The 142875-nt window shown below is 45.5% G+C and overlaps 5 protein-coding genes across 10 annotated transcripts in view; all 5 read right to left on the bottom strand.

Annotated features, from left to right (window-relative positions):
• ARHGEF12 (Rho guanine nucleotide exchange factor 12) overlaps window positions 1-56619 on the bottom strand; it is a 75784-nt gene extending 19165 nt beyond the window's left edge. The window contains exons 1-22 of one of the 3 annotated variants that reach the window (XM_075442295.1): window positions 56045-56619; window positions 23188-23211; window positions 22360-22448; window positions 20683-20739; window positions 13287-13385; window positions 12775-12824; window positions 11877-11934; window positions 10964-11142; window positions 10273-10350; window positions 9638-9757; window positions 8889-9023; window positions 7225-7296; window positions 6359-6451; window positions 5638-5748; window positions 5002-5100; window positions 4373-4415; window positions 3860-3965; window positions 2888-3025; window positions 2404-2436; window positions 1519-1633; window positions 321-426; window positions 1-98 (exon numbers count right to left, since the gene is read on the bottom strand). The exon at window positions 1-98 is cut by the window's left edge and continues 115 nt beyond it. In XM_075442295.1, the coding sequence (XP_075298410.1) occupies window positions 1-98; window positions 321-426; window positions 1519-1633; window positions 2404-2436; window positions 2888-3025; window positions 3860-3965; window positions 4373-4415; window positions 5002-5100; window positions 5638-5748; window positions 6359-6451; window positions 7225-7296; window positions 8889-9023; window positions 9638-9757; window positions 10273-10350; window positions 10964-11142; window positions 11877-11934; window positions 12775-12824; window positions 13287-13385; window positions 20683-20739; window positions 22360-22448; window positions 23188-23211; window positions 56045-56076 (1935 nt within the window). In that variant the 5' untranslated portion in view covers window positions 56077-56619. Of the gene's footprint in view, window positions 99-320; window positions 427-1518; window positions 1634-2403; window positions 2437-2887; window positions 3026-3859; window positions 3966-4372; window positions 4416-5001; window positions 5101-5637; window positions 5749-6358; window positions 6452-7224; window positions 7297-8888; window positions 9024-9637; window positions 9758-10272; window positions 10351-10963; window positions 11143-11876; window positions 11935-12774; window positions 12825-13286; window positions 13386-20682; window positions 20740-22359; window positions 22449-23187; window positions 23212-26701; window positions 26762-56044 lie in introns of those variants that run through there. The other 2 variants (XM_075442297.1, XM_075442296.1) reach the window with 2 other exon arrangements.
• A 7523-nt stretch (window positions 56620-64142) lies between these two features.
• On the bottom strand, window positions 64143-75101 carry LOC104336408 (TLC domain-containing protein 5). 3 transcript variants are annotated; one of them, XM_075442453.1, is made up of 3 exons: window positions 75013-75101; window positions 68447-68646; window positions 64143-68029 (listed from the first exon to the last, which is right to left on the bottom strand). In XM_075442453.1, the coding sequence occupies exons 2-3, from the start codon at window positions 68643-68645 to the stop codon at window positions 67491-67493; spliced, it is 738 nt and encodes a 245-aa protein (XP_075298568.1). In that variant the 5' UTR covers window position 68646; window positions 75013-75101; the 3' UTR covers window positions 64143-67490. The 3 variants fall into 3 exon arrangements, with proteins under 3 accessions (XP_075298568.1, XP_075298569.1, XP_075298566.1); XM_075442454.1 differs by lacking the exon at window positions 75013-75101 and adding an exon at window positions 71277-71311; XM_075442451.1 differs by lacking the exon at window positions 75013-75101 and adding an exon at window positions 69211-69309.
• Window positions 75102-75564: 463 nt separating this feature from the next.
• Window positions 75565-77469, bottom strand: LOC104336431 (TLC domain-containing protein 5). Of its 2 annotated transcripts, none has more exons than XM_075442455.1 (3): window positions 77386-77469; window positions 76795-76994; window positions 75565-76109 (listed from the first exon to the last, which is right to left on the bottom strand). In XM_075442455.1, exons 2-3 carry the CDS (start codon window positions 76988-76990, stop codon window positions 75571-75573), a joined length of 735 nt encoding a protein of 244 aa, XP_075298570.1. In that variant the 5' UTR covers window positions 76991-76994; window positions 77386-77469; the 3' UTR covers window positions 75565-75570. The 2 variants fall into 2 exon arrangements, with proteins under 2 accessions (XP_075298570.1, XP_075298571.1); XM_075442456.1 differs by having other exon boundaries at window positions 76795-76991; window positions 77386-77459.
• Window positions 77470-84418: 6949 nt separating this feature from the next.
• On the bottom strand, window positions 84419-126199 carry POU2F3 (POU class 2 homeobox 3). The gene is made up of 14 exons (XM_075442442.1): window positions 125914-126199; window positions 121567-121620; window positions 120715-120783; window positions 109794-109828; window positions 96056-96160; window positions 94401-94503; window positions 91112-91194; window positions 90778-90960; window positions 90265-90406; window positions 89226-89362; window positions 87781-87942; window positions 86105-86171; window positions 85398-85530; window positions 84419-84458 (listed from the first exon to the last, which is right to left on the bottom strand). The coding sequence occupies exons 1-14, from the start codon at window positions 126197-126199 to the stop codon at window positions 84419-84421; spliced, it is 1599 nt and encodes a 532-aa protein (XP_075298557.1).
• Window positions 126200-130874: 4675 nt separating this feature from the next.
• On the bottom strand, window positions 130875-142482 carry OAF (out at first homolog). The gene is given in 5 exon segments (XM_075442581.1): window positions 130875-132485; window positions 132981-133161; window positions 133726-133860; window positions 142047-142329; window positions 142331-142482. Coding segments are annotated over 5 exon segments (972 nt in total). The 5' UTR covers window positions 142429-142482; the 3' UTR covers window positions 130875-132210.
• Window positions 142483-142875: the final 393 nt, after the last annotated feature.

Raw genomic sequence — 142875 nt, 5'->3', positions numbered from 1 at the left:
GCGCGTCTTGCTAGAATCTGGTGGCTCTGGGCTAACAGAAGATGCTGTAGGTAAGTGCTTTGGATGGCGGGGCTTCTGCATTTCCATGGCTCTGCCAACTAAACAAACACAGAGATATTGCTGAAAGAGCTTTTACCTGTTTTCAGTGATGAAGAGGAGAAGTATTTCAGGACAAAATTAAGTTTGTGTGTCTCCAAAAGCATGTTTTAAAAACAAAAAGTTTACTGAGCTTCTTAGCATGAATTTTTAAAAGACAACAGAGACTTTATCTGGCTTTCAGACTAACAGTTAAGGAACATGTATTTCCTTGTCTGACATACTTGCACTGCTATCATGTCGACTCGGTCTCCTTGGTGGGCCCAGAATATTAGGAAAGCCTCTTCTCTTTCCTTTTTCCTCTCCTTCTTTCTCTTTCTTGATACTTTGCTGCAGTTAATACACAACAAAGTGAAGCAAACATCACTCATTTCTTCAAATTCATTTATGTACTCAGATATTAACTAATTCTTCAAAACTGCAGGAGTTTGGTACATGAGAATTTTATTTCTAACAAGATATTGAGAGGACAACATCCTGCAGCATCAGAGGCAAAGACAGCTACGGACAGACTATGAGTGGTGTGTAACAGGATTAGCAGCAGGGAGCTACAGCATCAGAAGAGACACATATGTTATAAGCAAAAACTCGCAGTGTGTTTTCAACTTAGCATGAGCTAGAAACCACTCTCCTCCCTAGAGTAAGACACCAATTTACAGTGACCAGCACCACCTTGTTTCTCTAAGCCACATCTTGTGACTCACAACCTCCACAAACATACAGACTCTAATCTGCGAGAGAGAAATACAACTTATCTTACCACTGCAGTAAGGTTGCGAATGCTTGATCTAACCTTTCACACTGTCAGTGCGGAACTGCTCCTAATAGTCTTCACATTTCAAAGGAAGCGGGAACGCTGATGAAAATAAGTAGCTATTGTGACCAGATACACCCCCACAGTGTGGGAGATGACAGAACACACCCACAGAGATGGGAGTTTTGGTGGAAAAATTCATTATATAACTGGGAAAGTGTGGGTGGCAGGACGAGTAGCTTTGCTGCATCATGAAACATCAGTTTTTGGGCAAGTTTCTCAAGAAGAAAACTGGAGTATACAAGGCCAACAGCCTGATTAGCATTAATGAAATCCTCAAGTGTTTCAAAGTTGTATTATATGAAATATTTCTCACCCAAAGTTTTAATAAGGCTAGAACTGTGAAAAACAAGCTGTTATAATTCAGGCATACAAATGAAGGCAGAAAGAAGGCAACTCCTTTCTAATTCACTTGTCTGAAAACATCCAATTTCAACTGTTAGGTTTTCTGCGCAGCTCAGTAATCCCAGGTCCTCTCAATGCAACAATGAAGACGGCAAAATCATACCAACTTCTACTGTGTCATACAAAAGTGGATTTTTTAATTCTAATGAAGCACCCATGCTGGGCAGACTTAAACAAATGCACCCTGGCCACAACACTACTACCTTGATCTTTGGCAAGAAACCAATACGGCCACGCTTCTGTTCCAGGTTCCGAGGTTCTTTAACTTTGACTCCCAGGTGTTTCATGTAAGTAAGAATCACATACTGCATTGTGCAACTGCCAAGCATATACGAAAAAAAAAACAAAAACCAAAAAGGATAAGGAGAAATGTATTGGGGAAAATACATTTTGACAAGAAATCGAAAAAAGGTCATATGCAAAGATTCTATTGATAAATCAAGCATTTTCAGATTAAAAGAACTTGGTGTCTTTTTATTTTTTAATATGAAACAAACTATCACAGACAATGGGAAAGACTCAGCCAATATCAGAATCTGTCCTCTTATAAACAAAAGGTGGAATATATAAAAGGCATCCAGCCAAGGAAGTAAAAACAAAATTTTGAGAATTACACAGAAGGCCCTAAAGTTATATACTAAATACATACTTGAAGTCACACTTTAGTGATGAATTATGGTAAAAATAAGTAACAGTAAAAGGTATGGTTGCTGTAAAGAGTTTAGTAAAACCTATCCAGACAGCTGTATATATACAAACTGAACAAGGCAAGGCACTTACAGAAAAGAAATGTTAGACCAGACTGAAACAGCTACAAAACAAAATGAAAAGAAACGTGAACTCTCAGTGACAGTAATTTTTTCAAATCTGAAACAAAGGCAACAAACTTCAGAATAAGAAGAGGTTGAGAGCAAGAGGCTGATGGTCTGAATTCAAATAAATAATGCGAGGGGATTTTGCAAAGGCGAGTCTGTGGCTACAGCCAGCAGAGGGCTGCCCTGTGCTGCCCAGCGGAACACAGAGCCAGCAGAAGGAGCAAGGCGCCAGGGTTCGTACTGCACGGACTAAGCCCACCCAACTGCCATTACCTCTTGTCTTCTTCCAAAGGCTGAGATGTCATCCTAAGGACAAGAAAGAACTTTAAAACGAAACTCAAAAAACCAATTAACACTCAATCACGTCCACCCAGAGCATCAGCAGCTGTGTTCAAAGTGTCCTTTAAAATGCTGGACAGTCCAGGGGCCAGGTGAATAAAAATGGAGGTTCAGCTGGGATAAATGGATTCAGCTCACATTAAAAGAAAAAATGGGTTCTGAAGCTACAGGTTTCTACACCCCCAAACCACGACACTGATCTAATAATGTACAAGCTGACAATGGGAGCATTACCTCTGCTGTACCTATTAGCTTACTTTTGGCTATCATTACTCAAACATACATTGATAGCAAACAGAGAAAGCTACATAAACGTAGTGATGTCAAATTACTTCTTGTTCCTAATTACTTGCTCTGCTGTTGTCAGGTTCAGGTTAGAACCTTCTTTACCCCCACAGATGTACTAGCTGTTACTCACAAGACTTCCTCAATTTTAGCAATAATCTGTTCTGCGCATGCTCTTTCCTTCTCCACTGCATTCCGGTCACGAACTCTTTCTGCATCCAGCTTGGTTAGCTCTCCTTCTGCCAGGGTCAATCCCATACTACGTTTCTGCCTGAAAAACAGGGAGAGGAAAGCATGAGTTAAAATTGCAGACTGACCTGTAACAAGGAAAAGTAACCTCTTGACATTCAGAATGTCAAACAGGTTTCATTATTGGCTTCTGTATGAAAATGGAGAAGTCACGACATTTCTCCATAACATTTGCACTCACTGTGAGACTTAACTAAGATAGCTGTTGGAGTAATAAAGTTGTATGGTATTTATCAAGAGAGGCAGCCATTGAAATGGTTAAGAAAAAGTAGTTACTCTTTCTGCAGTATCCAGGCTGTATATTTGAAGCATATACTTGAATTGAGACATTTTTAGGTATAAAACAGTCCACTATCGAACACTTGTCTTGGTATAACATCTCATGCTGGCACAGAGCTCTTATGACTCTACATGAAAGGGCATATTAATTATCACATTCTACTATAAGTCCATGACAGCTTTCTAAAGTAGATTATTCAGTGCCCAAAGGGGAGAGGGAAGGAAAAAAGAACCAAAAAAAGAAAGATAAGCTGATTATAAACACAATTAGTAAGAAGGATTTATAGAACATCACCTAAGTAACAATATTCTCAAATTGCCTCTAGTAGCTTCAAAGAATGAAGAATCCAACCTCTAAAACTGATCTTGCAATTGATTACTTGAAGCACAGAGTCAAAAAACATGCAAGCGTTGGTCACAGGGTGACCCTGGAGGCCCTCTCCAGTGGTATCTTCCCATTCAGTCCAAGATGGAAGTACACTGTCCCTTCAGTTTGGACTTCCCCTGTATTGGACACATTGGTTGGGGGGGGGGGGGGTATAAAACAAATGAAAACTACACAGACAACAGTTGTTACCTGAAATCTTCAAGATTTCTTTGAACTTCTGGACAGACTTTATCTTGCATAGTTTGTATAAACTGGCGATGAAGCTCTTCAGGAATGAGTTCTGGCCGCCTTCTGTCTGTGAGTCAGAAGAGAGAAGTTAATAGATACTTTTGAGAACTGTCCTCTCCACCTTAGAATAAAGTCACTCACATGTATACTTTAACCCATCCAAGAGTACCCTTTTGCCTTTCACTTGCTGATAACATGGACTTCAGCACATTAAGCGTAAACAGCTTTGGTCACATCCACTATCATATTAAAAAACTTCTTTGCCATTGCGGCCAATGCTTCCCACTACTCACATATGTATCAGAGCATAGACTATGCCCTCGCCAAGAAACTTATGAAGTATTTGTTTGTCTCTCCCTGTAACACATCACCCCCTATGTTTGAAGTAACCCCAGGTGCATTTCAGAAACTTGCTTGGACTGCCTTAGACAGTAGAAATTGCAGAAACAGATACCCAAGGCAAGAGCACCCTACCTAGTTCTAAGGAGATTTCATCTGGAACTGGAACTTTTAGATTCTGCAAAAGAAAAGAAAGGCTGGGAGAACACAACAAACACCACCCTAATAAAAAACACAGTACAAAACACAAGAAAATCCTCTCAAAAGCCGAAATCATACAACCTGAACACCTGATGGTATTATGGGGGAAACTCTTATCCTGAATATGCATTATATTACGCAAGGATTATTTCATCTAAACCTGTGGTACTAGCCTCTGCTAAACTACCTGGTAGCTCATGACAGTAAAGAAGTTTCTCAGGCTTTCCAACAAACACATAAGATTTCACAATTCTTGCAATATCTACATCAATATATGCAGTTATTAACTAAAAGGCAATGTATAACAGCTAGAGCTTCTTACATACCACAAAATTGCTTCTCCTATCAGACAATGCACTCCCCATGTTTTATTGAGTTACCAGGCATCTGAGCCTATACACTATTCATTTTGCTGTATTCAATGGTAACATTTTAAACAAAAAACCTTTTTATTTTGAAGGACTTGGATAACTCCTTAGTTTTTTCTAGTTCAGGAGACGGGAGAAAGGTAAAAGTCAACTTGCTAGATATGCTTGAAAATGAGAGAAGTAACTGGAACCTACTGCAGCTCGGTCCAAGAAGAACTGGTAAAACTCAAGGAAGACACGCCGAGTCTCTTTGGAGTTGGTCTGCTTGTACAAGTCCGTGTAAAGGTAGCACAACTGTGGAAAACAGGAGCGGAAGAAATTAAGCGATACCATGAGAACTCTTCTAACACCCCTAACTCCAAGTTTTCTTTCAAATACAAATATTTCAAGAAATTCAGCACTGCTGGATTGAAACTCTTCCTAGCTACCTTTAGCCTGGTAATCAGCAAAGAAGGGAAAGGTAGAGGGATCTGGCAGGGGGCGGGGGAGGGGGAGAGAGACAGAGAGAGAGAGAGACAGAGAGAGAGAGAGAGACAGAGAGATCCATCAGACCCTTCCCCTCAGACAACTAATCCCACAACTTTAGGGTGGAAAAAAGTGCTTTCAAGAGCTTAATACTTATTTGTAAACAGCGAAATGTAAGGCAGACAGTTCTTTTCATGCTTCTCTTCATTTAAATGAAATACTCTCATGCCTGCACACGATCCACATTTCTCTCCTTGCTAATCCAGCCATGTCACTGACAATGCTCCACAAGAACACGGAGATTCCTGATACACTCTGATTAAGACTAGCAATCTGGGGCAGGGAAACAATTCCAGAACATCTTACCAATGCTGCAGGGTCAAACTGGGACACCACATGATGCAGAAGAACAGCCAGGTGAGCTGGGCGAGATTTCAGGAGCTCAATATTCTGGAAACAGCTGCATTGTCCGTTAATCTGTAGGGATACATAGAAAATATTTGAATTATCCAAGAAAGCTACTGTGAAAAAAAACAAGAAGCTTTGTTCCAACAGCTTAGCTCCTCACTTGATTAAAATAAAAACTGATCAATTCTAGAACCTTTGTAATGCCATTCTAACATCCCAGAAAGAGCTTACAAATAGGAACACTTCTTTTCAGTCCTCTCCTGAACACTGAGTACAATATAACGAAATACAATTAGGAACAAAGGACATCTAAAACAAGTCAGAATAGACATGTCAAAAGCCACGGCAGCTATACTGTTGTGACAACAATGCAGAACTTAATAGAAACTAAACAAGCAAAAGAAAATTAAACATGACAAATGAATTTCTAGAAAGCTTGAAGTTATAAGAAGAAAGAAAGAGTAAGAGAGAATGGAAGATGGCTTATTGTCATAAACTCCCCAAATGTTTTTATCTGGCAAGATCAGCCACAACAGGAGTCACATTCTCTAATTCTTAATTAACCACACAAGAACTACTCAATAAAAACACATCATGTAGCACTTGTAGCTTAGACACAGAGGAACAGAATTTTGATCGAGGGCGAAAAGGAGTGGCTGACGCTAAAAGTCATTCACACCTGCTCCTGTTCAGTGTCAAAGTCGTCATCCTCTGCTCCAATGATCTGTGGCCCCACTCGGGATAAAGGACTTCCAACACCGGACTGGGAATCCTGGGGTGAGTTGGGAGCAAGGGAAGAGAAGGTGAAGGAAGGGAAAGAAGAAGTGACCAGTGCTATCAGTCTCTTGGCACGGGAAACTTTCTTTACCAAGTTAGAGCTGTTACTATAATTTTTATTCTCCTTCTCAAGTGGAAACCCACACGTCTTTACTCAACCTTGTCCAAGTTTGCAGTTGCAAGAGCCCCTTATGACTGTTTCTCTCAAGCTGCAAGCATTCAGAAACATGGAAACAGATGATTCAAAACCAACTGCATCACCTACAGACATGAACACACTAAGCATGTGGCATGTAACAAATTCCCTCTTAGTAAAAATGGAGAGATATGACTTTGGAAAGTCAAGCAGATGAGGGGAAAAATACTGCAGAAGTCACCCTAAGGAAGATAATACGTTCAGATAGGTCTGCACTTTCTGCTATGTTTCACTTTTACCTACTCTTGAGGCCATGACTAAATATCCCATAAAGAAAAGACTGTTTCATTTACTGCTGGACTCAAGGAATAAAATATGTACAACTGTTCTATCTATTTTAGGTCCAGCCGTTTTACTGCTGAGTATGTATTTCTTGCCTCTAAATGGGCCTGCTCTTAAGCTCCATAAACATTTACTCAGCTAATTAAGTTTTCTTGCACAATTTTAATTGCATGTTATTTTCCAAAGCAAAGTTTATGCATGCTTCATCTAGAAAGCGGGGGAAAAACAGCAAGGTTTTAATGGGCCCATTACGGGAGATGCTGTTGTGACACTTAATATTTTGTACTCACAGTATCTTGAACCTCAGTTTTCTCTGGGCTCTCATCCGGATAAATCCGCTCCTTCAAGCCACTGCGAGGACTCTGGGAAAGAAGGAAGTTCAGTTCTGATGAGTACCAGCAAATCCAGGAAAATGAGAAATGCACAGTTTTTCAGCCACAACTGCCAAAACTTCTCCTTTCTCACAGAGTGAACTGTTAAACAGCTGAGGTATGAACAACCAAATTAAAGTGTTTGACCTACATGCACAGTTCCCAAAAAACCCAAAAAACAACATGCAGAAGCAGTTTCATTAATAAAGCTAGTGACATTGAATAACAGCAGAGTTGTAAAATCTGCTAGTGCACCTATCCATAGCTTTCTCTTTGCTTTCTCCACCTCTTCTGACAGTTTATGGAGTACCCATGTTGCTAGCTCTCTGACTGGTTCCTTTTCTCAACATCCCCTCTGAAAACAGGGCTCCAGCAAAGGGCTCAGTATTCCAGGTGTAGTCTTACCAGTGCTCAGCAGAAGGGGCTAGTAACTTCCCTTCATCTGCTGGCAATCCTCCTGCTCATGTAGCCTAGTAGACACTTGGCTTTATTTGCAAAGCACGTGTGCTGTCGGCTCATCTTCCGCATGTCCACAGTAAGATGAAGGTCTTTTCAGCTAGGCTACTACTCAGCCTGCTGCTTTCCAGCCTGTATTGATCCATGGAGTTATTCCATCCCAGATGTAGAACTCTGGGCTTCTTGTTGAATTTCCAGAGGTTTCTGTTGTCCCCAATCCTTAAGTTTCTCAGAGTCACTTTGGACTGAAAAGTGTGAATGTTTCGTGTGTCAATCACCTCCAGTGATCAAATACCATCCACAATACTGACAGTATTAAGTTTCTTAGGAAGACAGCTACGAATTTTGTTCCGCATTTATTATAAACATGAGTGATACCTAGCCATATTTGCCGTTGGAGAAAGAATGTTTCAAAAGAGAGTAATTTATGCTCACATTTTGAACATCTATCTGACCCACCTTCCTTTCACTTCCAACTGCTAGCACAAATTTAGCTCCCACATCCCTAAGTTAAACAACAAACTTCGGCCAAAGCCCACATACAGAGTCTCAATTCCTCTGCACTAATCAGATAGTGACTTAATTCAGGATTAGGTACTAAGGCGCTCCAACAGGGAGACCATAAGAGCACACAGACTGATAACTGATGAGTGAACAAACTAAGAGCCTTTACTGTTGGCAATAATTAAAGCTTATTTGGTAGAAGTAAGGCTCTTCCCCACTTTCATGGCAACCTGCCCACAGACCGGATCTGAGTCACAGCTACCGCAATCAGCACATTTACCATACTCTTAAAAGATGTTCTAATTGGCATCTCAGTTCTGAGAAAGATGCTGGCATCCATCTTTGTCTGCTTACACAGATTGTGCCAGGAAAATCTAATCCTGCCTAAAACCCCAAAACCCACACTATTTTTTCCCCAGTCCCTAGTGAAAGTCCAGTACAGTATGCTTCCTCAGGGAAACATTTCTGGTGTGTACTGAGCAGCCTATTCTAGTAATACATAGCATTACTGAGACAGAGTACATACGTAGGATACACAGGACAACACAAACATAAAGAATCGGCACAAGAAAACCAAATCCATGAGGTATAGAAGCAAAGCCACGGAGCTGTTCTAGACTCACATCAGCAATGTCACTGTTTGGTCGGGAGGGGCTGTCACCACTGTAATCCAGTTTGCTCACACAATCTCCACTCTCTGCCTCCACTTCACTGATCTGCAGTGATTCCATCACAGACCTGGAGGACAAGACTCCATCCTAAAAAGATAAAGTGAGTTGGCAGAAAGCACTAAGCAAGAAGAGTATTTCAAGAGACAATCTTAAACATCAGCTGTTTCAAAACCCGGTTAGTCTGTATTATTTATAAAACTTTCTTCACGTATATAGAAAAGACTGCAATGTTTCTCTAAGAGAAGAAAACAGAAAATCACACCAAGCTTTCATGACTCGTAACATAATCGGCAGAGGGAAAGAGCAAAAATAATACCATCTACATTTTTTTTCCCAAAAGCAATGCTGTTTTAAGCTTCCAGTTATTCATTCTCCACTGTAACAATGTCTTCACAGGTTTCTTTCAAGTTGTACTGAGAGACAGACTAATAAACACATAATAGTTGGCACTTACTGTTTTAAAAGCGTTTTTTCACAGGTGATTTGAAAGTCCATTGTAAAGATTACCTCATACACTCACATTGCACTGTATTGCTTGACAGCCTCTGCAGGCCTAATTGCAAGTTTCAACTCTAGAGGGTGCAATTTGCCTGTACAAGCACAGAAGAGCATGGCCAGGAACTCCTGCTTGCCCAGAACACCATCATCCCTCAAGAATTTTCACCGGGAACATACCACAGAGAAGCCTGACACATTGTTACCTGAGTACAGCCTGTGGCTTTGGACAATTGCTCTTGCAGCTGAGGAATGTGCTTCTTCGTTTCTTGTATCTCTTTGAGCAGTCGTGTGGTGGGTGATCGGCTATACTCTTCTTGCAGAGACTGAAAAGTATTTTGTGAGCTTTCACTCAGTATCTGATCAATATCAAAGCTTAGAACTACAACCTACTTTTAATCTTCATTCCATTTACACATTTCAAATAATAATCAGCACATCTGCACGCCTACCAAGTAGATGCGACAGAATGTCCAGTTTATATAGCTCTCCTCTCTCTCCTGTGCCGTATGAAAATACCCGCATTCTGGAGATTTACTGAAACCTCTTAGTGACAGTCAAAGATGCTTAATTGCCCAAGGATTAGATCATAACTGATCTGTACATTTCCACAAGCTCCCACAAATTTTTTCTTACTCTGTCAAGGATAAAAAACTCAAGTGCTGATCAGTAAGAGTGACTAGATCTCTGAATGTTAGGTTGGTATACAGAAAAGCTAAGCTGAAACACAAGCTGTGCAAGCAAATGTTGAAGACGCTACTAACTAGTGATTCAACAACCCATCTTTGTATTTGCATCATACTTTCTCCACCCCTCTCTCAAACACACGCAACTCCAGTACCTGCAGCCGCTCCTGCTCTTTCTGTAGCATCTTTCTCAGAATTTCCACCTTCTGGTTGTGGACAACGTTGTTCTCCTCCTAGAAAATACGGAGATATTAAGGGTCAGGTCTTTTGGTGGAGCTGGAAAGAAAGAAAAGGAAAATGGATACGCCCGCTTTTCATCTACTTCCTGAACATGGGCTCTGAAAAGCCCTAGAAAAAGCCATTCAAGTTACTAAATCCTACCCAATGCATTCTTTTCTACTTATGAGCATAGCTATTAACACTAAAAACTAAAAAATTTAAAATAAAATAGATCAGAAGTGTTTGCTTATTTGTTTTCCCTACTCTGCTTTGCCACATGTCTGCACACCTCATAATCCACTTTTTAATAGAAGTTACAGGATGACTGGCTTGGACCAGACAATGCACAAACTCACATCATGCAGACTGTGGTGTATCTCAAAGACAACCTGTGAATAAGCCCTCAACTGTATTTGTATTATCTCAGATGGGACTGGGTATGTTTACTTGCAAAATGATTTTCCCCAAGTGATTAAATGCCCATGGGGTGGGCAGACAAATATCCCTATTCCAATTCCAAATTGTCATTTGTGCAAGAAGCACAAAACAATTCAAGAAAAAAAAATACATGACTACATTTCTTCCACTGATACCCTGGCTCTTTGGAAAGAGAGCTTTAAATCTTACCCCCACAAGCACCGGGCTAGTAATTCTTTCTGCATTTCCTGATGTGCCAGGCGAATGGGGAGATGTCATGATGGGAGACATATGCCCAAATGCTGCCAGATCCACTTCAGAATCAGCTAATGGAATCTGGGGCGATCCCGGTGGGCGCCCCTGAACAGTGAGAGCTACATAGGAACCCGCTGCAGGGAGAATAAGAACAATTCACATTTCAGACACACTTGCAGATTTCTGTGGTTACTGTTTCTCTGTTCGCCATTTCGCTCTCAAGACAAAACTCAGACCGTCCTTCACCCATTCGTTCTTCAAACCAGATAATCTGAGAGCACTGTCAGCTCTGTTTTAGAGATCTGTTTAAATTTCAGGTAATCCACAAACTTTCATGATAATCATCCTTAATAAAAGCACACAATCCAATTTCTAGTCTATCAGGTTACATTTACCAGGTTGCATTTGCAGTACACATATGCTCATGTCACAAAATAAACTACGCTAGAGTAGAAAGAACCACTACGATCTTCTTCCTTGTACAAGAAAATCAACCAAGAATGCACTTCTTTAGAAATGCAAGTACTTTGCAAGAATCATACAGTAATCTACATTCAGAGTGCCTGAATAGCTATGGTATTTAAAGTGGAATCAAAAGACAGTAAGATTCGTAGGCAAGGTTTGATAGTAACTTCAAACATCAAGCTAAAGAGAAACTGCAGAAATATGTATCAGCTCAAGTCTGAGATGTCAAAATTACCCCAATTTCACTTCACTGTTTCAGACACACCCTTTATCTCTCAGCATGGAGCATGGTTAGACCTCGTCCTTGTCACTTCATAGCTGAATCAGTCAGTGGTCCTTTAATATTATGCCTTTCATGCTTTAAAGGAGCACAGCAAAAAAAGAGTAACCCGCCTTTACTTACACTTGATCAGCTTTACCACCTCCAAATGGTTTGAGTGTGTTACAAGAGTGCCATTCACCTGGGGGTAGGGAGGAAGAGCAAGTTAACAGCGTTTAGCTACTGATTTCCAGTAAAAGGTGCCCACACACTACATAATAAGCACGTAGAACAAGGAACAATATTCCTCCCCAACCCCCACCTCCATTACTGTTTTTCAAGACACTAACAGAAAACAATTCATCTTTCTGTCGGTTTAACTTGGTGAGCAAAGCTCTGCAAAAAGAAAACTGTACACACATACCAAAGAAAACCAAGCAACCAAGCAAAAAAATAAAAAGGCGGCAATACCCCTCTGACTGGGCAGAAAAAAAAAAAACAACAGAGTAGCTAATTTAATTAATCAATTTAAATGCCTAGCTGAAATCGCAGCTCTATCTGTGTCAGCAGCTGCTGTAGCACAACCATCATTTTGCAGCAATAGTTTAGATAGTCTTTTTAGTTACTGACTTGATTTCTTAGTTGTTTGGGACTAAAAGACAAGACTGACCTGCTGGCAGTTAGTGGAAAAACAATAATCCAAGAAGACTATCTATTTACAGGTAATTATTACTAACTCCCTGCTCCTTCTCTCCCCTGCCACTTCTGTTTTTATTGTACATGTGATACCTGAACCTTGTAGGATGCTGAACTCTCCCATGAAGTTCTGAAATGAGAGTGATCTCCACAACAAAACTAACATTCAGCAGTGGGCTTTCAAGTGGCTACTATTCTCATATCCCCCGAACATGGAAACTTACACCATTCCTCTATCCCACAGGTGAATGCAAACATCACAGCAGACATATTAATGACATTCTTTCAGGAAAAGAGCTCATTTAATACAAAGGATCCATTTCTCTGATGATTTGAATGCACTTACCTTGATAATTCTATCACCTGTTTGCACTCCGGCCCGCATGGCTGCTCCATCTAGAAAAGCAAGAAATCTTTTAGTTCCAATTTCAATAGAACCATTCAAAGCAGAAATGGTTTAACCACTTCTGTAGTTCCATGCAAAGCTACTTCCCACACTCACTCAAGCTTCCTCCGTCTCTATCAGATTAAAATCTCTGAGTATCTAGACTAAAAGTGTTCTGTTCTCACTTTGCAGTGGATACATCAAGCCTCAATCCCACCACATTTCAAGAAGCATTTACTTCCTCTCAGATGCAAGAGGTCAGTTTCTAAATACGTCACACACCGAGGAGACAACTCACTGCACCCCAACAGTGCAACACTCTTTGTCCTTGTACACCTACTCCAAAGCTACAGTCATTCCACAGGTGAGGAAGGCATTCGGAGTTTTCTCCTCCAGCTCATGCACGTTTCTTTAATTCACATGAAAACGCTCTAGGCTGCTCCCTGGTCAGCACAGTTCGCAAGTCTGCTTACCTTCTTTGACGGACTGCACAAAGACTGGATTGTCTCCGCTGACTGTCAGCCCAAATCCGTTTTCATCCCGTTGGATAACAACACACCGTTGAACGAGACCTGCATAAGAAAGGTGGAGAAAGGGCAGAAGAAAGAGGAGAGAAATACAAAGAGACACAAGCTATGCATCAGTCCAAAATCTTATCCTCCTAGGTAATCACCGAGTACTGAAAGACTCAGTGATTACCTAGGTGTAAATACAACAGAGGGAGAAATATATGAGACAGAAACAGGGCATCAGCCCAGAAAGAGATAGGAATGTCAAGACAGGTCAAGCTTATTGCTTCAGTTACACAAAACAGAGAGAGACAACAGCAGAGATGCAGATAGCTCTGGCACATCAGATGCAACTTGAGGTAAAAGCAGCTTGTAAAGAATAGCAGCTATGCACACTAACCAATGAGCACCATTTCCCTTTGTCTGTATTAATCATTCTTCAAAGTACAGCAGAGGGCTGTCATGCTGCAGTACACCATCAAAAACACCAAACAACTTTCACAAGCTACTCTAAAAGAGAAGTCGCAGCTCTCTCAGACTAACATCAGCAGGTTGGACTAAAACAGATTTATTGGTCAGGAAAGGTTCCCCCAATTGTCAGCAAAAATCTCATCTTGGGGCACCTTGTGTTCCAGATGAGAATATCGTACAGAACCAGAACAGCAGCAGTGAAGAAGTATAAGCCACACTTACTACACTGAACAAGATGTCTGAAATCAAGACCTTGCTTCCCACTGAGATAATGAAGCACTGGGCCAAAATTCCAGGATATACAAGTTTGAATCTGCTCCTCTGTGAACTTGCTGTGTGACATCAAAGGCAACTTGTTTTGTTTCCCGGTGTTAGGATTACCCAGTATGTGCGAACACAAACACTGTTGCAGAGACAAATGTGTTCAGTAGCTGCAGCATTTTGTAAAGGTGAAATGCTGTGTATGTCTATTGTTCACTTGAAAACGAATAAAGGGAAAAACAAAGCAAAACAAAGCAACAGTACTGGCATATTCATGGCAGAGCATTTTCCTAGGAGCACCTGCAAAAAGCTTACAACAATGGAGCCCTTATCTTGAAAAGGACATTAGGAACTCTGCAAAATGTTTCATCTATGTTTTTTTTATTTACACAGCAGAAACTACTAGCCACTAAACATCACCCTTATTTCTAACAGTTTGCTTTGCTTCTTCATTTCTAAAGCCACATCAGGCAAAATTCTTACGCCATCATCTTGAGAAAGAATTGGAGTTCTCCACAATCAGACAGCAAAAGGGCAACAGTTCTGTTTAGTATGGAGGCAGCAAAGGGAATTGTGAAGATGCTGTCCCAGCAAGACCATCTTTTTTGGAATCATTTTTAAGGAATGAATTGTAACAGAGTGTGGAGTCATATCCATGTCTTAAACTACTCTTGTACCCCTGCAGCTCCTTTTACTCGTCTGCAGCAACTCCTAATGGAAATGCGGAGCCTCAAGTGAAAATACTGTGCGCCCTGTCAGCCCCTTTCTCCTCAAGTGTGGCATATATGAAAATGGGTGTGGTAGTAGTGGAAAAGGTTGCATTCCAGCACTTCTGCAGCAGTCTGGTCACAGTATCATATCCCAATAACTCCTCTTCTGCCAGTAAAGTTGAAGAAAATTATGCTATACATAGCAATCTGCAGTAAGTTGATGGAATGGATGCAAGGTGAAAGCAGACAAGAGGAAAAAAACTCACCACCTTTCACACCCTGTTCATATGGTTAAGTGAAAGAACATGCCTCTCCCTTTTGTTCCTCCCATTTTTCTATATGACCAAGCTTCTTCAAGTCTCACTTCACAAGAATGATGCCCCAGGGTGGGGTGTGGGAAAGAGAACATACGCTATTTCATAAAAACAGCTCATTTTAAACCCTGCTGCCAGACGTACAGGTTTTATGAGTAAGACACTAACTAATCTTTTGACTCATAAGAACTGTTGTTGTTTAAAGGCACAGTATAGCCCTGCATACCCATTGCTCTTCCACTGAATTTCTTTCTTTTCCAAAACCAATAACCCTTGGATCTACTGATCAGGTTCGTTCAAGGAGGAAGCTTAAATCAAACCAGAGGCAATGCAGCAGGAGATGCAACATAAACTGACCTTACAGAGTAAAACTGAAGTTCCAAGAACAGTCAGATTAAACTGTTTCACACCACAAGTCTCAATTTCACCCAAGACCATCTTTTAATTTTAGACTGGGGAGGCAACTGAAATTAGGACAACTCAAACTCAGATTAGTCCATAACTGCTTTTTCCCTGTATTTGTTTCCTTCAGATAAGAAACAGCCACTTAACCCTTCTCCTAACACAATACAGAAGGCTGGAATGAGGTCTAGGTAGGCCAGTTGAGAGATACCATGCTTGACATAGATACACAGCAGTTTTACAGTGATTTTAATGAAATTATCTGAAAGCTTTCTGAAGACGACACTATTACCTGCAGAACTAGATCAGTTTTGATAGCACTCTGTCTGAACCAGGTAGACTAAAATGAGCAACTTTTAAGTGCTCTCTTTTACTCAGCTGTGAGGAAAAACTGGCAAAGAAACCCCTCAAATCTGTCATTTGCTCACTGTTGTTCTTGAAGTAAAATGCATTCAATTTGAAATCTGCTTAGTGGTGGAATTTTAAGACCAGAGCAGCAATGTTTTCATAACCCACATCTTGTACCTTGAACACTTCATTAGACACTCCGGAATGGACTGAAAGGAAAGCCACAAACCACCAAGAGCCCAGTGACTCACAAAGTAAAGTTTTCAATAGCTGTTACTGTCATGCCTAGGTATCACAGGTAAATACAGGAACTCTCACATTAAATTACTCACTAAACCAACCTCACTCATTTTAATTAAAGTCTACAAGTTTGGGGCAATGCTGAAGAGCCCATGTTAACAAGCAACAATCTGCTTTTCATTCACCTTGTTTTCATGTTCCAATTCTTAGCATTCCCTGGATGGAAATCATGAGTCATTCATTTTGAAATATCTTACCATGACACTTCACTTTTTCCAGCTCAAGCTTAGTAAAGCCAACAGAACTCATCATTGATAGTACTCAAAATCAAATCAATAATAATCTCATTCCCACATTCGCTTTCAGATAACAGTATCTTGACAGCATGAAATGAGGAGACATCACTGTAACTATGCTTTAAGTACACAAAATCAGACTACATGTTCATATCTTGAGTGGATTCATAAAATTCTGTAGAGAAAAAAAAAAAATCTTAAAAATCCTTTTTCATCCTTGTGCATACTATAATTCCCCAGACTCATTGGTATAGTCTCAATCCAAGAGTACAGTAAAGCAGCTACCCGTGTGCTGTAGTTAAAGAGATTTAAGATTAGAAATGAAAGCAGTTAGAAATCACCAGTCTCAGAAAAAAAGGAATCACAAGAAGAGCTAAGACGATCAGCTCTTCAATAGGTGGCACTATTCCCTCTGCGGCATCGTGGCTCAGCTCTCCAGCCTGTCACAAGTGTGCCTTTTGAATAACACGGAAGGGTCAAGTCCGAACTTCTCAAGGTCACTGACACTCCACGGTAGAAATGATTGTCTCAAACAGCTTTGTCAGATACGTTTCGAATGTCTACGAGCTTCTCCAGTAAAGAGATCATTTACCTTCTCCTCTACAGATCCTAAATATTGGAAGTTATCCAATAAAACAGGAAATTTCATTTCCCTAGAAGTGCACAACAAACAGAGCAGGGGTTCGCTCTGAAAACCTGACTCACTAGAGAGAGCGGAGACTTGAATTACGTCTCCCACAATACAACATAGCTTTTCCTCTCATCAAACTGTGTGGACATGGCATGGGAGGAGACTTGTGAACTATAACTTCCCTGAAGGCATGAGGCCACAAGGGGAAAACACAATTTAATATAGTGATTTAAAATGAATCATTCCACAAACAAAAACAAACTCCTTGGGGTTTTGAGAATGTCTGAAAGTTTCACTTCATTTGAGAAGCTTTATTTCTATAAAATATTTTCAGAAACCCCATTCCACAGAATAAATAAAACTATCAGTTTTCGTAAAGAAAATATCTCATAGGATGAAATTCTGAATTTCACTTTGTTCTAGTTATTTTCATGATCTTCATACCAAATGCCGTATTAGCAGCATTCTTCAGATTCCTCAATTAACCTGGTAACAGAAGTCACAAAGTCAGAGCAAAAATTATATTGTTTGAAATTAATGCAGTGTATAGTGTCTCGATAAAACTGTCAATAACAATGGCATTGAATACCATTCATAAAACAAGGCTTGGTAACCTTTCTAGAAAAAAAGAACCATGTATTTTAACCATGATAAATAGGACTATCTGCTCCCTTGGCAACGACACACTCAACCCCTGTGGTCGAGTGCCCCTTGCACTCACAGCCTCTGGCTATTATAAGCGTAGGGATGAGGGGCTCCCAAGAGTCCTTTCAAGTGTCTAGAAAAATGGTGGCCACAACATGAAGACACAAGGTTGACAAGAACTGAATAAACAAAACAGGAAGAGTAAGTCCGATTTAAAAACATCTCAACATGGGCAAAATCTGGGGTTTCAAACCAAAAAGATTTAAAAGCCTGTCCAAAAGTTGGAGAATATGTGAAGGAGTATGTATATGGTCTAGTCTAATATTTGGGCCAGAAACTGATCATTACTAAATGAAAAGGAAGATATCTTTGGAGAGCAACCAAGTCATGGGGAAAAGGGAAGAGCAACTGATATCTCACCTACCACCCTGAAAGCTAATTTCAAGTTCATTTAAGAGACAAGAAATCTACTTCGAGAAACAGGTATCAAGTATTGTGGGAGGTTATGGCACTAATTAGTAAATTACAGCACATCTGAAAGTACACTCAAACTCTCTCCTGATCATCTAAGTTTTGTTGAATACACAGATATGAGATGGTTGGATTTATGGAAGAAAACATCTCAAAGTTTCGTGTCACTATAAATCAACTTCTGTATATCAGAACAAATTCCCTACCCAACCACTCTGCCACCCCCAAGCCACTCATGTACTTCAAGAAATTCTAGTCTCTTGCTCCTTGATTAAGAATTTCAAGAGTTAGGAACAAACACACACACAAAAGCCACACCTCCTTTTCCTGTTGTCATTCAAGACTTTTCTATTATTCACTTTCCAATGGCTAGCCAAAGAAAGAGCCAGCTAACATCCAGTCATCAGTGAGAAAAATATCAGTACAGTATTTCTACTTGTAGGTTTTTAAATAGCTTGGTCCCATCCAAAGCAAACATCAGACTTCTCTACACATACCACAGAACATGGGAAAAGTAGAGGGTAGAGAAAAAAGGCAGGGCAAGGTCGAACACAGCAAAGGCCACAGGAAAGGATGAGTGGAAACTGCTCCCATACATACTGGACACGGATAGAGCATCTGCAGGAAACTTTGGGGGAAGTAAAGGCTTACGTTAGGAAGTCATGTTTCTTTCTACCGTACATGAAAAACCAGGACACTGTACAGACCGAGGGAGAAGTATAAACACAGATACATTCCATCAAGCATACCAAATGTTTCCTGTAATTAACCTACAATAGTTTGACAGCACCTCCAGTATATTATGGGTAAGCAGCATTCGGCAAAAATGAAAGCAGGTTCAAGATGTAGGGATCTAATCAACCTGACTGCACTGTCACTACCCAGCAGTTACCCGGCAAGGGGAAGAACTGGGTCAAGGCTCCAACACAAGCTCATCAGAAACATCATCCCAAGATAGATGCTTTTCAAGCAGGACATTTCCCTGTTCATTCCCTCTGAGCATGGAAGGAAGACATACAAGCTGCAGCAAGCCAGGTCTCCCTAAGACAGGTTTCCAGCACTACTGCAGCAAATCAAGGCACTCAGTTTCTGAGGAACAGTCTCGCACCCTGAGGAACATGGCTGTCACAATACTTCTCTTTCTAAAAAAGATAAGAAACAAAAAGTCTGTGATTCAAAATTCCAGGGAAAGTTAAGACATCTTGTTTTCACAGAAGGAACAGATTAGACCTCCCTAAACTGCACCAACTAAAAGGCTTTTGCTAACGTGCTTATGTTGGTTTAGCAGGAAGTCTTCAGGGTTCGTATTTTTTTTCTTCGGGGTTTTTTTTCTTTTATTTTTTAATGTTCCTTACAACCAGAGCTATGACAGCATCGTTTTGTATTACATAGGTGGTTTAAGAAGTTGGATCACAGCCACTAACACCTGGCAGTTATTCTAGTGGAATGACAGAGGTGATACTGGAAGAGTCACTGCATCTGTCTAAAAGCTGGCAGCAGGTTATGCAGCAATCAATTTTATCAACAGAGAAAAATGAGACTGTTTTAAATCTCAAGGAATAAAAACAGGAAGGGAAAAGAAAGGCAACCCATGACGGAGCTGGTCATGAACACCTAGAAACATGAAATGCAGTGGTACTGGCCAGACTCAGCCTAGGTCCAAGGGTCTTAAGAAGCTGGTAGGATCAAAAGACCACCCACAAACTTGTGAAAACTTATTGCCTTCTAGTTTCTAAGATATGAGTGAAAATCTCTCTAGAGACTGGAAATTCAACAAGTCATTAACATTTAGGTAGGATGGAGAAAATCCCGCAGCCTGAAGAGTGACATATCTGACGTAAGGTAAAGAAGGCGGATGAGCAAACAGGCTGTATTTGGTGGATGTTCTTTCCAACAGCACTCATCATGCTATTTGACAACATAATGATGTGTGGGGCTACTCCTATCCCAAACCGTTATATGCCAGTTTGTTCCTGTATACAAGCCCACAACACAGCAGCAATACACAACAACATAGGACTGCCAGGGAAGTTACTCCCTCTCCGGAACAAAGAATGGTGAAGTTCATATTCTTACATTTTTTGAAATTATTTACAGATACATTTTTCCACTTCTGTGAAATATGAAAAGGAACTGAGACAAGATCCTCTACAAATAATGCAAAAATGATGAATTGCTGGCTCATCCAGATTAAACTCCATAGTTAGAGCAAGACACAGACTTATCTGCAACCACAAAAACTCTTTTGGAGTCCAGCATGAGCTGTGTCCTCATATAATGCCAAAAATACTCAGTGGCACAAGATCTCCAAGAAAAGCAGCCCCAGCAAGTTTTCCCAACTATCAACAGGTAACAGGAGAATCCAGGTGACAGCCCGTGCTTGCCAGGTATGGGTTAGTTTCCAGCCACTACAAAAACTACAAGCTGATAGCACATTTAAACCCAGTTTCCCACTCCCTGCTGCGGAGCCAACCATGCGGATCACGTAAAGGATAAAAGCCTCAGGTGCACAGACAGAAAGCATGGAGCTGACTGCAAAGGTACAAGGCTGCAGCAGCTGCTTTAGCTTACCATACGTCTCGGATCTACTCTCCTCCGAACTAGACTTTGTCTTCTTGGAGGAGCTATCTGCATGAAAGCAGGAGAAAAGGAGAGAGAGATATAGAAAATATGGAGACTAAACATGAGAAAAAAAAACTTCATGAAAAACACAGACTGATTTAATAGGTTAAATCGTGCAAAACACAAATGAGACGTGAACAAAACACAGGTGAAACACTTGAAATAAGGGGTGAATAATACAAGCATGAAGACACAGGTAACACCACAAAGAATCTATTACAGAATCTAAGACACAGCAAAAGAAGTTCTCTGCAATGAACTACAGAAAATATTCCAGGTAAAAAACAGTCCAAGCATAAAAACTCTGGTAACGTTTATCTCCAGAGTAAGCAATCAACATATGCACAGTACTTCAGCATTCTGAATTCACCCCTTAAAAAAGAAAGGAAATTTATGAAGGCTGCAGTACAGAGTTCATCTATCAGACCCGATCACAAGCATTGTAACAGTAGTGCCAGGTAACAGCTCTCTAAATTGGAATGACTTTCATCAAATTAAGATCAGACGATTTCTGAAGTTTGCTTCTGAAGAAAACAAATTCCTTCTACAAAACAGGTTCATAGCCCGAGACCTCCCCCCAACCTACCCCAGTCTGAAATAACTTTACATTATCTATTCCCAAGGACAAAGGAAAAGAAGACAAGCTCTAATTCAGGTTTTCTCCCTTACAGGACTTTTTTATTTAACAGACATTAAAAGCTCATTGTAATTTATATTGTGCACGCTAGGAAGAAGTCATGCAGCTAGTGGCAGAAAGCACTAACGAACAGGATGATTTATAAAGAGCAGCTTCAAATGTCTTGTGCAAAAAACACATTCTACAAGTTCCACCACCTCTACATTCAACTCTCATCTCTTCCACAAGCCCCAGGGAAAAGACTGGCCTAAACAGCAGAATGCACAGACATGAAAAACGCACATCGCATGGGGCCAGAAGGCTCAGACAAGAGCCTGTCATGCATTTCATGAACATACACAGTAGTCACTGGGTTAGTGTTTCAGAGAGAGAACGAAGAATCCCTCCATGCATGCTGGTTTCCAAGACAGCACTGGACAGGCTTACCAGGTTGACCCTAATTTAACCTTTTGGAAGGTTAAAAAAAATAGGATAGCATATTCTTTAAAAACAGATGTTTATCTTAAAATATATGATTTTGGAAAGTACAAATTCACTTTACAAGTGACAGAGATGCATCAAAATCCACTAAGGCTCAAATAAAATTAAAAACCCCAAAAAGGAATACCAGCCCGAGTCAAGCCTGTAACATCTCCAATTTCATACTTCAACTAAAACAACCAAAAGAACTACTCACAACTAATCACTGTATTTGCATACTGAAATTCCAGACTGACCTTTCTGGAAGAGGAAGTAGTTATAATTATTCACTGATATCACTAATCTAGGTTTATTCTCACACAGTTAACAGAAACTTTGCAGATGAGCATGTCTAAATGCAAGCCCATATTCATTTCAGTACCCACATGCTTCAAAAAGGCTTTGCAATCGCAGAACCATGTAGCTCTGAAAACCACGTTCGTTGACACATTAAAATAATTTTTATTCCAATCCCCAGTACTTTTCAAATTGAAGTCTAGATTTTCACCTGTGAAGTTTTAGGACTTTACCTGTCGGATCAAAGTCGTGCGTACTACTGCAGCGTTCAACCTTCTGTTTCTTGTCAGCTGGAGACTCTCTGCTCAGAATGCTGCCATGTCTGTGTCAAACCAAAGCAGAGGATCCTGACTACCGTGCCACAGAAGCATTGCCTAGCTGGCGAGGCTCTTGGAAATAACTTTAGCTAGTTCTGTTTGCTAACAAGGAATTTAGATAAAAATGTATGCATTAAGTTCACTTAAAAAAATTTACTTCCAGACTGAATTCAAGTGGAAAAATCATCTCCCTCAAAATCTTTGGGAGTTTATCCAGGGTTCTAGAAGAAGTCTCATTAACCTTTCAAATTAGTAACAGCAAGTGCATTATCTTTATCATTCAACACTAGGCCATATTTTATTTCAAAAGCAAAATAAATTTAAGCTATATAAAACTGAAAAAACTTCTGAAATCTTAACTCCACCTCCTCTCCCAGCGAACCTTACAATCTTTAATTTCTGCATACAAAGATATAAGAGTACCGCCCCCCCAAAAGGAAGGATCTGCATATCATGCACCAACGCAGTGTCACTTTCTCTGACCATCTCAAATCTCATGTAAGATGACCCGACGGTGTACGTAACAGGACTGCAAAGGGTAACACTATGCCGTGCACTTTAAGTACACCATCAGCTATATCTTTGGCACCCTGTCCCGATCAGGATATTTATTTCCTCACATCTGTAATGGGTACTGCTATCTGTGTTTCTATGTATTTTTTTTTCTTTTAAAAGCATTCCTCCTTCAAAAATGCTGTACCATAATTTGCAATACAGATAAACAGACACACTTCAGTAACTCACCTTGTAGGTTTTTTGAGAGGAAACCTGAAAAGAAAGAACATAAGTTTAATGAACTTTTCTTTTTTCTCAATATTATGTTTGATATCAACACTAATGCTCAAATATAAACAGTTATTTTGCACTTCTGTAACACCGTCACAAAAGAACAAGTCTTTTTCGTTCTTCTATTTCAGCCAACTATTAGTCCATTTACAGCTGATTCAGCTAGGTAAAGAATTATTATCAATATGCTTAAGGTTTCAAACAGAACTAAGAACAGAAGCAGAACCTGTGCTCTCAAATCCAGCGTCTAGTAGGTCTGTCTTTCTTAGTACAGCAGCTCACGGATCATCTTCCTCTCATAACAACTAGTTCCATACACTAAAAATTAATGCAGCTTGATTGTTTCATCCTGCTGCTGGACTTAGTACCCGGTATCTAACGAAGGTCCACACTCTAGCTGATAAATCTTCTGTAGCTGACACATTCCAGTTATCTCCCTCCTGTGTGGGTGCTGTGGTATCTAGTAATATAGGAACTCATGCTGACACCTCCTCCTAATAAGAACTCTGTTTTTCATGAAACTGTATGAACTGGCCATCTCTGAGACAGCACAACAGAGTAAAGTTAAGTTGAAACTATATTAATTATTCCAAATATTATTACCGGGACACACAGATAACATAGGTAACACAAACCCACAGTTAAAGGAGGGAAGAAGCTTACACACATGTTTTTAAGTCCCACAACTTTTCTGTACTTATGAAACCAGGATTCTTTTCCTTGAATTACCACAGAAAAATGACAGGGCAACTTGTGTGCCATCCAGCTTAAGGCACCAACTTCTACTTTCATAAAGCAGAACCAGTTTTTCCTCAGAACTTATCGGCAGTTTAGCTCCCATCCTACTTGTTAAATGTTTTTAGATCCTGTGGCTGGAAAGCCATACAAACATTTAGAGATGTGTATGTATTTATGAGAGAAGACTAGATAACTTAAGTTACCTTCTGTTCTAAATGAACACCTACAATTATTACAGTTGATAATTTCCCCCTATATACATAATAATTATGCTTATTGCATTCAGTTTCTCCTATTTATACAGGTTTTCCAAGATGTAATGGGGTGAGGGTTAGAGGAAGGCAGGGAAGAGAATCAAGTAAAAAGAAATCTAATACCACAAAAGGTAACAGGACATTAAATGATTCAACAGACCTATCTGGTAAAGATCAGTAGTCCCATAAGTCTGCATTAGAAAAAGACACCATCAGCGCAGGATAGGCCGAAGAACAACACCTCCAAACTGAAACTCCACCAAGCTGAGCGATGGCCCTGTCCAACCAAACTGGTCCAACGCGCAGAACCAAAGCATTCTCCAAGAGCATTTCAGAGCATTACAACAAAGATTCCCTGAGCACCACCAAGAAGACTGCTCAAAATGCACACCTCATGTTTTAAGCTCCTTTCTCCAAAGCAGGGACACTTTGTCACCTATTCTCTTTTTCGTCGATAACTATACATGGATTGGCCCTGGCAGAAATAGCACAGTCTTAGAGCTACAGTAACTCCCTCCCCATTACCTGCAAAACATAACTGGATACACAACAGAAGCACTCAATTTAATCCCTCTCTTTGAATAATAGGTATTCCATTAAATGCATATACACTCAAAATGCTGGCCAGCTTACACATGCCAATCCCCTATGCAAGCACGCACTAATATGGCAACTCTGAAATGAACATCTGATGACACATTAGGCAAGTAAAATTAAAGTGTTGCCTATTACTGAAAATAATTATACACATCAAGACACTTGGCATCTTTCAGATAACAGCATCAAATTTAGTTGCAATACAACAGCTTCAAACTTAAGGGGACAGACAGAGCCTTTGATTGCATAAGCCTTAGGAACCTATGGGTTAAGCAGCACAGCAGTTAATTAACGAAGAAAGAAGGCTGCACACAGACGCCACAAGAATCAGTAGTCTCTTTCCTCCTCCCTCCAAAAATCACTATTTTCATCTCAGAAGTCTGGGAAATCCACTCTGATCCAAATCAGAAATGTGTAGCTAACCAAGCCCCTCCTCGTTCTGCTCTGCTTGCAAAGCCAGATCTCTTCAGCATTCAGTCCTCCCATTATTTCAGCCAGCAAAGACCTACTTTGTACAGGACAAGACAACCTGAATCCCCAAGTGAAGAAAACAAAAGCCATGTCAGGCCAACCTAATCCTGTCTGAACACTGTATGGTAAACAGATGCAGTAGTAATCAAGTGTTTCATTCAAAAGTAGAAAAGGAGAGAAAGGAATCCAGGGAAAGACAATCTACCATGCCTCCAAAGGCAGGATAAAATGCATAAGATGAATTATAGCACATTTTTTATCTAATGCACTTGAATTTTGAGCTGCATAAAAAGTCCTAATGCTACTAACAACTGTTTTAATGAGGTATTTAAGTGAAAACCTTTATCCCACAGTGTTTCTTATCAGGCACCCAGAACTCCAGGCTTATGCTCCTGTAGCAAAAGAAACCATTTATGAACAAAACAAAGTTAGTTCACTGTTGCGTTCTTTCAGTCAGTTCAGAGTTATTTATTTCCTGTTCAAGCATGAAGTGCAAATGCTCTATTCTAGTGGTTTAGAAAGTTGTGTAAAACCTTTCTACTTATATATAGGCCATTGACACTAATGATTTAGAATGAAAATGCTAAAGTTTTTGTATAGACGATGGCACTAACATCACCAGGATTTTATTCTGTGCTTTGACGTTAACAGTGAGCATAGAAGTCCGGCTAAGTGGAAGCCAAAATCCCACAGCTTCCTAGTCTGAGGCTGTGACTGTGCTCACAGTTGTAGGCACGGCACTTCAGTATAGTCAGGACTCGCAAGGAGCTGGCTATCTCCAAAGAATTCCCACCGCACTGATGCTGACACCCACGGGAAGAGAAGCCCAAGCCCAGGCCTGGGGTGGCACGAGCACAGCGCTCGCTCCCCTCAGGCTCTGGAGTGGGTCCCCGGGCACGCTGCCGTGGAGCACGGCTGCGGAGCACGCCGGGAGCAGCTCCCGGAAGCTCTGGAGCCCCTTGGCCGCCCGCCAGATTCCTGCGTTTCTTTCTTCTCCAAAGCAGGGAGGGAGGGAGGGACGTGGTGGCAAAGCGGGGCAGGCAGCAGGTCACCATCACAGCGATGCCTCTCGGGCACACACAACATGTTCACTAGAGGCGGTGAGGCTGAGGGAGCTCTGGGGTCTCTCCTGCACTTGCTTTACTTCAGAGGTATTCTGCAAAACCAATGGAGTAGGAAAGCGATGGGCTCTGTTCAGCAAGGCTGGAGGTGAAGCCCCCAGCCTCCCCAGAAAAACTCCCCTCCTGGACATGAAATCATTCCAGGCCACTGAGTTATGAAATCACAGAAATTAGAGATGGAGGAGTCAGCTGAGCTAAAACTACAACTGTGATTTAATGTTAACATCCTTGCTAGTCCGACCGTGGGGAGCAGCCAGTGTTGAAGTTCCTCCTCTTTTCCCAGTTTCCTACCTGAATGGTACCTGGCGCTTCTTGATTTGCTGAAGACATTCTTCAGTTCCCAAACACTGTGTCACTTCTGTACCACAGCAGAAAACAGACAGTAAGTGGACAAACACAGAAGAGCTCCCATGAGTCTAGCCAACAACTATTTGTATTTCAGTGCAACTTATCTTCACTTCGGAATAGTATTAAAGTTTGAAAGTAGTACTGAGAATCCTCTCACTGTGCATCCAGCACTATACTTAACATATAAAATGCATTTCACCTACTATTGTAAACACCATGCAAGCTGAAGGCATAGCAGGGTGCGGTTAACAGCTAGAGACTTAATTTCAAATCTAGCTGGCAAGTTTAGGCTACACGATAAAACCCTGTAGACATTTTGTCTGATAACTGATGAACATCAGCACATTTTCAAACAAGTTGTTCCACTTTCCCAAATACCAGGAACAACTGAAAGCCAAGTCACATTTTGTTTTTAAAATACTGGGTCAAATAATATAAGCAATTCAAATGCATCAAATTACCAAAAGCATGTCTTGTTAATCATGCTGCATTAGGAAAATCTATTTACCGTAAATCCAAGTGAGAAAAATACACCTACAACTCGTACCACTGTGCCTTAAAAATTACACTTCTCCAAGTTAGCTCACACACACATGCACCATTCAGTACTGGACCAGCGCCTAATAACTACCTTGAAGCCAAGTCAGAAAAAAGATAGTTTTAAGACCTAATGTGTCAAAACACACCACAGCACGGAAGGATTCCCAGCTTCCAACAGTACAAAGCATTCCATTCTAGCCCAGGAGGTTGAAAATATAGCTGACCATAAATAGCACAGCATTCAGATCACCATGTTGGGTTTTTTTTCCTCCCATACTAGAATATTACCAGCATTCAAGTATCTGCTATCTCAAAAACTGATCAAAGACAAAAATATTTAGATTCAGACAAGGGCCCCAGCCTTGGAAATGTTTATTCATGTGCCTAACTTTAGTTCCATTTACTTCAGCAGGACCACTCACATGCCTGAAATTAAGCAGTGTGTATGTTTGCACGATGCAAGTATAAATTACTACAACTTGTGCAGAGATGAGTAAGAAATATTGTGAAACCCATACAAATGAGAACAGCCAAAAACTGCTTGCTTGACAGAACTAATCTTTAATTAGGAGATGAACAGTTGCAATAGAAGCTTCTTCATTGCTTTATTAGTTTCATTTAAATAAGACATCGCTTGTTACAGACAAACCCTCTTGCAGAATTCCAAGACTGAAAGAAAAGCAGCAAAAACATGTGACCATCCCAAACCCAGGAGCGATAAGAAATATTACAGGTTCACTCATTTGTCTTTTTAACACATTTAGAAAGAGAAGAGCAAAACCAAAGGTTAACTCAAAGTCCGATCTGCTCCCCGTTAAAAACCCCAAACTATGGCTATTTAAAATGACACCATTCTACTTCAGGGGCTTTTCACCAAGTAATTAGTCAATGAGAGGCCTTTTGCCAGCACCACCTCCATAGATATTGGTGACAAAACAAGTTGTGTAACTGGCAGCTACACTTCTGGAAGGCTGAGCTGGATCGTACCCTGCTCTTGCTCATACATACCCAAACAGATCCTGTAACTGGAATAACTGAGGTCTGTTCTTCAGTGACAGTTAAAAATCACTGAACAACTTAATGACTATTTCTAGTGCATCTAGTGAGTACAACTCCTTCTGTACCTATTAAGCTTCATTTTCAACACCCTGACTGGACGTGCACTGACAATAGTCAAAAAAGTTTTCTCACTAAATCTAGTAGGCTTAAGTGCCTTGACAGTACAGTAAGTATGGATGTTTTAAATGCCATTCTGCAGATAATTCCCGGAATTTCATCTTGAAAGAGATGGGAAGAAACAAAAAAAAAGGTGTTTGTCTTTCCAGTTTGCAGATGCACAAATTCACCAGAGCAGTTTTTCGCAGGGCTTAAAAGCCCTGAGAAAGGTATCATGGGAGAGTGCTGACATGACCTGAACAAAAGCAGTACCAATGTGACCTTAATATATAGCTAAAGGCAGTCTTCCGACACAACAAAAAGGGGTTCTGTACAGGACAGTGAGTGACTAAAAGGAACTGATGAGATAGCAAATGACAGGCGGATAGAGAGAAACACAGACTGAGCAAGTGGACAACTATTAGCAACCAAGAAAAAACGCAGACAGAAGTCTGCCACTTCACTGTAATGCCCACAAACTATAGCTGAAACCACACCAGCTATTCTGTGGGCAACACTGATTCAACACAACCACTCTATTTACCTTAGCATTAACACACTTCACGAGCAGTTTTATACAGTGTCATCTTTCCCCCATATCAAAGTACATAAGCTCAGGAAACCACACAGTTTTCTTCCTCAAGAAAACCCCACTTCATACTGATGACAACAGATTGTAACGCCAGGTGTAGAGAAACAGACAGGCTGAGGAAGGGACTCAGATTCCTGGGAGCTGTCAGAGCCTCCGGACAGATCTTATGAACTTGGAGCAAGTGCACAAGGAGGCAAAACCCAGCCATGCAATAAAAGTTTCCATGTTATTTTTGTAGGAGTCCAAGGCAGCAACCACAGCTGACGCAATGACTCATGGAGGAATCGTTCGTGGCATTATTAGCTCTAGATTACTGACGGCTTTGAGAACAGGCCTAGTCACTGCCTTCTGAGAAGCGACACAGAAGTTTAGTGAAGTGACTGGAGAGCTTATACAGCCAGTATTTTCTGTGCCAACTCCACACAATTCTCTACCTTCTAAACTTTCCCAGCAACTTCAGTGTTTGATTTGCCCTAATACAGCATCAGTGAATACTTCCAACTCAGTCAATGTTATATTGTTTTTCTGCCCCATCAATGTTTCCATCCATAACTAGAATATGCAGAGTAGCCAATACAGCTAATTAACATACTTCGTGATGGATCAGTATTAGGATAAATGCAAGGGACCAGCACTACGGCTACTGGCAGTGCTGAGTTAAGCCTTAACGCAAACTAGTTTAAAATCAACTTCACAAAAATCAATTTAAAAAAAAAAAAATTTATGCCTTTTCACAAGTCTCGAAAGCTAGCAGGTTTCTGATGGTCTTTGGGAAAAGAAGGTCAGGAGTCCAAGAGGAAGGTACTTCTACAGGGAAAGAGCATTCCACTGGTGCTAGTGAGTGTAACTTTCTATCACAGGGATGTTTCCTCTTTAAGCTTTAAAAAATATATATGTATACAAATATAGCTATATCTTTCAATCTTGCAGTCAACTGGAGATTTAGTCTGGGTGAGGGTTTTGTCAAGAGGGGTGAAGAAAAGACAGCAACATGAGACATGAGCAAGAAAAGACAAAAAAAATCTGTTTAAGACAATAAAAGAAAAACAGAACATAAAGATAAGTCTTCTTCACGAAACTTATTACAAGAACATGGAGATGTTGCCTCCATACAAGGAGGTACGTGGAATTTTGTAATGATACAGGTAGTGTGTCCATCCAAATGCACATTGCTATCTCTGAGAAATACTCCTTTGCAGACAGATGTGACCAGTTCTAAATGGAGCTTGCAAGAGTGTCTGTTAAACAGACAAAATTAAAATAAATTAAAAAGAAAAAAGTCAAGCAGGGTACTTTGAATATACTATAGCCTGTGCAGTTCTTTCCTTAGCACCCTTTCACTATAAAGCTTTCAGATGGAAAGGGTTTATATTTCTCTATGAACAGTAATGTTTGGGAAGGGTAGAAGAAAAGCATCTCTGGAGAAGTTTCCTCCACAGTTCAGTCATTCAGTCCCAGCCCAAGCAAGTGCCTCAGCTATTTTCCATGACACAAGCACTTGGATTTTTCCAAGAGCTGATGTCAGGGCTTTTCATGGAGAAAGAACTGCATTTACAGGGCAGGCAAGGAAGGAGGGCTTCCCCAGCAGCTATTCTCAATGTGGCCTTTGTGCTGCTCTGCTGCTGAAGCCAGGACCCTGCAAGAACTTTTAGTCCCCGCAGAAACTCTACAAAGGGGAGGGGACAGACATTTTCAGCAGCCAGTACTGTTCTTCCACTCCTGACTGACTTCCAAGGCTCAAAAGCATCAGCCTTCCATCTACAGGACCTGAAGTTACAGCCTTTTAAGACAAGGATACCTATTGTTTAATAGCTCTACAATGGAGTAGAAGCAGATGAACTAAAACTGGGGACAGAGGCAGTGGAAGGGATCATCAATAAACCAAGTTGCTTATCTTTCCCTAACGCTGCTTTTAGATTCAGCCTAAGAGCAAGATGTGAGCAACAGGGATGCAGTTTGCCCACAGAATGTGGTCAGAGCAGAAATAAATTCTGTTCAGAAACTGATGAAGAAGTTGCCAAATCACAGGTGATTTTCTACTGGTTTCCCAATGAGACTGGTTACAAGTTACTAAATCTGTTGGTTTCCACCTCTGGGAAAGAAAAATTGACGTCTTCGCATTGGAAAAATTTAATTTCATTAAACACTGGAAATACTGAAAAAGGCCCAGTATTTTTCTAAAAATATCTTCAGAAAATGTTATCATAACAAAAATTTAAGCAAAACTCAAGTGCACTGCAGAGAACAAGTGTCCACAACTGGTTCATTTATTGCAAGCCAACAGAATTGACCCACTTAACAGAACTGACCAGGTACACAGGAAAGGTCAAGCTTTGTGATTGCAGAAGCTATGACTCCATTTTCTCACTTGTTTATTTTTAAGTAGGCTATAGACAAATATTCCCAGGCATAGAGAGCGCAAGCTTCCCTGATGCAAGTAAAAGCTGCTGAAATCTGCATGCTTTGGCCATACTAGAGGAGCTCCAAAACAGTCTTGTTCTCCACATTTTCATATCATCTTGGCAAACTGAGCTTCAGCTCTCTGGGTGGGGGGAGAAGTGCAGAACATGTGTTCCGATTCCCTTCTCCATTTCTCATTTCTGCAAATCATTTTAAACTGCCCACAGACTGCTCCTCCATGAAAGAATCAAATCAAGCAACAAGGTTTCTTGTGCAGACAGGGCGTGGCAGTCAAAATTAACCTGCCTCCCTAAACTGCAGCTAATTACGGGGAAATGAAATGTTTGCTTTGCTTGCCAATAATTGCAATACAGAACTGGCTCAATGCAAGCAGCCCTACTCCCCGCCTCCCCACCAACACTCCTCCTACACGGCGTCTGGAAAAGCTTTCTAGTTAGATGCACACAAAAATCAAAGCAAGAGACAAGAGCTCTGCGCCAGACAATTTTATTTTCCTAAACCAACCATAGAAACCTAAAGCCATCAACTGCCATGGGATTTGCTTTCACCCGATGCACGCATAAGAGCTTGGAGATCACTCGTGTTGCCCCAGCGTGTGAAGCAATTTTTGCATTTCATTAGGCACACAGCCTAGTTCCTTATTAATGCCATACGTAGCTTGTGGTTGTTATGAACCAGCAAAGAGACTAGTGGGGAAACAGTTCTCAAAAACAGCAAAAGACAGCGATTAAAAAGGGAGGAGAAAAAACACAGTGCACGTAATATAACTGGAAGTCTACCTTTCAAAATACTGTAACACTAACTCCAATTATTCAGCTTTAAGTTTTGCAAATATATGTACAAGGTTCAGAGCCACATTTGAGTGTTTGGCCCAGAGTTCACGTTCTGGTAAGTGAGTACAGTTGCCTGGCACAGGAACACCACACCTCTATAACATGTAACTAATAAATGTAGCTCAAGTGCTAGATAACAGTAAGAAAGTATCCACATTAAGACATATTTACTATTCCTCCAACATGTCTTTCAAAAGATCTTTTCAAGACCAACAAGACTAAGCTGCTGTTCTGCTCCTCAGCATTATGAACTCATGTCTGACTTAGCATCTCGCCATATATTTACCTTGATACAGACGTCACTGCAATTTGAAAACATTATCAGAAGTACATTGCTCAGCAACACCTTCACTGATGGATTTATATATTTAAAAGGTATTATCAGTTTGTCTGACCTACTGTACAACGCAAAATTTCATTTACTCTTATGATAAATAAGGTCAGCATGTCTAAAATACTGAGCTCCAAGAAAGGCACCCTGACTTCATTTAAATTCTCCTTCAATTCTCTTGTTAGCCTGTTTTAAAAGCTAATGTGTGTTTACTGGTCTAGAAATGTAATGCCAACACTTCAAACCCAAGACTTGCCTTCTCATCAGAACTAGCAATATATCAGTTCAAAGCTAAACAGACACTCAATCAAAAAGCATTTTCAGCCCTGCCTTTCCTTCTCCCACCCAGTCATGAACCTTTGGTCAAACTACACCCATTCCACATGGGATGTGCAGACAACATTCACCCTTATGACCTCTGCAAAGCTTCTAAATATTTGCCAGCTGCAATAAACTAATTTACAGCTAATATGTCTTAAACTACCTAAGGCAAAGAGCTCCCAGTGGCCTAATTTACACCAGGGAAAATCTGGATACACACACTATTCTACAAACAAAAGCTGTAGCACAGAGAGGACCAAGAAATCATTACACATTGTTGCTTAACCTGTATAGCAAATTATGATTAGCTCTTGGTCCTTCACAGTTCCAATGTAGCTAATTCTGCTAGTGAAGTTTTACTCATGCAGATGCAAACACCAAGAGCAACAGAAGTCTAAGCTATTTGAGACTAAATTAAAAATATGCAACTAATTGAACATTTCACCTTACTTGCTTCAACACCTCCCAAGAGGGTTTTCATACTAGCACTAACGCATATTTTAAAAGTATCCACAGAAAAATTCTCAACTGTACATCTCAGTTTGTCAGAACTTAAAAAAAAAGAAAATATGTGATAAAATCTGAACTATAAAGAGATTAGCAAAGTTAAAGCTATCTTAGTTATTTACATGGCCTAAGAAAAATAAAGAAACTTCTGCGAAATGTAAACCTATTACTTCTCCCCTGAAATGCAGGTCTCACATACAAAACACAAGACAAAAGACGCACATAGCATACACTGCATGAGAAGTGAAAAAAATTTACACAGGCATTCGTGCCATGCTTTGCTCCTTCGCATTTCATCTTCATTACAGGATAAATCCAGGAAGACCTACTGTAAAGGACTAGAGCAGAACACAGGATTAGGATTTCACAGCAACACCAAGCCCTGTTTCGTCCACTATAAAATGGAAGAGAAAAAAACCAGTAGTGAAGCCATGGTGCTTATAAAATGGCTCAAGATCCTGAGAACAGCATGTGAGTCAAACACATTGCTATTAATAGGCCTCCGAAGATGTTTATATTAGTTTTTTCCTCTTGGGTCTCTTAAAATAAATAAAAATATAAGAAAAAACACACGTTTACTCAGGAAACCTACCAGCTGCTAAGAGGTGATGGCAGCAAAATTCCTCAAGTCATGTGGCAGCAATATAGAGATAACCAAGCTATCAGAAATACCAATACCAGTTTTACATTGTCTCCCCACCTGCTTCACTTGCGCTAGTTCTTGGTACCTGCTCCTCATACAGGCACAACGCTGAGAACTGACAACTCTCACTGACTTTCAGGAAAGCAGAGCTTGAGCAACTTGCAGATTGTCACTCAGTATTTTAGAGCTACCTTTTCATGTCAGAGCCACCTACAGTGCTACCTTTCTGGAAAACGAGCATCTGTTCACAAAGGGAAGTAACCACTTTATAGCATATCCACTCAAAAAAAAGGCTTTTATATACATACTTTTTTTTATGTGTATGTATATACGTAAAAACCAAAGCCCCCCAGCAGTGATTAGCACCTCACAGTGCTTCTACATAAAATCCTTATACCCATACATCAACAGAAACTACTGCAAATAGAGAAGTCTCTCAGTGCTCTTGATGGCTGTCACTGTACTAGCGCTGTTTCAATTCTGCACTAACAGTACTGTCCACCTCATCATTGTGACTATCCTCTACTGATGCAATTTGCTTAATTTTTAGAACTCTTTACAATAAAATCCAAAAAAAGGAAAAGAACAGTGAAAACTATATTCAAAAAAAAAAAAACAAACCACACCCCAAACATTCAAAGATGGTTTCCTGAACACCAACAGCTAATTTAACTTCCACATGCATAAAATATCACCTTATCAAAAAAATCACATACACTTAGACTGCAAAAGCTGGTGAGAAGGTTCTTCTAACATGCTGGTATGTAACTCAGCACTGGGAAATGGAAAGAAGGTAGTGCGGCCAGCATCTGCATCTAAGGTATCTTTCCTAGCTGTCAAAACCTTTGTTCTTGAGCTGAGACATTGAGGCACAGATTTTCACACAAGCACATTTAACGCGGCATTTTCACAATGAAAATACAAATGAGTAACTAAGGTTCACACAGCAGATGGGGGGGGGGGGGGGGGGGGGGGGAGGAACACAAACACCAAAACCCTACAAGAGAAAAACCAAAACACTTCCACACCACACCCCCCTTTTTTCCAATAGGTATTAAAGGAAAAATTATTTCTCTCTCCTCTGCATTCAAGGAAGCTATTTTCTCATCTTTCAGTACATTCACATATCACAGAATAGGAACAAAGACTCTTACCTGTTTCACAAGACAGAGTCAGCTGAACAGGGAGATCCCAAAGGCCTATTTCCAGGGGGAGTACACTGAGATCAAGTCCTCTCCAAGGAGCACAAACTACCCCTCTTGGAAGCTTTCTGGGTTTTTTAAGCTTAACCGATATCCTTGAGAGGCATCTGCCTGACTGTTTCACCGACCACTTGAGGGAAGGGAAGAAACTCCACCTCTTCTCTCCCACCTCCTCCTAACCACCGTCAGCTGCAGCCCAATGCTGCTCTGCTAATGGACACAGAGAGAACAGCATCCACGTACATCCCACAGGGACTGCATGCAACAAGAAAGCAGGAGAGAGCTAGGATTTTAAAATTTAGCATTTCCAACTGCCCTGAGGGACAGAAAAATATATACCTATATACGTATTTAGGTATACACAATACATAGATATGTACATTCTGTATGTATTTGTGGTATGTACGTATGCGTGTGTGTATATATATGTGCATGTATGTTATTAAATCAGATCACTGGTCAAAGAACTGGTCAACTACCTCACATGAGGCACATGAACAAAGGCTTGGCATAGGGCAGCGAGATTTTTCCTTCAATCCACTTTCAGCCTTTTACAGGGTCACACTGTGCCACGTAATGTATTTTGAAAAAACTTGACCACCATGACACCTGAAAAGCACACAGCCTCAGCAAAACAGAGCCTCTATACTGTTTTAGAAGAGAAGAGGGCAGGAAAGAGGGCGAGAGAAAGCATGCCTCTTTCTGTCATCCAGGGAAAGAAACTGGGAGGTCAAAACAGGGGGGCAATAAGCTTACTGGCTCTTACAGCTTACATGGCTGGGCAAGCCCTGGGGAAGAAGGATTGGAGGGTGAAGGGGCTATTTTCTTTTTCTGCCCCAATAACCTAATTAAGTTTGTGAGCACTTCTAGCAGGATAGAAATTTCTTCACGCTACACTGTCTGTTTGTGTTTGATTAATGTAAATCTTCCCAGGGCTCTAACCATGCCCCAGGCAGTGTGATGCCTGGCTCTCCAGTAACAAGCATCCAAGCCGCCACATTCAGCAGGATGAGAGAGAAAGCAAGAGCTCTATTCCAGCCTTTTCCATAAAACCATCTAACTCAATCAAAATAATTTTGGTGATTTGATTTGAATTACCATTCCTAATTAAATTCCATGTCTTTCCCAAATCATGGTGCCTATTAAAAAGATGAAACTGCAGCAAACCACTTAATATATTAATAGTAGTTACTTTCTTTTGCATTCCCTCAGTTCTCATGACCAAATTTTTCAGACTATGCTCACCACAACTGCTGTGCTGCCCAGTCCAGTGCATGCTGGTACCAAATACAATCTCCAAGCCACAACTGCATCAAGGCTACAATTACAGAGCAGACAGGAAGCCAAAGAAATCAACTCCTACCCCTACATCTATCTGCTTCACGGTTCTAAGCATGCAACAACTTCCCAGCCAAAGCTTGTATTTTCCATGCTTCTATCTTTTCCAGTGGCATGCACTATCATTTTCTAAATTGTAGTAATCTGTATTTCATTGGTTCATCTTTTGAAACATTTGCCCAGCTTCTCATTTCCTAGGAATTTCGCAAATGATAAAAGAAAACGTCAGATCTCAACAAGAAAATGGTAACCAGCGGAAAGCAAAAAACCCAGTAGCACATAGCCAGCTGCTCAAATATTCACTGGCTAGCATCCCTTCTTTCCAGAGTTCTAGCATGGTTTTCTCAGCAAATATGAAATCACAAAGAGTTAAGGAAGCGAGGAAAAAGTCATTGCAAATCCCAGAGCAGAGCTTCATACCCAGTTTATTCATGCCTGAGTGAGAATCACGTGCACCAAACAGCGACTGCTAAGGCACAAAGAGAGTGTCAAAACAAAGATATTTTTAAACGTGGATTACATTTTGAAATCAAGTATTTCCTAATTCTTCCCCCAAATGCTCCTCATCATTAAGTGAAACATACATGAAACAATGTGAGCAGGCCAATATGCCTCACTTTACTAAACTACATTTTGCTTAAAACACTGTTGTTTCCCATTTCCTTCACTGCGCAGAGTACTCCTTTACCAAATGCAGCAGTCCAAACAAAGCACTCCAACATGCAGAGCCTGGAAACGATGGTCAGAATCAGATCTGTTCCCCTCCACAGAAATTCATATTCCCTAGGTACAAGCCTCAGTCTACCCTTCAATGAAACTGCGTATTACCCTACTGTAGGGAAATACGACAAATTTAAGGTTAGTTGCTTTACAATCATCTGAACAAATATGTACAACATTGTAGAGCATTACTTATTATATCCTTGCAAAACTCAAATTCGTCTGAGCAGAGTCTTTACTTTTTGAAATCACAGAATGGTAGGGGTTGGAAGGGACCTCTGTGGGTCACCCAGTCCAACCCCCTGCCACAGCAGGGTCGCCTACAGCAGGCCGCACAGGACCTTGTCCAGGCGGGTCTTGAGTATCTCCAGAGAAGGAGACTCCACCACCTCCCTGGGCAGCCTGTGTCAGGGCTCCATCACCCTCAGAGTGAAGAAGTTCTTCCTCATGTTCAGACAGAACTTCCTCTGCTTCTGTTTGTGCCCATTGCCCCTCGTCCTGTCGCTGGGCACCCCTGAAAAGAGTCTGGCCCCATCCTCCTGACACCCACCCTTCAGATATTTATAGGCGTTTATAAGGTCCCCTCTCCGCCTTCTCTTCTTAAGGAGAACAAGCCCAGCTCCCTCAGCCTTTCCTCCTAGGAGAGATGCTCCAGTCTCCTCATCATCTTCGTAGCCCTCTGCTGGACTCTCTCCAGTAGCTCCTCATCTTTCTTGAACTGGGGAGCCCAGAACTGGACAGAGTACTCCAGATGGGGCCTCACTAGGGCAGAGTAGAAGGGGAGGAGAACCTCCCTCGACCTGCTGGCCACACTCTTCTTAATGCACCCCAGGATCCCATTGCCAAACGTGCATGTAAAATATTTAATTTGAAACCATTCAGGTCAGTGAAAAAATGGAGGAATACAACAGGAACATATTTCAAGGCTGTATTATGCCTTTACCTCAGAAAGGATGTTTTCAATTCCCTTTAACATAAAAACTCTCTTACTGGCATCAACGCTTGGGAAAAGAAATGCGTTTGTACCATGAAACAATCTTAAAAGCTTCAGAAATAGATATTGCAGCTTACTCTTCATTATAAAGAAGTGAAAAAAACTTTGAAGAACCCAAATGAAATTTCAGTCTCAAGTATCAAGTAGAAAAAGGATTTAAGCATAGGGCACAACAACAGCACTTTTGGAAAACTATTATGAGAATGACCTCTTGAGCCCAACACTGAATTTGTTCATTTCTTGCTCTAAGATTTCTTTTACACTGTAAAAACAGTATTGAAGGGACTGGCATAAGCAAACAGGGCCAGTCCTGTAGAATGCTTCTTTCCTGAAACACTGAATTTCTGAAAGAACATTGCTTTCTACAGCACCAACCACCTTTTGAAGCCTATTATGTCCAGACTCAAAATATCACAAAGGTGATATACACCATGAATTGAGACAAAGTTCTCTTTCTCACTTACAATGGGGAAGGGCACATGAATGACCAATTTTTAACAGGATTATTATCCAGTATGATCACTGCAGAACTACACAGACAAGTTACATAAGACTTCACTGCCAGCTGCAGTTTTTTGCTTATGCACATAATAAAGTTACCATTTTACAGTATTAATTTTTATTTATATTTTACCTACAGCTTTTGGGAAAAAGCAACACAATGCATTCCTTTCAAGTACAAACCAATGCAGCTGCCAGGAAACAGTGTAAAAACAAGAGAGATTCAGGAATGGAAGCTAATATCTTGCTTCCTTCTCTGATCTCCCAGATTTCCTTCCCTCGGTACTCTCAGCACCACAGGACATAAGGAAAAAACAATCGGGGGCGGGGGGGGGAGGGGAGGAATCTGTGACCAAAAAAAGCAAGAAACAGTCTGGTGCAAACAAGTTTCTAGAAGAAATTAGCTATCTCTAAGATATGGCTAGGAGCGTAAATGTAGTAGCACTATTTTAAATCTACAGGGATTTCTACAGTCCTGATCAACAGCAGGAAAGGAGGATAAGGAAAGAAAACACGGAAAAGAGATGCCACTTTCCACTTAATTAAAAAGAAATCTCTCCTAAGAGCATAGGAAAGATGGTAAAAGAGTAAGTAGATAACTCCTCATTTGGACAGATATCTTTGTCCTTTTAGAAAAAGTGTAATAAAACGTAAGACAATTAAGTTAAATAAGTGCTTCTAAAATATCACACTAGAAGTTGCAAGTCTGTATATTTCAGGTTTCACTTTCCAGAATTTTCAGATCTCTTTGTTCCATCATTCTTTGTCAAGTAACCGCAATTTTGGTCACTACCGCCTCCCTCACACTCTCTGCTGATTAAGGCACGCTTTACTTCTTGCCCATACACAAACGACGTGCCCTGAAAGCAACATAAGCAAAGTTCTTCCGTGTTCAGTAACAGCATTAGCAGCTCTCAGCTGGTTAGGCCGGAATATGGTAAATATTTATGCAGAATTCACAGACCTTTACTCCAATACAGAGCCAGCCATGGGAAAAGAACAGCTTCCCAGAGCTCCATACAGCAGAAGCAAAGTGGTCCCCAAGGAACAGAGTCCCCACCCCTGCGAAAAAAATCCATGGAGCAGCAAGAAGAGCTCCACATCCGATCGCTACCACTGCTGGCTGAGTTCCTACAAAAAAACCTGTGGCCTCAACACACCAAACGCTAAGTTTGCAGCTTAGCTGAAGAGGCTGAACCTTGCTCACAAGTTTGGGGAAGTTCGAAGCAGCACGGATGAAGAAACCTATTCTTGAATAAGGATTTAGTTCAGATACTATCAGAATACAGGATAGATGGATACACACATTTTTAATCAATGAGTCCCTAACACTGTAACACTTCACATCAACACACAAAAAGCTTGCCAATGCACTTCCTTAGCCCCTGAAATCATAAATGATAAGTAGACGGATTGTCCAGTTCCCCCAGAGTATCTAAATACATTATAGAGCCATATGCTATGAGCACTGACCCTCATCCTCTCCCTTTCATGTGACGGGCTCAGGATGTTAAATTCTCCTATCTTTTATATAAAGCAACAAGATCCATCCCATGCACCCTAAATAAACAGGAACTAGCAAAGGGCTACTACGCTTTTTTTTTTTTTTTTGAGAGAGAGAGAGACAGTGTTTAAATACAAAAGTACAGACAAGAAGATATGCAGGAAATGTGGCATATTTCAGCAAGACCCTGCACGAACACAGACTCCACTAGATGACCTGCATCTTTTGGACACACCTGAGAAACATCCGGGTGTTTTCAAGTACAACAGTGGGACACTATTTAGCATGTACAGGCTTACTGAGAAGCCACAAAGATGTCAGAGGCATCGAACTTCACTTTAGTAGTGGAAAGGATGGTGAATGCCTTGGGTTTTTTTTTTAAACTACAAAAGAGGTCAGAACTCTCATACTTCATTCATACCTCATACACACAATGGCACTGCTTTTTTGTCATCAAGAGAACTACAGTGCTTTTTTTTCCCATTCCCATGCTGCCTTATTTTTAAGTTGTGTACCTTTTATTTTTGCTTTAGACGCATCGTGGTCTTTGACCTTCTGTCTTTGCAGACCTGATACTGATCCTTCAATACAGCTTCTGACAGCAGCAGCACACAAACGTTGCCCGACCTGCAGCTGCTATCTGCACACTTGTTCCATCACTTACAGACCAACCCTTTCTGCCATGTGCAGAGCCGTATGGACCGGACGCAGACAGAGAGGGGAAGTTCACCCTCTCTGCTTTCACAGCACAGAACATGTTCTTTCATAAACTTTTATTGACCTGAAATATCAACAACTACTTTGGGCATGCTTTATGGAAAACAGAAGACAACCTGATGAACAAACAAGTTACTATTTCATTTGAGCATCCAAGTCTGTTGCATTACATAATAGGCAGTGGAAGTCAAGAGACAGAGACGCTTCCTCTTAGGAACTTCTGCAAGTCAGAGTAGACAATTTCAGGAGAGCTTACGTCAGATATAGTAATAATTTTACAAAATGACTGCCTTACATACGCAAACCTTTCATTATTTCAGCTCCTTAGAAACACGCTTTAAATTACGGGAACTTAGTTTGAAAAATAGGAAACTGAGGTACAGAAACAGGAAATTATTTTGCTGTAAAAAAGTAGATCAACAATAGCTGAAGTAGAAATAGTATTCAGATTATCTGATCAGTACTCCACCACTCTATCTTAGAACAGTACCACAATTCCTTTTTTAAAAGATCAGAGAAGTCTGCGTGGCACTCTCTGAGGTAGAAAAAACAATTCACAGATACTTGGCATATACAACATAGTTGTGAAGGAAAGTTAAATTGAGTGCTAGAGTGTATATGCAAGTAAGCCAAAAGACCTGCAAGCTTTTGGGTTTCAGAGCATTTTGATACATGGAAGTTAACCAAAAGCTTGTAGTATGCCAGATACCAGATGACAACTCCCTAAGAAATGCCCCCAACTTTCTAAGTACAATAGTGGACACAGCTTCAGCAGTCACTAGGTGAAACTCCAGGGACAGCATCTGTAAAATGCCAGGCAAAATTCAAATTAGAAACTGGCATAGAAGAATCAAGAGATCAAATCAAAGGTAGAACAAGATCCAGAGAAGTACTACCCATGAAGGAAGAAGCAAGGATGATTTATTAGACATGAGAGAAACTGATAAACTAAGCAGGGAGGAAAAATAAAAAAGCAGAGGTAGAAGAAAAGAAAATACAACAGCTCTCTATTGCTTGAGATCCAACCCAATTTATTATGTACCTCACTGAATGATTCACCCGACAAATCCTCTAGCTCTGCACTGAACAAAACCCACCTTCCGGGCTCCAGCCAGCTGACTAAAAAGCACATATCAGCACAAGTTAGGATTAGACTGGCAACCTACTTTACAGAGTCAATCATTACAAGACTGAACCGCATCTGTCTGTTTTTAATGCATGGTGGCATTAACCCTAAGCAAAACGCAGTGCTTCAAAAATCATCTTCATATAAGAAAACAGTAAAGTCACTAAAACTTTAAGCACAATTGCTAACTGCAACCATTTACTAATAATTGACATTACTGAAGAATTTGCTAACCAAAGAAAAAACTACAGAACGATCCACCATTTTCTACTGTGACACACAGCACGTTACTGCATCATTTTCTATAGAGAGTAATTAAAATAAAAGAATTCTGGTACACACGTGGAAACTGACTAAAAGACAGCTGTAAAGTCTGCTAAATCTGTGACAATAAAAAAACCTCACACCTATCTGTAAAAGCAAAAAGTGAAAGATTCTTTATGAAAGAGAACCTTAATTCTTTCCGTCTGTCATTGTCTGGGCTGACTTCTGGCATAGGAAAATGGGATATACGGAGCTTCATTTAAAAGGTCATACTGTTTCCTTCCTTGATCTTTTACCCTGAACAATTTTAGAAGGCATTAAATATTTCAGAACAGCCTATCTAAACAAATTTTTGCTTATCCTGTCATTGAATTAAGTTCAACGGATTCCAGTAAGCCTGCTATGAAAAACAAAAACCAACCTCCCAAACCAGTTCAAAATATATGGTATTTATACCAGTCACTAAATTCAAACTTGAATCAATGCCAAAACAGTATATTAAACTAAAGAGAGACAAGTATTGTATAGCTGACAATTTGAAAAGAGAAAAAAAGAGAACAGGGATACTCCATTTTCTAAGACAAAATCTACTTCATTCACAACAAACTGCTGAACGTAGTTGCTACAATTGTGTCATAATTCAGAGATAAAAACACCAACAATATGGAGGGGAGCTTGACTTACTCTTTCCCAAGGATTTTGCAGGTTGTTCTCAACTCTCTGTAGACTTCATCCCACCCCAGCTTTACAGTACAACACATATAAAAAGATTAAAGGACATCAACTACATCAAAATGTTGACCCCACAAGCAAGTCAGCACTGGCTTTATCATTACTGTATTTTGCATCTGTCCCCTTACACTCCCAAATTCTAAAAGCAGAAAAAAAAGCCCCAACCAAATGCAAGGTAGCAATACCTGTATTCATAGCCCCAGACTCTGAAAATGCAGAGATCCATTTTTTTTAATGCACTAGAAGGTACTTTCATTCTCTCATCATTTACAGTTCGCAGTATTTCCAGACACTGTCCATGATCCAAATACCAGCTTGAGTTACCTCCCCTAGGATTAATTTTATTTCGGAATCTGTCCTATTGACAATTTCTCTTTTCCCCTCAAGCCAATGCATAATCAACAGTCTTTTCCAGGGCTCTCCACCTCCCCCTTCACAGCAATTATCACGCCTAAAGCACACCACCGAAGCCAGAGAAGGGGTCAGGAGATGGGCAGGGAGAAAAAAAAAGGTTTTACATCTTCTCAGAAAGCTTTACCATTGTAACAACAGTGCATCTGCCTCTTACTCTGAAATTTCAAAGCAAGAGCGTTCACATAGCCAGTTATACCAGTGTAATTATGATGGTACATTTCCTCAAAGAGGCAGGCCAGCACTTTAGTGGGGCCTGGTAGCTGATTCATCTGAATTTGTTAATATTTGCTCACGAGCTGAGCACTGCTGCAGCCTTACAATACACCTCCTGCTTTAGCCTCTGGAGGGGCAACAGTCCTAAAACCAGGCAAATTTTAACACAATAATTGCAGCTACTTTTCCGATAACATTTGATCAAATACACAAAATTAAGTATTATCATTTCCATTTAAGCAGAGCATGCATGCAGCTTACCTACAGAAACTTTAAAATACCTGTTCTTATCAGCTAGATCTGAGAGTCATCCATGCTTGCAAGAAACCACAATTCCCTCAATATTGTACCAAAGCATGCTCCGAATGCCAATATACAGACCTCCCTCTCCAATTTCCACTCTACTGTATTCACTGAACATGTTCACTACCCATCAGCAGTTGTCCACAGTCAAACATCCTTATAGCATTAAACAAAATGTTGTGTTATCACCATGACCAACAGCTGACTTTAAGTAGCTGAGATAATTCAAGTTACCACATATACAAGAAACTTGAAGACATAAAAATTTAGCACTGGTCACAAGCAAAACATCAGTACCCAGTGCACTAAATCAGTAAGGGAAATACAGTTCTCTTGAAATTTCTAAGCGACCCACAGTAAGGCACTTTCTCCTAAGGTATTTTCTGCCCGGGGTTCTGAAATGGAATATATGTAATCAGACCCGCTGCAGCATGGAAACCACCAGGATGCCAACAGAAGTGCTTTAATCTAAAGCAAACATCTCCATATGGTGGAAAACAGAGAGAAGGGGGAGAGCAGAGGTGGCTTGCAATCTTATGAGACAAAATTCATTTACTACTGGACATTTTTTCCTGTTCATTATGATGCAACTGACTTAGGCTGACTGCCATTGAGAAACAGATCCTGGGGCCACAGTGACAGCCAAAGTATTTGTCACTGACAAAGGGCTGCCCCACAGATCCGTTGCTGCTGTGCCAGATTCACGGAGCCTGACATCTATATCCAGTGCGCACACAGCTGGAGAGGTAACAAAGTGAGGATGCAGCGCTCATGGATTCTCAGAGGACACAACCACCTAACTACTAGCTTTAGCACAACTGAAAAAGTATTTCTTAAAATCCCACAGGAAACAAGCTTTCCATTTTTTGGTCTCAGATACTTGAGTAGGCTTCTCATTGCCACAGTGAATCATTTTATTTCAAATTTACTACCACAGCAAACTCATCCAAACTCCTCCAAATGCAACTTTGAGATGAAGAGATTTTACATGGGGATTTAACTAAACAAGGTCCCTGAACAGAATAGTCCTTGCATGAAGTGTCCAGGCTCCCCTTGTGCCTGTCCTCACAACCAATTACAACTTTTTTTTTTAGCAAACAAACAAACCCCACCTCATTATTTGTACGATCTTTGTTATTGGGGGGGGGGGGGGGGGGGGTGGTGGTGTGTGTGTGTAAATCCCTACATACATTCTAAATGAACACTTATTATATTTCCACTTCCCAATAAAAGCAGAGGAACCAACTTATTCTGGTGGAGTAAACTTCAGCAAGTTGCTGAAGTCATTTGCTGATCCAACTGTTGATCAAAACCCACCAATATTCCAAGGAGCACGTTTAGAGCTGAAGGAGCCATTTTCTCCATATATGAATAGTAACAGATGGATCAAGATTTTCAGCACACTCCGAGCTACTGTGATGTTCTTGTCATTGCAGTAAGCAGGCTCAGCAAAGCTGCCTCCCAGAGCCACGATAAATAAAATAGAACAAAAAGGTGGGAGAGAAGGAAAGGGGCAGGTTCTCTCCATGTGGCTGAATTCCAGCAAGAGCATTTAGATTTGCAGGCTTCCCAAAACTCAAACCTGTTGCAAGGCTATTTCCACTCCCTCTTCCACCTAAGCTTAATTATCTGCTTCTGCTTTACATGTGACCCAGGAGCTCTGCTGAGAGAAAGACCCTCCTCCACTAGGGCTGCTGCCAACTGTCAAAACAAGCCCTGATCAGCACACAGCCACTCTTCCCCTCCGCCTGGCACCCGCCAGGCAGCATTACTGCATCTCACAACTGGGCAAGCATGTTTCACACTACCCGGAAAGCAGTGTTGTTCTGGCCTAAACCAAGGACTGCACGTAGGTATTACAAAGGCCAGAGCACAGCCAGACACCCTATCTACAGAGGGGGAGTCAAAGGCATGAGTGAACAGGTGCAGACACCAAAAAACACAGTTAATGTCTCACTGATGAGTGCAAAACCTGATAATAAGTCTACTGAAAAGAAAAGGGAGAGGAGGTCAAGGTTTGCTATGCAATACATACAGCTGAAGTTGCACTGGTTAACATCCAAAGTAAACAACACCCTAGCGTTTAAAGCTATCACCAACATTCCTGCATCTTTCCATACTGGAAATACAGAAAAGTGTGCTTGTTGTCCCCCCCCAGTATTACAGGTTTTATTCTCATAACAATTTCCATAATGTGAGCAGGCTGAACATTTTTCATAACTTCACAGACCTGACATATCTGAGTGCAAAATTTGGGGCTTTCAGTATCAGTCAAAGGTCTGCAGCAATGCTTGGCAACATTCTATTTACCAATCATTGATTAAGTATCACCAAACTCCTACACCAAGGCCCTTGCCACTGAAGCAACCAACCCAGATACAGAGCAAAGTTCTTTTAGACCACGTACCCATTTACAAACTATTATACTAGGTATCTTCTTTTATTGCTGTGGGTTCTATTGCAAGCAAGCGTAGAGAACAAGTCTGCAACAAATGTATTCATTTTACCAGTGCCCTACAGACTTTGACGCATCCTTACAACAAAGAAAATCCCACAACAATTGCAAATGGCTCTCTTTGCAGTATCCCCATACCACCTTCACCAGCCAAAATGATTGCGCTTGTTGGTATGCTAAGATCAGATCTGCACCCACATGAACCACTTCCGCTACTGAAACCGCAGGGACTACGCAGAGCAAACCACAACCTATCATTTTGTGTCTCTCAACAGACAGCAAGAACAAATTGCCAACTTGAGAGCTGCAGTTCATCACTATGAGATCACTAAGCTAAGAATTTTTATCCTTGACACAGAAGTATTTCTGATAAGCCATCATTCCCCCCCCCCTTACATTTAGGGAGTTCACATCGTATAAATTCACCCCCTTCTCTCTAGTACAGTTCCCCCTGAATATTTTTGCAAAGTTGTTATGATGGTGCCTACCTAAGTCAGGTTAGATGGCTACACAGCAGTCTGCAGCAGCAGGGAAAATCACTCTCTTAAAACTAGAAACGATTCGAGAAGAACAGCTTACTTTTGGCTGAAGTCACTCCCTAATTTCGGACATCACATAATCACAATTTTTCACAAGGCGGAAAAAGCTGTCCTATCGACACAGATCAGAAAAACCACATTGTTTTCTTACTTGCAAGCACCAGCTCTGAAAGCCACTTAACAAAAGAACACAAGTTATTTTCATCATGGCTCAAATACTGTCACATGGCACTTGCTGTCAACCAGACCAAAATTTTAGAAGGTATTACAAAGCTGAAAGAGTTTTCTGGTCACAAACAGTATCCACACAGCCTCCTCAAGAAACAGAGAGGCACTCCCAGACACAAAACACACATCTTCAGTCCTCCACAAAAAATTGAGCACAGCTGTAGCCCTGGCTTGTCAGGGTTTTTTGCCTTACATCAGGTCTTAGTCCTTTATGGCTGACGTGTGCCTTCAGAATGCACTGGTAGACAGGAAACCTCTCTCCTATCTAGCAGTTGCCACCACCTCTCCCATTTCTCTCCCTCTCACTCATTTCCTATTGATTTTCTCATGTCTTACACTGCAGCTTTTTCCTATTTCCTTTTTCTCCCTGCTCATTATAGCTTCCCTCCTTCACTTCTCTTTCCCTTTTTCCAAGACTTCTCCCTGCTCATTATAGCTTCCCTCCTTCACTTCTCTTTCCCTTTTTCCAAGACTTTTCTGGTAGCTTTGATCTCTGTCCCTACTCATCAGAATATTCTTTTTGCATCTGAGCATAACAGAGGCATGCAATAGTGCCTCTGTGCCACAGGAGTACTGAGAGGAGATGCCTTGTCTGATGTGCTGCCAACAAGCTACACTAACAGCCGCTATCATAGCAGGGTAGAAATACTTTCAAACAGCCATCAGATACTTCAGGTAGGCCTGCAGGTTGAAGCTTGTATGTTTATGGGAGTGGTGGACTTAGAATCCTGTACCTGTCTCGGATCAGTCTAGTGCTTTATTACAAAGATGGGTCTTTTCCACCAGATTGAGAAATAGTTGTGCTGCTATTCACGTTTCAAGAAGGAACAGCACTTCGATAAAATAAGTATTTCCACCAATATTTCTGAAGACTTCCAATACATATTTGAAAAGCTCAGGAGCAGATGGAAACCATTTCGAATCTCACACTTGCATACACATTTCTTGTGCCGACTCAGAGCAACCATGAACTCCCATACCCTGGGATTCTCCCTTCCGTTTCTAGCATCAACACTGCAGCTTCTCTATAACCATCAAAAAAGGCCCTTTTGCTCAATTCACACAGTTCAGTCCATCTTTTACATAGCCTGTTCCCTGATCATAAAAGGTTTCGTTTTCCTGAACCCTTAAACGAACCAACACCCAAGCACCGCTCCCAGGACAGCACACAGTTAGCAAGCCAGAGTCCTGCAAGGGACGCTGCCTACCTTCGGCAGGACATTTGACAGTATCCAACTAACTAATATGACAATGATCTAGACAGATTAGGATCAAATTATTTCAAGTGCAGGAACTCACATGCTATGCCTTAAGATCTTTTCCATGTCACATATTCAGCCCCAGGAAGGACACCAGTCATTTGCTTTTCCAGTGCTAGCGTAATTTCATGAAGTACCTTACCGACTGACATCATAGATCCCAGAAGTTACAGTGTTGTCAAAACAAAGCTTAAAACAGCCACACAGATAATATTTAAGAATTTGCCAAGAAACATAAACAGCAATGTTTCTTATTTACCATCAGACTTCATAAATAGTGCAACTATGCAAGAACCGGTTCCTGCCCTTTGGTCTTATAAGTCAAACAGGCACAATACTGAAAATACTCAAAGAAAGGATGCAGAGTAATAACAAAGCATAAGTGATGTTTAGTAGACAATTTGTGAGTGTCACAGTCTGAACATTGTTTATTTTGTTTTTACTATTTATACTTATGCTTACATTTTAAACATAAGGACACTGCTTTTTCCTGTCATTTTAAATAATTTTATTTTTAAATGTTTTCTTTTAAAAGAAAAATGAGTAAACCTTGTTTCTTCCTGTCTTTTTCTAAGTGTGCTGTTCCTATTTTGTATGTATCCTGCCTTCTATTTTGTCTCTTGTACATTCTTAATCAAACACTGCAGGTTTTGCATCCCTTTTCATTTTACTAATTATTCTGCTGCTGCTTCCCCATCCTTATTTTGAGTCCTCTCTTCTGACGTTAAAACATCATCTACATCCAGGCTCCTGACCCTTAGTTTAATCAAGTTGAGACATGAACTAACACTTCTATTCTTTAAACCTAGTAATTATCCAGAACAGGGCCACGTAACAGAACACAGCATCACCTACCAGAAAGTATGCATTGAAGTCTATTTTCTCTTAGTGCTATTGACATCTCTTGCACAAGAAAGATCTAGTTATCTCAAAGTAGATAAAATACCAGGACTAGAGTGAAAGAAGGGAGAGTGCTTAGACAGAGGAATATTTGCAGAGCCTTAGGAATGCTACAAGAAGCATTTTTATTAACATCTCAGGTCACCCAGTCTAGAAACTCAAGGATAACACAAATGGGATTCATTAACAAGTCTCCTACTGCTAGCTTTCAGATGGAAGGAAGAGGCATTCAATGAGAAACCTGGAGGATAAAGCGTTGAAAGCAAGAGCCTAAGCTTATCTTTCAAGCAGCACAGCGAACGTACTTCCCCAGGGACGCAGAAGGACCACCTCGACGTTAAGTGGAGAATTCAGTCTCCAGACCAAGGCAAACACTTTGCATAATTACAAGCTATAGCACTAGGCTGGCTAGGGTGGGGGCTGACAGTTGTAACTGTAAGAGGCAAACTGTGCTACCCAGAACACCGCGGAGAAAATAGGAAAAAAACAGTTAATGTCAAAAATCCTGTTCACTGTACTCCAAAGGTTCTTGGGAAAGCAGGGAAAAAGAAGCAGGCACTGAAGCTACTCAGTGAACAGGACTCGCACAAAATTCTTCAGGCACAAATTCACTAGGAGACCCCACTTCCGGAAATAATCAAAAGATCTTGGGATAGAGTCATGAAATATGTAAAATAACTGGTACAGGTGCCTGCACCGCTTTCCCCAGGCAAATACATGAATGCTCCACACTACCTTCAGATGGACTGCCAAAAAATCTTCAGTGCCTAAATCACTACTTTTGCAATATGATACAGAGTAGTTCTGAGGGTACACAGAAGACTACTTTGATTTCCAGTAGGAAGACTGTGGTCAGTGCTGCCACCCTCAAGGGCCAAGAAACCCTTCTGCTATATGGGTCACTGCCCACCAGTACAGAAATCAGTTTTATAAAGATTGGTCTAAGAAGTAATCTCAGTCACTTCTGCTCCAAGGGTAAGATGCACATTTCTTCTCAGACGTCTCTAGACAGGACAGCAGCAGGCATTAACAAAACAGAACAGTGACCTCAAAGCACTCCAACATGCAAACAATTTTCCACAGGGAGAAAGGCGAGCAGCACAACACAGAGGACAACCCATACTTGACAGACATTAGTTGCAGCAACCCACCACCAGCACTCAAACACTACCATGGTAAGTCAGTCTAAGACTTCTCTGTAGAATAGACTGTATCAGGCTGCAAAAGTTAAAGAGGTCCCTCCATCTTGCAGCAGGGTTCATACACTTCACATTTACCTATGGATATCACTTTGACAGTGGTATCTGAAGAACTCAGATTATCACCAGGCCATTTTTCCAGACTTTTCATGCAATCCCTCATACCCTCTAGGCTTTCCATAACTAGCTCTGGTGAGTATTTTTTTGCTGCTAAACTTATCATGCCTTGATTCCTGTGGATCTGGACAAGATTTTTAAAAGTCTAAAACTGAAGTAGCCTACATATCAGTACCGCTTCTAATCTATCCATTCAAAACACTAATAAATGCCATAATAGGACTTATGTGCACAGGGAGAACTACAGAATTGGGCTAACAGATGAAATATCATTCCTGTCTCCACCCAAATAACCATGACGCCCACAGCTCTATCTAAAACGAGAAAATCAAGCTCACATCAACTTCTGGCTCCAGTAAAAACCCTAATAAACTATGTAGCATGAACTGGTAGCATTTGCTTCCTAGCCAACAGTAAACACCACAGACAGTACTCTCTTCCAACAGATTCAATAAAAGCAAAATAAAAAATGAAGCTATGCACAGACTATGTCAACTGCTAATTTGCAAACATAGTGAAGGCACAATGATGGAAGGCACAAGAAGACTTGCCTCGATGACTATTACGCTTTTTACTCCACAGAAACTCATGTTGTGCTGCAGCCCACTTCCCATAAATATTAGATCTTACAAACTCTACTAATTAAATAAATGCATGATAATAACATCTAGCTACTCAATAACACCAAGGCATGACTTTCTTTGAAGTTCTTACTCCTACCCTGCTGGGGGGGTGGGGGGGTGGGGGGGTGGAGCTTTTTTCTCACCATACAGTGAAGTCCCAGTTACTACAGGGACCTAGAAACAGCCAAAGACAGGGAAAGTGCATCTAAGCAGATAAGAAACAATTAGAGTCTATTTTAGTACCAAGACAGGAGCAAATCAGCAATTAAAACCTCTCAAGGGTAATTATGTGTAAATTCTACCTCTGCTATTTTCCAATCATAGCAACAGAAATTACAGCACTGTTATAAATAAAACTCATTTGCAAGCAATTGCATCAGAAGAGTCATCAGTTCCTCAATGAGCTACTGCGAAAGCAGCAAGAGGCTCCATTCTTCTATCGTGCTTTAATAAACAGAAAGAAATTTAAAGCAAGTTCCGTAGCCGTGCAATTGCTCAACCCTGCAGCGTGTTTGGAATGGTTACAGGAAGAAAAATACAGTTAACTATGAGAGAAAAAAAAAAAAAATTGTCACACACAAATGTTTCTTTAGTGTCATAACAGGATACAGCAGAGTCCTGATCATCCTTTAGTGGCCACCCAGAGCCTGCAAATGGCTGAATTTTGTCCTGGCCCCAATATGTCCTTGCAAAGAATAAAACCCTTATCTCGCTCAGCCATGTGTCGCCTGCCACAAACGGCAGAACAGAGCAACGCCCAAAGCCAGCCGGCCTGCCCGAGTGCGTCTGGGCCAGAGGAGCTCTGCAGCGAGCGAATGCGGGCACGCTTATACACAGTCTCACAGCAGTAACAGAAAAACACCTCCTCTAACACACCCTATCCAGACACCCCCTACGCAGAGCCAGGTCAAGGGTAGCCTTATATGGGCCCTGAAGTCCAATCTCCCCCTTCCAAAATCCTCACACTGACAGCCCAAAGCAGCATTCAGCAACAAAAATCCAACCTAGGGCTAGTACCTATGACAGGAATTTGAGGAAGAACAAAAATAGAAATTTTCAGGCTACAAGGCATGGCAAATCTCACCTAAATCCAGAGCTGGATGAAGACAAGCAGGCATTTTGTCATCCACCTGACCAATTATAGATACTTTAGGATAAGAAATGGTCCCCTAGATGTACCTATTTTCTGCCACTAACTATAAAGGCAATCTAGACCAACAGCTCAGATAAAGATGTCTACCTCAAAGACTTATTAAGCAAGATAAATGCCACCTTAGGAGGCCTCTAAAGAAATACAGCATAGTTAAGAGAGGATTAAATTAAGAGGGTGTAAATGTTTACAAACATAAAGTGGCAGAGCAACAAGGCTGAAGATGAATTGTTTGATATGGTCCACTGGGCAACAGGATTATGAAAAGAAGCAGCTGACAAAGTAAAAGAACATCCTGAAAGAAAGAGGGGGAAAGTAAATGTCACTGACTAAAGTTCTGACTCTCTCACACCATCAGAAGCAACACAGGACACCACAGCTATTCTGGACCACTTTTTGCATATGTATTTCTAAATCTCAAGATACTACATTACAAGATAATCTTTTTTCTGCCAGCACCCTTTACATGTTCCTCCAAATGCTGAGTAGCTGGCTGGGAATGGCATGGGTCAGATGTTTCTTCAGTAACTTTGCTGAACAGTCATTACATTCTCAGAAGTCTAAACATCTGTTACGCCTTTGCTTAGTACCTGGTATGCCCCCCACTCCCCCAGGCACTCACTTTCCTCCAATCTTAAGACACTGCAGGAAAAAGATGCAAGAAAATGGTGTTGCTTTGTGAGACACCCGGATAACAGAATCCAGCTCAGGGATGAACCATAACCATTACCAAAATTAACTAGGTTAAGGTTTGGTCCACAGAGAAAACAATCCCAAACACACAAGACATGAACTGGCATGACTATATTTCAGCATAGTCTCAGACACTAAAATCCATTGAACTTTCTTGGGAAAATGACAGAAGTACTATTATAAAGAAAAAAAAAAAAACAGGGCTTAATGAAAGCATTATTTATCATACCAGCTACAGAACAGCACTAGAAATGGCCATTCATAGATTCCTTCTAACTTACAGATACTTTTAATACCATACACAACATCATCGACAAGAACGCAAAAGACATAAAACACATAAAGGATGGGACAAGCGCAACCCGGACAATGGAAATGTCAAATAGCTATGAAAACACATGGTATGATTGCCATCTTAAACTGAAGGGATACAAAAGGAAGCATTTGCTGTCTGTAACAGGGATTTAAGCAGCTATACATATGTAAGAGGCAAATATGTAAAGCTAATATGGAGAAAGATGCAGGCCTGTGCTACCCTATTATATTCGTAATACCATTTGGCACAGATGCAAGCTGCATTTTTCTGTGTTAAGGCGGCTCCCAACTTAGTCCCACCAAGGAAGGTCACTGATAAATATGGAGAGAATTGAACACATCATATGATTTATATCATGTAGATCTAATGACACTAGAAGCATGAAGTTTATTTATTTTGCACCTGTTTACATTCCAAGTTTAAGAGGCAGATTTAAAGAGGCAATACAGAGGCTTCTTGGGCCTAATGGGAAAGCAAGCTTTGCACCAACGTACTGCTAGGACAACACTGACCGAAAAACACCCTGCTCCAGATCCTGCACAGTGCTGCAGATAAAAGGGAGCGGCCTGTCTCCAGACACCATTAAGCAGACGCCCACATGATGCGAACACACACCACCGCCACATCCAGAGCTCTGCTGAAAGGTTCAGTCAGGGAATACAGGGGCCACGATGACTGAACTCCCTTCCCACTCCCAGAGCTGGGGTTCCTTCAGGCCAGAGATGAAGACTAGTGGCAAGGCCAGGCCCTGCTTCCCTGCATTCTCCCAACCATCAGCCAAGACTGCCGCCAGAAAGCTCCAACTGCCAGGCTTGAGGAGACAGCTGTTTACTTGACATCAAAAGTCTTTTAAACCAGAACCTTAACGGAACACCAGACAGAAACATCCTCTTGACATGACTGAAAGCAAAGGGAAATGAGACATCTTTTTGTCTCCACTACATTTTCAATTTGGGCATTCCAATCCAATAACGGAAAGTATTTTGTTTTACTAACAAGCAAATTAAATTCCCTGTCCTCATGCTTTTCCTTCCCATGCGTCACTCAACTGCTTCTTGGTATGAAAATCCTATCTTTCCTTTTCGTGTGTTGCAACCTGCCACAAGACATATGCTCTTAAGTACATGACAAAATTCTCACAAAGCCACTGAAATGTCAACTTCCTTTTCCTGTCACTGTCTTGTCTGGTACAGAAGAAAAATGCCCTGCAATTCAAGAATATCTCATGCACATGCACTGCAAAAGAGAAAAGTTAAGAGTTTTCTTCTGTCACTTCTGCTAGTACAAACATACTACACAATTCACTTCAAAGACTTAGTACTCTACAAGCAGCACAGTCAACAGACTATAGCTGATTCTGAGCTGTACTAGAGCCTTTCGCACTGCTCAGCCACTGTACAGTCTGTTAAGACCTATGGAGTCACGACAAGCCCTAAGCATAAGCAAAAACTACACTCACTCTTCTTTCTGGAGTCTAAAAGGTGATCTGGGGCACCCAAAAGCATCATCCCTCTGTCCCAATCCTGGTTTCTCTCCTGGCCAGAACTGCTTGTATTGGTCATGAAAGGCCTAAGCACCAAGGCCCCGTCATACACATTCACACCTTAACCACCAAATATGCACAATAAAGAAGAATACAATAAAATGCATAATAAAAGGGAAGTTTTTTCAGCTTACAAGTGTCAAAAAAAGGTATATTTTTCTCCTATCTAGAAAACCACTCATTCCATACTTCATTCCAAACTTCCATCTCAAAAGCGCCTAAGACGTTTCCCACCTGATCTTTTTTTCTCACAGTAGAAAATCCTTTCTTTTTTCCCCTGCCTCTGAAGCATCCCAGTACAAGTGAGAAAACTCAGCCGCTAATGAAATGCACATGGCAGCACCTGCAGAGAAGCCCAGAGGCCTGAGCAGGTATCTGCAGCAAGGAACAGACTACTGCTAAGCTAGCACAGACACCAGCAGACATTCCTGCTCATCAACTATCCTTCCTGCCCTCACCTGAAGTGACCTCTCTTTGGAAGGCTACAATGCTTGACCTAACCAGAGGCAAGCGCATCCTCTACATGTTTTTTGAGTTCAGATTCAAGCTGTACCCTATACTCTGGACACTTTTCCTGCTTTAACTTCTCGCAGAAACAGTTCCTCCCAGCGCCAACCTGGCCTGGAAGCTGAATTACAATCCCTGATTCTTACAAAGTCAGCCTCGCAGGCCTGAAAGCAGTTGGACTTGAAATACTCCGGCTTCAAAGTTAATCCAGTTACCTTGACAGTCAGCCACCCCAGGTATGTACCGATTCCCAGAAACTCAGATTTAATCCCACTTTTCTGATCTCGTCTGTCACGCTGTCACTGAAGTCAAAACGCCAAGTACATCAGCTCTGGGAAGAGCCAGACTTCAGAAAAGCGAAAAAAGAAATCTCATTTTATACTGACCTGTCCGTGATTGTGGACTGTGTGCCACTCATTGGAGCCTTTGGCAAGAAGTCGTATTATCCAATTTACATTTTATAATTACTGCAGCAATATTAACGAGGCTTTGCCCCCCACATGCACTGAGGTTCAGGATCCAGCCTTGCTCCAGAAGAGGCATGCACAGAGGACAAATTCAGTTCAAGGGCGGAGGGAGGGGGGAGCTGGGGGAAATCCAACAAAAACACAAAACAACTCCAAAACTCTTCTTGCAGTCGCCCAGAAGATCCAGACCACAGAAGCGGGGTGTGGGGGATGTTCAAGAAAAACTTGAAAAAAAAAAAAAGAAAAACAAAACAAAACAAAGCTGCTCCCCTCGCTGCTCCCTCAGCCCCAAAGAAGAGAGGAAACGTAACGCGTGCCGAGCAAGAAACTCTTCCGCAGCCGCCGCTCCTCGCCGGTCCGGGGTCTCTGCGCGGCGAGGAAGCCCCGCTGCCCGCGCAGGCGGCGAGGCCGCCGGGGAAAGCTCGGGACGCGTCGGCCGGGGCCGGCTGCCCGCGGGGCCCCCCGCGCCCGCCTCGGCGCTCGCCGCCGGCAGGAGGGGGTGCCCGCCAGCCGCAGGGTGCCCCCTCCCCGCCGCTGCTTACGGCCTCCCGCCAGCTGCCGGTGTCCCGAGGGCCGCCGCGCAGGGGCCCATGTCCCGCCGCCGGCCCGGCCCGCCCCGACCCCCCGCCCGCCGGCTCGCCTGCAGGGGGGTCGGGAAGGGCGGCCGCGCCGCCGCCGCCGCCTTTAGGCCCGCAGGTCCATGCCCCGCCGCTCCGCCTGTCCCGCTTCGGCCCGAGTTAGAGCGGCGCGCGGGGGCCCGGCCTGCCGGCGAGGCCCCGGGCGGGTTCGGTCCGCTCAGCCGCGGAGCCGGCGCGTCTCGGCCTGCGCGGGCCGCGGTCCCGGCCCGGTGCGGGGCAAAGTCCCGCGGCGAGCGCTGGCGGCGCGGCCGCTCCTGCCGGTCCGGTTCCGGCCCCGCTGCGCTGCTGCGAGGGGGGAGCGGCGCGTCCCACCGGAGCCTGCGCCGCGCCGGGACGGGCCGCCTCCGCGCGCTCGGGGAGCTCGTACCTCCCTGCCGCCTCACCACCGCCCCTCCCGCCGTATCCTTCCGCCGCGGCTCCGCCCGCCCGCCCCGCCGGCAGCGGGCGGCCCCTCCTCCTCTGCCGGCCGCGGCGCCGCCGTCCCGCCCCGTCCCGTCCCGAGCCCCGCCGCCGTTGCCGGCAGGCACACGTCAGCGCCGCCGCCCGCCCCGGTTTCCCCGGCGGGGCTGCCGGCGGTGCCGGCCCCGGCGGGGAAGGCGGGCGCCAGGCCGGGCTGCGCCGCACGCAGCGGCCCCCGCCGGGACGGGCCTCAGCCGTTCCCAGGCCGGCGGGGCGCTCCCTTCCCTTCCCCTCACCGCGCAGGAACAGTTCCTTCCGCTTCGGCCGGTCGCGCCGCGGCGGGGAGGCATCCCCGCCCGCCCGGAGCGCCATCGCCGCCGCCCGCTCCCGCCCGCTCCTCCGGTTTGCCTCGGCACCGGCTCTGGGGGCAGGGAGCGCCCGTGCCTCCATCTGCACGGTGTGCGGGGGGGAAACGCGGCACCGCAGAACTGGCAGCAGAAAGCAGATGAGCAGCCAACTAACAGAGCGAGGTGACAGGAGCCGCGCGGCGCTGGGCCCCGCACGGTCACCGGCTGCGCTGTTTGCTCCCGGATCTTGCACAGCTCCGTACCGACTCCTGCGTTCCCTGCATTTCCACAACACATTTCATCAGGCTTACTTCTCACAGTTGAAGGGCAGCAAGTCCGAATTCAGCACCAGACCTGCACGTACCTCAGCCTTCCAGAAGCACTGCAGCCAAGGGCCTGTTCCTGCTCTCCCTCTCAACGCAAAAAACTCCCTCCGATGCGACAAGGTGAGCAACAGACTGTGTATCACCACACCTCCCCAACACAGGCCATTTGGATATTAACATTTGAACACGTGTGGACCTCCCTCTTCTCGGCCGCAGCTCCCAGCAGAAGCACATCCTTGCCGGTACATTGCTGCAGCTCCCTGCCATTTCTGCCCCATACAAGACAGCTTTAGGGAGAAGTGCCTGACCCAACTCTACGTGCATTTAAACAGCAAAGCCTGTTTCTGACAACACACGAACGGCCCAAAGCACACTGTAACAGACTGGAAGCTGAATTCTAGGTATGCTACACCTAATCCCAAAATCTTGTTGCCAACACAAGGGAATAAATAAGATTCCAGCCAGTGGAACTGGTTCTCAAACACCTAGGAATGACATCTGTATACTAGAAGTTCAGGAACCCTCCATGCTACTGGGCCTCACTGACAGTAAATCAAGCTCATGAGCACCACAGAAGTGGAGTGGAAAGCAGGACGGCTCTGCTGCCAGGGAGGGGGGCATTCATACCTGCCCTTCCAGCACAGAGGAACTCGTGGAACATCAGTCTTTTCTACCAAATGCCAACAGACCAAAATCATCTTATTAGCTAGTCCCAATCATATAGGACACCATCCTTCTTCCCTCTTATTAATCTTACCTTGATACACTTCTTCAAAGCCAGGACACTGAACTTGGAAAGGAAAACAGACTTCTGGAAACTCAGGACCAGACACACCATTAAGCATACAGAACCATACCTTGGTTGAAGCTGCGTTCAGGACCCTGCCGCTCTACAACATACAGCTTGTTCCTCCTTGGAGTGAAGTGACCATGAAGCCGGAAGCCAAGGGACTGTTTGATAATCTGAAGAATTTGTTGTTTTGAAGAAGTTCAGTGCAAAGAGAGGAAGCGTGGGATGAAATCATTTTCTAGATGATACTCAACATATATAGGCAGGATATTTACACTTCCTCTTTTGGTTTCCTTTTGAGGAGGATAGAGGCTTGAAAGAAAAAAGGGGGGGGTGCAAGACATGTAGCCACAACCACCTCTCATTCTGCAGCTGTATGCAATACATCAGTCAGTGGCAAAGGAGTGGCTGAATACCTGTATCTACCTATCTTTATTATATATCTCTCTGTTGCATCTTCTCTGCAATAAATACTCCCTGTAAGTTAACTTACGGAACATGAAGTACTATGCCTTGAGAGAGGAAGGCTCCTGGGAGACCTTCTGTTTCATGGCAGGCACAGCATTTGCATATTAGGCCTCAATGCTTTTTTATTACTTTAATTATATTTTATTGTGCATGACAACATAATGACAATAACAATTAGCTGGAGAAAATCCTTAAAAAAATAGGAACAAGAAGGAAACTCTTATCCTCTGCTACAGTAAATGGATGTAAAAATCAGTGGAGTGACAGTGATTAACATTTGCCAAAAATTTGCTCAGTATTGTCAAAAGAAGCATCACATAAAACTACACCAATGACAAAAAGGAAACGTAAAACCCTTATGCCACACAGTTCAGTAGATTAACTCTTGCTCATAATGGGCTGCATACACATTTCAATGTTTAATGCAACAATTAAAATGAAAAAGCACTAATAAAACAATTCAAAAGTAGACTCTGAAACCATAACTGCTTCTCTTTTCTGCAAATGCTGATTTTTTTGGTAGGAGCTGATTGTGTACTTACATTAATATAGATGCCTGTTTATGATACTTCTGCTGCCTGGGCAGCTTTACAATGTGAAAACCAAAGTGGGGGCTGGAGGGTAGGGCAATCAATAAGCAATTACACTGTGCAGTACCAATTAAAGTAGGGGTTGGTTTTTTTTTGGTAGCTATAAAGTCCTCAGCTTGAATTTACAGAGAGTACCGTCATACAGACATAGATGCTAGAAGTGGAAACTGCGTATTAACCTCATCAGTCCCTGGCTCCAGGGCAAGGCACCAAACGGCCCCAGCAGTCTATTTTTACTGTCCAGAGCAGCAGTCCTAAGCAGCTCCTATTTACAGTCCTGAGCAGCTCACGTAAGGAGGACCCTGAAGTGAAGAAGTTTGAGCCCCTAAGTAGTATAACTTCCTACTTTGCCTTAAAGTAAAGGAAGCCCAAAAAGGCCAGATCCTTGGAGGTGCCTCATACGGGACTCCTGAAAAGGCAGGCTTCCAGAGAAAGCTGTCGCGGGGGTTCTTCCTGCAGAGGCCCGGTCCAGCTCGCCCCGAAGCTGACTGAGGAGCTGTTGCCATCTGCTGGGACATGCTTGCATGGCAGCTCCGGCCCGAAACCGTGCCCGCCGGCAGTGCCCCAGCCGGCTCAGCCAGGATAATCAGCCATTAGAGCACCTCACCTGCGAGCGCAGCGGATCTTCTGCAGCCCTCGGGTGAAGAACAGCCAGCTCTGCAAAACTCTGGGCTCCAAGTCAGACGCGGTGGGCTATCAGCTGAGTTTTGCTGACCTCCATCACAAAAACAACAAAGAGTCTCCTAACTTTTGCTACTCACAAGTAATCAGGGTAAAGCCTGTGATAGAATGCACCAGTAATATGGACTGTTCTTTAAACTTACCATAAATTGCTATGCCAACTGCTGCTCGGGGAAAAAAAAAAAAAAAAGCCAGCTGCTTTCGGAAGGCAAGAGCCAACCTTTTACACCTTGCACAGCTGGAGAGGAAAGGCACAGGGGAAACGATTCCCAAGGCTAACAGAGAAGACAGCTCATTTCCCAAACATACATATGAATTTGTGAAGAATGGATAGGGCCTTCACCTTGCGTCAGGACTGGGTTAAGTGTGGCTCTGCTCTCAAGCTTAGCATAACTTAAACCTTCCTGCCTTACTGATTCTTTGTAGTACCTGCAATTCAATCCAAACTCACCTAAGCACTAACAGCTGCTGCTTAGTTCAGCACCCTTCCATCTCAGGGAACTGCTCTAGCATCAGTTTCTTCTGAGCCAGCTGAGAATGTGCGTGGGATTTTGTTATTTGCACAGATTCTACTTTTGAGAGAGTGGAAGATAGTAATGACACCCTGAATCAAATCCAGACACGTGTCTATCTCCTTGCCCATCTGCTGCATTTGCTAGCCAGGTGCTGTTGCTAACCAGCTTCAATGTGACATGGATGCAACCTGCTTCAGCAACTCATACGACTGATCCAATGGCCACTACTGACCTCCTGGATGCATCTGAAAAAAACCCCATTACTTTATGCTGTGCTCCACATGGCTATTCAAAGCCTTTTACCATCTCGTACATTAAAACAGGCCCATGATTTGCCACCTACAGACAGGCAGTTTATTCTGCATCCAGTTCACTAGTGAATGCTTGAAATACATACAGAGCTGGTCTATACTTTTAAATCACCTGGACACAAATGCAATACTTTGCTGACTTTGCTGAGACACAGATAACCTAATGTATCAGAGCTTCTACTGTGACAGCTTATTACAGTTCCTAAACCTGGATAATCCACATCACAGTACGCATTTTTATAGCACTAAGCTTTCTTTCCATATCAGCATAATTAAAGCAGCAACCTTTGTAAGGACAGATGAAACTGCTGTACATGAGTTTTCTTCTTGCTCTCTGCTACAATCAATGTCCTCCAATTAGAGAGAAATTAAAACACAAAAGCTATTTGTTATTAGGGTAAAATCTAACGAGACAGAGAATAACATTATTTCTCATCACATTTGAGGATTATCAGTTACACTGAACAGATCAACCTTCTGACACAATACACAATTCAAACAATAAAATAATGCAAGCATTGCTGAAAACCCGTACTTTGTAACATTTGAGAAGCCACAGAAACCAACACTTTCTCTTTCCCATATGAAATTTACCACTGGTAAACCATTCTTATTTTGCAAAAGCTTTTCCATACACCTTGATCTGTTCGGTTCCTGCTTAAAGTCATTTTCTAAAGACCCCTTATGTTGCCAACCTATCAGCTGCCAAACTCCCCCTGGAACTTGGGGGAAACAGGACAAAAGCAGCAAACGCCAACACCTCCTGTTACACGGACTTAACTAGACCACATATTGAAGTTGACTTGGAAAGAGAAAAGTACTGATATATTGGTATAACCAAAAAAGAGTTGCTTCTTGCCCAGAAATTGCTTATGCAACACAAAGCTAATGCTGACTAATTCTCTCTCCATCTCTGAAATTTGATGTCTTTAGAAACGGCAGCAGACGTGTTAACTTTACTTGCAGCCAAGCTATACAAAGTCTGCAAGTATCAGGAACATACCCACGACTTCCATGAATCTTAAAACATTTTCTCCTATTTTTTTGTCCAAGAAACAGACCTGCTGACAGCACTGTTTTTAGTCTAACAGCAGACTCCAAAGACTTAAAATGCTATGCTTTTACATCAGTGCTTAGACTACTGTCACAAGGGAATAAAGCCTTGAATATCATAAAATTGCAATTTCTTCAAATACAAATGAGTTCAGTTGGAAAAGGAGGGCAGAGGACTGAAAGGGGAGGTTAATTTTATAAAGCTCCACAGCAGGGCCAGCAGTAGAAGCAAAAGGCAGGCCGCAGGGAAGGAATGGCTTTAAAAGAAATAATAGGAAGATAAAATTGAAATAAATTGGGGGGCGCATGGATTTCACTTTTTACAGTCAAAGCACATTTGCCATTCAGCTTAAGGCTAGATTCTGGTGTATGAATGATACACCATGAATGAAGACATGAAACTTGGAAGATGCTTGCAGCTCTAAGGCAAAGCTTCAGAATGTCACTGTATTTTCTTTTCTGCTTCTGGACTACCTCAGAGGTTGAACAAACTCCCAGAATAAATTACTGCCGTCCCTGAGACCACTTCATCATGCGGCCGGGCTGCCTGTAAACTTTAAACAGGCCAGCATCTCTAGAGGGCTCAGCTCCACACAGCTGCTTCCCAGCGGTGGAAGATTTTGAGGTAGATTTAACGGTTACATCCAAATAACTAAATTGGCTTAACTATTTATAGAAAACAGACTTTTCACATATGCTGGATCTCTGGTAAAATGCTGTGACCATAAGCAAGGCAGAGCAGCTATTCTTTACCAACAACACACAACGCTGCATTCGGGTCTTTCCTGAGTGTGGCTTCGCTACACTAGGTTTCAGAGCTGCTGGTACAGACTGTGCAGGGCAGAGTCCTCCTTCGGTTCTGGGTCTGTACAGTGGCAATTCTTGTTGGCGCCTAGGTCTATTACTGCAGTCACTGAAAGAAACGGTTTTGTCTTGTTTCAGGAGCATCCTTTGAAGCAGAGCTTTTAAAAAGGAGTGCACAGCTTTCTAAATCACTTGACAAAGCTGTTCTGTGCATTGGTGGCTTTCCCAGTGCTAAGCTGCTGCACCAAGAGCAGAAGAAGCCTCTGTGCAAACAGACCTGAGCCCAGCACAACATCCTTCTGGCAGCTCACGCCTCCCACAGCAGATTATGTGGCACAGGCAGTCCTGCCCAGGGAGCTCTGGGGCGTGAGCAGAACATGATATACACAGCTCCCAGCAGCTGCACAGCCCGCAGTTTCTCTCTGGCTCTGAATGAAAGCAGCCCCCAGTACGTAACCAATAACACCACAACAGGCATGTGGAGAGACAGACTAGCACCGCTGGACCCCAGACTACATCTGCACCTCTGCACAGTGCTGACTTTGGCTTATCTCTACAGCTGCAACTACCCCCACACAAGGCAACATTAAATAATGCTAGAACATACTCTCTTCCTATCAGACTTTCCAATGAAGCAATTCCTAGGCAACAATGTTTAGTTTATGAATGAAAAGAACTCACGGTTCATGGTGTGGGAACACAGGAGAACCTTCTCCTTTAGCGTATAGGGCATGGAAAACAAAGGAAACATCTCTCCTCTGTGAGTTGCCTGAGGATAGGTACATGAAAGGCCTGGGAACAAACACTACAGAAGAAATGCACCTTGTTCAGCCAGTCAATAACGTGAAAGCACCTATTAGCAAACACCATACTACTACGTTTACAAGGAGAACTTTGCAAAGAAGAGTAGTTTCTGTGCCTGTTCACATGTCTAAGAAGAAATAATGGTGAAAGCTCTACAAGTTGTTGGCTCAGTCCCTAAAAAGCACCCACCAACCATCATTTTGTTTATTCACACTGGCAATGCCAACTCATTCAGCAATACACAATATAACTTAAGAACTGCATCCAAAGACAGAAAATAAATTCCTCATAATTAAATAGCCTTTATTTTATAAAACATAATACAAAGCATCTACACCATTCACTGGTGGAACATTAGTTGCTATTACACAGTAATTCAAACACAAGTTATTATTTCACGCTAGTTCTGCAGTTTCCTTTTACAATTTGCTCTAGCCACTATGGACTAGCCTGAAGACAGGTCCCACCATGTGCTCCATAGCTTGAAAGTTGAATGTCTTCTTCCTGGGTCTGTGATTCTATGCTGGAGCCCACCAGACAGATGAGGCCTTGCTCTGAGACATTGTTGCTAGCTCTACGTCATAAAGCTGTTCCTGATTGCTCTTCTGTTTTCTGGTGCCCTTGTTTAACTTCTAAAGCCTCAACATTGATCAGAGTGCCCTACTTCTTCCAATCATGTTTCCCCCCAGTTCAAAGGGGACTGCTAAGCCATTGAGTGCATTATCTTTACAAACATCTTCAGACAAGGTGTTTCATAGATACCTGCAGTCACTGACCTCCTTACTCACCTGGGCAGGTAGGGGCTGTACAGCTTCCCCAGCAGGGCTGTAACCATCCATCAAGCTGCACACCAAACCTCAGCAGAGGCCAGAGTCCAAATCATCAGGATTGCTCAGGAAACTCTTATTGGTGGGGAAGTCAACAGCTGCACTGAGAAATGAATAGGCTGTTTTCATCTACACTTCTTCAGGACTTGCTGCTGAAAGTCCCTATTCCCTGGTCAGGCTGGCTGCTGAAACACTTCTGGCTCCAGATTTATTGCAATCCTTATGAAAGAAAACTCACCAGATACCCTTTCTTCGACTTCAGAGTCCACCTGACCAAGAAGCAGTACGGCTGATCTTTACACACGTCTAGCTTACTCCTTTTGACTCCTACCCATAAGCACCACTGCAAAGAACCTTGGACTCCTGCTTTTGTGAGGCAAACCAGATGCTGGGAAATGCCATGTGCAGGTGACCAACTACTGATGATGTGTCACTGTGAGATGTCCTTCACTCAGAGCAACAGCATTTTGCCTTTATACAGCACAGCTTCACGCAGACCACCAAGCATTACTCAAAGGTGGCTCAGTGCTAACAAATGAAAACACGCCATGAGGTAGGTAATACTATACCCACTTAATAAAGTGGGTAAGCTGAGGCAAAAAGGCTCCCTGACACGCCCAAGAACAGCAGCAGACCTGGGAAAGAACCAGCAAGCCCCAGCTAGCCCTTCTCGTCTCCCTTCGAGGCTCAACAGCCTTATAACCGCACTGTGCTACATGAGTCAAATTTCCTTTTAAGGACCAGCTCACCCACCAGTTGGCTCTGCTAGTCTGAAGGGCTCTGGGTTCTTCGGGCCTTTGGCTGCAACAGGCAAGGCTCACAGCAGAACTGGCACCTGAGCTGCACTGGTGCCGAGGCTCAAAATACATGATCATAATAATGACAGCAATAACAAAGGAACAGTACTTAAGAACATACAGTGACATAAACACCAGAAGCCGCCAACTGGGGGACAGTTTTTTCCTGCAAATGGGACCAGATAAGTAATGCTTATTTTTTCTCCCAGTCAGGCATACTTTTTTCTTGAAAAAGGCCAGATTCTGTGCCTCTCGCTTCTTTAATTATTAGGTTGTATAAGTCTCTCTTAGCCTATAAATGCTCATTTTATATGCATTTTTATAAAATGACCCAGATCCAGTCAGGGAGACAGAAGTGAATTCAAAGCCCAGGGTCAAGGCATCAATTCAAATTAAGGACAGCCAAGGTTAGGTATCTGGTTTGGACGGGGCAGAGGACAGATTTGAAGCCTGGTAGCTCTTCCACCTTCGCCACTGTGTTTTGAAGATGCACGTTCAACCAGAAATCCCAGTTTGGATCTGAGGAAACACCCTAGTCGAAACTGGTATCTATGGTCCTGGGAAAAATGTCAATGCTAGTTTCAAGTGTTTTTCAATCATTTTTCCTTAGAGCTCCCAGATATTCACCTACAGTACCTGACTATCCCCAAACACTGTGACAGACTAATCTGAATCTGGGATGACACTTTCAAGGGCAACAGAAATACACGGCCTTCACTATAACTCAGGTTCTGGCCCCTGTTCCCTTTAGATTGCCAAAGCCAGCAAGCACAGATTGTTTGCAGATTGCTGCAGTGAAGCACTCTGCATTTACTGTTCTTATTTTTAATAGTTAGTTACAGCTGGCGAAGGCATTTGTCTGACAATTGCAAGGCATGCCAATTGGTCTCAGGCTCGCTCCATGCTATGCCTGCATTTGGGCCAATAAGCACAGCAGAGGGCATTTTGGCATTCTGCAGACAAATCAGGGCTTAGTCCATCAGCCAGAAAACCACTAACTGGCAAGTACTCATGGGGCTTCTCATAATGGAGGGTGTTGGTCACTCAAGCAGCTAAAAGCAGTATTTGGAGGAGGTGGGTGGAGTTTTAACAGTCAGGGATGAAGCAGATGGAAAAAGTCAGAAAAGCGTTTCACATCAGGGGCTGTGTCTTTGGGTGTATTCACAGAGCACCTAGTCCTGCAAGGCGCCAGTGCCAATTAGAGCTTCTGGACACTACTGAAAAATAAGTTATCAATATATTATTTAATAAGTTATTAAAAGGGATTAGAAAGGGTAGGAAACAACGATCTACCTAAAATACTGTTCTTCCTAGAGTCACGCTCTAGCTCATCCACCAAAATCATTTCTCCCAAAGGAAACTCAAGGGTAATGAACAAAGTGCAGATAACAACCATCATTTTGCATTTACATAGCACCTCTCAAGTAAAAATCTGAAAGTGCATAACAGATGGATTAGCTCCATTACCCCCAATACACAGATGGGGAAATCAGGCACAGAGTTAGAGTTACATGACTTGCCCAAGGTCACATAACAAGCTGGTGGAAGAGCCAGGAATCCCAGCTCTGACGGGACACTAGAACATGTTTCTTCCTAACAGTATGAAGAGTCACTCTAGCTGTCTAGACTGTACAGGACATCGAACATGAAGACCTAGTATTATTTTCTCCTCTCTTCCAAGATTCTACCAGTGCTGAAGGAGTTAGCTACTACCATCACTATTTACATCTGCACTGCTGGACTACTTATGTCTAGTCTACAAAATCAGCCCTTCTTTCACCCATATCATTTAGCGTATGCTTGCATACACACTGAGCCAGCCTCTGCCAGGCCAAACACTGCAGACCCAATGAATCCATGGCATAGCTCCATGGATTTCGGTGGAGTTATGCCAGGGATAAATTTGGCTCCAGAACTGTTAACGTATATTGGCTTCTCTCCTGACAGTGGCATTTCAGGCATGATCCCCTTCTTGCCAGACTGTGAACTCGAAGAAGTCTTTACTCAGCATCCAGTCAGTGGTTTTTCAGATGTCCATTAGCTTTCAAGTATAATTCATCACTCTTCCGACTCCTCCAAGCGTGGTACTTCTTCATGCTCTTCCTCCTAGCAAAGCGACAGATGCTGACCATGAAAACCCAGGAGACCACGTACATGATGACACCACCCAGCTTAATGTACCACCTGGGTTTGGGAGAAGCAAGCTCACAGTACATCATCCAGGCCCCTACTCCAATCCGCACCCCAGTGAAGAGGGCCACAAAGAAGAAATCTACCACATCACCTGTGAAACTGTGGTAACATCCCACCTCCTTCAGGAACCAGCGGGCCTGCAGCAGTGGGTTAGTGATCTCACTACCGAAGATGACAGCATTGACCTCCGCAGCTGACTCCCCGAGCGCCAATGACGCTGTGATGCCCAGGATGCTCACCAGATGGTGGGCCAGCATCAGGGCTCCCTCTGTCTGGAAGTACACACACCAACAAAGGTCGAAGAGGAAGTAGCCCAAGCTAAGGCACAGCACATGTACCTGAAGAGTTGTGTTTGGTGATCCTGAAACATAAAGACACCAGATAGACCTTTAAAGCATGGAGGCAACAATCAGGCAGGATATGAGACAAGGAAGGGGTATTCACCTTCAGCACTGGCAGGCTGGTATTAGCTTGTACTGATCACAGCTCAGCTGGAGAAGTCAGACAAGTCACGATACTAGAGTTGTTAGTCTAACAGCTGCACACATGTAATGGCCACACGTGATCACACACTGCCAAATTGCAGCTGGGGAGGACCATTACACCAGCAAAATACAGTACTAGTCTCTCCATCTCTCTAGTACTTTCCATCACAAAGAAGCTCAGAAATCATGACAATCATCATTCCTCAAGTGGGCTGGATACTGAGGTGGTAGGAGAACCCCACTTTGTACCATCATCAACTGGGGGACTTGAGAACACAGCTTTCATTACTTACCTGGGTGACTCAAAGGCCAGGGACCATCAATAAAGCCAATGTAAGCAGAGAGACAGGTAGCAAGGATGCCATGGGTCAGTGTGACCAGCCTGCAGCTCCATTCATAATTCCGGTGCTTGTAGCAATGGCAGAACCAAGCGTAGAGAGAGACCCAGGCAAGCAGACTGCAGGCTACCCGCAGAGGCAGGGGGAACAGCATCCTGTCACAGGAACAGAAAGACAAAACACATCAGAAGCTCCAGCCCCCAGCAGTGTTAGCACAACCCAGTACAGCATTTCAGCTGTAACCATCCCAGCACTGAGTGTACCATGCTGCTTCCTGATGGTGTTGCTTCCTCCTGACAATTTTTTTCTGCAGAGGAACTGTGGTTCCCCTGGGAAAAGGACTACATCAAAGCAGCATATCCTTGAGAATTAGGGCAGATTCACCATGTGGCCGCCAGCACACAGCCCCCCACCAGCATCACCTCAGCTGTGGGAAGAGGCTCTGAAAATCACGACCGTATAAGGCAGTGAGTTCCTAGCCTGGCTGAACAGAAAACATACCATGACTTGGAAATGCACCTCAGAGGATTTCCCCAACCAGTCTAGGACGCAGGATCTGCTGGGATATGTTAATGCTCATCTGCACTGCCTAAGGGACAGGCTGAGGAGCACCACATCTAGCAATAAGGCTTTGATCCAGAGCTACTCCTGCCCCTTCTTTTCAATTCCCTGCCCATGTATGTGCATTTAATTAGTCTGCTTGTGTTGCTTCACCTGACCTATTCATCCTGGAAAAGTGTTTGCTGGCTTGGTTCCTTCTCTCCTGAAATAAAAACAAGAAAAGAAAACAAAAAAAAGTCTCTTGCTAGGTCCAGTGATAATCAATCTTCCCAGTGTAGTGACACCACCTGCAAATGGGTCAAGAGAAACACAAAGGCAGTGCCATTCCCTCCTGCTACTGAATTTTAACAATCTAGCACCAACACATTTCCAGGACAGTTTGAGGGGAAAAAAAAATGCTGTAAAATCCCCTTGTCCTCCCAAGGAAAATTTCCGATGGAACACCATATAGTTCAAGTTTCTTCATGAGCATGCGAGAACAAAGCTCAGATTAGAACAAAGCAGCCCCCAGCAAACGGTGATGGGATAAAGTGGCCCTCCCACCCTAGGGAGCAGCCACGCACTCCCAGAGCCAGTCCCTTTCCCTCCATGAGGGCCACAGCCTTGGCTTGCTCCTGCTGTGGGCAAGGCGCTGGACCATCCCTCCTCTGCAGGTTGAGAGGAGCGAGAGAAAGCAAAAACCACTCAACTCTCCAAACTGCAGACTTCAGTTCATCTTTCCTGGCATCAAGACCTCCAAACCTTCTTGGCGCAAAAGGGTTAGCATCTATGCCCATAAAGATTTTTTCAGCAGTATTCCCTTTATACAGCTTCCCTCACTCACTCTGCAATTCAGAATCTCTCAAACAAGCAAAAGACATGCTGCCAGAACAAAATTACAGCACATAAACCTCTGTAGAGGACACTGCTCTTGTTGCTAAAAGCCCCTCAAACACATAATACTCTAACATCTACATCTTGCTCACATTTATAACATCTCTCCATGAAATATAAGTTGTGTCTCATGACTCCTGAGCATTCAGGGAAGCACATCAAAGGAAGCTGGGTCACGTTCTGGGATACACAAGTTTCCAGCTGTGAAATGGCAAAAGCACCATTGGTTCTGCTGGTACCTGCTGCCCAGCGTGCTGGATTCACACCCAGGGCTGGGGAACACCGAAAGGACTACACGTGATGCGGAGTCAGACTTGCCATGCCCAACCTTCCTGTTTGGCCTGTTGCGAGTACTGCCAGAAACAACTTGGGAAGCTGGGTAAACAAAACCATTATGGTATAATGGACCTCGGTAACACGGGGAGATTAAATAAGGATATGATTTACTGCTCTGACCAGCTGTTTCCACTGACATCCCTGGTACTTGGGGTCCATATGAATTTAGAGTCAGGGTAAATAAGGCAGGAAGAATTCTGATGTGACAAAAGGGATTGACCAGCTGGAGAAGCCTGGTAGAAAGAAGGGGAATGACCTGTTAAATATGTTTTCCATGTTTAACAACATGTTTTCCAAGGTGGTTTCCATGCCTACTCGTGAAAAAGATACTTCTCCATTCCCTGGAAAGAAAGTAGGCTACCTTCCAAGCGCACATCAAAGCTCAACATGTGTCATTAGCATATACCATGTACACTGCACCTGTGAATTACGCCTGTCCCCACACAATGGAGAGGGCAATATCCTTATAAACAGCAGTAACTATACTATTGTTTCTACCACCAGCAGCGATGGGGACACGAATGAAAGCAGGCTCTACAATAATCACACGTGCCTGAAAACCTAGTCCAGAACAGCCCTGTTCTAAAGAGCTTTAAAATTAGATGGGCACCTCCAGCCACGCACCGTTATTTGCCCTCCCCCCCCTTCTTTCTTTTTGTACAGCTGAGAAAATGGAGGAGCCCAGAGAGCCCGAACGACGCGCCCCAAACCAGGCACCCAGCCCGCCCGCCGGCCCGAGCCCGCGGCCCCCCCCCCGCTCGGCTCCCCCGCCCCGCCCGGCGGCAGCCGCTGCCCGCGGGCCCGGCGGCGACCCCGCCCCGCCGCCCGGCCCCGCTCTTCCCCAGCGGCTGCCGCAGCTCCGCGGGGTCCGGCCGGCCGCACGGGGACTGCGGGGCCGGGCCCCCGCCCGCCGCCCCCCGCGGGGGAAGGCGCCCGCCCCGCGCCGCGGGCGCGGCCGGGGAGCGCCCGGCGTCTGCGGGCCGGCCTCTGCCCTCGGCCGGCCCCGCGCACCCACCTGGAGGCAGACGCGGCGGCAGCGGCCGGCGCGGCGCCTCCGCGCCCGGGAAGAGGAAGCGCCGGCGGCCGAGGGGCACCTGCTGGCGGGGAGGAGGGACGGCAGGGCCGCGGCCAGGGCCGGGAGGGGAGCGGAGGAGAGGGGGCCGCGGCGCTCCGGCCGTCCCGCTCCTGCCTCGCCCCGCAGCCCCTTCGCGCGTCCCTCCGAAAACCACGGAGCATCGCTTCAGCCTGCGGGCACAGTAAGCCAGTCCCAGGCACCCGCGACCCGCTTCGATCATCTCGCGTGTCCCAGAGGTAACAGGCACGGCCACGCAGCTGCAGGCAGACGTGGGCTTGCTTTGCTCACTCCCTGGCAGCACCTGACGTGACCCAACTCTACCGAGCCTGCAAAACTGTGCCAGCATAGCGCCAGCTTCAGGGTACCATACCCCGCGGGGTCTGGCATCCTGGCATAGCAGGCTGGGCAAGCACACAGCCCTGCCCTGAACATACCCTCGCAGCCAGCGCTCAGGCAGCAGTTACAAAGCCTAGCAATTTCTTCTCACTACAAGTATTCAGTGCTAACACACATTTTTCTCTCCTCCCTACATCTACATCCACAGAGTTGTAAAATCCAGGGCTTATGCAGGACCCTGAAAGTAGCTTACAAAAATGTTCCTCCAACCAACAAACACGCTCACTCCTTTCGTAAGTTGCAATCAAAACAGTCTCTCACACCCAGAAATAGGGTGGGTTTTTCTTTCTTTCATCCTGTCATGTTTTACCTTTTGAAATACAGATGGTGGGAGTGACTTGTCCCGCCTCTTAGAGCACTTGTAACAAGCCTGTTTTCAACTAGGTATCTCTACCTTACTTTTCCAGTTCAGGCCAGGCACAGGTTCCTATTGCCACAAGATGCTCATCCTTCAGCTATTTCAGCACGACGTCCTCACTAGCATTAATAGTGCATTTTCTTCTCTGACAAATCTTAGGTCTCATCTTGCTCTCCTCCACCTTTGCTGGGCCAAGCACCAGGCCCCCTCCCACAGCCTCACTAACACCTATGGAGCTGTTCTAATATTTAGAACATACATTTAGGGGACAGAACAGCGTCGACAGACAGAGAGCTATGGGGCTAATGTTGACTCACAGCACAGAAACCAAGCAGCCACGAAGAACAGAGATGGTCACACAAGAGCGCTCTGAAAGTCTTAACAAGGCAAGGACCCTTTAATGCCCGATGCAGAATACATAGGAGTTGTGGGGTTTTTTGTTCTAGGTCATACTATGTGCAAAATTTGCACCTAGTGACATGCAAGCTGGCAAGTTAAATCACCTCCCAGTGGATTGTACCAGCAGTTGGGTGAAGCTTCTATACTAATTTTCTCGTTTGCTTTGTGCAGTCAGCCGTTTAAATAGGCAGGCTGAGTTGCACTGGCTCATTTTGCCTGCAGATGAATAGCATTCAGCAAAACAGCACAGGACAGGAACCTCTGCTAACAGTTATTTGCACACTGCTACCCCTTGGAGCATAGCTACACCCTCCCTCAGCAGTACATTCTTTCCACTTGCCTTTTTATCGGTACCTGTTCTAACCAGAACTTAAAACAGTGAGGCGTCACAGAAGGTATGAGCTTGCCAACACTGGAAAACTACTTGTCCGGAAATAAACTGTAAATGTACAAGAACTGGAACTGCACAGGAGTCCAATAGCCTTCCTCAGCAACAAGCCAAGACTTTCTGTGACTGTAAAAGCCCTCAAGACTATTTGACAGATAAAAATCAGTCCCCTGTATTAAAAATTACATTCTTTGAAATGTTAGCATATACGAAACCTAATGGGATACGGAGGGTGGAGCCAGATGCTTTTTCAGCATCACATTAGAGGGCTTAACACTAAAACTATCTTTAGATGAGACATGGTGCCTGACCACCTGAGGGGGCTGACTGCTTCATATCTCAAGGATAACTACCATCAGTTGTTTTGCATGCAAGCTGGGTGCACTGGTTTGCTGTCCCTGAAAGAAGAGTTTTCTAGCTGGAAGCCAAGCCCAGGCCCACCTCCACTCCAGTCTGCAGAGTCCTGGCCCAGCAGTAACAGGTTCTCTGCTGGAAGCAGCCACTCAGCAGCAGCTTATGACATCTCCTAACACCAAAGGTGTTCTCATGCTTTCAACTGCTTCTCCAAAGATAGTGTAGACAAATCACCCTGCAACTCAAGCCTTCTGAATTGCCCATTCCTAGGATGAAATGCAGAAATAGAGCGGCACTGGTGCTGCAGAGAGAAAAAAGCAACCTGGGACATAGGTTATGACCAGAATGAAACGGTTACCCTGTGACCTTGCACCCATCAAGAGCAAACACCTCAGTTTAAGGGCCCATTATTAAGTCCCCTGCAATACTGACCATGACTCATTGGCAAGGCAGGTTACAGGTACATTAGTCACAAATCTGAGCTTCAGCTGACTCTCACCTATCCTTCACACCTCAAGCCTGAGCCCCAGAGCACGTGGCTCAGTCTGTGCTTGTTTCCCCACCAGCTCACTCCTTCCTGAAGTGCAGGAGCTAGAGCTTTGCCAGTGACTACTAACTTTAGCTTGCTTAGGCTACCCTCAAGCCTGTTTTCCTCAGCATTACCTTCATTGCCTCCCGAAGGCCCGGAACAAAAAGAACATTACAGCAATCGTTTCTTTTTAAAAAGAGGACATAACTTTATTAGAAGTCTCATCACTCATAGGCATTTTCAGAAGAGCAGAGTGACCCTGGCAAGACTTCATACCTCACAAGGCCAGGCCCCCAGAGCCACACTAGCAAGGCTCTTGTTCTAGACATATTAGCCTGCTAACTTGCCTGGATTCACAGCTGCAACGCATTCAGAGGACATGCCAAAAGTTAGGTTATTTCATGTCATTTTTTAATCTCTCCAGACACCTTATTCTAACCCCCAGCCAAGGCAGATATCTGCCCTGAACAGTGCCGAAGTTAGTGAGATAAGAGGCACGGAAGAGCCAGCGAGGCTGCACTCCCACAGCAGCTGTATTCCCACTCCTCCCTGCCTTCTCCTCTGCAGCAGGGGTGATGCCCCACTTCAGCACAAGTCACATTGGCTGTTTCAGGGGCTCTTTAGACCCATGAAAAAGCTCCTCTACACCAGGTCTTTGAAAGCTGGAAGGAAAGGCAACCAGCCTTGCTAAGCCTCAGGGCAACACAAGGCCATTTGTTTCTGAGCTGTAAGCGAGGCTTTTATGGAAGAGTAAATCTGGACTGCAGCCTTAAACAGAGGGAAATGCACATTAAAACCCCAGGGGAAATGTCAAAACACAATTCTGAAGGTAAAGAAGAAAACTGGTCCATACACCGAGACCTGCTGGTATGGAGCAGATGTTACACTGAAATCTGCCTAAACATTACTGTCACTCCTGAAAATATAGTCACTTTTGAGACTTGTTAGCCATGCACTCAGATTAAGTGGCTTGTAAATAAGTCAACTGCAGAACAGAAAGAGCAACCCAAGAAGGCTCTTCTCTATCATCTCTCACCCACAAAATGCCTGATTTTTTTTTTTTAAAGCAACCCAAGGCTAGATGAACACCTGCTCATGGAGTTTATTGGCACAAGTCTAATTCTTGACTCTCATTTGCAAAGGCCTGAGTCAATCCCAGCAAAGCCACATTGCTTTAAGATCATTATCTGCTTGAATGCAAGCATTAAAAAAAGAAATGTATAATTAAAAACAAGGTAAAACATTGCCTCACCTTAAGTACCATCACTTCACACACTCAGAGGACAACTCCACTGTATCCCTGGCAAGCACTTGAATCTTGTTCAGAGGCTTTCATCCAAGTACTTAGTCAAGTGTGTTGTCCAGTTCCAGGATTAAGTGAGAGTGAGGCCCAGTAAATCTTTGCTAAGTCACAGCCCTACCCGGTCCCACTGGCAGGAAGATAGGATTTTTCAGCTTTAATTTTCTGGCTCTACATAAAATAATTCTACCTCCAAAGTGATTATGGCACATACAGACAGTGCAATTACTGGTTGCAGACTGATCTGGCATTGCCACCCTCTGTGAGACCGTACCATTGCTGGCGAAGTTAGGCACTCAGTTCAGCAGACATGCCTGGTTCCTCCAATTTCCACTCAAATCCTCTTCTATCAGCTTTCCTGTGTTCCTGGTGCCAAATCCTCTTCTCCAGGGATGTCAGACCACTACCAGAGCCAGAAAGTCAATTCCACATCACTTTTAAGAGTTCTTTTCTCAGGAATAGGCTTCAGTAGCCAGGACCCTAGCACAAGGGATTGTCATCTACAAGCCGTCAATGTGCTGTCACGTGCCCATTCATTTTCACAGGTGCATTCACACTTCTCAGACTTATCCAGGAACGATATTTTTTCAACATTTTCCTCCTGACAAAGCGGCAGATTTCAACCATGAACCCCAAAGATACAATGTACATGGCCAGGCCTCCAGCCTTGAGGAGCCAGCTGGGATCAGGGGATGTCACCATCGAATACATGATCAGAGCTCCTCCCCCGATTCGCAGCACCAGGAAGAGGAGCACAAAGAAGAAATCCACCACCTCTCCCAGGAGTGTGTGGTAACAGCCCATTTCCCGCAGGAACCAGCGGGTCTGGAGCAGTGGGTTGGTGATCTCGCTGACAAATACAACAGCATTGACTTCTGTAGCAGACTTCCCGAGCCCCAGCACCATGATCATGCCGCAGATGCTCAGCGTGTGATGGAACAGCATCAGGTCGCCCTCTGTCTGGAAATACAGGCACCAGCCCAGATCAAAGATGAAGTAACCCAAGGTCAGGGACAGCACATGGATCTGAAGAGATGTGTTTGGTGAACCTGAAATGAAAGACGTACATAAGCCTGGAGTCTTAAATTTAAGACACTCTTCTACAATATGCAGCAATACAGGTTGTGAGTATCCCTCTTTCCTCCTCAGTTTCCAGCCTTCTCCTATGGGCCAAGTGCCAGGCTGGAGGATTGGGTGTCTGGTCTGCTCTCCCTCCACACTTCAGCCTGCCCAGCAGAGCCAGGCATACCATCCCATCCTGCCACACTTCCGCTCCTCTTTTTCTCTCCAACCTTTTAGAAAGCAGGGATGGAACACCTGACCCCCACCAGCAGAGCTATTTGAGATTTAATGATAGAAAACAGCAGACAAAACCCCACAGCTAAATGCCAGGAGTTATTACACCCTTAAAGACATGAACAGCACTTAGTCCATTCTCAACACATTGCTGCACCTAATGCTGCAATAAACTCAAGCTGCCAACCTGAAAGCTTTTAATACATACACGCATAAAACAAACAAACAAAAAAATAAAAAGATTAACAGTAAGAAGTGGTAAGGACTGGAGAAGAAGCAGAGGAGGTAAACAAAACCCTGCCCCAAACATGCCCCCAAAACGTACATATAAAAGAACAGACAGCAAAAGCAATTGCCCCCCCACTCCATCTGTAGCCAAACCAGAGGTGCCTACCCTGCATGACAAGGACATGTGTCAGGGTAAGACTCCAAACATACCTGCATGGGTCAGAGGCCAGGAACCTCCCCAGAGAGCGACGTAACCCGAGAGGCAGGTGACAATCAGCCCATGCAGCAGGGTGACCAAGCGACAGCTCCACTCATAGGAACGGTGCTTGTGCCAGTAGCAGAAGCAGGCGTACAGAGACAGCCAGGCAACAAGGCTGCAGGTCACCTCGAGAACGATGGAAACCATCCTGCTGAATGCAGAGTGAGGATGTTACAAGCACAGCAGCCCTCTCAGCAAGGGGGCCTCATCCAGACCACCTGCCTCAGTACCCAACCCCAGCCCATGCACATAAACCCCAGCGGAAAAAAAAAAATAAAACCACCCCATCGGAACACGCCTTGCGCCCTTCCCGCCAGCACGCTGCCCTCCTAGGGCCCCCCGTAGCACCACTTCCCTGCAAGCCCCTCCTCGGTACCCAGGCCCGAACGCGCCCGGGGAAAGACAAGACCCCGGCACGCCCCCAGCCGAAGCGCTCCCCGACCGGGGGCCGGGGCAGCCGGGAGGCCGGGGCCGCCGGGAGGCCGGGGCCGCTCCCCAGCACGGCACAGGGGCAGAACGGGCGCCCCCGGCCCGCTCCTTACCCCGGGCTCGCCGCTGCCGCCTGCCCCACCGGGACCTCTCCTCCGGCTCTGGGCGCCCGGGACCTGCCGCCCAGCTGTGGTCTCCAGAACTGCCCGGAAAAGGAGGCGGCGCCAGCGCGCAGCGAAAGGCTTTTATCTCCCCTCCCCTCCCCTGCCCTCCCGCCCCCGGCCGGGGCAGCTCCCACTGGGGAGGGTCTTCGCCCACCCCCGCAGCTCTCCGTGCCTCCGGTGGATGCTCCCCGCCCGCTCCCCATCCCCGGCGGCTCTGCCCCGCTTCCCTGCCCCGGAGGCGACAAGGGGTCCGAGCAGCACAGCCGCTGCCCCGGGCGGGGGGAGGAGGAGCAGGGTGGGAGAAGTAAGGACAGGCCTTTGGAGCTGTGGCTCCATCCAGCCTCAGCCCTCCGGGAGTCCCCCAGGGTCCCCGGACTTTCATTCGGCTGAATGTTGTTCTCTCTGAGGAAGGAGAATGAAGTGGAGAACTGAGCTGGATCAGGCAAGAGGGGAGGTGCTTCTGCCCTTTTGTTGCTGCTTTTTAAGAAAGTGGCCTGGAGTCCTCTTTCACGTTTTGTACCTTACAGTGTCCAACTTTGTCTTGTCCTGTGCTGACTGCAAGGAGGGGAGGCTGAGACGGGAGTTGCTGAGTTTGGGGCTGCTTGGGTCCGGAGCTGGGGAGTGGTGCAGGGTGCGCAGGGAGATGTGACACAGAACACGCAGGACAGGATGAATGGGCGAGGAGCTGAGCTGGGGCCAAGCACTGGGGCCGGGCAGAGGCAGGAGTGAGTAACCCGGAAAGGGCTGTGCTGCTTCCAAGCCCTGACAGCCAGCTCAGTGTCAGTGCCATGTAATTTCTGTTTATTCATTTTGCTTTAAAAACTGTCTAAAGGAGGTTGTGTGTCCCCAACAACATAAACCTTCCCTACAGCTGAAAAGCTCTACTCTGGGAAAGAAACCAACCACTGGGATCATGAGCGGCCTCATCTACGGTCACTTAGGTCCGTTCGTGTGTACTGTACTCCATGGGATGTTTCTCTGTGTTATAAAAGCTCTGGTAACACATTAAAATATGCTTCTAGTTGGGATGTAGATTATAGGTTCCTCTCACAGTTGAGCTAAAATCTCCTGATTTTTCTCTCCTTTGCCAGTATTTTGGCCCCTGCTTTGAAGCAAGCCCACAGACTGTGCAGACAGGGACCCCCTCGCACAGAGAACAGTGGTCTCACTGTGGCTCAGGCACTGGTCCCTGCTGGTGTCTGTGAAGATGAGCCTGAATTTAAGCTCACCTACTGAAGGCATTGTATTGGAGTGTTAGGATTTATGCTAATTCTACCAGGACTGTAAGTCCCAAGGCTGTGAGCGTCAGGAACAATGAGGGCACTTGATGGGATCATTTGGACACTTAGAAATGCTCCGAGTCTCCCTTCAGGCCACAGGGAAAACTGGGAAGGACAAGGAACAGAGCCCTGTTCTCCCAGCTTGCACTCACTCTCCTCACTGGTGGAAAGCAGAGGAGGAAAGAAAGGGGAATGAACAATAAAAGAAATTAAATACCAACGGCAAATTGTTAGTTTTCCAGCACTTCCCAGTCTTTCTTGAACCTGGGCACTGCTAAACATTGTGTATTTATCGGGTACCCTACCTCTTACCTGGTCTGCACACTCGCTTAGAGCCCTGCAGCTGCTCCAGCAGTTGAGTGGAAAAGTCACCCTTGATGTCAGCCATTGATAGGAGTGCATCTCCTATATGCACTCCAGCATCTGTCAACAGAGAGGAGTCGGGAGTATTTGTCCATTTTATATTCTGAGGATGCCAGTTTAGTTGTTTCTGGTTGAGAAGAGCAGGAACTAAAGAGAGAGGTCTACCTACAGACAGACCATAACATCCAAAGGTATACAGTGTCCTTGATTTGATTTTGGAGTGGGATCTAGCTCATTTCTCCAGGGAGCTTGTGAATGACCAGACCACAGATAAAAATGAATGGGGTTGCACCCCTTGTACTCACAGGTGATAGGTACGGGACCCACAAAGGTGTTTTTAGACAGGGACTCCGCTGACAACTGGCTCTTCTCTCCCTCCTGGGGTTCAAGTTGCTGATGCTTGGGTCCTAGTGGTGGAGGAGTAGAGGAGCTCTTCTCAAGAGAAGAGCAGGGACAGAGACCGTGGAGACTGTTTTCAGGCAAAAGGGCTGCTTTGGTAGCAGATGAGGTTGTTCAGGAGATTACATGAGTTCTTATAGCCACTGTCAGGCACGTGTGAGCAATTGTTCCCTGGTTGTTTATCTGCGGCTGTGGGAGGTGACTCTTAGTCTTGGAAAGGTGGAATTTCCTGCTCTGTGTATTTTTAATCCCTTAGATGCTCCTGTGAGACTGGAAATGTTCCTAGAAGACAGGGGCATTAAGACCTTTCCCTTCCAACTGTACCATTTTGTGAAACAAGCAAGTTGCTAGTGTTTATTTTCCTATTCAGGACCAGTTTATCAATAAATCTGAGAGACTTGTTATTGTGTTTATAAACTTCTCAGTGGCTATCAACTCTCATGATGTGTTTGCACAACACCTGGCACAGCTTAGCTTTGATCTCAGCTGCAATATTAATGTGCAGATACCATTATTCAGCATTTAATACATTTGTAATTTCCCTCCCAGCTTTCAGAAACAATATTTCAAAATTTATGCAGTGCTGCTTTTCTGGGAGAAAATTACTTAGAGGAATTTCTGAAAATTAAATGAAATAGTCCTTGTCGGTTAAGACCCAGATTTTGATCTTGATGTATCTTCTTTATACTATAAGACTGTATGCATGTACAGTAACTTGTAAATATATTACTGTAAAAGTTAGATGTCTTTAACAACACTTTATTTTTGGTTTCTTTCTTGGCTCACAAACCTATGGGATCCTTTACCAAGTGTTTAAGTAGACTGTCAACTGACTCTTAAATCAGTAGCCAAGTTACAGCTCAGCTACCAGGTATAGGATTAATGCAGGAATTACTGCGTAAAATTTGCAGGCTAGGGTCATGAAGGTAATCAGAATAGTCACTTCTGAGTTTTTAAATAATTGCTTATAATCTATGAAATAACTCAAGATTTTTCACAGTAGAAATGAGCTGGGAACTAGAACTTTGTTGAGGGTCAGTGTAATAAATGTCTTCTGTTTTGGATGGCAGCAGAATCAGCTGTAATTTTCATCATTTGTGAACTATGCTGTTTAGCATAAATTGAGGACTGGGAGAAGGGAAAGATTATCACCACCACCGCCTAGTGTGGATTAAGTCATTTGTCCAAAGTCATGCAGTAAGTAAATTAAAATAACATGTCCCACAGGTACAGATCAGTGGTTTAAATTCATTCTTGCTATCTGCTAATCTGTAAATATTCATAATAGCCAAAATTTAAAAAATAAAAGAGTAAAAGAGAAAGACAGTCATTGTCTTAGCAGCATGCTGTCCTGATGCTCTTGTTTCCATTAGACAGAGTATTAATTTTAAGAAGGTCTATACCTTAGGAGGGAGAGGTTGGAACCAGATCCGTTTGTGCCCCTTGAACATATTTTTCGTGCGGAACGGGCTTTGAATAAGGATTGTAAAATTATTGCTTAAAAATCAGGAAGCTTCCTAAGGGGTCTTAATAAGAGGCAGCCACCCCTATTTTTCATCCCCGGGCAGGGCTGTTGTTTGGTCAGAATCCAAATCCTGCTGACTTTATCCAGAGGGCTGCAGCACACTCAGCGAACAGTCACATGCAAATCACTTCTCAGGCTGGCATGAAAACAGATTGCTTGTTTCATCCTCCATCCTCCTCTCACAGTGCTGGCCAGCCATCACCGGAGCTCCAGTGAGGCATTTCAATGAAAAGCCTGAGAGCAACGGCAGCTCCTTGAGGGAGGAGTTACGAACTTGCCAGGTATCTCCTACACCACTCCCTTAGGACTTGCAGCATCTCTTCTCCACTGGCACAAGCCCATAGCAATGCACCTGGCAGGGTTCACCCATGGCAGGTAGGACCGAGTTGTCAATGTACGTTCACTCATCGTAGTATGCTGTGGGGTTTATGCCATCCCAGCCCGGGACAGGAGAGGAAAATTCTCCTCCCACACACTTTATCTGCACAGGACTACAGGTCAATGATTCATTTTCTGAATGGAGTATTTATTTTGAACTATGAAAAATTTGAAATTTTCATGTAAAGATATACTTTTTTCCTAATCTTTTAGACCAGATAAGGGAGAAACACAACGCTGGAAAGGTTTCTTAACAACAAAACACTGGCAGGTTTTAGTTAAAAAGCAAAACAAATTTCTGCTAATTTGTTCATTCCCATTTCTCCTACCCTCCACCATTTTAGTACAGATCCCTTAGCTTCACCCTACCATCCCCCCAGCCAGTTTAACTCAGCTGCTTGCATGAAATTAATGGAAATGAATCAGGAAAAATACTTAAGGGTAGTATCAACCCCAATTCTCTATCCACTAACAAAGATCTCTGTGCAATTAAAAGCCGTTTCCAGTCCCGAGTTCTGTATATGTGAGTGCATTCATTTCTAGAGATTTTCCACTATGAGCATTTCACAGACTTTTCGGGCAGGACAGAGCCAGAGCTGGAGGGGGGCTGAGCAGAAATTGCTCTGTGTCTGCAGAGCTTGTCTTAGCTCGTTTTGAGAGCCCACCGTTATAAGCAGTCCCATGGAGGCAAACGACAGGGGGAAGTTTGCACAGAGAAGGCATGTTGGCAAGATCCGTCCCTGCAGCTGACCCAGCTAACAACCGGCTGAGTTTAAACACAGTTGCTGTAGCACAGTTGTTTTAAAATATTGTCGTAGTATCGTTCTCCTGGCTGGAGGAGAATTTGTTTTTTCCTCAAGAATCCTGTGATTAAGGCACATCATAGAAAAAGCTGTCACGTTTAATTCCTTCACTCCAGCTGTAGAAAACAGTTCTCGCAGCAAAGTCTCTGTTAGAAGCAGTAATGGGAACCTTAAGAAATCTGCCAAGAAAACCCACCCGCATGGCTGTACCAAACCTGTCACAGCTTAGCTTTAGATTGATTGTATTCAAATAATTTATTTCTAAATATAGTTGGAAAGCAATGGAGAACAAGGCTTGAAATCAGCCCTCCAAGCATGTAAGAAAATTGAATTAATGACAGAAAGAAGGGCGATAGCAATCAGGAGAGTTAGATTAATACTTCCCTTCTACATTTCTTGCTTTCCCAATATAAAGTAGTTTTTAAATCACAACACATTATGTTGGTAAAAAAGGTTCACTTAATTTTAATGTTTCCACTGAAAAACAGATATGATGAGAATGTTTTAGTTAGAGGTAAATGAGTGGTGGTGGGGAATCCAGGAAACAGACATACAGTTGCTCTCTTTTTTGTGTCAGAACATTTTGAGAAAAAAACCCTTATTTTAGTATTTTAAAAAATGAAATATTTTTCTTAATTTCCATTTTTCAAGAAACTTTGCCTTCTCTTTTCCAGTTGTCTCTCATTATTATCAGTGTCTACTTCTGTAACTAAACCTCACTCAAAGCAACAAATGTGGTTCTATATACAGTGTGCATGTAGGGCTCAATATTTTGTGTGAAGGTAGCTGAGAAACTCTTAACATCCACAGACTCGCTGTAGCAAGAATTCATCACACAGAACTGGATGAGTAGGATAAGAAACAATGGATCAAATATACGTTTTTTCTCCCAGAAGTGACAAAGAATAATTTTTACTCAAAAAAAGCGCTCATATTTACCTAAAAAAAGAAGTCATCAGAAAAAAAACACTAGTACTCAAAAATGTCTATTTACAATCTGTGAACCAGATACCCATTTACTCTACTTCCATTGAATTAATTGCTTGTACTCATTGACAACCTGACCAGAAATTTGTATTACTCAAGTTCTACTTTAACAAAATTAAATATGTACTTCTTTTCAAGTGAAGAGTTGCAAAGTAACGATGATAGCCCTGGTGCTATGCTGTGAAAGTTGAAGTTTCCTACACTTTGGCATCTCATGAAATTATGAAGCACTTGCATACACAAACCTCAAGATTCACACCTGAGCAATACAACTTGTCCTCCCAGGAAGAGAAGAGCATGCTGCAGAGAACAGGCAAGCTACATTACTTACAATTCAGGAAAGACCAGAACACATGCACACCTCTGCTCCAGAGAGGTTGTTTTCATCTGGTATCAGATAAAACCCAAAGGATGGATAAAAGAAGAAGGGAGGGTCAAGACTAATCCTTGTCCCAATAAATCAACACAAACTGCTTTTGTGTTCACCCAAGGTTTTCGAACAGTGACATCCTCCAGTAAGACCAGCTGTGAACAATAACAAGACCTGGACACAAAAATATTGCAAAAGACAACATTTTTTTTTAAAGGAAAAAATAAGAAAGCTCTAAAATACTTAATTAAAAAAAAAAGAAAGAAAAAAGAAAAAAGCACCTTTAGAAACAGAGCAGAATGGCTCGAAGCAAAGCAAGCTTGGTGGTGGATAAAGCACAGTGCCATCGACCTTGGCAGTCTGTTGAAAACCAAGGCTCACATCTAGACACAGGTCTCTGGTGAAATGAACTGGGTAACCTCGGCTCAGTTTAGGGGTTTATGGTATATGTGCGTGATAGTAACAGCATGATAGGCCCTTCTTATGGGAAGCTCTGAAATGAGCGAGGGGAAAAGAGGGTCCCAACATAGAAATCCTTCCAGATTAGAGATTGCCAGGCAATCCAATGTGAATGCAGAGATTTGCAAGCAGAGGGCAGTGTTTCATGCTAATAGTGCTAAGCAAGGGCTCATTCTTGAAGTGAATGCCTGGAAGAGTATTACAATGTCACTGTTGGCGTTGACAATCCTCGGGGAATGTCAGCTGCAGTTTGAGTCCCTGGAGAGTTCTGCTGCTATGGCTTCCCTTAAACAAGACCTTCATTTAGCAGCATTTTGAAGGCACTTGAACGCCAGATGTTGCCCCAAGCATTGTTCCTAGAGAAGCTGGTCCATAGCTAGAAGTCAGAGCTCCTTTTACATGTGATGGAGGAGTCATCTCAGTGGAGGTAGGTAGGTTGATTCCAGCGGTACCAAGATCTGTTTTCAACAGAGGGAAGAAGAGCTACATTTGTCATGTTGTTAACGGTTTCCCTTGAAATAAAAATAATTATTATTCCATTTGTAACCTTACTTCAACTTGGCAGCCAGTAAATGATCCTTTGCTCCTGTAGGAAGCTCATAGCAAAACCCCTGTCTTTCTAAGCAATATCTTCCATTGTGCTCATGATTTCACATACTACCTGGCTGTTGGACTTCCTCCACGTGAGAAGAGGTCTGATTCACGCCACAGGATGATCCGTGACTCAGAAAGCCCAGCAGCTATGGGTAACGCCCTCTGTTCTCTGTTGCCTTCCTACTAACACAGCATCCTTGAAGCTATGAGCAACAAGTAGCAGAAACTGTAAGTGCAGAGAAGCCTGAGCAATATGGACTGTGGCAGACATGTTCAGCGAAGTAACCAGAAGGACTCTGAGCCCGTAAGCCGTTTATAGCACCTAAGGGCAGCGAAAGCAAAATCTTTGTGCCTGTTTCATCTGCCACTGTGGAATAGTTACTCTGCAGCAGAGCTCTCTGGGTGGCACTGCAGGAGAGAAAACTGGCTGCAGAGGGGGTTATCCAAGCAGAAACAGCAAAATAAGCCTTCCTCTACTTCCACCACACAAGGAGTGAGTTTAGGACAGTCCTTGTGGCCAGTATTTCTATTCAGGTTTTTGGTGTGTGTTTTTTATTTTCTTTTTTTAACCAGCAGTTTTTCATGCAAAACTTGATTTACTATTTGTCTTCAAGCAGAAAAACAGCCATATCCCAAGAAGCTTTAGGTTGAATATGAAGCTTCATGTAAGAACATGCCACTGTGCAACTCCACATTGCTGGAGCCTCTCAACGCTTGCGTTCTTCTCTGAGGTCCCACTGCTTTTCTCCCAAGCCCTCTGATGCCCTTGCCAAGGAGCAAGCTGTGGGCCCCCACTGCCTTACCCTGAAGAGTTGAAACCCGATGGGTTCATTGCAGCTTTGGAGTTGCTCTGAGCTGTGCCGGGGCTGCTGGCATGGAGTGCACTGCCAGGGGATGAGGGCCTGCTGGAGTTTCCTGGGGAACATGATGATGTTACTGTGTAGCAAAGAAAGCAGAATAAGACCGGGAACTCCTTTTCCTGCCAAGGACAGTCCAAGCCCAGACACTTCCACCATCTTGGACACACTCTGTTGTTCGTCTGACTGTCTGCCCTGCAGCAGCAAGGCAGAATCTGTGCCTCAGCCACAGAGAAGTTGGGAGTCCCCAGGGCTGCTCTCTCTGTAGCGCTTCATGTGAATAGTGCTCCTCGAACTAGATCTGACAGCGTCCTGCTGAAGAAACGCAGTAACCCACCCCCAAGCATTCTTCTTCTTTGGCTTCTAGGTGTGCCTGGCTCCCAAACCTAAACGTCTCAGTAAAATTTACCTAGTATTATCCTGGGAATGTTACCATGCCCAGGAAGCTTTCCATGTCTTTGTTCCAGCCAAGAGAGAGACTCTGTTGTTCTTATCTCTTGTACGCTAGTTGTGTGGGGATACTTTCCCTGGCCAGACCCAAGGGTCTTAATAAGAGTGGCCTGCAAATGCGACCCAGAAACCAAGTAGGAAGAGAGCAAAAACAGAGGAAGGAGGGAAGGAATGGTGAGCGAGACAGTTTTCTCAAGGCTTACCAGTCCCAGGCATGGTGCTATGCACCGGATTGACGGAGAGGGGCCCCAAGGACCCTGAGGTAGAGACCTAGAGCGAAACAGAAGCAAACAGTAAGCACTTGGCGCTATGAGGGTATAGATCACAAAATGCCACTCCTTTCACATTCCCTTTAGAGTGTGCTGGCTCCCAGGTGGACTTATTATGTACATCGAGGCTCCCTCAGATATTTCTATTCATACTCTAATGTATAAGCACCATTCTCATATGCAGGATCATGCAAAGAAATCAGAATGACTATTACATATGCCTGGCATTCTCTACATAGGTCTAAATTTAGGGATCAGCTATGGAAAAGCCTGAACTTATGAAAGGCAAGGCAAACTTTCTGGAAGTCCTGAAATCCTGCTTGTAGGAGCCACTGCCCTCTGGGTGTTTCAGGCTGGATGTTCCTAGTCAGAAACCTCCCAGCTCACTCTGGTCTTGTGCACAAATAATCCCTTTTCCTTTATGGAGTTCTTGATGAGTGAGAATTGTCAGGTGACAATTGGTAATTTGGTGGCCGCAATCAAAGTGAGCCTGGGGCATTTGTTGCTCAACTGTGATACTTTACAGGCAACACATTGTTCAGAATGACTGATGAGCAAAGGCATACTTTGTACAACATGATCACAGGAAAACTATTCACCAAAGCTACTGCTTTAAAAATTCATGGCTTGCAAGCAACATTTTGTGTTTGTGACTCTAGACCAAATGCGTTGTGCAACAAGCAACCAAACCTCTTGTGATGTTTCCCTGCCTTCTGATGGGTAATTCCAAAACCCAGAAGATTTCATGGTAAAATATTGCTTGCGAATATGTACTCTCCCTCCTGCTCACATGTGCTGCAGCACTAACAACACCATAGAGAGGTTCCTGACACTTTTATATGTGGAAGCATCTAAGCAACTATTAAGTAGCGGAAATGCAATAGTTGCTTGTCATCCACAGTAGACACTGACAGTAGATTACAAGGACATGCTTTCACCAACTCTCACAACAGTTTCTCTTTTCCTTATCCTTCCTGGTAATGAAAATATGCTTGCCAAAATGTGAATGCAGAGCGGACAGCTAGCACTACTGAAGTGTATTCTGCCTTTCTGCAGAATTTTTTTTCATAGATGTAAACCAAGAAACTAATATGTAAATGGTTACCATTACATTTCAGAGTTAAAAACCAAGCTGACATGAGCGGATGTACTTCTTATTCAATGGAATGCTCATTCCTTCTTCATTAACTTTGGAAAGCTTTTATTTACCACTCTTAGGGTGAAAAATTTTGGGATTGCACCCCTATTTGGATAAATTGTCTTACAATTCAACTGACCTGTACCTTTTAGGAAACTTGTAGGTTTTTTCTACTGTTTTTATTAATAGAATAAAAATAAATGTTCTGTAAGTGCGGGCATGAGATTCCATTCCAGTTGGGATGTTGTGTAGATGCTCAATCTGTGACTAGCCCAGCTGCCTCTCTGCATGCTCCTGCAGGTGCAGTCCCCCGCGGGCCTGTGGAGTGGGCTTTCCAGCATCTCATAGATGTGTGTGTACAAGCAATTGTCCTGTACTGTTTCCTTTTCCAGCAAACCCTGCTGTATCCTCCCACCCTTTTCCCTTCTTGCCTGAGATGGTATGTAGCACTCCTTAATCCAAAGTCTCTCACCAGTCTGGAATTGTAGATAGGTGATTTGATGGGGGATGGCATCGGGCAGCTGATCCGTTTTTCTTTCTGGCGCCGGTTGCAGAACCAGACCCGAACTACCTCCTTTTCCATGGAGAGCTGCTCTGCTATCAAGGATATCTCCTCTGAACTGGGCTTGGGGTTCTGCTAAGAAAGGGCAGGAGGTTAAGAAAAGCCCCCAAGAGCTGTAACTTACAGCATCAGTGTATGCTTCTGCTGCTTGAAAGGCAGAGGACAAAGGCGGGGTTGGCTGTAAACTGTGGAGGGAAGAAAATTTGCTACTAAGACAAAGGGTAAATATTTGGGTGAGAGACTATGTTCTGTGAACCAGAAAGTGCTTCTGATTCAACATCAAGTCTCATGGACTCAGTGGGAGATGAGTCACAGTACCTGGTCCTATCATTGCATAAAGCACCACACTCTTCAATCTTAACAGCACCCTAAGTCATCCCTTGAGGGGGAGCTAATGACTGGTGGTCTTCTTATTACTACACAGGACACATGAGCTCCGAGTGCTGTTTGTACGCCTACCTGCACCATCTCAGAAAAACCATTTCTTCTCTTTCTTCATCCATCCATCACTTATAAAGGGAAATAATAGTACCTATCCTTTCTTCTAAGTCACTTATTTTCTGGTGCATTTGACAACATTTAGCTCTATGGGTTTTGATCCGAGTTGGAGACTTGAGGATCAAAAATACCTAGCACAAAGGTGCCATACAGCTTTACTATTACAAAGAATGCCTCATACTAGCGAAAAATGAGGTGCCAATAATGACCTGACAATGATTGTCTTTTGTTCTCATTAACAGCGTTAGGAGGAAATTTTTATACGACCAGACATGAGGGAGAAACCAAGAAAAAATGAGGGCTGGTCAAAAACAGTTTTGATGAAAAATTCTCAAGGGACAAGTTAGCTCTACTGATTTAAAACTCTGTTTGCTCTCTGTAGTGATTTTTCTTGAAAATCTTGATGCTTAGAAAGTAAAAGGCTCCACTTCTGAAATGATTCAGCAGCAATATTTGGAGCAACTAGTTCTGTGGTCTCACAAGACCTGCTTAATGGGGCATCCATTTCCATGATGCACATGGCCACACAGTTCCCGTGACCCACACCTGCAACTCACAATGAGAAGAGGCGGGTGCAGGAGATCATCTCTGGCTAGGGCACTGATCAGTGGAAGGTAACAGGGAGGTGTGGTGATGAAGTTGTAATTCCTCTAAAACAACATTTACCAAGGAAATAATTGGGTCTGATATCTTTGATTTTGACAACTTTCCTGTTAAGACCTTCAAGCATTTTCTAACTTGCTATGAAAACAAACAGAAAAGAGATCTCTTTTTTTTGAGGATTCAGTGCTACTATGTCCTAGCATATGCCAAACTCAGAGAGAGTTCGTAACACGTTGAAAGATTTTTCCCCTCACATCTTGAAATCTTTTCTCCAGTGTGGAGCGAATGTTGGTCTCAATGCTGGTTCGCTTCTTTCTTTTCCGTCCAAACATCTCATTCACTGAGGGGTAGGAATTGGGAGTGCTCATCGACGAATCCAAAGGAGCAGATTCTGGGGAAAGAAGGAGGGGAAAATAGATATTCAAGAAGATAATGAGTTATTTTCATTCCTAGATCCTTTCTGGGAACTATGGCACCTCCTAAAATAAGTAAAATGTTCCTACATTGTGCATCCTTCCTCTGATGATGATTAAAATTGTTGCAACAGTCCCCAATCCATCGATAAATTTGTCCAGATCAAAAAAGAAATACAAGTGCTAAAATTTTAATTAACACACTATTTTTCCTTTTTCCAGCTTGATTTCCAGCCTGCTCTGATAGGAACCACGCATTTTTCCAATTATTAATTTCACACGGTTAAAGATGTTGACTTAGACCACTGGGATCAGGCCTCACGCAGCTGACACACCTCCTGACATGATAAATTGGTCAAACGTGCAAGTCCTGAAGGGCTGGGTGAAGCACATGAGACTAACACTATTCCTACAGTGGTTTGCAGCCAGCAGAGGACACCAGCCCAGTCCTGCTGCTACTGGGAATTCCCCTTGCAGTGACGTCTTCCTTTTCTAGTTACTGCTCATGATCTGATCTCTGAGCACTGTAGGAGTCCCTTCCTACTCTTTCCAGTTTACACAGGGAGGGACTGAATGGACTAGCCCAGAGATTTGCCCCAGGCCGTGCGACAAAACAAGAGGCATTGCAAAAAGCTACTGCCCGAGACACCAATTGCAACGTGAATCCCATATTGCCACAGAGAAAGGACAGATGTGGTTTGACATCTAGGCTGCTATGCAACCTGCTGTGTGATCCACAGAGGAAAGAAGTCTGTTACCAGCCCAGACAGATCTGGGAGGTCTTAGCTCCAGCTCCGATTTTCCTGGCTTTTATTGCAGGTTCCTGGATAAATCCTTTCATGTGCTGGCCAAGGGTGTTTCTGGACGTAATGTCACCTACCTGCATCACTCAGCCACTTCTCCAGCAGGGGTTTGAGCTTGCACATATTCTTAAAGCTCAGGTTGAGAGCCTCAAAGCGGGAAATAGTGGTCTGGCTGAAGTCATTGCCATAGAGCTTCCCCATGGCAAGTCCAACGTCACCCTGCCAGAGAAGATCCAAACCACAACATGAGCTCAAAAAAAGACCTCACAGCTTCCTGCTGTCAGACCACCTCCCATGCTGCTTCCAGAATAGGTGCAGCCTAGTTTCCATGACCTACCTTCCAGAGACAGTGACTTCTCTTCCCACTGGAGTCTGTCCCACACCCCTAACCCTTTGTGTATTGGAAAAGGTGCAGATAATGAAGTCATGCTATTAAGATATTAGGAAGGGTTTGTCTTTTCATGCATTTGGAAGCAGATGCTCCAAAGAGAGCCAAAGTTTATATAATCCAGACCTTGCTCCACCCAAACCTCTGCCAACATGTCCACATCCCAAGAGACCACACCCTTCCCACTGACAAGGCTGCTCACCTGTGTGAACCCCAATTTGATTCGCCTCTGTTTGAAAGTCTTAGCAAACTTTTCCAGCTCCTCCAGGTCACTGGGTTCCTCAGATGCTCCTGATGGAGTTAAGTGCTTTGCCACTTGCAAATGCTGGGGGACGTCCAGGTGGGGTTCAACCGATGAGCCAGAGAGTCCAGAACGGCCCACAGCCTGATAAAACAACAAAAAAGATCCATAGAGTCACAACAATAGAAAAGCACACAATTTTCTCTGCCGTTTGCCCTAATGAAGCAGCACTTTTGGTAGATGGCTGCTTCTCAGGGTGGGACTGTACGTTGGACTGTACGTTGAGGCAAGTTACCTGTGATGCCAGGCTGGGTCCTGGTTGGGAGAGGAGAAGGCTGCCCTGTTGCTGAGGGAAGGAGAGGATGTTTGGCTGCAAAGCTGAGGAGAGAAATAGAGATGCATCTGATCAGACCTGCTCCTTCATCAGCACCTAGGCAGCTGAGCATCACTCTGCACAGGAAAGACTCACGAAGCTCTGAACGGAAAACATCAGCTAGCTCTCATTCAAAATATGAGAATTTCAGTCATTATGAATGTGGCTGGCTCCGAGTTGGATTATGAGAAAGGAAAGGTTCTTTCCATTGCTTCTTAGCCTGAAAAGGATTATTACAATAATAGTATAGGTAAAATATCTCATCCACTGATCCCTGCATGTAGCTCATGAACCCAAGGCTGAGCTAGGGCGTAGACATTTTACATAGACATCTAATTTTTGTTTTAGATGCCAAGTGGCAGAGAATTTACTACATCTTTAGTGGTGATCTCTCGCAGTACTTAATCATTGTAACTGTTAAAAAAACCTGCATCTTGTTTCCAGTAGAAGCTTTTCTGACTCCAGCTTTCAGCCACTTGATCTTGTTAAAAAAAATCCTGATCCTGTAATTAATCTCATGAGCCCAGCCACTCTGCTTTCTATTAAACATTTCATTTTGAAGTGTCATTCTGAAGCCATCTGACCCTTTCTTTTCTGCCCTCCTGTATTTCAAATAAATTGAATTTCTTCTGGAATATATAAACTGACACAAAAAGATGAAAGTAAAAATGAAGGGAAATCTATAAAACTAACAAAAACTGGTATTTATGGAGACTGCGTAATTGTTTAGTTGACAAACTGCCAAGTATAACCCTGTATCTCTTATAGGCAATGTCCTAAAGGATTAAGTAGTGATTGAAGCAGTGCCATTCCCTAGAAATTAAGTTGGGTTCTTCAAGTCCGTTGTGGGTGAAGTCTATAGAATTTAGTGAGGATTTATAACCTTTCTTGAAACAGTCAATATATTCTATTGATCGTAACCGACAATTATAAGGAAAACTATAGAACCGTACGGACTTTACTAAAAAAAAAAAAAAAAAGAACAAAGACAATCTCCACAATCAATCACACCCCCCCCCCTCTTTCTGTCTTTCCTTTTTAATTTAGATCGGGATGTGCAGAATCCCATCTATTTATTTAGATTGGTGTGTCAATACGCCTCTCTGATGCTAGAACAACTTTGAATTTCAAATGCAGACTGGTAATGAGGTGCACATTTTTAACAGTGAAGGTAATTAATCACTGGAATGGCTTGCCTAGGGACATGGTGCATGCTCTGTCATTTGGATTCTTTAAAATCATGATTGAACACCTTTGCAAAAGCTAAGCTCTAGCTCAAATGAAAATCATGGACTGGATTCAGGAATCACCAGTTTGACAGCAGATGAGACCGAGGCTGTGTTTTTTCAGGATGAAGACTTCAGCAGCAGTATTTTGGCTGACCATATTCCCAGTATCTACTTGGCTGCTTGCTTCCACCTTTACAGCATAGAGCTCTCATCCCCCTTATTCAAGCATGCCAGCATTAGCTGTTTGAAGGGCTGCACAATGAATTAGCTCAGGGCATAATGAATCAGATTCGGGAATTTATCTGGCTTAAAAACAGCTTTAAAACATTAAGCCAAAATGTGTGTCCTCTTGGAAAGGTTAAGCCCACAGTCAGGTCCCTTTGGCCATGAAATCCATGAACTGATGTACCCATCAGTCAGAACTCAGGGCACGTTGAAGGTATTCCCACAGAGGCCTGGGGGACATCTTCAGGAATATTTCATACATCTCTTCACCATAAAGAATGTTCCACCTGTATCTGTACCAAACAAGTAATTCCACAAAACTAATCTGTTCACTTTCACTCCCCAGTGGCTGTGCATGCACATGGCAAAGGGTCATTAAAACCTGGGAATCGACTATTCAAATGGAAGTGCTCTTGCACAAAAAGCTGTCTACTGGCTAGAATATCAGTCTTCATCAAGTCTGGAACCAAAAGGGGTCATGGCCAAACAAGAGGCCATCTATTGGAGGGGTTATAGCTGCCAAAGGAAGTCACTTAACAGAAGAAACTCTAAGAAAGGAAGTAAGTTTTGTTTTCCAGTAGAATGTGTTTCCTATTGTATATGAGTAAAAGCAGATGGTAAGCAATAGATTATAGCGACCTTGCCATTTCAAACAAACTAAATTCTAGGTTACTGTTAAATATGCATCAAGTAGTTTCTTTATACATCACTCAGCATCATTTGGCAGAGAAAAAAGCTTATATACTGTTAATGGGAAGTCAGTTTCCCACTTGCCTACAATATAATTCTTTCTTTTGGAGCATGTGTACCATTGCATTCAAGCTGCAGAGATTTTTAGGTTTTAATTCTGAATTTTCATTCATATGGAGGGATCTCTGTGCTGGAATAAATCAAGAATGTGAGCAAAGGACCCAAGTCCCTTTGTATCTGTCAGCTTATGGATCAAAGCCTATGTTTGTCAATCCACAGGCAGCATAAAACTTCATCAATGGCATGCCTACATCCCCGTTACTGGAGAAATGCCATAAAAAGTATCGGTGGTAAAAACGGAAACACAGGGACTTTCTCAAGCACTGGGTTCAGTCCTCAGTCCTTCCATCCCTTTCATGAAGCTGATCACACGCTGTAGTTAGGCCTCCTGTTCTCTCTTACCCCATGGCTTGGAGCAAGATTTGGGAACAATTCCTGGCAGCTCCAGAGCTCTCAGCTCTCATCCCCGGGTTGCTCCTGGCTAGGTTAGACCTGCTTGTTGTGGTGCCAGCATTGCCCTTCCACCAGAGCAGCTCAGCTCCTTCCCGGGCTGTGCCGTCCTGCTGAGGCGCTTGGGGAGACCAGCTCAGCCTCTCGCCAGCGTTCTGGCAGGAAGGCAGTGCACTGCCCCAGAGCGACTGGCCACCCGGGTGGAGGAGCAGGAGCAGGCTCAGTCACGGGCAGCCCTGCAGAGCCTGTCCTGGGGTGCGAGGGGGGATCCCCACCCACTCTGCAGGGCCTAGCCCCAGGCGGCACCCTGGGCACGCAGCAGCCTCTCGGGGGCCCGGAGCCTTCCAGGGCACCCGCTGGCACTGTCCTGGCTGGGGGAACCGGCACGGCAAGAAGAGCAGGGCAAAATGCAGCTGGTAACACAGCAGGGATACGGATGCCATCCCTCTGGGAAAACACAACAGGCCATGTTAACAGCAGCAGTCACAAGAAGGGAGGCTTTGCCTGGATACGTGCCTGCTTGTAACAGTGCCCCTGTCAGCTTTCATTGCTCTTACCTTGTTGGCCGGCCTGAGACTGAGACAGAAGAAACTGGGGAACTGACTGCATGTGCCCAGGAAGCAATACAAGCTGCTGCAGGGTGTGAAGAGAGCTCATATCCTGGGGGAAAAAGAAAAGAGAACAACAAAACTCAGAGACGTCTGCTCTTCGCACAGCATCACCTCTCCTATAAAGATTCGCTGCTCGTTTAGACTGCCCTTGACCCCATTCATACTTTTTGTTTAACTGCCACTGCATCGAATTTGTGTAATTCATGCACTGGAGAGCTACGGATCCTGAGGTACTCCAGGATACGAAGTTTTCAGCTATATGTGAACAACTCTGTGTGCATACAGACATCCACAGGGAGAATTGTCTACTTTTGTCTTAAAAAGTCAGTTCTTGAAAAACGACATTTTTGAGGCACCGCTAATCAAAACCCAGTTGTTAGAAGTAACAGTGAAACCTCTTGGATTTCAGTTTCTTACAGATAATGTATTTTCAGAGAGTGAACTCCCTAAAATTACACATGAAAGTGCAGCTGACTGTCCCACCTCATGAACACTGAGAGCCTGCTTTCCACACCACAGCAAGCTGCTTTCCCAGCCAGCTGTGTGCCGAGACGAGAAAGAAGCAATGCCCAGCAGCACCCGATTCTCTACACCGACAGCAGATGCATTGCAATGGACACAGCCACCAGATCCGAAAACATTTCCTGTTCTTTGCCTGGAATTCCCCACCCTCCATCGAGCAGGGCAGGCAATAGGTACTGAGAGGCGAGGATTACACCCTTGTGCTCTTTCACATGACTGGGGTCCCAGCTCCAGGGCCTTTGTTGGGATTAGGGGATAAGAGCTTGCTTTTGCTTGGGATAGCCACAAAAAAATAAATGCCCCAATAAGACCAACTCTGAGATACATTTTTAAAGGAATTCATTACTCAATAAGATGGTCTCTCTGAGTTTCTTCAGAACCGTTTTGAAGCTTTGGGGAAATTCAACAGTCTCTAAATGGTGTAAGGGATCTGAATATCCCATGAAAGAATGAGGGAAGAGATCACTGAGCAGCTGTGTGGCCTTCTGGCATCTCACTCACACTAGCATTTAACAAGAGCGAAGTGCTAAACTCCGATTTTTTTACCTTAGGAATAAAAAATTCCCACAAGGAATTGATTTCTTCTCTGGTGCAAATCGATTTGAGGCAACATATTCACTGATGTCTATACCAGCTAAGATCATCAGTTAATCTAACCTAGAATCATATTGCCGACAATGGCATTAAGCAGATGTTCATGAAAGAGGAAGACAACGGCAAGCATATCTAACACTTCCCCTTGGTGTTGTCTCAGCCTGCAATTATTTTCAGTTCAAGGGATTTCCTGAGCATGGTGTGGTTTGCCTACTTAGGAAACCCTCAAAGGAAATCTCTGCCAAGTACGTGTCCAGTCTGCCTTTGAACCCATGTAAAACTTTCTGCAGAAAAGAAAGAGGCTGAGGAGGAAGCTGACTTTTGCCAACACAATTTAGTGTCCATCATACCCTCAAGTCTCTTTTTGCCACTGTCCAAAGGCATATGTAATTTGGCAAGTATCTCAAAACCAGCCTCTTCTCCAGAGGTTCACTCACCAGAGCCATTTCAGACTTCTGAATCCCTGAAGCAGCAAAGTCACTTACCCCTGCAATTTGGCTTCCAGGCATCATTGATGACCCCTGCACGAGGTGACCTGACCTAGGGGGGATTGTAGATTGCAAGGAGTCACTGAGGTCTTCAGTTTTAATCTGGAAAAGAGCAAAGTAATTGCAACATCAGGGAGCAGGGATGAGGGGATGCAGGAGGTGTGGGGTGGCTAGGAGTCTGAGAGGCTGGAAGGGATTGGGAAGGGGCTCCTTTCTGCGACAAGTTAGAGGTCAGGACTCACTGCTTCTATCCCTGGGTTTGCAGAAAGGCATACTCATTTCCCGCTTCTGCTCTCCAGTTTATAACATAGACATAGTCTTCCTGCTCTACCAAGCCAAGGGGAGGCTTGCAGTTTGCTCAGTTACAACAAATTAATTAAAACACTTCAGCAAGTAATCAAGTTCCAGTGACTTAGCAGGGTTTAAAGCATGTGAGTGCTTTCCTCAGATAAAACACTGAGGCATTTTCTGGAGTTATAAGGAAGACACAAAGCATTTCTCCTCAGTAGATCACGACTCACAACCTGATGGCAGGGTTGGCTACAGACAACCTCTCATTTTGTTCTCCAGGTGGCAGAGAACAGTACAAGGGGATGGGAAAGGAAATGTCATGAAGTAAAAGACCACAAAAAGCAGTATAATCTTCCAGACTTGAAAATGCAATACCCCAGACACCAAACTTATTTGCTCAGCTTCTACCAGAAAGCAACAAGAAATTCTACTGGTCTGACAAGGGAAAATCTGCTTCCTTAGCTAGAACAAGCTGTGGAAAAAGAACTGGACTACTTCAACGGTGTCAGCCCTTTGTCCAGTGGTAATTCTGACCTACTTTGATGTTCAAGCAAGACTCCTGTACACAAAAAAATCATGGTTTCTGAGTCCACATTCTTAAGACAAAAATTTACCCAGGGACCAGAACTGAATCCTCATGCCTGGTTTATTCCACAGTCTCCATGTTCATCGCTAACATTGCTACTACATTAAAAAAAAGCAAACAAAAAACTGCTATATCACTTTGTACTAGCTGAAATCTATTGGTAAGTCTGACTGGGACAGGAGAGAGGGGAACTTAGTTACAGAGAATTTAGAAAGGTCTAGGTTAGTTGCCGAAAGCTGTGTGAGGAGTGTCTACGCATAGATGCCATGCATAGGAGATGGAAAAGTCATACAGACCTCTTATAGTACATTTTCTCTAAGAAAAGATCCAGGCAAACAGTTTCCAAACTTAGGCTCAAGTTTTTGCTAAGCCTGAGAATGCCTGGCACAAGGCTCACATCATCGGTCCCATTCCTCAGCTAAGCCTTTCCAGTGCACAAAGAGGCTCCTGTTTCCACAAACTGGAAAAACCAGGAGGACACCAGAAAGGACAGGTCTCGAAAACTCTGTCCAGGGGCTCAGCATTGCAGATTCACATTTACTACTAGGGCTGAACCTCACCATCTTCCATCAAATTACAACCGAGCCAAACATACCCCAGAAGACAAGCAGGTCACCTTTGCCAGGGCTTTGCAGTGCTGGACTTTAGGTCATACAACCTCCTACCAGCAGAGGGGGACAAGAAATTCAGCTTCTAAAAAGAATGGCCCAAGCAAGTATTATTGGTTGAGGGAGGTTTTATTTCAATTTCACTAAAGCAAATAAATACACAGAAGCAGGAGCAAAGGAGAAAACATGATCACAAGAGGCTCGCAGCTGCAGTGCAGGGAGCTGGCCCTGTGACGTTAGCCTCTGCATTTTGGAAGGTACTATGCAGAGGGAAGAGAATTACAACATCTGCTTTCATTACAACTATAGCTCCGGACACCGCCGAAACTAGTTTTGCAATAATACTAGCTCCTTGCAACAAGAGTTATACATGCTATGAATTCCAGTTCTTTCCTACCTTTCAGGTTGGCATGATCATCCCTCTTAGCCTGGTGAAAAAAATCAGATGGAAAGATCTTCTTGATCACTATCAATGTGGATAGTGTCTAAGTTACTATATGTTAGACAAAAGGCTCAGGAGAACACACCGTTACCCCTGAGCCATCCAGTCACAGCAGGCAAATAGTTTTATGCACGTTTTTCTTTCTGAGGGTGCATTAAAAAGAAGTTATCCGAGCCACAAAATAAAAATAAATAACAAAAAAAAGATTACCCCTGCTTGCGATTCATGTGTGTCTGCCTCACACAAAGGAGTCATACAAGCCTGAAGAGTCCCAAAAAGAAAAGTTATCCACGTCTTAGAGAACAAGGCACTTGATCCCGCCTAAGTTATGATCCCAATAGGAGTGAAGTGTTGAAGAAGCACAAGCCATTTCCAAACTGAAATCAATTTTTACAGCTGCCAAGCGGAATGTTTTGGAAGCGTTCCAGGGCAAAAGGGGTGTGTAGCTGCATCCCGGCATCGCACAATATGAGAATGGGAGGTGGGTTTGGCAAAGGACTGGTTCCCGATTTAAAAACAACAACATCTCCCACTGCTCCTTCCCCCGTCCCTGGAATTCTCTGGCTCCCTCCTGCACAGTGGGCGGGAACTTGGATGTTCTTGAAAAATCCTTCTCCCCTGCACCTTTTTTCATTGGGTTTAAGTTCAGATTTACCTGTCCCTCCTCTTCCTCTCCCTGACAGGCCTGCAGCTGGCTAATTGTTAATTAGTGAGAGTTCAGGGTATATCCAGAACTTTTGGGATGGTTTATGCAAATCCTGCACCTTCATTTTTTTTCCCTGGCTAAACTGGCAGTATTACCAACTGTACATTAAAAAAAACAAAACCAAAAACCTCAAAAAGCCACACACATTGTGGGAGAGGCCACTCAATATCATGAGACTCCCTTAAAATCATGTAAATTTCAAATTAATAAAACAAGGGGAGGAGTTGCCTTCTCCTTTCCCAGTGCATCTGACTCTTATTTGCAGGCATTTTTTACAAATATGAGAAAAGTTTTCTTAAAGGAACAAAAAAAGTTTGAAATTATCACAGAGTCACCTCATGTGGGTATATGAGGAGAACCCTGCTAGAACACCGCAAGCGAGCAACAACGATTTAGTTAAAACCAGGAGCAGATCCCACTGTGGTTCCTCAGGACCGTGGTTTTACACAATGGTCAGGCCAGACGGGGAATGGGAAACAAGAAGTCATTGAGAGCAAACCCAAGTTTCTTCCTCTTGAACTTGGTTTGAGGAAATAACACTGTCTAAGGAAAATTGAACCTGTGGAACAGCAGGACCAGGCAATGCACTGCAAACGCATCCTGCTCACTGACACCTAGGGAGACGCGTGGAGCCTGGGTTGCCGGCTGGGAATCCGCAGGCACCTTCTTCCCCTTGGGCTCGAGGGGATTCTCCGGGATTCTCCGGGCTGGGAGCAGCTTCGAGCTCCTCCCGAGGAGGTAACGGCAGGTGGCGGCACCGGTACACAGAGCTACCTGGGGCTTCTCCGGGATAGGAAAGGAATCAGGCTTGCAAATCTCAAGTGGATGTTTTCACAGCCTTAAAATAGGGTCAGCTGCCCCCAAGCAATCAGAGTGAAAAACACAGGAAGGGTGACTGGATGGAAGGAGAGTCCTTTCCTTAGCTGGCTAGCAGCTTTGCTGGGCCTGGCCAAGGATGGATTGTTTCTTACCTATCACTGGCTTAAAACAAAAACAAAAAGCAAAACAAACTAAGAAACATATTGAGGGGGATGGAAAATGATCAAAGCACTTCAGCTTGCTTGCGTAACCAATTTGTGGAAGGTGTTTCATAAACATTTCATAAGAAGGAGAATTATGAAGAAAACATCTCCCAACCTGCCTGCAATTACTGCACAAACTCTTCCTTACCAGTAGGAAGAAGGGGAGAAAAAAAAAAAGTACATCTGTTTTGTAACTGATCTGTGAACTTTTGGCAAACATTCTGCTCAAGAAAACATCCTGCAGATATATTGCAAAGCTGTAAAAAGCCAGCCTTACATGAGGAAGTTGGAAAGATTCACCTTAGCAGCTCTCATTTCACTGCGTGGAAGGCCGTACCCTTCCAACAGACTGACCGACCCATGTTTGTTTCAACAGATTGACAGTCAGACCCCACTGGTTGGGCAAGACTCTGGCTGAAGCCCTCCTCATATAAGCCCTGTTTAGGGTCACCGCTCACTGGTAATCTGAACTGGTCTTCCTCATCTCGGAGACACCAAAGCAGGCAGGCTGAATGCAGCCCCAAGCCACCTTCTTTTAATGAGCACTTCTGATGTAATGTAAGCACCACTCGTTAACCTCTTCACAAAGGTGGGATCCACCGACTGATTCAGCACCCAGAGCATCGGATGCTTTCCCCAAATCTAGATAAGAGATCCCCACACCCTGATGGCATGAGGCCGTTAAAGCCATGTCAGCCTTCTCCAGTACCAGGCAGGAACCGGAGTCGTTTTTGTAAGATTGAAGACAATAATACGTGTTGTATAGTTTCTATTTAGATGGTAACCTCTTTGAAACAGATACTTATCTGTCTTCGTATCTGGCTTATCTCATAGTCAGCAGCTCACAAATGTTTAAGAGTTTGAGTCACTCATACCCCTTCCTCACCGTCTTGCAGAGTGGTAAGGCTATCTCACTGGCTAGAATAGGGTCTGGTGCACACAGTTGTAAGGGTCTGCACCAACTGCCCCTCACTGAAAACAAACAGCACTGTTCTTCCAGGGCTGAAGCAGTCCCAAAGCGCTATTCAGTACAATAGTCTGAAGCTGGCCCAAAGCGATTTGCCTGAAGTCAAGGGAGGAAGTTTTACAGTAGAACCAGGTAACAAAACTGGATCCAAGGCTATTGCACTTAACTAAGCCTTCCCACCTTCTAATGGCGTAAATGTACTTCTCTGTGAATTACCTGCACACGTGGGCACCATAAAATAAAAAACATACTAATAATAAATTATAGCAATAATAATAATGGGCTTGCAATTACTATTTGCACATGTACTATCCTGCACGTATGGCAAGGCTTAACAGACACCCAGGAAGAAAGCAGAAAACCCTTATGTCAATGCAACAATATTCAGCTTATAACATTTGATATCCTTTCGCACTGAAGGGTGGGATTTTTCAGAAGCTGTCAGCATGACAAAACGGGAGTTAATCCCATGCTGAATGCCTAACAGACTATATCCTAAAACTCAGCAGTGACAGCATACTGAAAAATGAAAATGTAATCTCTAATCTCAACACTTCTGCATCATAGCTATATGAGGCCTTTGAGTTATTAATTGAGGCCTGATCTGATATGCTTTACCCTCTGAGCCTCAGCTCAGGAAGTTAATAGTTGTGCCTTAGCTGTAGTAAAAGTGGGGGTGGGAAATCAAAACTTTAAGACTAGCTGAGCTACATGCTTCACAAAAGAAAACAAACAGAACCACGCTCAGCTTTGGATTCACAAGCTTTCTTCTACAGCGTTTCCCTAGCATTTTTGCTTTTAAACAGAGAACAGGAAAAAGAAAGAAGTCATCCCTCTCCTCTGTGCATGAACGGTAAACCTTAAAACGATGATGTGTAAGCACAGCTGGCTTCAAAAGCAGGCACTGGGCAAGGGAACGGAGAACCTAAACCAGAGGTGGGAAGAGCATTTACCCTGAACAGCCATGCTCATATCAGCACCTGCTCAGGTAAGCACATCCTGTCGAAGGGCTGCTCTCCTCATTATAGAATGCAGCCTCCACAAGAGCCTCAGGAGCACAGAAACTAGCTAGCGCTTTCAGAAGGTGGTCTGTGTTCAGGGACCACAGAACTGGCAAAAAGTTTCCAAAAATCAACCACTTAGAGCATCTTCAGTCTTACTGTTGATGCTCAGGTATGTGGTAACTTCTCTGCCAAGGCCTGTGGACATGCAAAATTGGAAGTATTTAAAAAAGGGGGAAAGGAAGATGTCATTTTCTTGGTCAGAACGGTGAGCACCTCCGAACAAAGCGTGGAAAACAATTTTATCACCATTAAGTCTGTGATTTCTCTCAGGTCTCCGCTCCAGAACTCTCTCTGCCCGTTTTCCCCTAGCCATCCTCAGCCCAGAGGTCCTGCCCTTCTGCCCCAACATTCTCATGCGTTGCAGCACTGCTCCCTGCATCTCTTTCAATTTCACTTGCCCAACATCCAAAGCTCTCCAGAACTCCACCTCTGCCTACACATTTGCTCTTATCTTCTCTGCTCCCACCCTGGGCTGCATCCCTGCCCCTTTCCTTATCAATCCGATTTCACACACACCAGGCTTCATGGCTTCTCCCATGCCCTCTTGCATGCTCACACAAGTTCCCTGGAGCCTAATCATGTTCCTGTTGAAGTCAGTAGCAAAGTTGCCTTACTGGGCTTTTCTGGGGCCAGAACCAGACCCTTCACTGGTCTCCAAATTCCCTGCATGAAAAATTTCCCCTTTCTCTTGTCTAGGGGGAGCAGACTGTGACCTGGATTCTCTGTGCCCACTGTCTGCCAAAGAGTCACAAACCATCTAAATACCTGGCACTGCCTCCCTGCTGTACAGTACCGATGTCCCTGGATCAGTCATCCACCAGGAGGGCAGAGCAGTGTCCACCTAGTGAGGTGTGGCACAGGCAGCCCTATGTAGCAACGCACTTTCCACCGCATCCTGCATTAGCAAGGAATTAACTTGGAATCAGACAGCTCCTGTGACTGGGGCTGCCTCCATCCCAGCTCTGCAGGTTTCTCTGATTGGTTCACAGTAGTTTTGGCACCATGTGCTGTGCCCCAGGGAACTGGGACACAAGAAGAGCAGCTAGAGGGATTGCATTAAATACACACAAGTAATATAATTAAAAAAGAAAGGGAGAGTGAGAAAGATCAACTTCACTGGAGAGTATCACATAGTTTTTCATTTTGGGTGGAGGGAATGAAGTCTAGTGATTGAGGGGAAGAGGGAGCTCAGATCCAGTTCTCTGCTCTCAGCTTGGTGGCTCTGGGCCACTTGTAAGTGTTGGGGAAGCAGGGCAAGAAGGTTTCGTGCTAGCATAAACCCAAGGACTGACTCCTTAGGGCCTGAGCAGCCCTGGTTCAGCCCACTGATTTCACATGGAGCGCTAGCAGATCAGCACCTCTGGGAAGAGAGAAAGTGCACACTGATGTCAGGCTTCCAAAATTAGAGACCTTGCTTGAAACTCCATCACCTTCACCTTTTTATGCTATGACTTGCCCTTCTGCAAAATGGCTGTAGGGCCCCACCCTTGCTGGGTGGTGTAGGCTCTTGATTGAATTCTTGGAGCTCACCAGATGAAAGGCCTTCAAGAATTCAGAGTCCTCTCCTTATTACCGATGAGCCATTCTCCAGTGGGCAGAAGAGTCATATCCATGCACAGTAGTTCGTGCAACTCACCGCTTAAAAAGGTGCCGGTCAACCTAAATAGTGGTTTGACAGTGACAACCATGCCTCGAGCTTAGTTTCTATTGTGGAAAGAATTGTTCTGTCCCTTTAGACAAGTCCATGAAACTGGGGCTTGTCCTCTGCAAGCCTAGAAAATATTTCCTAAAGGATGATAGGAGCCCAGTTGGAGCAGGAGATTTGAATGAAGAGCTATCTGTCTCTCTCTCATCTCTAAGACAGCTTTGCAACAGCTGTACAAGATATATTGCCAGTGGACCAAGGCAACAAGTGTAAGAAATACCTTGTAAATATAGGTTGCTCTTTAGAAGCCTGAAGCAGGAAAGCAGGAGCTTGTGAATGGACGGCAGCTGGATCTTAAGGAACAGATACAATCCAGCCAACATTGAAATGATGCTGGGTTGTTGTCAGCTGTTATTTGCTAACATAAATGAAATCATTGGTTTCGGTCCACCTCTTGAGAGAAGATTTTAAAAGGCCAAATCCTTTCTCCTACTTCCATCTCCCTCTCGCTCATAAGCTTCCCCAGAGACTCACTGTCCTGTTTTGGAGTTCATTCCCAGCAATGTCTTACAAGGGCCTTTGCAAGGTGCCAGAACAAAACTAGCTTGAAAAAGAGGTTCCTCTACCTATCTGTCCTAAGCAAAACAGTGTCATATATAGAAACAGAGGACTTTCCCTCAAGCCAGGGCTTTCTCTGATGCTTTCCCAAAGGGCTGCATTTCAATGAAGAAGCAGCACACACATACAAATTTATGCAATCAGTCTATGCCTACTTTATGCCTAGGACAGAGCAAGGAAACTTCAAAAGGGAAAGGCCAAGGTAGCGTTCAGCTTAGATCCAGTGTCAGTCAAGGCAGATACAGACAGCCAGGCAGATTTCCAGTTAGTGAAGGCTCACGAGATGAAAAGCAGATCCAAGACTTAGGCTGATACCCTGGGGCAAAGCGGAGAAGAAGAGAGAGTGAAATCTGAATTGATCCCCAGAGGGGAGAAGGAAGCAGGATGTAAACCTCCCCTTGAGAGGAGGGAAAAACAGGACTGGGATGGAAATCTGGAGGGCAGACTGAAACCTGAACTAACCACAGGGAAAAGCCAAGCAGGAACAGAAATGACATATAGGGAACACATGAGATTAGGGGGAGGTGGGAACACAAAGTGGAATGAAAAACTATGAGAGGGATCCCTGGGGGGAGGGAAGCCCTGATTGAGCAAAATTAAATCTGCAGGGAGTTTTGCATCCCAGATATTAATAACAAACTACCTAGCAAGTTAGGCCCTTCTTTCTACCTTCAAAAGGATGGAGGGGAGGAAGAACTTGTCTGTGGTTGAGCACAAGACTATGAATCAGAGAATCAGAGTCCATATCCCAGCTCTGCCAGGGAGCAGGTCCCTGAATTACAATACGCCTCAATGTCCACAGGCAACTGTCCTTTAAAGCATCCACTGATTTCAACTGCAACCACAGTGCTCAGCATCTTTGGAAAAAGCCAGGTAGTCAGTTTATGTCTGCCTCATCTGTAAGACAGGGTTAAACACCTCCTTACCTTCCTGAGGCAGCTGGATGCTAAATTCATTAGCAGATCACCTTCAGATGTGTGGGTGGAAAGTACCAAACAAGGTCAGAGTGTTATTAATGGTGCTGAAAAAGAGCCACAGGTGATTTTAGATCTCAGATGCACTTTGCCCACTTTAATTTCTCATATCATGTGCCTACAGAACATCAGCTGTGAAAACCTGAGACAGCTCACTCTATTACCTTGAAACAACTGTTGAAAACTGCACATAAACCTCAAAAATTAAAGTTCCCTTAGACAATGACTCTGTCACATGTGAACAGGGCAGGGAGATCAATTGGATAAGGAGGTTCTGAGGAAGGGGAACCCCTTTGGCACCACTTGCAGAGAGCAGGGCAGTAACACACAGAATCCTTCACTTGGTGTTGGAAAGGAGGAATTTTTCAACAGATTAAGTCCCTCACCAGTCTTTTGTGATATACTAGCAGACAGACTCAACTAGCCAAAAAAAGTCTGCTCAGGCCCTACTGACTGGGAATCTTTAGCAGCTCAATTATTTTGTGCTGACTGACCACCAAAATCCCAAGAGAGGGATTTTGAAATGTGCTCCTTATGGTCACGTGCGACAGTCAAAATGGCAGTGTATGACCTTACATGCAAATATAAGTGTTGAGCTAATGTGCATATAAAACACGAGGCCACTTCAATTGCATATCTTATTTCCTTATTTTGTTCTGGATGCTTCTCTTTTTATTCTCAAGATCTCTCCTGTCCCAGAAATACATCCCAAGCTACCTCCTTTTCCCAGGTAAATCCATCCCAAGATGCTATTTTTAGGAAGCCTGTTGGAAGGAGAGATATATATATCTCCTTACTACGTTCCCTGACTGGTGTAAACTAAAGAAAATAAAGTAATAGGAGTAAAGAACCAACAGGAAAATGCAAGCTGTGCTGAGCCTTGTGCTGCTCAAACACACTAGGGCCTGCTTGTCTGTCTGAAAAAGTCTCGCAACTGGATCACCATTACATTGATATTTATATCAAACCTGTCATTATCATTAAACAAATGACAGCCTGTCTGCAAGGGTTAGCCTTTCGCTGGAATGAAACTGCATGACATACTTGAATACAGAGCACATGCAGATCCTGCTAAGCCTTTCCTGCACTGGTAACACATAACCTTTCAGTTTTATTTCAAGAGACATATTGTCTCTCTGTACTGGAGCACAGCTTAGCACTTGATAGTATGAAGGGGCTTGGAGAGGATCTCTCATTCACTCCCCTGGAAGAAGACGGGATCTGAGCCTTCGTTCAGAGACTGCATTGCTGCAAGGACCAACAGATGACATGGTCCTACACATCACTTCCCTGATGGAAAAGAAATCAGTGATTCAGCATCTGTGTATTTTCCTCCTCCAGCTGCGGATCGATGCACAGCACTGTGTGCTGGTCTGCAACACTCACACCATACAAACAAGCCCTGTCATCTCCCCAGACCATCAGCCCTAGCTCTATGTGCATTCCAGAAGGCAGTATTATCTCAGGGATTAACTCCAGACAAAGGGTAAATTACTTGGCTTCTCCAGAACAGCTCTCTTCAGAGCCAGCTACAAAAACAAACAATGCAGTATTTCCTTAAAGGCTGAATGCTGTGGATACCACCGGGGAAGTAAACCAAACAAGGCCTGCTAAGACTGCAGCAGCATCACCTGGTAAGGATGACCACGTTACAGCGAGGAAAAGTTCCCATTTCAACACTTTCAGTCAGATCTTTTCCTGGTCCCACTCAATGCCCTTTCATGGCCAGACTCTGAAGCCACGTCTTGCTGAGTTATTCTGTTCTGTCCCTGACACGCTCTGGACACAATCCCAAACTATTAAGCAGCAGATGTCCCTATCCAGGTTGCCAGCACTGAAGGTGAAAGTTTATTACTGTCTCTTTGCATTTCCCTTGATATAAACAGGAAACAACCAGCATTAGACTCACTAAATGGAAAGCCAAACCAGATAGGCAAGGCAGAAGATGCTTCTTTTTCCATACACACCCTTTTCCCTCTCATTCACATACAAATTACTGTTGCATCCAGGTGGGAGGAGAGTTTGAAGAGGGGAGGGGGGAAGAAATGCTTGCCAAATAGGTTGAGGGATCAGAGGGCAGCTTTCTCATAAAGCGCAGGGCTGACCCACAAACTGCAAGAAAACCTCAAACTCCACAAGAGTTTCCCTCCTCCCCATTTTCAGGGTGAGAGCAGCCACAGCAGGGAACCAGTAGGCAAGTAAGGGGTCTAACCAGGTCACTCCACCCTTCTCTTCCCGCCTGGAGCACAACATGGGAGGGAAACAGACCTGAAATGTAGGCCATCTACAAAGACTGGGGGAGAGGCTTAAATGATGTGAGATTTATGATCTTCAAAGTGATTAGCACCCAGCACTCCAAATAAAGTCAAAGAGAGCTCAGCAGCTCTTGCATTCAGTTTGAAATTGGGTTTCAAACCAAACTTCTCTGGCTTGAGTTTGAAAACTTGAATTGCAAGGTAACAAAAAAAAAAAAAGCCACCCAAAACCCAACCTCAAACCCCAAACCAAAATTAAAAACCCTACCAACCTCCACCCATAATGAAAGAGCTCAGCACCTGATCCTACATGAAAACAATTTGATATTTCCCTATCTTCCTTCTTCTTTTTTCTCGTCATTTGAAATCTATTTGCTGAATTGAAGATGAATGCGCCAATAGCTGAGGTCAACCTGAAACGTGAGTATACAATCCGTATGCTTTGGAGTCATGCTCATGTAAAATAAGAACAATAATGGCTCAAGTCTACACATGGCCTTGAGAGGGCCAAGAGAGGGAGACACAGAGCTGTTTCCACATGCCTGTGTCCACTCACGTGGACTGTTACAGCCCCATCCCTGACTGCACTGCAAAACCGCTGCTGCGGACATTACCTACGTTCAGGGGAATCGGGCCAGATTAAAAAAATCCAAACCAAACCAAACCCGATAAGCTTGTTCACACGCTTTTGCTTGTTAAACTTTGGTAAGTCCCAGTCAGGTTTGCTACCCGGTTACACAGATGTGCTGGCACAAATGAAAGGGATTTTGCGTTACCGCTTTGGTGGAAAGAGATAAACAAAAGTGGGAAGTGAATGCTACAAAAGACTGTCATAAACCACAGTCTCTTTCTGGGAGAAGGACGTTTCTATCAAGCAGACTCTGGCCCAAATCCCACTAACTGCAAGGCTGGCTGGCCCTGCAACTTTACCAGCATCCACTGATTCAGGGGCGTGCAGAGGACTAGGACCTTACAGATAACAGGTCAAGTCATCAGCGGGTGTAAATCAGCACTGCTTCACCACAGTCAATAACATTTCCTTGATTAACCTCAGCCCAGCTTCCAATTGTAACATCTTTGTGGTGTTGCCATAGGAAAAGTTTGCAACGTGTAACGATCTTGAACTTTCATAGCTTATTTCTATCTTGAGAGAATTTTCTTTTATCACTAGTTATAAGCAGATTGGATTCTTCTCTTGGCGTGTAAAAAGCCTGTGCTTTGGGCTCTGCAATCCACAGAGCTGGAGACACAAGACTTTTTGTTTTCAGCTGGGTATTCCAAGAACCTGGAAGATGGCTGAACATGTTAAGACACCTTTGATAGGAAGTTACCACCCACCCAAAACCAGAGCAGCCAAACCAAACAAACAAACAGTAGCTTTCTGACATGTGTCAGACAAAAGCCACCGAGGCAAGCCTGAAGGATGGAAAAGTCACAGTGAGAAGATTCAGCTGCCCACCTGCTGCTAGCAGGAAGCCTTTGGAAAGGATCACAAACCTTGAACTCAGGGAATGCATGGTTGGAAGCAGGTAGGTTGCTGTGCTGTTAAGAGTGCCAACATCCGCTTCAAATGCTAGTGACTGCCCATGAAGATACAGCCCCTTTTGCTTCCCTCTCTCCAGCTCCCTGGCCAACCCATGAAGTCCTGCAGCAAATCAGTGGGTTAGCTCTCTGGACCTCTTTTCTTCACAAGGTCAGAGTTGATGGTGACTGATGGCCACAGGAGTCCTTAACTCTGGACTCAGAGATCATTTTCTCATGTGTCTGCACAGATTTCAGATCTGTACACTCTGAAGAGCTGTCACCTTCCTCCCCTTGCAATTCTCATGTGAGATTTGGGGATTTCTTAGAGCCACATATGAAAACCTCCAGGCACTGAGACAGGGGTTGCTTTTAGCTGTGTGAAGCAGGAGGATAACAGCAAACATAGAACAGACAACGGTCTCTCACATATTCATTTGCAATTAGGGCTTGCTTGCCCTGCAAGAAGCGCTTGCTTTTATCTGCTGTCCCTTTCCCCACTGTCTTGCAAAGAGGAATCTGCTGTTGTAGGCAGGCCTGGTCTTGACTTACGCACTCCAAGACCTCAAACCGCCTCATCCTCGGTCCTTGCTGATACTCCTGTGAGTCAGCCCCGTGCTCTTAGACTCGTGTACCACAGTGCTTTCAGCACCACTGTCACCAGCAGTAGAAATGCATAGGGCTTTGGGGAGTGATTTGCACATTTGCCAGTGTAACTGAGGTTCCTTTTGTTTCTAAATGACAATGGAATAAAATAAAAAGCCAGAAAAAGCCTCCAGCAAGCGGTGATTTAAAGAAACTCTTTAATTAACTGAACTTCTATGAAATAGGAAGGCCTGGAAACCAGAAGTTTAATCTGTCATTTTATCCCACAGAGGGAATTGGGAATAGCTTCCGTGGTCTGTTTATTGGTAGCTTCTGACCCAACAGTTTTTATCTCTTAGCAGTAGCTGCCTGGGACTCAGCAAAATGAGCAATTAAAAAACAGTAACTCAAGAAAGCAGGAGAATACCTGGTAATCCAGGCAGCGTCTTACCTGCCTGTTAAAGTCCAGCCCATTCTGTTCATTTCCTACAATGAAACACACAGAAAAATACCTTAGTATTAATGACAGTCAGCATTGATGCAAACTTTCCAGAACTTGGAACACATATAAACAAATACACTGCTAGCACAGCTCGGTTTGCTTTAAGAGGAAGGAGAGAAGGAGGAAGGTGGAGTCAATGCGAATGCAGCAGTACAAGTACAAAAGCAGCTTTTGCAACATTTAGTGGTATCAGCCTTTGCTGAAGTGCCTGGGAGACACCTGGCCAAGCAGCAAGGCGGGGGGGAGAAGGCTCACTGACTGCAAGGAAGATTCCAGCAGAGGTGAGCTGGAGGATGTTACAAATCTCCAGGGAAATCCAGGACCAGGGCACTGTACATAAAGCAAGAACTAACTGCGGGAGAGGCTAGCAAACAGGTGGCCAAGGCTGTTAACCAGGGATCTTCAGGAACCCATGTGGCACTGAGTAATTACGGGATATCTAAAGGAACAGAGGGTGCCATGGGGTTGTGCTCAAGAGGCGTCTCCTTGATTCCAAAAGAGATTGGCAGACACAGGGGGAAAATCAGACAGGTTTCAGCCTGAAGGTACTGCACAGGCCCTCACTCATTCCCCTTTGAAGATAAACATTCCCCCCCCCATCACACCTGCCAAATTCATCAAGAACATCACAGAGGAAAGGTTGTACGCTCCACAGTTATGAATGCTTTAAGGGATTCCACGAAGCCTCTTCAGTTGCAAAGGCAACCCCAAGAAACCCCTTCCCTTCCCTCTGCAATCAATTCCCGAAGTCATCCTCTTCCAGTCCAACTTTGTGATAAATAGTCTTGAATTGTTCACATCCCACTAGCACAAGCCCCCAGGGCCTCCTCGTCCTGTTTTTTCCAGTATAACATTCCCCATAAAAAATAGCCCATGCCCTGTGATCCGATCAAGCTTCAACACATCATGTTTTCAGTAGTTCACGTCTCTTGCAACAAGTTGGAAAGCAGTTAAGGGAGGGTGTGCAGGCAGGAGTTCAAGCCCAGCTCTCCCATTGACTTGCTTTCTTCAGCTGAACAAGCCTCTACCCTAACCTAAGCATGCAGTTTTTCAGCTTGCACCATGCACGTAACATTCCCAGGTGAATCAGCATGGTTCTTTGAGATCCTCAGGGGCAAGCGTGCTTGGCACAATTATTCACAGATGGCAAAATATTTTAGAGTCAATGATAACAATTTCATGGCACCCTGTTCTCTGCTATCTAGAAACAGCTCTGGAGATTTAATCTGCAACATGTTAACGGCATTGACTGTGGAAGCCTAGCTGCCTTTGTTTCTCCTGTTAGGCTGAATTGTAGGTCTCGCTATCAAACAATACCAGAGCACTACTTCACAGCAGAACGAGCTGTTGTCCCCCCCTCTGAAATCTCCTCTGTCTTCTCACTGTCTGCAACTCAACCCAGACCCAGCTCTGCACCTTCTCCCCCAGCCTGTGTGTGTTTCTGCTCTGCTAGAGCCTGCCCTAACTTCCTGTCTTCCTCCAGACCTGCACCTCAAAGCTTTTTCTCTTCCCAATCTCAGATCTTTATCTTCTTCCATGTAATTCCCTACTCTGCTACAACCTCCAACTTGCCACACGCTTCTGTGCTCTGGCGTCTCTCGCTGTAACCATCTGCTCCCTGACCACCACTCTCCAGCTGCTCCCGCCCAAGGAATTTGTTCATTCATTGCGTTCCAGCTCTACGCCCCAAGAGCCAACAACTGCACATAGAACGATGGGAATGCTGATAGTGTTAATAGATGATTGCAATCAGTATCCACACACCTGAGCAGGACTGTGTGAGGATCTTCAAGGCCTGCAGTTTCTACCTTTGAAACCCACGGGGGGTTGATGCAATCCACACAGAGTAGCTAAAGGGAAGAAAGGCAAGGAGGAGAGGAGGAGGAAATAAAGTTCCCCATTGCTAAAATAGAACAGGAAGGAAAAGTTAGTCCTCTGATTTCTTGGGTACAGGAGTTTCACTCACGTTCAAATGCAGCATTTTGATGAGGCAAGATTCAGAGACCTTGAGGGAAATCCCTAGGTCCCAGTGATGATGGCTCTGAGTCACTATCATACACCCCAAAACTTTGAACTTGACATGCACAGCTGGAACGGAGTTTCACTCCACGTTGCTACCAGCAGGCTCAAGTTCTCCAGCACATTCTTTCCTCTGCTTCCAAGCTTCCCATCTCCCACTTTTTCCTCCCAGCACAAGCACATGCAGCTAACAGACTTCTACATTTCTTCTTCCCTTCCTCTCCTACAAGTCCAGCTTTCTCCAAGTCCTATCCTCTGTTCTCTTGCACGTCCCACTGCAGATCAACAGGGGTGTTCGAGAGCACCTCAGCCAGGTATTTTGTGACAGCGGAGTATACTGCAAATATGCATGGAGTTTGACATTAACTCCGTCATAGCTTGGGCGTCTGAGATAACTGCCCCAGGCTGTCTTGGTAGACAGTGAGGAGAAATAGGCACCTCCAGAGGCCATTCATCTGACCTATCTCAGACGCCTATCTTAAGTCGAGATGAATGGCCCTCTGGAGATGACTATTTCTCTTTATTGACTACAAAGGGACCCAGGGGCAACTAGTTCAGACTTAGATGTCCAACAGTGAGATATTTAAAACTGGGCGAGGTGATTTCTACTCCCAGTGGTTATGTAAATGGGAGCTGGATACACAAATCTCTTCAACTTTTCAGCAAGACCAGTGAGTGAACAGTGAGTGTTTGTGTACAGATTTATTTGCAAACAAATCTCTTTTCTTTCTATTTCAGTAAAAGCCTGTGTTCAAGTAAAATTAAAATTATCCTAGCTGCAAGCCAAGGTTTGGGGATGTGATAGGGATAAAAACTCTCCTCTTTCAGTTAAATCAGTAACTTTCCTACAAATATTTTTAAAATAGACTCAGTTTCCTGCCAGTTTCTATCAACATCAGGACTCACAATGAAGTAGTCATTTCTCCCCTTAAAGGAACGGGCTGTTCAAACAACAAGGATCTGCACTTAAGATTTAATCTTCTCTAGCTCCAGGAGATAAAAAGAAAGAAAAGTGTAAGTGGCAGCAGATTCTCGGCTGCTGTAAACTGCCAGAACTCCACTAATTTTAATGGAGATTCCCACTAGCCAACAACTTGCCTCTTGCTACACCAGCCAGACACAATGGGATCCAAAGTCTCCAGCATCTGCTAGATGCAGTCCTCCCCTCCTTAAATTGCATCAAACTGGGGAAGCCTGGGACTTTAATGGAAAACGATTACTTTGAGCCCCTTGCACTACAGGTCCCAGAAGCTTCCCCATCACACAAGACTCCATTACCCTCTTTATGGGTGTTCTGGACAGGGGGAAAAAGGCAGTGATAAGCTCAGCTGGCTCCCCGCAGAACGGCAGACAAGGCCTGTGCTGCTCTCCTTGGTTCACCTGGCAGCTGTTTTGCATAGCACTGGCATCAGATCTGGTGCGAGTTTGCCTGGGGAGGTTTCTCTGGGGATGGGAGCAGGCAGAACAGTTCCGGACAGCTTCCCCCCACCCGCTGCTGTTCCCCCCACCTGGAACATGCTGTTTGCTGTGAAAACCAAAGGCAAGTGCTCTATCAGAACCGACAAAATTCCCACTGGAAGTCGTCGAGCCAGTCCAGCACTTGAGCATAGAAGTGCCATAATGGGAGAAACGTAAAACCAAGATTGCAGCGTGCCTTCACCTTTGCAAGGCAAACACATGCAGCAACATGCAGATGTCAGCTACGGGGAATGACAGCCGCCCATGGCTTTTCACCCAATGACAAAAACAGAGCTGCAACCAGAAGGCTAAACTTCTCCCCTTCCCACCCAACTACACACTTGATTAGCCTCACAGTTTGATCTCAGCTCCACAGAAGGGATAGGGAATAAGAAGGTGATTTCAATCTTTAACAGGTGTTGGGGAATTCCCACAGGGAATCAGTTTTCTGCCGCATGCATTTGGGAGGGAAATTCAGAACAGAGGAACAGTGCCAGGCAGACACCAGGCAGGGGATTCATCTGCCTGGGCTTAGATGTCTAACTTTTAGGTGTCTAATTCTGAGCCAATTGCTCTAGGCTCCCTTTAGAGCCACAGAGAGGAAGCAGGCACTTCCAGAGGGCAATTCATCTCGCCCCCAAGATAGACGGGCTGGGAGATGCATCACCTTCTGGAGATACCTATTTTCATCATTGACTGTACAAGGAGCCTGGGGTGAGTAGGTCAGACTTCAGCCTCAAAGTATTGAATATCTAAAATTAAGATTAATCTCACCTATCCTGAAGATTTTAGCACTCCAGCTGATAAAGCACAATGCCATTAGAAATTGAGCAAGCAGGCCAGACGCAGCGTGCCTTTCAATGTCCATTCTGTCAGAGCTGAGAAAGTAACTTGTTCACATTAACTGAGACAAGAATCAAATCTCTCACCTCAAACGATATGTGAAAAGATTACCCAAGAGGGGGTAAAGAAAAGGGTGGCAACAATTATTATAACTATAAAGAATACTTGACCCACATGCTGTAAATGAAGCAAAACGCTCACCTGCACTGAGAAGGATGTGGTTCTATTAACAAAAAAGATGTTCAGCATCAAATACACTCCTTGGGATTTCAATTCACTGTGGAGACTCAAGCAAATACCCAGCCACAGCCCTGGTGCTACTGTTACCAGCAGTCAGACCAACACCATCTCCAGAACTAGCAGGAAAAGCCCTGGGTGGTAGGAGCTCATTTAAATCACCTTCTCTCCATTTTAGTCATTACCCCTTATTCCCTCCAGCTGTGTCCAGTGACACCGGGGAGAGAAACTGAAGCTGAGCAGCCACCAATCAGTTCCCTGGATCCTTTTGTGCCTTGCTGGGATGCTCGCTGTTCCCAAGGCTTACCTTAAGAAGTGCTTTTTAAAGGGAGCAGGGGAAAGCGTGAACAGGATAGGGAGTTTTCAAAGCAGACAGGTAGGGCTGAAGTTTTCATGTTAATCTTTTGCTCTAAAGACACAAACAGACCAGACCGGGGTATTGGAGCATCTCCATGGGAGAGTTCAGGCTGATTTGGAAGGAAAGTGAATCTGTGCTGACTCAGATGCCTACAGACTCCAGGGAAAGCTTTCACTGAAGACTCCAGGGTTTCATTTGGGTGGAAACCCCTGGGTTATAAAAATGCCTTTCCTTTGTCAGCAATGCCTCAAAGAAATCTCATCTTCTAGTCCCACTGCAGCTCTCAGTGCAACATACCCTTCGTGTGGGGCAGGGAGCAGGGGGAGAAAGCAGGACAGCAAGTGTGGGAGACTCGGGCAGTTTCCAGAAGGAAACCCCAGGGCAGCAGTTGTTCCCACGGAAAACATTTCACCTGCAGGTGCTGGGAGAGGGCAAGTCTCTTCTCTTAGACCAGAGGCAAGAGGCAGATCAGACCGGCTCTTCCTTTGCCCTCTAATTCAAGTCAGACCAGCCTTTTGTTCCCCTTTCCCCTCCCCATCCTTTTTTATCCTCTTCCATAATGGGATGTTTAAGAAAAAAAATAAAATAACCCAACCTCAAACCCTAATCACCTTCATTTGAATTTCAAATACCCCCCTTCTGGCCTCCCCCACGCCCCAACTGACTCGGAGCTGGGAATATGGAAATTTCTCCTGCTTGCCTTAAATGTGGCTGTGCTATGAAAATCATCAGCCTTATGCAAATCCTGAGCAGGCCCGATTGCCATAGCAACCAGCTGTTTCCAGCCCCACCGCTGCTGCTTTCATTTATGCAGGACTTGTCCTGGGGCTGTGCATGGCTGCAGGGGGAAGAGACAAGAGAAATCCTGGAGGCTTTGAGGAAAGTTTCACGAGGGAGAGCTAGCCTTGGAGAGCAAAGGTGTAGCCAAGAACTAGGCTCAGCGTGGGGCCAGGGAAGGACAAGTTTCCTCAAAAGACTTTGGCCTGGAAATCTCTTTCCAGCCTGATTTGAAGAGATAACAACAAAAGGCAAAAGAGAAAAGCTCAGACTGTGCATCCCTCAGCTTGCCTGCTGAGTGCAACAAGGAGTGCCCCTGTGCACCAAGCAGCACAGCCTGAGCACCCACCAACTCATCTCACACAAGCCACTGCACTGCTCAGTGTGACATCCCTTGCTTGTGCACATTTCCTTTTGCCCGAGTCAGAAGCTGATGCAGAGGTCAGAGCCTCCATACCCTATTCCAGCACGAGCCATCAAGCTTAAGAGACCCTACCCAGACACCTGGTTGTAATACAATAAACAACAGCATCCCAGAGCCCAGCAGAGACCAGGTCTCCATCCTGCTGAGAGCTCTACCCATCCCTGGAGAGAGCAGCACCTGCATCAAAGAGCTGACACCTTGGCAAAATGGTGGGAGAAAAGATCAGGACCCTCACTTTGCAGTTGACGAACAGAGATAGGCTTAAGTAGGCTTGCACAGGGAACGTGTGGAAGAGAGGCAAACTGAGACAAGGTCTCTGTTTTTCCATCCACCCCGATATGGATTTAATGTAAAAAGCACTGACAGAGAAGCTGGGTACTGGGAGGATCTTTTGCCTGGGTGGGAAATTTTGGTGTCCGGTTTCAGAGCTGCCCTTGCTTTCTCTCCTCCGCTGCCAGGGAACCTTAGGTATCTTGCAGCATCAGTGGAGGAAGGTGTCTCATGCTGGCATCCTTCCACAGGCACAAGATGGATGAAGTTGAGGATGTGGGGGGAGAAGAATGATATTTAAAGGAATGTCCCCTCGAAAGGGACACTTTGCAAGATCATAGGAGCAGATGTGCAGTAGCTCCTTACCACTTTCATTTTCTTGGGGTTTAAAGGAAATGGTCTTTCCTGCCCTCAGAGAGAAGATACCTGCTTTATTGCTTCTGAATGCACCTGGATATGTTGCCCAAGCTGTGAGGGATAGATAACCCTACTGCTACAGCCACCAGAGTCAGCAGCAGGCCCAAAGCCTTCTGGCTCCTTGTGCTCTCCCCGTGAAACCGCACTCCTCTACCTGGCTGCTGCTCTTCCACGTCCCAGACCGACACAGCCGGGCGAATCTGCCGGGCCAGCTGACCACTGCTGTCCCAGGAGTGATACCAGCTGCTCCCAGGGCAGCGATAACGCTTCAGCGCTGCCCTATACTGCACCCACACATAGGCACCCCGTGCGCTAGGCTGCCCATCACGCACCCTGCCCTGGGCTCCTGGCAGCCTGGCCAGCTCCCCGCGTTACAGGGTGGGGAGGGAAGACGTTCGGAGCGCCCGCAGCTATTCAGTTACCGACAGTGTGTTTGAAGAGCTTCCCTATCGCCCTTTTGTTAAAGCTTTGGCTTCCCCCCCATAGCCTCAACAGATGAAATCAAAGGGAAGTAGCTTTGCTTGGTGTAACCTGTTTTGATCAAGCAGATAAACGGGGAACAAGTGTCTGACACAAACAAACAGACAGACAGAGGCAAGTCCCACCTCAGCATTTTGTTGCATCAGATACAGAGGGCTTAGATAAACCACAAGAAGGGGGAGATCTCTGCCTCCCGGCTTGAAGACCAGGGGCGACACTCAGCAGTGCCAAGCCCCCACAGTTCCCATAAAAAAAATCAACCCAGAACTTGCTGGCATGGCTTTCATCAGTTTAAAAAAGATGAAAAGAGCTTACAGCCTAGCATGAAACTCACGCTTGTCACTACCCCCCATGGAGTCAGCAGGACTGCTAGCGAGTCCAGCCACAGCTTTCGCATGCCAGGCATGAAACCATGCTGGCATCACGCAGAAAAGGGCGAAGAGGACCCTCAGCCTGGAGAGATGAGCCAGTGCTCAGACTGCACAGCTCCTGGGCGATGAGGAAGGCAGTCCGACCCGCTGCCCTCGCAGGAGTAACTCGAGCCTGTTCCCCTCTTCCCCCTCACACACACACTGTGATAAAAAAACAGAGTTAAAGTAAAGGAAGGCTTGAGATTCACAGGACTGGGCAGGGTAGGTAATATTCCTTAGATTTTTTCTTTTAATAATTTTTTTTGTAAAATGGCAAAATTTCACTACAACCAGTAGACATGGCAGGGGGTGGAATCAAACAAACATGGGTTTTTGGAGAACATCTTACTAAAAGCTTTGAAGCATTTTCTGTGAAATTGGTGTGGATGAAAAAAAAGCCTAGCTTTTCTAAGCTCCTATGGAAAGAGGAACAATTTTGACAATTTTCGCAAAAAATAAAATACCCCGCAATCATTTTAAACACTTTCAAAGTAAGGCAATGCCCCAAATTACCCGTTTTTCCCCCCCCCCTAAGCCTAAAACTGGCATAGATATGAAAGGATGAGATTACGCTTCTGCTACTGATACTTCCCTTCAGATCTTTAGGCATCAGTTTTAGATCAAGGGCTTGGTTTACAAAAGCATTTTGGCACCCAACTCCCTCCAGTTTTGTGTTGTGTTTTTTTTTTTTTATTTATTTCTTCTTGGAGCCAGTCTGCATCTTTTGGTGATGAAAGGCCTTTGTAAATCTGCATCTAGAAGGATTTCCATTCTTTATAAGCTATAACATTGTTAGTTTGATAACAGCCCTCTCCTTTGGGGTAACAAGATTCCTGGGGAGCTGTGTAGATTGGTCCAGTTCATTAGGAAATGGACCTTCAGTTAAGGAGTCATTGGAAAACAGATTTTCCCACACGAAGCTAGTAAACAAAACACTAAACTGTTAGGTGTTTCAGTAAATATTCCTCTAACAATGTGTATAAGGGAAAATAAAAACTTCCAGGGAAGTTCAGTACAAAGAGCTTTGTTGTTCATAAACAGAACGGTCGGAAAGAGGAAAAAAACAAAAAACAATAACCCAGCAGAGCTGCGTCGCGGCTTCAGGCAGAGCACGGGGGCACCCCCTCGGCGGCTGGGCTGGCAGCGGGCAGCTGTGCCGGGCCGCCCCGGAGCGGAACGCGCGGCTCCGCCGAGTGCCGTGCGCGCTGCGCGGCCCCCCCGCCCCAGCCCCGCGGGCCCGGCCCCCCGGCTCGCCGCGGCGGGCCCCCGGCACCGCGCTGGGGAGAGGGGTGCTCCCGGCGCGTTCCGTGCGCCGGTCCGCCGGCGAGGGTCACCCTCTCGCAAATGAAGGAGATGTACCTGTTCCGATTTCCCTGCTTGACTGGAAGGCTCCTGGAGCAGAGCTAATGCTGCTGCAAACATTCTTGCTATTTTAAAACAAACTGACTTCACTTCTCTATTTTCTTTCCTCGATTACCACTAGAAAGAGGTGTTACAGCTGACACTAATGGCTGTCGGGAAGCTTAAGCTGAAAAACCTATTTTACCCGGTGAGCTGTGGTGCCAGCTTCTCGCCTGTTTGAACACCATTGACTACAACATCAGCAGCCAGCAGCTCTCACCACATTTAGCGACAGCCAATACCGAAACCAAATACTGACTCTGGTAATAATACAGCCTTCCCTAATCTTGATTCGACTATGCTGTCCGTCAGCTCCGTGTGCCAAGAGGTACGAAACACGTCAGGGAACTCTGGCTCCCAACTGAAGGCCCTGTAACAGCTACCAGGTGTTTTGAAAGAGCTTGGAAAGTTGGGGACATGTTTGTTGCTAGGTGGCTAGGAAACATTTGTCTCAAAAACCAGCTTGGGGTCATCTGAAAGCTCTGAGCAGAAGTTGACCTGAGCAAAGTCAATCAGAGTTCATGAACGTGAATAGAACCCCGATTTTATCTCTACCTTAGATTATGTCAAATAACCCAGTTTAATAGCTAAGAGCACAGAGGATTTCTAGTCCTCAGTATAAGGTATAAATAAAGGGGTAGTTTTAGTCCCATTAAAACATGCCTAGACTTCTCTGGCTTTGCCAAGATTTCATTTTTTCTAAGCTCTCTCAAATGACAGGACTAAAAGAGAAACAGTAAAATCATTCCATGTAAAGTTTTAATCTGCTGTCACACCTGCCCCAAGATCTTCATTATTCAAAGAGCAATGATTCTTCTACACTGTCTCTACTAGTTTTGTCTTTAAAAGATGTTTATTTCTAAGTCTATGGATGAGCCTCAGGGTTTCTAATAATCTAAATTTGTTATATGTAGTGGATGCTAAAAATCTTTCTTAATGCTGTTTATTTGCCTAGAAAAGGAATCTGACCATGAGCCTCTGTGAAATTACAATCTCGAGGACTTACATTCAAAGCAGTGGCAGTCAGAAGTAATGCCAGAAAGTACAAAACTGATCTTTCAGGTGTATATCACACCTTGTGGCAGTGCATAAGTTGGTAGGTTACCTGGCAGAAATCAGTGCTAAGACCAGTGCTATCATCTTCAAAGGATCACCCTGTTCTTCAGCTTTCCGTATTCAAGGAAAACTGGGGCTCCTAGCCATGGAGCAGTGAGGGTCTGAGCAGCCATCAGGTGGGACTAGTGGAGATGATAAACCAAATCATGCTTCAAGATGAAGAGCGATAAATTTTTTGCTGGAACCACCTTGCTGGATTTGATTATTCCTGAAGTCCCTCCCATTTTTCTACATATACATGGCCAAAAAAGGCTTAGTCCCTGGGAGTTTTGTCTAAGGAAACATTCCTTACACGAACCCCACGTAAAATGAAGAGCTGTTTGTGCTAAACTGAGCGGACCAAGACTATTTCAGTTGCATTATTCCTTTGGCAAGACATGAGCGTATTTCCATGCTAGAACTGCAGAGGACATTACCGAGACACAAACCGATTCACTGCTGTTACGGAAGGATCTTGCATGCTGATCAAGATACGAACGCAATCCTTGCCCAGAGCACATTCTTGATCATCTCCCAGGCTGGTTGGAAGAACGCAATGTAGCAGCAACAGGAGTCAAGCAAAGCATAGACAGAAACTTCCAGCACCCATGCCCCCCTTTTCTTTTTCCTCTCCCTCATAGGGCTCCCTCACCTGCCCCCCACGTCCCGGACCCTCCTTACCTGGCTCCACCTGATCGGGTTCGTGCCGAGTATCTGTGGAATCTGCTGCATCACCGCTCATCTTGATCTCTGGAAAAGGAGGCACAACTGATTTTAATAACAGGTCACAGTCCCAGGCAACAGGCACATGTGGCTTCCACTAAACAGCACAAATGAATGTGTAATTATAATAAACCATCAGACTTTCAAATTTCTGATTCCTCAACATACAGTCACTAGAATATTCATCAGCTCTGAGAATGCACTTTCCCTCCTGTTGCTCTTTGCATCCCCCTCTTTCCTTTCCCCCTCCCCAATTTGCTGCCATGTTCTCACCATTCCTCTCCCACACAGAGGATGAGGGGTTGTTCAGCCACCGCCGGCCCTCCCAGCCTCTCCTAGAGCCTTGTGCAGGCTTCCCAAAGCAGCTGGTGGGGCTCTCAGTTTGACACCATCCTGCACAGCACCTGTAGAGGCAAGGGATCTCCCAGCTTTCCCCTCCTTTCCTACATCTTTCCCTTGTCCCAGGAGACGGCTCAGCCAGGCCAGCGCTTGGTGCCGTAAAAAGCGCACGCGGGGAGGGCTGGTCTCAGAAAGCCAGGCGCAGAACAAGATGCTCTGAGAGAGGGAAGCAAAGTCTCTCTTCTCCTCTCATTCCCTTGCAAACTCAGCTTGTCTCAATACACCTGATCCCTAGCTGCAAACTCTTTACCCTGGTCTCCCACATGCAAATGCTCACACCCCTTGCAAACCACAAAGAAGCTGTCTTGTTCCAAAACACTGTCCCCAACCCAGGAGCAAGAAGAGTACTTTGCCATCAAGCTCCTGCATATTTTCCCCTATCCTTATTAATGCCAATAAATTGTCATTTACCCTTGAAGTGATGGGTGCTTCCACACCCAGGGCCACGTTCTCCTTCGGGGACAGCTGAAAGAAAAGGTGGGAACAGTCAATTTTACACTGGATTGCTCATCTCCTCCTTAAAAGAGGTGAAGTCCACACCAGTGAAAGAAGCAAGAATATCTGTTCAAATTCAGATGGACACCCCCTCAGCTCTTCTACCCTTTGCATGGGAATTTTAACTCTTTCCAGGCTAGTTGGGAAAAAAAAGATAATAATTTTTTATAAAAACCCAACTGTTTTGCATGTCCTTCCTGCAGCCAATCCCGGCCACAGAAGTCGTCCAATTTGCATTGGGTAATAACAACGGTGTGGAAGCTGGGCCAGTGTTTGCTGTGGTTTTTCTAGGGTAGAAAAGGCAGGTGGAAGGCTTCTTAAAGGCATCATGCAAACCTTTTCCTCTTTCCTATATGCCTTGTATTATTTCCAAACGGCCAAAAGAGTAAGAAGAACCCTATAGGTTTTTATACCTGTTTCCCTCTATCACTCACACTAAAACAGGCAAGCCTTTTTGTTTGTTTGTTCAGGTTTTCTTTACCCCTATTCAGACTTGCAGTGTGCAACTGACAGATTATATTATGTTCGGCCAAAATTGAATAGCTTTGTTTAGGTTAAGGTTTGAAACTTCTTCTTCAGCCAACAAATGAAGGGAGAAAAAAGGACAAGATTTTACACCAGAGACAGAAACACTCATATACTTCAGAAACTTCCTTTCCTTGAATTGTATTAAGGAGTGAGGGGAAAAAGGAGAAAGAAAAGTGTTGTGGGATTTCCCCCCCCCCCCTTCAAACAAACCTTCTGCAATTAAGACATGAACATTTAGTGGGGCTTCTAAGCACTTTTACTCTAGGAAAAGTAATTATCACCAGCTATAAACATCATCTTGTCTTGTAATACTGCCAAGGGACCTTAACTTAGGCAATCTACAAAGCACAAAGTTTTGCTTTATGCCAAGAAGTATCTTAAAAAAAAAAGCCAAGTTCTCATAAAATAAAGCAAGAAAAATCTTAAACCATGGAGCTGTTTGGTGCTTACTTTAGTGAGAGAGTCTGCAAGTCTGCAAAGAAAAGGTAATGCAGGTTTCTCTGTAAGCACACAAATAATGAATGAACGCATGTTAGTGAAAGAAAATTGTCTAATCCCCGAGACCAAGAAACAAAGCAGTTCAGACATAGCTGAAGAAGGGAAGACACAAACCACAAGCAGCTCTTTCCCTCTCAGAGGAGTAAGCTCTCAACCCCTCTGCCATATAACCTCAGGTGGGCAGGAAGGAAAGAAGGAATCACAGCTGCAGCTTGGTTACATATCACAGTTAAATTCCCTCGTTATGGAGTCAGGAGATAACAAGATACCCTGTGATTCTCTCATACATAGAGCAGAAGAATTTTATTTTCACAAAGATTCAAATTCCCGTCATAAATGTACACAAGTTGTTACAGTTTAAGAAAACCCTTTTGCTCAAAGCCTACAGGTCTGAGTGGTTTGGGGCTGGCCAGCTTTTGTACGTCTATGGACAGCAGTGCAGCACCAGTCATCTTCTAAGGGGTCCTTGAGAACAAGGGGCAGGCATACAGAGGAATTACTTTTAATACGATAGAAGTGTGGCCAAGATAAAGGCAACACCTTTTTATTGACACCCAGGAGACTTCCACTATGAACCAGGAGGGAGTGAGGCATCTGGATTTGAAACTCACCCCCCATCTGACAAAATATCTCGAGACAAGACAGGCTGTGACACTTTGAGTCCAACTACATGCAGGCTCCACCATACAGCTTTGCTAGGTTGGCAATATACAGAGAATAGGCAGGTTAGTAAAAAAATCTCTGGGAAAAATAATGCAACTTAGGACTGCCTAACTCCTAACCACAGACCTATTAGGAGCCGCTGCTGCGGCCTGGGCCATATTAAAAATGTGGTGCTATACCTCAGCTAGCAAACATACCTGGAGTAGGGGTAGTCTGGTTTGTTCACCCAGACCAAAGAAACTCTACCAGTGCAGACACTTCTCTGGGGATATATCTGCATCTGTATTTTTGCTGAAACAAATGGTGTCAGCAAATAAAGGTTTCCCAAGCCCTTATTCCTCGTAGTTGTTCAGACATGGGCATTAGAGTAAACCAGCCTGATGACTTTAAAAGGAAAAACGAAAACCGGTGGGGGTGGGAACTCAGTTTGGCTGAGACCATTACCTGGAGTCTATTGAATTTCCTATGCTTTAGGTGCCCAAGCCCCTCTGGAAGCTGCAGGAAGGTGAAACATCCAAATGCCTGGAGAGGAGGCGGTGGTACAGGCCAGGGAACCACTGCTGCAGGGAAACCCTCTCAGCAGGGAGGAGGGCGTGCGGAGCCCGAGCAGCCCACCTTCACCTTGCATGCTGCGTCTTCTCTGCGCAGCCGGGGAAGAAACAGAGTACACCTCTGCAAGCAGCTTACTGCGAGGCCTTCGGGCTTACTGCAAGGTTCAGGGACCCCGAGACTGAACAGGCTGCACTGCTTCTGTGAAGAAACACCCTCCCGCCAGTGCTGGGCTCTGGCACTTCAAGGTGCTCGCGCCCAGGCTGGTCTCCCACTCTGCAGAAAAAATGCTGAAACCTTAGGCCCTTCTGACACCTGGCAGGGTGCGATGATTTGTTAGAATGAAAGCTCAGTGCGCACCCAGCTCTGCGCAGCTCCTGGCCAAATCCTCGCTGGGAGTGATGCCACTGGCTTTGACAGAGGGCACAGTATCGATTTTGGGAATCTTCTCATGAAGAAAGAGTCACCCACAAGCAAAGCAGATGGGTGGATAGGAGCCTGACGGGGATGCGTCCCGGAGAGACACCACACACAAGCACACCCATCGCAGGTGCTCAGACTAGTCAGGCTGACACTCTGAGCCAAGGCCACCAGCGCTTGCCTCCTGCAGCCTCTCCTGGGGGCTGGCCACGCCAGGGACTCCCCAGCTCCCCTCCCCATGCCTGGCACAGGGAGACAGCCTGCTTGGTGCAGTGCTTGCCAGCCTTATGGCTGGGCTCCTGGCATCCCAGAATCACAGGCAGGTTGCAGCGCAGCTGTGGAGCAGAGGCTTTGGCCATCTCTGCTGGCCTGCTGCAGGCTGACATTGCTAGACAATGGCATTGCCGCAGCATCTACTTTGTCCTGCAGGACTGCCTGTGAGCCCACGTGCAGGCAGGACCTGCTGAGGGGCTACAAGCACTGGGCATGGGCCCCTAGGTCTCCCTTGCACAGCAGGACCACCAAACCCCTGAGCTTCGCTGCTGGGTACCAATAGGTATGCAAAGGGAATGAGCCTGGGACAGGCTGATTCAGGTATCTACCCTCTCCCCTCCAAACCTGGATACAACATGCAGTGTCTCCTGCTGCACAAAGCACTGGACACCAGTCACTAGCAGGGCACATGGCTCTTGTACCCTCAACACTCTGCTGCCTGCCCCTGCCAGAGCAGAGGCTGTCAGGATCTGGCCTTCACTGCTGCCACCACTCTGCTCCTACCCCAGTGTCACCCTCAGCTCCGGCATGCCCAGGGATGCAGTCCTTCCCCTCAAGCATGGGGGCTTGAGCTGGGGACAGAAGCTAAAATCACTCTGTCTGGGTGAGCTGGAGCTCAGCACAGCTCCAAGGGATTTGTCAGTGATTGCTCTTGTTCCCAGCTAATTGCAGAGGGGAGGTCTGCTCAGAGAAGATGTGAGACTACCTAAACTGTACTGCTCGGTCAGACACCCTGGAAGGAGTCTCTCTGTTTATAAGTATCCCTGTTCATTCATTCCTCACTCAACCCAGCCTCTCACGGCTCCCTCCTCATTCATTTCTCCCTCCTTTTCCCTCTTTGTCATTAGCTTGTCTCCTTCCACCCATGTCCCATCTCGCTCGCTCGCTCGCTCACACACATCCCCACCCACCTACCCACCCCTCCACCCTTGTCGCATCCCTCTGTGAATTTATCCCCTCTCACTTCTCCCAGCTTTGTCCCAACGACATGACCCACAGGTCAGGCACTAAATGCTCATTTTCCAGCTGCCCAAGAGACCTCCGCACTCTGCTCGCCGACCCATGTTAGGGCTGGCAGCGTGAGCGGTGCGCCCACATTGTGGGCATGGCTTGGCAGCCCCCTAAATAAGATCAGGGCAGCATCCATCCCCAGGTAGGAATGTGGGCACTTAACGAGGCACTAGCTGTGATAGCCAACCCCAGCAGGGGAAAAGAGGAGCGAAAGGAGGGAGGAAAGGTCACAGGAATCAGAGCAATCCCATTTCCTGCCCAAGTCCACGGTTTCAGCTACGTGGTGAGCTCCAGCCCGATGCTTCCTCAAGTGCTCTTTACCTGCGTGCACAGACTCCAGGTTCACCATCCTGCTGGTGGAGGGAAATCCGCGGTGCACCCAGCCTCCTGCCGTCAGCCCCAGGTTGCCAGGGGCTGCCAGTTTGCCCTCCCTGCTCTGCCACCCGCTGCCTCTCGAACCGGGCGTGGGTCCGCTCCCGACGGGACCTAGAGCTCCATTGCCTGTTGCCATGCAGGGCCAGGCGAGCATGCGGCGCGGCGCCACGCCTCGCCCCACCTCCGGCTCCCTCGGGTGCCCCGACACCCAGCAGCCTGGCGCCCGGCCCATGCAAAAGCCTCCATTTGCATATTACTAACTCGGGAATGGATGAGTCCCTGCAGCACTACCAGGGCGTGGGGTGGGGTGGGAAGGGAAGGAGGGAGGAAGGAAGGCGGTTTGCCCGCCCTCAGCTGTGCAGATACACCCCGCAGCACCTGCCTGTTGGGCTGCAAGCGAGGGGCTTTGTGGGGCCCCCGCCGTCAGCCCCAGATCCCGGTTGTCCCCTCGTGGACAGGCTTTTGGCTCTGCCCCTTGCAATGCGCGGTAAGAGAGGCCAAGGCATGAAGCCACGCTGGGCAGCAGCTGCCAGTGGCCAGAAGGGAAGGCGCCCGAGCTGTGGGAACAGCCCCTCCAGTAAGCAGCCCTTTTAGTTAGTTTCTGGTCACTCTCATAAACCCTGGGGTCTGCTCAGAGTGACCCGTGAGAGCAGCCTGTGCAGTTGAGTCTTTGCATCCCCTAGGTCTGGGCTGAACCTGGATGATGCCATATGGAACAATCAGCACAAAAAGGAAAGCTGAGAGCGGAAAGGTAACCCGACCTGGCTAAAGACACAGGGTATGGCTAGGATCAGCACATGGAGAATCCCCCTTCCTGACTTGTGCTCTGTGCGGTACATCAGTCCCCCAAGAAGAGGAGGGAAGTGGCAGACAGCCTCTTCGTCCTCCTCCATGTTGTTTAAAGCTGCAGTATTTAACTGACTTCCAGGGAACCCAGGGAAAAAATCCCCTAATGTTGGCTTCTTTGGTAGGCAGCTGCCAGAGGCCAGATCCTCAGCCTACGCTCTGTGCTGTGACGGTGACCAACAGTCACCCTGAGGGACAAGGAACTGCAGCTGCCTGCCGTGTACTGCCTTGATGACCCCTACCACAGCCTGGGGTAGCAGGACGCCTGTGTCAAACGCCTGAGCTCCAGCGCTGCTCAAACCCCTCCTGAAAGCGTTAACACGCTCTATTGGTAGCTGCCAGGTACAAGCTATCACACATTCATCTCTCCCTGGCTAATTCACGTTTCAGGGCTCTCGGCTTTCCCACATACTGCTCTCCCTCCCTGGAAAGACAGGTTTCTCTGAAGAGATGGGTGGGCGGGCAGGCTCGCTGAGCCTTACCTCCAGCCCAGTTCGACGCTATGGGGCTGGCACGCCTAGCCTTGGCGTGCATGGTCAGGGGGGACATACTCAGGAGAGGACAACAGGCTGGGAGGAAAGGGTGGATGTGTTAAAATTCTAACCAGGAGAAATAGGAGGGGAAAGCGGGGGGAGAGATGGAAGGGGAAAGTAGAGAGAAGGGGAAGTTCCCGAGTCAGACTAACGTTTGCAGGACAGGGTGTGAGGGGAGATTTCTGCAGGCCACATTCAGCGTGGCTCCAGGAAGCAGAAAGGTGACATGAGGTGGTTTGCGCAGGCAGCTTGTTTGGAGCTGCTGGAGGGGCTGGACTCCTGCCACTGAGCCTGAGCCCGTGGCAGAGCCACAGCTGTTCAGACCGTGATCGTCGGGGCGTTCCTGGGTGGCTGCTGGTCTACGTTCTAGTGTTTTCAGCATGACCCCTACGTCTGAGTTCTCCCATTTGGAAGAGTGACACGATCCGGTGTCTTCACTGTGTCAAACATGGGTTTGCTGGCGGCTTCCAGCCAGCTTGGACGTCCTCTGGTGCACAGGAGAAAGGCCCTGGAAAGGCTGGGAATCACGAGAGCTCTCCTTCCCCCCACATCAGAGCACCTTTTGAACACCAAATGGGCGTTCCACTTGCCACCGATCTTTCCTCTGTGCTTCCTGGCGCTTCTCCCTTGCTCCAGAGCCGAGTGGCCGGTCCCGGCGGCAGCCCCCGCCGGCAGGAGCGCCGGGCATCCCCCGGCATCCCCGGGGATGCTGTCCCGGCCGCGGGCAGGGCCGCAGTGCCCTCTCCTGGCCCCTGCCAAATACAGCCGGGAATCCTCCAGCCACCAGTCCCACTCTGCCGCTGGTGGGACCCACTTGTTCTTGACTATCATTATGCGGTCAATGGAACAGCAGGAAAGAAATACTATTTAGGCACTTTTCTCCCCAAAGAGCTGTGGGAGAAAAGCCCTTCACCCAGGGTACCCTTGGCGTCAGTGATGTGCTATGCAGGCAAGACAGAATACACCCTCCTTGTGAAGCTACCCGAAACGCCTCTGCTACCCAGAGAGAGAAAAAATAGGGGAGGGATCACAGCAGCATCACACCTTTCTGCCACCTTCTCCAAGCAAAGGCAGATTTGCTTTAACTCAGTCCTGATATGATCACTCTGAGATGCTGCTTTTCTTTCCCATGGCCACCAATGAATGATCCAGCTGCTCTCATCCTTGCTGTATGCATGTGTTCTTCACTCCTGCTGCCAATGTTTATTCCCCTCTTGGAGGCAGATAAGGTCTGCAGATAGTGCTTGATTTACGGATTATGGCCTTTGGATGGGCCCTGAAACCACGAACTGCAGAAAGATGTTACTAAATCCCCCGCTGCTTTTTCTTAGCAGCCAGGATGTATCCAGCACTCCTGGAAAACTGCGCCTTCTCTCTGTGCCAGAAAGGTTGCCTGCCTCCACCTGCAGCAGCTGGTTTTTGACAGTGTTATTAAAGTGCATCAAGAAGAAGGATTTTTCTCTGGAAAGGCAAATGCACTGCAGTGCAGGCCTCTCCTAGCAAGGCTAGGGAGATAGCGAGATCTTGCAGAGACCAAGACATACAGCTGTAAATTGGGGCATGGACCACATGCATCCCTCTGCATGGCATCCCGGTGCCATTCAGAGGGACCCGGACAAGCTCGAGAAGCGGGCACGTGTGAGCCTCACGAGGTGCAACGAGGCCAAGTGCGAGGTCCTGCACTGGGTCGGGGCAACCCCTGGTACCCGTACCTGGCAATATTCGAGGCCAGGCTGCACGGGGCGCTGAGCGACCTGACCCAGCTGAAGCTGTCCCTGCTCGTTGCAGGGGGCAGTTAGCAAGCCTGCAAGGGTCCCTTCTACCCCAGCCCCTTCCCTGGTGCTCTGCTCGCACACCCCGCCGCCGCGCACCCCGGGGCTGCCCGCCGCCCGGCTCCCCTTCGCACCCCGCACCCCGCCACGGAGCTCCGCCCGCACCCCGCCGCCCGGCTCCCCCCCTCCCCACCTCGGCGCGCAGAGCCGCGCTCCGCCAGCACCCGCTTGCGGAGGCCGGGAAAGGCGCAGGGCGAGCCGCGCCCGCCGGGCCGTCCCAGGCAGAGCCCCCGGCCGTGCGGGCCCCGCCGAGGCCCCGGCAGCCTCGGGGCAGGCGGCTGCCGTTAGCTTCGGGAGATCCGAGGCACCGCTTCCCTCCCGGGCTGCGGAGAGCACGGCAGGTTGCAGCGCCGCGGAGGGACGTGCCGGCGGCTGCTCGCCCCGCTCCACCGAGGCGCGCACAAATCCAGAAACGACTATCGAGTTGAGCTCAGTGTGTACTGCCCATATTTAGGGTTCATGTCCCTCACTTACCTGCTACTCTGAGTGCTCCCATGACACAGCACTGGCCCTGCTGCATCCAGAGGCTCAAAACACCCTGCGGCTTGCACTGCTGAACATGGGTCCAGCTTGTAGAAGGCTCCTCCATCACCCCAGAAAGCTAGGTGATGGTTTGGTACTGCTGCGCACCATGCTGCTTTCCCGAGGTGGCCTGGGAATACCTCAGCTCGGTGCTGCCGTAAGAATTGGGCACGGGCTGAGCTCTCTCATTGATCCAGGCATCCCAGAGCCTCACCGCTACAAAATCGGCACATTCAAGCTCGCTGGGATATGACCCAGCGCTTCCAGAGGAAGCTCATGTCCCCCCCAGCAGCCCTGTGCAGGAAGCAAGAGTGGAAACAGACAACCCACGGCTCCCAGCAGAAAGGCACGCAGCCGCCCTGCAATCCTCTCCAGCTCTGCTCACAGCCCACATTGCCCCATAGCTGGATCGAACCCCAGCAAGCAGGGACAAAGTCCCACAGTGTCCTGCTGCAGCAGGAGCAGAGGCAGCAGAGAACGCACCACTGTAAATGCTGACCCCCTAAGTGAACAAGCAGCAGTTTCAGCTTCCCCAGAAACCACAGTATGGGGGTAAGTTGCCTCGGCGGCTCAAGCGGAGAAGGGCTGAGGTTGTGGAAGTCCTCGTCCCATCTCCGCATTCACCACACTAGGGGGAATCAGCACTCCACATTTCTCCCTCGAGCAGCCGCTGAACTGAGAGCTCTGTGCTGGCCCAAAACTCCCCCGTCCTCATCTTGCATCAGCTATAGCTGCAGAGGAACAGACAAAGAATACTTTATTGAGGCTGCTGGACCCAGACAAGCCTCCACATCTGCACAATATTCCCTCGAGGGACCCCACCACCACTCAGAGAAGAGCGGGCACCAGCCTGCCTAACCCCAGGATCTGCCTCTACCAATGGTCTTTTACTTCACCAGAGCTCGGGCTCAAAGCTTCCATAGTTGCTTGAGACGAGTCAAAGGTCTCTCCCTACTGAGGGGCTGGGTGGACGGTATGCTTGAGATGCAGGACCACACTGGTAAGTGCTGTGGTCATGCTGAACAGCAGCATGGTGCCCCCCTCCCCACTCACGGGTCTCCAACATCCTAGATGCAGGCTTAAGACTCACCCATAAGAGAGCAACTCCTGAGCAAGACCACAAACAACTGGATCACACACAAATTATGGCACACAGAATCTGTTAGGCTAGGCATGCTTTAAAAAAATCAGTTTATTTTACCTTACAAATGATAAATAATTTGTTTTAAAAAAATCAAGTGTGTTTTACTTCATGTTGCAATATCAAAATCTCTCCCTTCTCCCCCCTCAAGTGATCAATACAAAAATAATTGTGACCAAATTATTGTCAAAAATTCCTGTATTTTAGGCAAAAAGGCACATTGTGAAGGCTTTTCACCAGGAGGTACAGGGGTTCATAATGACCCTAACAGCCTCTCTCCCCTCCCTGCTTGTTCTAACTTGACTGGAAGAGGACAGAGTAACCAGGCAGCACTCCTGCAGTGCTTTGTGTCTGATGCTCTCCAGGTACATACCAGGGCCTAGGTCAGCTTCAGTGTCGTCCCTGTTTTACATACAGGGGAAACCAAGGCACAGCAAAGCAGTAAAATTACTTAAGCGCTTCTTGTGAGTAGCTGGCAGCGTAGGACATAAAAACTGGACATAGATGTAGAATGGTGTCTTCTTCAAAACGACAGCGCAAAGCCAGCTGGGATCAACCTCCCCCCTTGCAACCACAATGTTATGATGGTAGTCGCTACTCTCTAGGTGTTTCTTTCTTAGCGGGAGAGTCACAGGACCAACACAAAAAGCTGGGCCTTCACTAGTCTAAACAGGGATTAATTAGAGCCTTAATTACCACCCCTTTTGGGGAAAAAGTCATTGCTGGGATACATCCCCCCCCATTACATCTTCTAGTCACAGAAAGGATATAACAGCTGGTCGGGCAGGCTCTTGCTTTGGGTAGGCTTTGTACCTTCCTTGTTCAGGGTATGCAGTCCCATACATCAGCTCTTTTCCCACTGGGAAATGTTGTTGTGTCACCAGGAGGTGGTGAAGTCAGTGAAAGGGCTTTTTCCGTAGCAGAGATGGTTGACAACCCAGGTCATCAAGACCATTTCTTTCCCTGTCCTGACCACTCATCAGGATGCTCGAGGCTGGTAACTGATCCGAGCTGCCACCCTTCACATCTGCTAACTCCGGAGCAGGGCAAAACACAGCCCTCCCGGTGCTTCACCCAACAAACCTGCATCTCCTGCTTCCTCCAGGAAGCCAGATCTCCTGGCAGCTGGCAGAAGAGCATCAACACGCAGTGAGCTGAGCCCTCTCATCACAGTATGAGGCAGCAGCAGGTGGGGAAGGAGTCACTGGGGGCCAGAAGGAAAGGCACACACACAGAGCTCTCCTGGTACAAGGCACCACTGTGAACCATATTCCTTCTTTGGAGCAGCCAGCTCCAGGAGGCCCTTAGCATCATAAATGGTGGCAGGAGGCAGATGAGCTGCCCCTTGAAAAGGTCTGACTTGGCTCTGCTAGGTCTCCTCGTCCCAGAGACATAGCTGCTTCTGCGGCACATAGTAATCGAAGGTATAGCCCTTCTGGCAGCTGCGGATGCCACATTTGTAAGAAGAAACCTTGCCCCCAGCATCGCGGCTCTTGCAGTATTTCAGCATGCACGGGTACCACTCGATGCTCAGAGAGTAGCTGCAAATGCAGGGTTTCCAGCGGTCTGCACACAGCTTGCAACGCTGCAGGTCAGGGAGGTCAGATGTCTGCGGCAGGACCTCGAACATGGAGCCATCCACCCCTGCAGGAGAAAGCAGAGAGACACTGCTCAGTGTGCTGCCGAAAGGCAAGACAAAGGAGAGAGCTACCACAGTCTCCAGGACAGCCAAGGAGAATGAAGTTAGACAGAGTGCATTATTTCGAGGGGCTGCCTGGACACGAGTCTGAACAGGAACCATGGGAGAAGAAAGGGCCCCGGGGAAAGTAAGCCAAAAGAGACACACAGTGTGTAAAGAACATATTTATTTTGGGTGATGGACCAGGCGAAAGGTTACCTTGAAAATATCTGCCTAATTAGGGTCACTAGGAGAGCATCACCAGAAGAAGTCACATATGCTAACTAATAGACTAGTACAGTGTGATGTGCAAGAATGTGACACACATGCCTTATCCACCGTAACAACGATAGAGAAGCCAAAATGATCTGTGCTGATCACCAGAAACCTGGCAAGAGAGATGAGAGCAGAGTGCCAACTTGCTGACATGAGCAGTTCCAACGAAACCAAAACAAACTTACCTTTCTCCAGCCAAAATTTGACATCTTCTTCTCGGGTGTAAATTGCTTCTTTGGCCTCTGCACAGACATTGTGGATGTGAGAGCTCAGCTGGGCCCCCTTGCTGAAGTTGACAGCTACATCCATGCTGAGATGCTCCAGGCCCCGCACCTCCTCAGCCTGCCGCACTGTCCTGGGATTTTTCTGCAGAGGATGAAACAATGCAAACATGAAGCCTGGCTGAAACAAATTATTCCTTATAGCATGTCGTGATTTCATGCCAACATAAGAAGATGTGCAAATGGATGTTCCCTGTAAATGCACCTGCATCCTACCTGGATGGAAGGCACTAGAACTTGTTGTTGATGCTGAAATTAATCACAGTTTATCACTGCTCTGATTTGCCTGTGATCGTTTCTCAATGCTTCATTGTGATGAACAGTCCCAAATCAGTACTTAATTCATCGGGCAATGCAGGGCAGGGATTTTCATGGTGATTGCTCTAACCACCCACCTATCCTTTGATGCAGACTAGGCTGAACTAAATCACGCCTTCTTCTAGTTTATTAGTAGAACAGGATCAACACTGTTGATGAACTTAGTTTAATACCGAGTCTCTCAAGCACGAAGGGTGGTCAAAGGTGGGTCTAACAGCTTAACAATCAGGCAGCTGCCTGGGAAGCGTATCCAGGCAGGACAGCTCTAAGACATCCTGGATGGACTGGAGGATGCAGCTGCCACTGCAGCCAGCTGCAGGGTGCCTCTTACCTGCCGCAGCTTTGCCATAGACTCGCTGGGGATGATCTCGTTGCGGTGAAGCCGCGTGATGAAGCAGAGCGCTTGGAACTGGCTCTGGCCCCTCTCCAGCTCCCCTAGGATTAAGGCACGGAAGATCTTCACCTCCTGACAAAGAGAGAAATAAACAGCGTGAGAGTCACAGATCTTTGGCACCAGCGGGGCGAACCAACAAGTCAGGGTCAAAGACAAAGGCTCCAGCCAAAAGAACAAAGTCAAAGGTCTCATACTTCTGCTACCTGAGCACAGGGGTGTAGTCCCAAGATCAATCCCACCCAAAAGCCTGCAGCATAATAACTGGTGTCTGTAAAGTAGTAAGGGTTTTCACAATCCTACGGGGGCACAGACAAATTGCTGCTGGGTCACATCCCACATCCATAGTTCCCTCAAACAACAGCTGGGGGTTTCTGTCCTTTACCAAGAAGGGAGGCACGCCTCCAAGTAGTCTCATTTTGTTTTGTTAAACAAATATGACATAGCCATTATCTCCATGCATTACTTCGGGCAAGCAGTCCCAAACGTCCTCTGTTGCCTTTCCTCACTTGCTTCTGAGCAACTGGTATCCTGGAGAACAAATTCTTAATTTCTGAACTTAACAGCATGTGGAACACAAATGAAAGTCAAATTTTTAAAGTCAGAAGGAACCCGTTATGATCAGCTGCAGCTGACCTTCCTTTCTCCCCAGGTCAATAATTTTGGCATTTTATACAGAGCGCTTCTGACATGGATTGTAGTCCATCTCCAATGCCAGCTTGGAAACCAGTCATAGTTACCTTCACGTAGGCTCATAGAATATCTTGCTCAACAGCAAAACCTCCCTATATCCTGTTCTGGCACAGATCAACACTGATTTCTATGCAGGTATCAATTCATCTGGCTTCTGGCTTCAGGGACATTTGTACACGCTGCAGGAGTCTGCCATCTCCTGTCTTGGTGTCAGACCATACTACTACAAGGGCTAAGCAGATGGAACGCAACGGTGCCTCCTTCTCAGTATGAAGAGCAATTACTGCCTTTTGGCTCCCACCTGCAGCCGTCAAGCTTAACAATGTCCTCCACAGAGAGCTGGACAGATATTGGTGGCTAGGGACCAGCAAGCACAAGCTATGCCAAGCTGCTAAGATCATCCCTATCCTCCTGAGCTATTGCTGTTGCACGGCTCGTACACTCGGCTTCTTCCAAACCTTTCTGCCCCGAGAAGAATGGAGCCTTTCTCTTTTCTACAAACTCTAAGCAGTGTCCACACCGAGTTTTTCTGCACACTAGCTCATATGGCCCACCATTTATTCCCTGCCTTCTCTTCCACATGCAGAAGAGAAAAGGGCATGCAATTCAGTGCACATATGGACAGCTGAAAGAATGGCTGCCATCTGGGATGCGTTTCCGTCCCCAGGACAGGGGAAAGGATTTTGCTGGGTGCGTTTGTTGACTGAAAACTCACCACCAGAGTAGGACATGAAGGGGGTTTGGGAAGAAAGAGATACCAAAAATCCTTGTGAAATTACTAAGGAATCATTATTTTTTGACAGCTTTAATGGGGAGAATTCCCACTGAGACACTCTCACCACTGGAACGATCCACGTTCCCAACAACATTTAGCCCAGCTGCCTTCAAGCTGAGCTCTTCTGCTGTGACCTCCCATACTGCGCAAGGCCCAAGGATGAGTAGACTAAAACCAGTAGCTGACCCTAGCATATTCTTCAGCTGTGGATTTAATTTTAATTCACTTTGAACAATCAGCATTCAGTCTGGAACAAGCAAACAGGGATAGCCATGTTTTGCACTCAGGCCGAAAACCTTTACAGGCAGGAGATTAAAAACAGTGCAGTACTTCCCAGGTTGGAGGCAATTTTTGTAAAATGAGAACATGCTGAGCAACTGATTAATCCTTCTGATCTGCCTATTTAAGAATTAGCCTTCAGACGCCCAACTCTTTTTCCTTCTCACGGCTGATACATACAAGAGATTCACAGCTCTCACTGCTCCTAGCAAATGGCCCAAAGCTCCCAACCAACCCCACAGAGCTGCAGGTCCCTTGCTCTGCCTCCACAGTCCAGAGCCCAGCTGCCTCTGCCAAGCCCAGGCAGAGATAAGCTCCCTCCCAAGTGGGCTCCGGTTCCAAGCCGCCACTTCCACAGTGTAGAAAGGGTTCCCAGATTCAGTGACCCTGTCCAGTGATGAATTCAGACAAAGGTTTTCAGTATTTGCTTTAAGTGTTTCTGAGTTCCAAGCACACAGGAGAGGAAGAATCAAATTTGTGTCACGACAGTGCACCAGTGGAGCAAATGAACAGCTCTTGGGTATTCAGACAAGCACGAACTCCCCACTCCAACCCAAGGCAGACACCAGGAGCCAGCTCGGAGTGCACAGGGTCACCAGCCACTGCTGTATTGCCCACAAAGCACCTTGTGGTACCAGCTCCAGCTTTGCTCCCATCACACCATCAAACAAATGACCCAGGGCTGCTGCTCAGCTAATCTAAATATTTATCTGCCTATCTCTGTGTGCTTACTGATTTACAGTTGAATGAGTCCAAATAACCTCTGTTAAAGATCCCTTCAAAAATCATCATGGAAAGAGCTCATTGACAGAGGATGAAAGAGGGGAAAGAAAGAGAAAGGTGAGGAAAGATGGTCTTGCAGTGGGGGAGACAGAGCTGCAGAAGGAAAGAGCAAGGGGGAAGACAGTAAAGATCAACTCCATTACCCATCCACTCCTCCATCCCCAGATTCTGCTTTCTCAAAAGGCACTGCTGATCTCCCTCAGGTCTCCCCCTCCTGTTCCCAGGCACACACCCTGCCAAGCCCTTTGCCCCCGACCTGCCTGCCACAGCCCCTTCCAGCTGAATCAGAGAGGCTCTGCGCCTGGCTGCCTGGACTGGTACATTAAGCAGCAAAGCCAGATCTTTATCTAAGCCAGCCGTTCCACCAGCCCTGCATTCCACCAGCCCTGCTAACGCCACTGCCTGCGAGAGCGACTGCCCCGAGCTGCCACTCTCAACGCCCGCAACCCCCCCCACATGCTGGCCTTGGGTCCCCCAGAGAGGGGTAGTTTTTTTCTCCTCCTCCCCGTGTTCCCAGTGCTTCTGGCCCACGTCCCTCTCCTAGCTCTGTCTCACTCCACGGCATCTAAAGGAAGCAACTCTAGCAGGAAAAGGTCTGCGGCGCTGCCTGAACTCTATGTGTTAGGCACTCTTCAGTACCTGCTCCAGCGCCAGGGATTTCCAGCACATGTGTTGATACTGAGGGAGGTGCACTGAGAAAGACAGGAATGGTCCAGGTTTGCCAGCACTGAAATAGCCAGTAAGCCAACAAACAGCCTTAGTCAAGCTGTTTTGTTCAACGAGCTGGCTCCTACGGCATGTGTTGTTCTGAAGAGAGAAATCCCACCGTTAGCTGGGTCCGAGCAAACCCAAAGCAACCCTAGTAGATTTCAGAGCAAGGCTAAAATTGTGCCACACACTGGTCTGTTTTCTGGGAGACACATACCCTGCAGTGACCACTCTCTCCTGAGCAAGAAGCCAGTCTCCTCTTGCCCCCAGCCCTGCTTCCCCGCCTCAAAGCCTTGCCTGGCTTTCCCCAGCTTCCCTGCCCTGGCTATGCAATCTCAGTTAGAGCAAGAACCTAAGCTTGTCACATCAAAAGTACGTCATGCTTCTCACACAGAAAGAGGCACCGGTTTTTCCTACTCAGAGAGCACCTTCTCCTCCCCAGCCACCTCACCTCTTTCCCACCAGCAGCAGCAGGGAGAATCAGTGCCAAGGCGGGTACCCAGCCAAGGCAAGAAACAGCACCTTTAATTCCGTGTTTCCGCAAAATTTCCCAGCAGGGAACAAGTCCCAGCAGAACACTGCCTTTGCAATGCGGGGACTCTCCAGATGAACTCATCACGGGGGCGTTGAGAATCCTTGAGCCTGACCCACACTCGTGTGCTGGGTACAGTTACAGCTATTGTTTAGGTTTGGATGACAGACACTTGGTGGAACAGGGAACAACCAGTTCTGCAGCCATGCTCTAACCATAGCACTACAGGTAACCGCAGCCTTGGCTTTCACAGCAAGCCGAGAGCAGCTCCTCTTTCCTACAGGCCAAAAGGAAATCAGTGCATGGAGCTCCCAACAGCCCAGGCTGCCTGCACCTACCAATGGAAATTCCAGCAAAGTAGCAGCCTGCAAGGAACTGCAGGGAAATCATCAAACTTCTCCCCTCCTTGTACTGTCCTTATCCAGCTCCTCCAGGGACTGTCATCTGGGATGTGAGAACAATTCAACCTCCATTTCTAGGGTTTATCCAGTAGAGACCTACAAGCCTGTGTGGTCTAGATCTGAGCCCAGCATCTTGACTTCATGTTGAGCGGAGCAAACCAGTTCCCAGGGAAATAAATTATTTCAATGCCTTCCTCCCCACACCCCATCCAGCTTTCCTGCCATATTTCTCTCCCCCAAGGACATCAGTGCTGCTGTGGGACCCACTTTTGTCTTTGCTGTCACATGCCTGCTCAGAGTGGCAGGGTACATGCAAAGGTGACGTGCTGCTCAGGGCATGGGGCAACACCGGCGCTCTTGGCCCATTTCCTTACCCTGTCAGCAGCCTTTGCTGTGGTCAAGGCCCTGCCTGCCCTGCCCCAGGGGAACAGCTACAGTTGGCCAGAAAGTCGTTGTGCTTGTACAGAACATGTTATCACATCCGCCCTGGGGGTGCAGCCAGCCGAGTTACCCTGACTGAGGGGGGATTATGTTTTTTAACCCCTCTCCTACTAGAAACGGCTAGAATACACTTCGGTGTATTGCCTTTTATGTATCTATAAAGGTGAATTAAGGATGTACTAGGCGAGCAGAAAAAAGCCCACATTTTCAGGAGCAATAAGGTTTGACAGAAGTCCCCACAATGCTCTGAGATGCTTGGCAAAACACACTCTAGTTAAGTACCCTCATGTTCAGAATCCACAACCTGAGGGATACCTAAAAGTAGCTGTCAGAGGCCACTTTTAAAACTCGATCCTACCTAGCAAGTGATTTCCCCAAAGCTGTGGGGTAAGCAAAGGGCAGCTCTGGTTGTAAGGCAGGAGTTCAGCCCTCCAGCCCTGTGCTCAGCTCAGCTGCCACCTACCCACACTGGAATGACTGGATCACGAGAGAGCATTTTTAGCTGCCTCAGGGTAACAAACACCACTGTATTCTAATAAGCCCACCCCACCCCTCCTGCCCTCCCAGAGGGTGCTGAATGACCCTCCTTTTATATTTTTGGTATCTCTGCAGAGAAAAGACTGCTTTCCAAATTGCACAGACACAATATTAGGACAGATGCTTTCCTGTATCAACTACTCACTTAGCACCTAACACGATGGACCCCTAGCATAAGGAAATTCTCAAAACATCACCCCAAAATATCACATAATATAAGCTTTATTAGCAAGGAAACTGAAAGGACCGGCAGTACAAGTGTTAAAATACCATTACATGCTTTTTCCCTTGTGTTTCCAACATAACTTTTCCAGCAATCAAAAGGAAAAAGAAACTTCTCTATATCTTTGTGCTAACCTTGGAATAAAACCACCCACTTTGTTCTCAGGCCACTGTTTAACAATTAGAAAGATCATGCTACTCAAATTAGACACAACGCTTTGGGTTGCTGTTCCCCCCTTGCTCTTTTTTGCAATATCTTTTGTGCCTGACAGTACTACATGAGAAAAGAAGAGGTGTTTTCATCACATTCTTTCACACTGCAAGAAAAGAAATAGTCTTCACTATTGCATTGCCCAGAAAACATCAAGTGCCTGTTTGGACTCCTGCTGACCAGTCTGTGCTGCGCTAGAGAACGAGAATAAAACCTGGTGTACTCTGAGGACAAAACTCCTTCAGGTTCAGCTCTGGAGAGGAGGCAGGGGTGGAAGAGAAATAAAAGTCCCATCTCTGTGGAAGACCCAACCACTGTTCAAGTCCCACCCAGCTTCCACCAGTGTCAGAAGAGAGAAATGAACCGTGATCTCATTGTAACTCCTTTCTTCTCCAGGCCCTGGTCTAGCTTGTCAGGAAAGAGAAAAAAAAAAAAAAAAAAAATCTGCCTTTGGACTAACCCCCTGCAGTTTATGCCAAAGAAGTGGAAAAATCATTTGTGCAAAACCCAGCATCCTGGCTACAGCATGACCACACAATCTAGCTTGGGAAATCTAGATCAACAACCCCAGCTGCTTTTACCAAGACTAAGAGCCTCAAGATCTTCTCTCTAGAGAGGAGAAGTTGTGCAACGGTAGTGAGATGAGCACCGGAGCAGAACAGGGTAATGCCTGCATGCGGCCAGGACAACAGGTCAGAAGGGGAAGCCTGGCCAGGCAGCTGCCTGCTCACATCATTACTCACTGCAAACTCATCTCCTTGGTCCTTTATGTCTTTCTGGCTTTTTTTCAGCTATTTTACAGCAAAGCCACGAAACAGAGAGAGCAAGTGCCCAACTGTTATAAAACTGAAGATTAGGAATGGACTTCTGCAAGGCCAATGCGTGTAAAGCCTTCCAGGGACCATCTCCTGTGTACTTCCAGCAGGAGCTGAGCGGATGCATGGAGCTAAGGATTTAACATACTGAAGTCAAGATACCTTTAGAGAACCTGTCCCCAGAAGCAGCTAAACTATAATAGGGATGAGAGTGAGAAAAGACCTAATGTGCGCTCTGTTGGGTTTGCAAATGAGATTTGAAAGCACGCACCCCTCAAGAACAGCTAAAGCAAATGAAAAATACTGAAGCGATCAACAGCTCTGGACACCAGAAGTCCTGAAGTCACATTCCAGGCCCCCAAAAAGCCTACCTAGAGGATCTGTAATGAGCTGGGATTTCCCTTGGCCACGAATATGCTGTGGTACGCAAGTTTGCAACCTGCAGGCTTAAGACCCCTTCCTCCCTCCCTGAACTTCCCTGGTGTCCTGTGTATTCTTGCAATTTTTTTTTTTTTTTTAAACAGGAGTCAAGGGACTGCTTCCCTGCGTGTGTGATACAGTACATGAAGCATACCATCACTTCCAAAATCACCATGGCTTCTGCTACCATCTCAGAAAGAGGTGGGCTTCACCCTGCACCCTCCAGATGGAAGAGGGCCATCTGAGGTTTGCAAGAAGATTAGGACCAAAGAGTGTAGCTGAAAGGGGAAAAGGCACCAGAACAACCCCTGGCAGAAGGCTCCAAGGTTCTCAACGGGTTGGGATGCAACAGCTTCCTATGTCATGGGTTTGAGCTTCTTCCTGCAGCAAACCAAAGTTCATCTGACCAAATGGAGGGCTGGAACAAGATAACACTGCCGTGCCACCCACACGGCAGCAAACAGCTCTTCCCTATACAACAGGAAGCTCGATGCATCCAGCCAGGCTTGGCATGTGCTGATGTACGGGATCTTGGGCTTCAGCTCAGCAAGTCTCACCTCCCTGCAGAGAGGCCACCTCTCCTACACTGGGCCAGGAGTAAAGGCTACCCTTGCAGGAGGGCTGTAATCAGTCCCACAGACAGCTGCCACTCAAACACTCTGTGCACCACAAACTCACACACGTACTCCTGCAGACAGCAGGAGTCATGAACCCAAGCTCGCCCCACCTCACTGAGGCTCTCCTTCCCTGGCCCCGCTCCATGCCCAGCTGCTGCTGAGCCTGCCACACAAAACCGTGCGACTCACAACCCAGCAAAGGGAAACAGAGCTGCTAGGGTCGGCTGGGTGTGGGGAAGGCTTTGCCATCCATCCCACTGGGATCTTCACCACCTGTTTACACCACAGAGGTGGCCCAGGTGTAAGGCCATTGGGGACAGCAGTCTGCCTAAATGGCTTAGAGCTACGCGTGTGAGAACTGCTCCGTACAGACCGCAAAGACCCCGACAGCGCTGGAGGTACATGGCCTTTCCCCCACGTAGGCAGAAGGACGTTCCCTTCCTCACAGGCAGCTCTGGCTCTTGCACCCTAAGCCAGGCTCTTCCCAAGCTCCAAGTCTGTCCCAGGTCTGGACGGAAGGTCTCTGTGCACCGATGTCACCAGCGCTCGTCCCCCGGCCCTGAACCCGTCCTCTCGCTCAGCCCGTCTGCTGACCCGCGAGGTGCCAAGGACCCCAGCTCCCGTCCCGCAGCCTCTGACCGCCCCCCGCTGGGCCGGGAAGCACCGCGGGAGACCGGCCCCGCAGAACGCGCTGCGGGTCGTCCCAGCGCCGCCCGCCTCGGGGCTGCGGGACCGCGGGCCAGCTCAGGCCGCCAGCGCACGCGTTCCCCGCGGGGAAGGCAGCGCGGCCCCCCACTCCCGGGACCCCCGGCGCTGCCTCTCCGTACCTGCCTGAAGTCGGCGGTGAGGGTGATGAGCGCGCCGTCGGCCGTGCGCAGCTCCAGGCTGATGCAGTCGGAGCCGCTGTCGGCCTGCAGGCTCTCCTCCGTCACCTGCCCGCCGGGCAGCCGCACCCGCACCCGCAGCTCGGCCCGCGCCGCGGGGCCGGGCGCGCCGGGCAGCGGGGCCAGCGCCAGCCAGAGCAGCGCGGGCAGCGCCGGCAGCCGGCGCCGCGGGCCGCGCATCCCCCACGCCGCGGGCTCAGGGCAGCGCCGGCATGGGGCGGGGGGCGCGTGGAGCGGGCGGGCGGTCTGGCGAAGGCGCCCCGCCGCGCCCCCGACCCCGGCCCCGCTGGGGTGGCTCGGCGCGCCGCCCGCTCGCCCTTTTCATTCAAGCCCTCGGCGGGCTCTTCCCTCGCCCCCCGCCCGTCACTTCCTCCCCCAGCCCCGGGGACGGGCCCCGCGGAGGCAGCGCGCCGCCCCGCCGTTAAAGGGCCAGGGCCGGCCGGGCCGCGGAGGAAGGAGGGGCAGCGCCCGCCCCGGGGCCGGAACAGTGAGCCCCGTACCCGGCAGCGTCGCCGCGCACACGCCAGGAGGATGGGGAGAGACCTCTTCTCCTGCGCTGCCTCGGGGGCGGGGGTTAACTTGGGGTACACAGCTATCTACAAACTGCAGTTGGAAGGGAGAAGGGAGGGCAGCGGTACCAGCAGAGGCCAGCTCTCCTGCCTGCACGAATACACTCGGAGTCCTCTCAACGTGTGGTGGTTGTGAATCAAAAGACGTACACAATTGCTCAGGCTCTCCCAGTCCACTGTTACAGGTCTGTTGCGAGCCACGC

The sequence above is a fragment of the Opisthocomus hoazin genome, chromosome 24, assembly GCF_030867145.1.
Source record: "Opisthocomus hoazin isolate bOpiHoa1 chromosome 24, bOpiHoa1.hap1, whole genome shotgun sequence".
Taxonomy (NCBI): Eukaryota; Metazoa; Chordata; class Aves; order Opisthocomiformes; family Opisthocomidae; genus Opisthocomus; species Opisthocomus hoazin.
Note: the sequence above shows the minus strand (reverse complement) of the source record. Positions and strands in the feature narration are given on the sequence as shown.

Coding starts and splice junctions, on each gene's coding strand:
- POU2F3 (XM_075442442.1), bottom strand. CDS start 126,199: ATGGGCCGGGCGCCAGGCTGCTGGGTGTCGGGGCACCCGAGGGAGCCG. Junction 87,943..89,225: donor TGGAGAAAAGATTTCAAGAT/GTGAGGGGAAAA, acceptor CTTTCTTAGCAG/AACCCCAAGCCCAGTTCAGA. Junction 86,172..87,780: donor CTATCTACAATTCCAGACTG/GTGAGAGACTTT, acceptor GTTTCGCTCTAG/GTCTCTACCTCAGGGTCCTT.
- LOC104336431 (XM_075442455.1), bottom strand. CDS start 76,990: ATGGTTTCCATCGTTCTCGAGGTGACCTGCAGCCTTGTTGCCTGGCTG. Junction 76,110..76,794: donor CTGGCCTCTGACCCATGCAG/GTATGTTTGGAG, acceptor CTTTCATTTCAG/GTTCACCAAACACATCTCTT.
- LOC104336408 (XM_075442451.1), bottom strand. Junction 68,030..68,446: donor CTGGCCTTTGAGTCACCCAG/GTAAGTAATGAA, acceptor TTTATGTTTCAG/GATCACCAAACACAACTCTT.